Source organism: Mauremys reevesii, linkage group 4, assembly GCF_016161935.1.
Source record: "Mauremys reevesii isolate NIE-2019 linkage group 4, ASM1616193v1, whole genome shotgun sequence".
Lineage (NCBI taxonomy): Eukaryota > Metazoa > Chordata > Testudines > Geoemydidae > Mauremys > Mauremys reevesii.
The window spans coordinates 151208999-151343317 of record NC_052626.1 but is presented as its reverse complement, the minus strand read 5'-3'; the positions used below and the strand labels follow the sequence as shown (position 1 = coordinate 151343317).

General features: G+C 63.9%; 8 protein-coding genes and 1 long non-coding RNA gene across 15 annotated transcripts in view; 2 read left to right on the top strand and 7 right to left on the bottom strand.

The window, feature by feature from the left end:
- LOC120405184 overlaps positions 1-4368 on the bottom strand; it is a 7361-nt gene extending 2993 nt beyond the window's left edge. Inside the window, exons 1-2 of the long non-coding RNA XR_005598417.1 lie at positions 3901-4368; positions 3588-3714 (exon numbers count right to left, since the gene is read on the bottom strand). This is a non-coding gene — a long non-coding RNA (uncharacterized LOC120405184). The remainder of the gene's footprint in view (positions 1-3587; positions 3715-3900) is intronic.
- Positions 197-6010, top strand: LOC120405183 (sulfotransferase 1 family member D1-like). Its single transcript, XM_039538569.1, has 7 exons — positions 197-602; positions 3123-3251; positions 3363-3460; positions 3613-3739; positions 4025-4119; positions 5253-5433; positions 5842-6010. Exons 1-7 carry the CDS (start codon positions 422-424, stop codon positions 5952-5954), a joined length of 924 nt encoding a protein of 307 aa, XP_039394503.1. The 5' UTR covers positions 197-421; the 3' UTR covers positions 5955-6010.
- Positions 6011-9612: 3602 nt separating this feature from the next.
- LOC120402970 lies at positions 9613-28673 on the bottom strand. 4 transcript variants are annotated; one of them, XM_039533591.1, is made up of 13 exons: positions 28572-28673; positions 28200-28236; positions 27855-27892; positions 27700-27765; positions 27143-27169; positions 16366-16399; positions 15638-15678; positions 15480-15512; positions 15223-15267; positions 14582-14609; positions 14318-14385; positions 10144-10191; positions 9613-9888 (listed from the first exon to the last, which is right to left on the bottom strand). In XM_039533591.1, exons 1-13 carry the CDS (start codon positions 28666-28668, stop codon positions 9839-9841), a joined length of 612 nt encoding a protein of 203 aa, XP_039389525.1. In that variant the 5' UTR covers positions 28669-28673; the 3' UTR covers positions 9613-9838. The 4 variants fall into 4 exon arrangements, with proteins under 4 accessions (XP_039389525.1, XP_039389528.1, XP_039389526.1 ...); XM_039533594.1 differs by lacking the exon at positions 15480-15512; XM_039533592.1 differs by lacking the exon at positions 27143-27169.
- An 11030-nt stretch (positions 28674-39703) lies between these two features.
- LAT (linker for activation of T cells) lies at positions 39704-57993 on the bottom strand. The gene is made up of 13 exons (XM_039537305.1): positions 57815-57993; positions 51703-51813; positions 51275-51374; positions 51009-51061; positions 47834-47897; positions 46189-46250; positions 45428-45454; positions 44076-44139; positions 41808-41893; positions 41278-41331; positions 40873-40935; positions 40483-40548; positions 39704-39839 (listed from the first exon to the last, which is right to left on the bottom strand). The coding sequence occupies exons 2-12, from the start codon at positions 51806-51808 to the stop codon at positions 40490-40492; spliced, it is 738 nt and encodes a 245-aa protein (XP_039393239.1). The 5' UTR covers positions 51809-51813; positions 57815-57993; the 3' UTR covers positions 39704-39839; positions 40483-40489.
- A 160-nt stretch (positions 57994-58153) lies between these two features.
- Positions 58154-77649, bottom strand: SPNS1 (sphingolipid transporter 1 (putative)). Its single transcript, XM_039538459.1, has 13 exons — positions 77548-77649; positions 73644-73920; positions 73325-73390; positions 73002-73138; positions 70463-70614; positions 69992-70058; positions 65118-65260; positions 64635-64790; positions 63566-63755; positions 62473-62538; positions 61535-61633; positions 61265-61436; positions 58154-58622 (listed from the first exon to the last, which is right to left on the bottom strand). The coding sequence occupies exons 2-13, from the start codon at positions 73867-73869 to the stop codon at positions 58528-58530; spliced, it is 1569 nt and encodes a 522-aa protein (XP_039394393.1). The 5' UTR covers positions 73870-73920; positions 77548-77649; the 3' UTR covers positions 58154-58527.
- A 1793-nt stretch (positions 77650-79442) lies between these two features.
- Positions 79443-84137, top strand: LOC120404884 (arylamine N-acetyltransferase 2-like). 2 transcript variants are annotated; one of them, XM_039537944.1, is made up of 2 exons: positions 79443-79522; positions 82601-84137. In XM_039537944.1, exon 2 carries the CDS (start codon positions 82607-82609, stop codon positions 83444-83446), a length of 840 nt encoding a protein of 279 aa, XP_039393878.1. In that variant the 5' UTR covers positions 79443-79522; positions 82601-82606; the 3' UTR covers positions 83447-84137. The 2 variants fall into 2 exon arrangements, with proteins under 2 accessions (XP_039393878.1, XP_039393877.1); XM_039537943.1 differs by lacking the exon at positions 79443-79522 and adding an exon at positions 80601-80837.
- Positions 84138-84915: 778 nt separating this feature from the next.
- Positions 84916-94888, bottom strand: LOC120402919 (nuclear factor of activated T cells 2 interacting protein). 3 transcript variants are annotated; one of them, XM_039533509.1, is made up of 9 exons: positions 94489-94507; positions 94233-94394; positions 93943-94012; positions 90540-90675; positions 90098-90169; positions 88816-88996; positions 87678-87822; positions 85385-85518; positions 84916-85114 (listed from the first exon to the last, which is right to left on the bottom strand). In XM_039533509.1, exons 7-9 carry the CDS (start codon positions 87790-87792, stop codon positions 84959-84961), a joined length of 405 nt encoding a protein of 134 aa, XP_039389443.1. In that variant the 5' UTR covers positions 87793-87822; positions 88816-88996; positions 90098-90169; positions 90540-90675; positions 93943-94012; positions 94233-94394; positions 94489-94507; the 3' UTR covers positions 84916-84958. The 3 variants fall into 3 exon arrangements, with proteins under 3 accessions (XP_039389443.1, XP_039389442.1, XP_039389441.1); XM_039533507.1 differs by lacking the exon at positions 94489-94507 and adding an exon at positions 94817-94888 and having other exon boundaries at positions 84922-85114; XM_039533508.1 differs by lacking the exons at positions 90098-90169; positions 94489-94507 and adding an exon at positions 94817-94888 and having other exon boundaries at positions 84919-85114.
- A 7470-nt stretch (positions 94889-102358) lies between these two features.
- LOC120404146 lies at positions 102359-109378 on the bottom strand. Its single transcript, XM_039536147.1, has 5 exons — positions 108590-109378; positions 108066-108104; positions 105929-106072; positions 105466-105804; positions 102359-103121 (listed from the first exon to the last, which is right to left on the bottom strand). Exons 1-5 carry the CDS (start codon positions 108852-108854, stop codon positions 103084-103086), a joined length of 825 nt encoding a protein of 274 aa, XP_039392081.1. The 5' UTR covers positions 108855-109378; the 3' UTR covers positions 102359-103083.
- Positions 109087-129879, bottom strand: LOC120404145 (tapasin-like). Its single transcript, XM_039536146.1, has 5 exons — positions 129721-129879; positions 123524-123850; positions 122707-123006; positions 112443-112491; positions 109087-109114 (listed from the first exon to the last, which is right to left on the bottom strand). Exons 1-5 carry the CDS (start codon positions 129773-129775, stop codon positions 109087-109089), a joined length of 759 nt encoding a protein of 252 aa, XP_039392080.1. The 5' UTR covers positions 129776-129879.
- Between the last annotated feature and the right edge of the window lie 4440 nt (positions 129880-134319).

Sequence of the window (134319 nt, the reverse complement as noted above, 5' to 3'; positions counted from 1 at the left end):
CAGAGGAACCTCTGGATATTGAACCCGGCCCTGGCTGCTGCCGGCTCCAGCTGGCAGAGGGTTACAAGTTCAACCCATCCTGCGTGGCCGGCTGGGCCTGGCTTCGCGGGGGCTGGACTGGGGGGGAGGGTTATTTACTGATCTTTGTGCAGGGAGAAATCTCAGCTGCACAGGACACGGCCAGCAGCTCGGACGGGATCCAGCCTGTGCCTTCGGCCAGGGAGCCCCGAGCCAGCACCCCCCGAATCCCACCTGCTCCCCCCAGCTAGGTCCCCCCAGCACCCCCTGAATCGCACCTGCTCCCCCCAGCTAGGACCCCCAGAAACCAGCCTGCCTCCCGGCTAGGAATCCCCCCTTGCAGGATCCCAAGGGGGCCCCACCCCGAAGCAGGGCTCCCCACCCCGCACTTGAAGCAGGTGGCATGGCAGCACCAGAGAACTACACTGAGATCTTGCAAGAATCCCAGGACGTCTTCCACCGCTTCCCGCTCCAGCTGGTGCACGGGATCCCGCTCATGGAGCCCATCGCCCAGCAGTGGGGCCCCATCGAGCACTTCCAGGCCCGGCCTGACGACCTCCTCATCTCCACCTACCCCAAGGCGGGTAAGAGACCAGCCCCCGCCTCCCCCAGCAGGGGGCGCCGTGGGGAGAGGGGCAGAAGCACTTGCAGTGGGGGGAGCTGCCATTTATTTCAGCCCAGCCTCCCCCAGCAGGGGGCACTGTGGGGAGGGGGAGGGGTGCTGTAGAGGGGGGAGGGGTGCTGTGGGGAGGGAGGGGCGCTGTAGAGGGGGCGCTGCAGGGGCGCCGTGGGGGGAGGCGCTGTTCTCCCATAAGAACGGCCGTTCCGGGTCAGACCAAAGGTCCATCTAGCCCAGTATCTGTCTACCGACAGTGGCCAATGCCAGGTGTCCCAGAGGGAGTGAACCTAACAGGAAATGATCAAGTGATCTTCCTCCTGCCATCCATCTCCATCCTCTGACGAACAGAGGCTAGGGACACCATTCTTACCCATCCTGGCTAATAGCCATTTATGGACTTAGCCACCATGAATTTATCCAGTCCCCTTTTAAACATTGTTATAGTCCAGCCTTCACAACCTCCTCAGGCAAGGAGTTCCACAAGTTGACTGTGCGCTGCATGAAGAAGAACTTCCTTTTATTTGTTTTAAACCTGCTGCCTATTAATTTCATTTGGTGACCCCTAGTTCTTGTATTATGTGAATAAGTAAATAACTTTTCCTTATCCACTTTCTCAACATCACTCATGATTTTATATACCTCTATCATATCCCCCCCCCCCCCATGTCTCCTCTTTTCCAAGCTGAAGAGTCCTAGCCTCTTTAATCTTTCCTCGTATGGGACCCTCTCCAAACCCCTAAACTCCCAGCAGGGGGTGCTCTAGGGAGGGGCGCTGGCTGTGAGGGGAGCTCCTGCTACTCCCGCCATGACCTCGCCCAGCAGGGGGCGCTGTGGGGAGGGGGAGGGGCGCTGCAGGGGCGCCGTGGGGAGTGGGGCACTGCTCTCCCAGCAGGGGCAGTGTGGGGTGGGGGAGGGGCACTGATCTCCCATTAGGGGGCGCTGTGGGGAGGGGCACTGCAGGGGCGCTGTGGGGAGGGGGAGGGCACTGCTCTCCCAGCAGAGGGCCCCGTGGGAGGAGGGGGCGCTGCTCTCCCAGCAGGGGCACTGTGGGGTGGGGAGGGGCACTGCAGGGGCACTGTGGGAGGGGGAGGCGCTGCAGGGGGCGCTGTGGGAGGGGGGGTCACTGCTCTCCCAGCAGGGGGCGCTGTGGGGAGTGGGAGGGGCGCTGCAGGGGCACTGTGGGGAGGGAGGCGCTGCTCCCATTAGGGGAGCTGTGGGGAGAGGCGCTGCAGGGGCGCCGCGGGGAGGAGGGCACTGCTCTCCCAGCAGGGGCACTGTGGGGAGGGGAGGGCGCTGCTCTCCCAGCAGGGGAGCTGTGGGAAAGGCACTGCAGGGGCGCCGTGGGGAGGGGAGAGGCGCTGCAGGGGCGCTGTGGGGAGGGGCACTGCAGGGGGCGCCGTGGGGAGGGGGTCACTGCTCTCCCAGCAGTGGGCACTGTGGGGAGGGGTGCTGCAGGGGCGCCGTGGGGGAGGGAGAGGCGCTGCAGGGGCGCTGTGGGGAGGGGCACTGCAGGGGGCGCCGTGGGAGGGGGTCACTGCTCTCCGCGCAGGGGGCACTGTGGGGTGGGGTGCTGCTGGGGGTGCCGTGGGGAGGGGGGTCACTGCTCTCCCAGCAGTGGGCACTGTGGGGAGGGGTGCCGCAGGGGGCGCGGTGGGGAGTGGGAGGGGCGCTGCAGGGGGCGCGGGGGGAGGGGGGGTCACGGCTCTCCCAGCAGAGGGCACTGTGGGGAGGGGCGCTGCAGGGGGCGCTGTGGGGAGGAGGGCGCTGCAGGGGTGCCGTGGGAGGGGAGGAGGCGCTGCAGGGGCACTGTGGGGAGGGGGTCACTGCTCTCCCAGCAGGGGCACTGTGGGGAGGGGAGAGGCGCTGCAGGGGTGCCGTGGGGAGGGGAGGGGCGCTGCAGGGGCGCCGTGGGAGGGGGTCACTGCTCTCCCAGCAGTGGGCACTGTGGGAGGGGCGCTGCAGGGGCGCCGTGGGGAGGGGGGGTCACTGCACTCACAGCACGGGGCGCTGTGGGGAGTGGGAGGGGCGCTGCAGGGGGCGCTGTGGGAGGGGGGGTCACTGCTCTCCCAGCAGGGGGCGCTGTGGGGAGTGGGAGGGGCGCTGCAGGGGGCGCTGTGGGGACGGGGGGGTCACTGCTCTCCCAGCAGGGGCGCTGTGGGAGGGGCGCTGCAGGGGCGCTGGGAGGGGAGGCGCTGCAGGGGCGCCGTGGGAGGGGGTCACTGCTCTCCCAGCAGTGGGCACTGTGGGGAGAGGCGCTGCAGGGGGCGCCGTGGGGAGGGGGAGAGGCGCTGCAGGGGGTGCTGTGGGAGGGGGGTCACTGCTCTCCCAGCAGGGGGCGCTGTGGGGACGGGGGGGTCACTGCTCTCCCAGCAGGGGGCGCTGTTGCATCATGTCCGACGCCTGCCCCTTGCCCAGGGCTCTGGACCAGGCCGCCGGGGCGCGAGCGCGGATGGGGGTGTCTCTGTCTGTGACTGTCTCTCTGCAGGGACCACGTGGATGCAGGAGATCGTGGACCTGATCCTGGTCCGAGGAGATGTGGAAAAAGCCTGTCGAGCCCCAACCCACATCCGGATCCCCTTCCTGGAGATCTGCTCCCCTCCCCCAGTGCCCTCCGGTGGGTGCCTCCGAGCTGCCTGCCTGGGGGCAGGGCAAGGCTGCAACCCCACCACCGCCTTGCTGAGCTCCTCCCCAGGGCTGACACCCCCTCTGGTCCCGTCTCTCGCAGGCGTGCAGCAGCTGGCGAATGTTCCTTCCCCCCGAGTCATCAAGACCCACCTGCCCTTCCAGCTGGTTCCCAAGTCCTTCTGGGAGAACAGATGCAAGGCAAGAGACACCCCCCTGTCCCCCAACAGCTCTGCCGGTGCCCCTCACTCCCGACCCGCAGCCCCCGGCCGTCCCAGCCCTGGGAAACCCCTCAGAGCCCTGCTGGTGCCCCTCACTCCTGACCCACAGTCACGTTGTTCTCTCTTCCCCAGGTGATCTACGTGGCCCGAAATGCCAAGGATAACGTGGTCTCTTATTACTTCTTTGACCAGATGAACAAGACACAGCCCGAGCCGGGGCCCTGGGAGCTCTATCTGCAGAAGTTCATGGATGGGAAATGTTAGTAGTGGGCCAGAGGGTTCAGAGGCCCCATGGCAGCTCCACCTCCCTCTCCACCCCTTCCTAGGCTGTGGGGGGCCTAAGGGATTGTGGGTGTGATGAAGCTCCCTTGGTGCCAGACCTGAGGTTCCCCCCGTCAGGGTATACGGACCGGTCCTTACCTGCTGGGGGAGGCCAGCAAGGCATTCTGGCAGGAGTCCATACGGTGACCACATCAAACGTCACATCCTGTGACCTCTGCCCCAAGGGATGATGGTCATGTCAGCTTGTCCTCTCTCCCCACAGTGGCCTGGGGCTCGTGGTACGACCACGTCTGTCGATACTGGGCCGAACGGGCCAATCACCGCATCCTCTACGTCTTCTATGAGGACATGAAAGAGGTGAGTGTGGAGGGAGGGGACGGGGGGCGAGGGGCAGTGACGCTGCCCAGGGGACTGAGTCACCTCGCTGCCGCCTGCCCTCAGCATGACGGAGTCGTGTCTGGCCCCGCCGTGGGTTGGTTCCCTGAAACCACCAGCCTCTGCCGTCCCAGCCTCCGCCGGCCTCACTCTGTCCCGGTTAGCGAGAGGCCGGCACAGACCCCTTAGAGCACCTCTCTGGACTTACCAGCCCCGATCCCCTGCACACTCCCAGCGCTTACAGAGCCCAGAGTCAGAACCCACCGGCTTGTCAAACCCCGCTCCGGCTCCCCGCGCTTCGCTCAGCACGTGGACACAGCGAATTGATCAGACACACAGCAGCACATGATCTACTGTGGAAGAGTCAACATGGCTTCAGTAAAGGAAAATCACGCCTCACCAATCTACTAGAATTCTTTGAGGGGGTCAAGAAACATGTGGAGAAGGGGGATCGAGTGGATCTAGGACCTGGACTGGCCGGGTAGTTCTGCACTGCAATAAAATACCCCTGGGCGGCTCGTCTCGCTGACTCAGGCTCATGGGGCTTGGGCTCCAGATCACGCTCTGGAACATTCCCCCCCACGAGGTCCCAGGATCCGGGCTCCAGCCCGAGCACCGAACGTCTCCGCTGCAGCTTTCTAGCCGCAGCCCGAGCCCTGTGAGCCCGTCAGCAGCCGCAGGCATTACTGCAGCGGAGCCACGCTCAGAAAGTCTTTCACGAGGCCCCTCACCAAAGGCTCTTGTGCCAAGTGAGCTGTGATGGGGTAGGAGGGAAGCTCCTCTCAGGGATCAGTAACCGGTTAATAGACCGAGTTTTCACAGTGGGGAGGGATGAGTGGGGGGGTCCCCCGGGGTCTGTTCTGGGCCCAGCGCTGCTCCGCATAGTAATAGATTATCTGGAACCAGGGTAACCAGGGAGGTGACGGTGTTCAGTGTCCATCCTAACTCGTCACCTAGTGCCATAGGCCATGGCCAGTGCAACACAGGCGTTCACGACAGTCCTCCCTCCACGTCCCTCCCAGACCCAAGGGACCCCTGTAACCCTTAGGCACCCCTGGGCCCTCGGCCAGTTGCCATCGGGAGGCCGCTGGGTCAGCATCCTTCTCCCCCACCAGGACCCGGCCCGGGAGATCCGCAGGGTCATGGACTTCTTGGAGGTGGAGCTGCCCCCGCAGGTGCTGGAAAAAATCGTCCGGCAAACGTCCTTCCGGGTCATGAAGGAGAACCCCATGGCCAACTATAGCAGCCTCCCCCGCGCCATCTTCGACCAGAGCGTCAGCCCCTTCATGCGCAAGGGTGAGCGGGGGAGGGGACCCGGGGATTGGGGGGAACCCCCCCTGCCCCCCGGCTCGGGCTGGAAAGTTCCCGGTACCCTGGTCTGTAGCCCGTGGGTACAGGCCCTGGCGACTTGGCAGGGTCCGGTGGGTAATGGCTGCTTGCTCTGAGGCCAGGCCTCATTACCCAGAGTCTTTTGCAGGGGGTCATGCTCACGGGCCTTCGCTCCCCATAATGTCACGGGGGGGGGTCGTGGCCTGGCGGCTCTGCCCAGGGATTCTGGGTAAGTTCTGCTGGGCGGGGGCCCCCTGGCGTTCTTCCCGGCTGGTACGGCTGGGGGCTCCCTGGCGCTGGGGTCCCCTGCCTGGGGACGGGGCGGCTGTTGCTGCTGGGGGTGTCTCCCCGCTAATACCCCCCTCTCCTCCCCAGGCCAGGTGGGCGACTGGAAAAGCCATTTCACCGTGGCGCAGAGCGAGGCATTCGACGCCCATTACCAGCGCCGCATGGAGGGGACCGGCCTGCACTTCCGGACGCAGATCTAGGCCCCGCCCCCCGGCTGTGGACAGCCCCCCCCACCCCCCCAGCACTGCAATAAAAGTTTACCTCCTGACCACGGACATTGTGGTCCCTGGGAGGGGGTGTCATGGGGGGTGGGGGCTGGTGCCGCAGGAAACTTCCCCTTCAGCCCGAGACAGGATGCCCCACACTGGTGCCCCCCCATGTCCCCCCCCCCGTCCCTGGGGCGCAGGTGCTGCTGGGAGCGTGCGTCGCACCGCAGAGCTCACACGCCGGGAAGGCACGTACAGGGCACACTGGGGGGGTGGGGTCAGTGCACACACAGATCGATATGGGGGTGGGGGGGCAGCTGCATTTCATCCCTGGCACCGTGTAAACAGCAATGAACTCACGGTTGGTCTCTGTGAGCCAGGGAAAAAGACAAGGGGCTTGGCTGGGGGGCCCTGCCAGCCCCCAGGAAGAGAGGGTGACTCTGGGGGGACAGATTCCATGGGGCTGGGGGGTCTCCGCAGCCCCCTGGTCCCCAGAGCCGCTAGCAGCACAGGAGTGTAACCCTTTGACCTGAGCTGAGCCCAGAATCCAGCCGCTTGTTCCCGCTGGGAGCAGAACGCGGTGGCCCTCGGGGATTTCTCTGACACAGTTTTGTTTATTTACAGACTGGCCAAAGTCCTGGGTCGCGGGACACAGAGAGACGCAAATCGCAGGACGCTGGGGGGGGGTTTGCTCAGAGCACCAAGCCCTGCACCCCTCCCAAAGGCCTCTCCGCCTGTTTCTCCCAGGGGCAGACGCCGCGCTGCCGGCCGCTCCCCCCAGCTGGCTCTGACGCTACGCTAGGAATTTACTGCAGCCCTCAGGGGTGTGAAAACCGACACCCTTGAGAGACGCCGTTATGCCACCCTCACCCCCAGCGTAGGCAGTGCTAGGTCGAGGGGCCGAGTCTCCGATCGACCTGGCTACTGCCTTGGGGAGGTGGCTACCGGCGCTGATGGGCGAAGCCCCGGCACGCTGCGTCTTCCCTGAGGCGCCGGTTAGAGGAGCCCCCAGCCTTTGGGTCTGTTCTGGCTTCCCGCAGGCACAGGCGCCCCCGACCCAAACCCATCCTCAGCACCACGCGGGCAGGCCGCCTTCTCCTGTGCCCTGTCCTGGCCGCCACTAACCGCAGGGGGGTGCGCCCCTGTCGCTCTCAGTAAGAGCTGAACCCACCCCCTAAGGAGGTTACCCAGCTGCAGTCCTACGCTGTGCCCCCCCCCCCCCGACACGCTTACGCAGGCCTGTAACTCCCCCCTCCCCCCGACTTCAGCGCGACAAAGGCTCCAAGGGGATATTCGGGGGCTCAGCACGAAGCACGTCCTTCAGCACTTGCACCATCGAGGGCTAAAACCTGCTAAATCCCCGTAAAACCCGCTGCTGCTGCTGGCGTCAAAGGGAGCCGGGCTCCATGCTGCAGCGGTGTCGCCGCAGAGCTGCTGGTGCTACTTCACACTGGGCGGGTCTCTGGCCTGCGCTGTGCGGACTGGCCGCCGGGTCCCTTCTGGTCTTGGCAGAACCATCCCCGTGGAAAATCCACAGACCGACTCACCGTTAGAAACCTGGGTACAGCAACGAGGCCCCGACCCCGCAGCCACTTCGGCAACTTCACACCCTCCACGGGGAGAAACAAACAAAATGTTAAGCCAGTTTTGTGCCGTTACAAGCGTTACCCACCCCGGCTCAGCTGATGAGCTCTAGACACTGCACCAGCTGGGGGGGGGCATGGAGCAGCTTTGGCACCACACCCCAGGGCTGGGCCAGGCCCGCGGCGAATCGTGTGTGGTCAGCCAGGGCAATGCAAACAGCACAAATCAGTCAAGAGCCAGTGCAGACCAGGCCTCACAGCAGCCTGCCTGGGGCCGTGTGTTGTCACTGACATTATCGGTTCCCAGCCAATGGGAGCTGCGGAGCCGGCGCTCGGGCCAGGGGCATCGTGCGGAGCCTCCCTGGCCGCCCCTGCACCTAGGAGCTGGAGGGACCTGTCACCGCTTCCCGAGAGCTGCACAGAGCCGGGAAGGGAGCTTGCCAGTCCCACGACCTGACTTTTAATGGCCCAGTCAGCAGTGCAGGGGGTGGGGCAGTGCAGGGGGTGGGTCCAGCACAGGGCAGTGTGGGGCAGGAGGGGGCAGTGTGGGGCAGGAGGGGTTGGAGCAGGGCGGGGCCAGCACAAGGAAGGGGTGGGGCAGGACAGGGGCAGGGCCAGCACGGGGCAGGAGGTCGGCAGGGGGTGAATCAGGGTCGGGGCCGGCACAGGTCAGGGGCGGGGCAGGGCAGTGCAGGGGCGGGGCCAGCACGGGGCAGGAGGTCGGCAGGGGGTGAATCAGGGTCGCAGCCGGCACAGGTCAGGGGCGGGGCCAGCACAAGGAAGGGGGTGGGGCAGGGGCGGGGCCAGCACGGAGCAGGAGGGGGCGGGGGCAGCGTGGGCCAGGGGTTGGAGCAGGGGCGGGGCAGCACGAGGAAGGGGTGGGGCAGGGCAGGGGCCGGCACAAGGAAGGGGGTGGGGCAGGGCAGGGGTGGGGCCAGCACGGGGCAGAGGTGTGGGGCAGGGGTTGAATCTGGGTTGGGGCCGGCCCAGGTCAGGGGGAGGGGCCGGCACAAGGAAGGGGGCGGGGCAGGAGCAGGGGCTGAGTCGGGGCAGGGCCGGGGTGGGGCTGGCGGTGGGCAGGGGCCACGTGGGGCCGAACTGTGGGGCCGTGGGAAGTTACGAGGGGACCACAGAGGGTTACGAGGCGGAGGCCACGATGGGGGGAGGGGAGCAGGGGGGCTGACGGGGCAGGAGAGCAGGGCAGGGCCATACAAAGGGGCAGGGAGCCGGCTCGGGGAGACATTCAGCGTCCCACCCCCCCAGCCGGGGGTCGGAGCAGCCAGCAGGTTGGGGGCGGTAACATCGTCGCTGAGAACAGACACCACGGGGGGCACGGAGAGGTTATGGGGCAAATCCCCCGATTTATTGGGACGGTTTTATGCACACACCACGATCCCAGGTGTGGCCAGAGACAGGGGCCCGGGTGGGGCTGTGACGTCCCCGGGTTCACCAGGAAGGTTCACACACAAATATTTACAATGGGGGGGGGGCTGCGGGCGAGTGAGGCCTGGGGGAGGTGTGGGGAAGACGACAGTCTGTGCTTGCCCCCACCCCATAGCACCGTCCCCTCCCGCACAGGGCTGGGCAGAGCCCCGCTGCGGCTCCCCTTCGGGACCGGGCCGCACCGGCCAAGCCAGACCTGGTGCTCAGATTAGAGAGCCCGGCCCCGTGCTGTGGGGCAGGGTACTCGGCCCTGCTGGGGTGCCCAGCCCCGTGCTGTGGGGCAGGGTACTCGGCCCCTCTGGGGTGCCCAGCCCCGTGCTGTGGGGCAGGGTACTCGGCCCCTCTGGGGTGCCCAGCCCCGTGCTGTGGGGCAGGGTACTCGGCCCCGCTGGGGTGCCCAGCCCCGTGCTGTGGGGCAGCGTATTCGGCCCCGCTGGGGAGCCCAGCCCTGTGCTGTGGGGCAGGGTACTCGGCCCCGCTGGGGTGCCCAGCCCCGTGCTGTGGGGCAGGGTACTCAGCCCCTCTGGGGAGCCCAGCCCTGTGCTGTGGGGCAGGGTACTCGGCCCCTCTGGGGTGCCCAGCCCCGTGCTGTGGGGCAGGGTACTGGGCCCTGCTGGGGTGCCCAGTCCCATGCTGTGGGGCAGGGTACTCGGCCCCGCTGGGGTGCCCAGCCCTGTGCTGTGGGGCAGGGTACTCGGCCCCGCTGGGGAGCCCAGCGCCAGGCTAGCAGGGTGGTGGGGGTCATGTCTCCTTATCTCGGGCTCTCTGAGAGCCCCCGCCCACAGCCAGGGCCCCACGAAGGGACCCGCTGTGGGGCAGAGACAGAGGCAGCTGGTCCCTGGCCCCACGCGGCTACGGCACGTTGACATAGTCGTAGTCGGGTTTCTGCTCGTCCAGCGAGGCTGCGAGGGAGAGAGAGAGAGAGAGAGAACCGTGGGCTCACCCCAGGGAGGGGGGTGCAGGCGTCGGGACTCGGGGCTGGGGGTCCCCGCCGGTCTGGGGGGCTATGGCTGCCTGGTGCACCCAGCCTGGGGTTCTTCCCACGGCCCAGCAGACAGTGCATGTCCGGTGCCTGCGGGGTCAGGGAGAACCCCACAGGGTCTGGGGGCGGCTGGGTCGCACTTGGGGGGCGGGGGGTGGGAGGGCAGGGTTCTTACGGGGTTTCGGCTCCTTGTCGTCCACGTTCGCGTAGGAGACATTCTCACCTGCCCGGGAGAGAGGAAGGGGACTGTGGGTAAGTGAAGCCTGCCCGGCCGGGGGCAGGACTGGGGTGACACGGAGCGGGCTCCCCTGCGGGCCTCTGGCAGGGCAGGAAATGTTCCCTGTGGGACCCCAGGGGGCAGCGTGCTTGGGAGATGCACACCTGCATAATCCCCCTTGTGCGTGCAAACCGTGCGTGCGTGTGAAAGGGACACGTGTGCCCAGGCTGGTGAGGGTGAGTCACACGGTGCGTCCTCACAGGCAGCACACACGGGGCGTGAAGGCGGGACCCCGGCGACCCCAGCCCGGCTAGGAGCAGCTGCAGCCTCGAGAGCCCGTCGCATGGAGCAGCCGCTTGGGGGCACGTTCCCACCCGGGGGACAATGCACATGCCAGTCAATGCACACCCTGCAGGAGTCACACACACACAGGGGCTGCACACACACACTCACACGCCAGGGTGTACATAGACACACACACACACACACACACACACAGGGGCTGCACACACACACTCACACGCCAGGGTGTACACAGACACAGACACACACACACACACAGGTGCTGCACACACACTCACATGCCAGGGTGTACACAGACACAGACACACACACACACACAGGTGCTGCACACACACTCACATGCCAGGGTGTACACAGACACAGACACACAGACACACACACACACACACCCACACACACACAGGTGCTGCACACACACTCACACGCCAGGATATACATAGACACACACACACAGGGGCTGCACACACACACTCACACGCCAGGGTGTACACAGACACTCACGCGTGCACACACACAAACACACACACAGGGGCTGCACACACACACTCACACGCCAGGGTGCACACACACACACACACAGGTGCTGCACACACACACGCCAGGGTGTACACAGACACTCACGCGCGCACACACACACACAGGGGCTGCACACACACACTCACACGCCAGGGTACACACACACACACAGGTGCTGCACACACACTCACACGCCAGGGTGTACACAGACACAGACACACAGACACACACACACACACAGGTGCTGCACACACACTCACATGCCAGGGTGTACACAGACACACACACACACACACAGGGGCTGCACACACACACTCACACGCCAGGGTGTACACAGACACTCACACGCACACACACACACACACACACACAGGCACACACGCTGTAGAACTGATAAATGAAATTGTTTTTAATTGTTCACTTTATTAATGTAACTTCTGCTCACCAGTCACTACACTTGCCTACACTGTAACTTCTGGTCACTGTTTGCCACAGTGTAATTCAAACCCCATTTTAAAACGCTCACTCCATTTTGTAAGAGCTTCCTCCAACCTTCAGTTTTGCAAACCCTGCTGTAATCTTGTTAGTTTAGTTTAGACGTGTGACTGAGGCATGTATGGATGATGGAATCAACCTCCAGCCCCAGCCTGTCCTGATGAAACAGAGTTCAAACCCCACCGGCTGAAGCTGCAGACAAGAGCCCTAACAAAGTAAGAGGCGGCCACCCTAAAAGAAAAGGTGCAATAGAAGGAAGATCAAAGCCAGGTCCCAGGCTGACAGTCGCCTGCAATTGACGGGTGATCAGTCACCAAACCCAGAGGCAGCGTGACACAGCAAGACCTATAGACTCTGGATTCAAACTCAAGCCTACAAAAAGGATGGGTGAGATGGGAGACTTTGGAGGGTAACGTTCTGCTGCCAACATGGAAGGACATCAGTGCAGGCCCAGCAGAGACCCAGCTCGTCCTTGTGCCCGGCTTCCCTGGCCAGTTACCGCCACAAGCCACGAACCCAAGCTGGGAAATCAAGCCACGAACTCAAGCTGTGTCCAGGAGTGGTAACTATGCAGCAGCTGCAGATCATCTGATGAATGTGTGTGTGTGTGTGTGTGTGTGTGTGTGTGTGTGTGTGTGTGTGTGTAGGTATTGGGATAATGTGTGTGTATAAGGATTAAGATATTAGTTATTGGTCGTAAATCAAATTATCATAATAAATGTGGCATCTTTGTCTTGCCCCCTGAAAAGATCCTGTGTAGTTTTGTCTGTACAACAACATGCACACAGGGGCTGCACACACGCGCGCGCGCACAAACACACACACACACACACAAGAATGGCCGTACCGGGTCAGACCAAAGGTCCATCTAGCCCAGTATCTGTCTACCGACAGTGGCCAATGCCAGGTGCCCCAGAGGGAGTGAACCTAACAAGCAATGATCAAGTGATCTCTCTCCTGCCATCCATCTCCATCCTCTGACGAACAGAGGCTAGGGACACCATTCTTACCCATCCTGGCTAATAGCCATTTATGGACTTAGCCACCATGAATTTATCCAGTCCCCTTTTAAACATTGTTATAGTCCTAGCCTTCACAACCTCCTCAGGTAAGGAGTTCCACAAGTTGACTGTGCGCTGCGTGAAGAAGAACTTCCTTTGATTTGTTTTAAACCTGCTGCCTATTAATGTCATTTGGTGACCCCTAGTTCTTGTATTATGGGAATAAGTAAATAACTTTTCCTTATCCACTTTCTCCACATCACTCATGATTTTATATACCTCTATCATGTCCCCCCTTAGTCTCCTCTTTTCCAAACTGAAGAGTCCTAGCCTCTTTCATCTTTCCTCATATGGGACCTTCTCCAAACCCCTAATCATATTAGTTGCCCTTTTCTGAACCTTTTCTAGTGCTAGAATATCTTTTTTGAGGTGAGGAGACCACATCTGTACACAGTATTCGAGATGTGGGCGTACCATGGATTTATATAAGGGCAATAATATATTCTCAGTCTTATTCTCTATCCCCTTTTTAATGATTCCTAACATCCTGTTTGCTTTTTTGACCGCCTCTGCACACTGCGTGGACATCTTCAGAGAACTATCCACGATGACTTCAAGATCTTTTTCCTGACTCGTTGTAGCTAAATTAGCCCCCATCATGTTGTATGTATAGTTGGGGTTATTTTTTCCAATGTGCATTACTTTACATTTATCCACATTACATTTCATTTGCCATTTTGTCGCCCAATCACTTAGTTTTGTGAGATCTTTTTGAAGTTTGTCACAGTCTGCTTTGGTCTTACATACTCACAGGGGCTGCACACATGCACTCACATGCCTGGGTTTGCGCACACACACACACACACACACACACACACACAGGGGCTGCACATACGCACGCACACACAGTGGCTGCACACACACACTCACCGGGGGTGCACACATACTCACATGCACACAGGGGCTGCACACACACACCAGGGTGTGCGCACACACACAGGGGCTGCACACACACACACACACACACACACAGGGGCTGCACACACACACACACACACACTCACCGGGGGTGCACACATACTCACATGCACACAGGGGCTGCACACACACACCAGGGTGTGCACACACACACACAGGGGCTGCACACACACACATACACAGTGGCTGCACACACACACTCACCGGGGGTGCACACATACTCACATGCACACAGGGGCTGCACACACACACCAGGGTGTGCGCACACACACAGGGGCTGCACACACACACATACACAGTGGCTGCACACACACACTCACCGGGGGTGCACACATACTCACATGCACACAGGGGCTGCACACACACACCAGGGTGTGCGCACACACACAGGGGCTGCACACACACACCAGGGTGTGCGCACACACACAGGGGCTGCACACACACACACACACACACACACACACACAGGGGCTGCACACACACACACAGGGGCTGCACACACACACTCACCGGGGGTGCACACATACTCACATGCACACAGGGGCTGCACACACACACCAGGGTGTGCGCACACACACAGGGGCTGCACACACACACACACACAGGGGCTGCACACATGCACACACGCACACACCAGGGTGTGCGCACACACACACACACACACACACACACGGGCTGCACACATGCACACACCAGGGTGTGCGCACACACACACACTCACACGCACACACACACACAGGGGCTGCACACACACACACACACAGGGGCTGCACACATGCACACACGCACACACCAGGGTGTGCGCACACACACACACTCACACTCACACATGCACTTACCCTCGTCGTGACTGGGGCCCTTCTGCCTGTGGGGCCCGGTTCTCTCGGCCCCCAATGGAAGCACCTCCCTGCAGATGGGGAGGGAGCAGAGAGGTGACCGTGCGGATGGAGCAGGGGCCCAGCCTCCCCCCCCAGGGTGATGTGTTCAGGAAGGGGTCAGGCCCTACACACACCCGAGGGCCCAGAGACCCCCCCCGAGCTGAGTGTCCCCCCCAGCTCACCCTGCCCCCCACCCCCGGCCAGGGCGCAGCCCCCAGTACTCACAGATACTCCTTGTCCTTCTCCACGGAGCCTGCAAAGCACAAGGCAGGGGAGTGGGGTGAGAGGCCGCGGCTGGGCACACGGATCGGGGGCCCCCAGCACCTGCACACAGCGCCCCGCCCAGGGCGAGCCGGCCCCAGGCTGCCCCCCGGCAATGGAACGTGGGGCACCAGCCCAGCCTGTGTGTGGGGCGTCCCCATGGCTCAGCATGGGCCAAACGCGCGACACCCCCCACCCCCATGGTGCCTTTGCTGAGGTGCCCTCGGTGGGGAACGTTCCCACTCGGGGGTGTTGGTAACCCAGGAGCCCCCAAAACTCTGCTTTAGCAGGAACCTAGGGTGGGGCATGTGGGGTGCACCCAGGGATAGATGGAGGGGGGTGTCTGGGGTAGATGGGTGGTGAACAGAGGGGTGGGGCAGGGTCCCTCTCAGAAGGGCCGGAGAGGGGGTTCTAACAGGAGCGGGGCAGGGCAGTGGGCAGGGTCTCTATGGGGTCAGGAGGGTGGGGCAGGGTCTCTATGGGGCAGGGTCTCTGTTGGGGGAAGAAGGGTGCAGCAGGGTCTCTTTTGGGGGCAGGGCAGTGGGGCAGGTCTCTATGGGGCAGGGTCTCACAGGGGGCCCGGCTGGGGTCCATGTCTCACTTACTTCCCCCATTGGCACCCTGCAGATTCACATAGTCCTCCTCGGAGTCTGAGAGAGAGACGCAGCCTGAGTCGCCCGGCCCCAAAGTGCTCCCGCCCCACCCCTGCCCCACCCCCTCCCCTGCCCCCCACCTCTCTCCCATTCCCCCCTGCACCCCCCTGCCAACCTCAGCCTCCCCCCACAGCGCTGGGCTGGGGCCGGGACTTGGGGTGCAGAGCCAGGAGACCCCCCCCATCGCGTCCTGCCCCCCCAGCACTCACTGATGTTCACGTAGCTCCCATGGCTGTCCACGTCTGCTGAGAAACACAGGGGGTTAGAGACAGACACGGGGGTGCAGCCGGGGCACGGGGAGCGGGGCTGGGGCTGCCCCCACCCCCCCAGCACAGGCCGGGTCTCCATTCCCCCAGGCCCCACTCACCGGTGCCAGATTCCCGGGCCTGCTTCAGGGACTCAAAGACCCTGTGGGGAGGAAGGAGTGGGGTCAGAGCGGGGGGGTTCCTGGCCCCCCAGCCCCAGCCGGGACCCCCTTTTCTTCCTGCCCCAGCCGGGACCCCCTCCCCTCCCCAGCCGGGACCCCCACTGCACCCCTGCCTAGCCGGGACTCCCTCCCCTCCCCTCCCGGGACCCCCACTGCACCCCTGCCTAGCCGGGACCCCCTCCCCTCCCCTGCCGGGACCCCCACTGCACCCCTGCCTAGCCGGGACCCCCTCCCCAGCCGGGACCCCCACTGCACCCCTGCCTAGCCGGGACCCCCTCCCCTCCCCTGCCCGGACCCCCACTGCACCCCTGCCTAGGCGGGACCCCCTCTCCTCCCCTGCCGGGACCCCCACTGCACCCCTCCCTAGCCGGGACCCCCTCCCCTCCCAAGCCGGGCCCCTCTCCCCCCCCCTGCCGGGACCCCCACAGCACCCCTGCCTGGCAGGACCCTCTCCCCTCCCCTGCCGGGACCCCCACTGCACCCCTGCCTAGCCGGGACCCTCTCCCCTCCCCTGCCCAGGCTAACTGGGACTCCACACCAAGTAGCCAGCTCCTGGGCAGGGCCGGTGGCCCCCTTGGGGATGCAACCCCTAGACGGGGCTGGGGAAGGTCCGGGGGAGCAGTGTGGGCAGAGGGGAGCCCTGGCGTGGGCAGGGATTTGACACCTACGGGGTCTGCCGCGACTCTGTCCACGGGGCAGGAGCTGTGAGGAGAGAGGGGGAGAGACGGTGACTCCCATGCAGAGACACGAGCCCTCCGCCCCGCACATGGGGGCACGGCAGCCGGCCGGGCAGGCTCTATGCCAGACACTGGCTGCCACCTCTGGGTCCGGGCCTAGGCAGCTCTGTCCCGTTCTGCCGCACTGCAGGGTGGTGGCAGCAGTGGGGAGCTGCAGTGCAGGGGTGGGGGGCTGCGCAGTGCGTTTCAGTCCCGTTGTCTGGGGTGGGTGTGTCTTGGGGGCGTGTACTGTGGGGGGGTGATGCAGGGGTGCGTGTCTGGGGGTGCGTAGTGCAGGGTGCGTGTCTCAGGGCTGCAAGTTTCGGGGTGTGTAGTGCAGGGGGTGTGATGCAGGGTGCATGTCTGGGGGTGTGATGCAGGGTGCGTGTTTTGGGCTGCGATGCAGGGTGTGTGTCTCGGGGTGTGTAGTGCAGGGGTGCGTAGTGCAGGGTGTGTGTCTCAGGATGTGTAGTGCAGGGGTGCGTAGTGCAGGGTGTGTGTCTCAGGATGTGTAGTGCAGGGGTGCGATGCAGGGTGCATGTCTGGGGGTGTAATGCAGGATGCGTGTTTTGGGGTGTGATGCAGGGTGCTTATCTGGGGGTGCATAGTGCAGCAGTGCGATGCAGGGTGTGTGTCTCGGGGTGCATAGTGCAGGGGTGCGATGCAGGGTGCATGTCTAGGGGTGTGATGCAGGGTGCGTGTTTTGGGGTGCGTAGAGCCGGGGGTGCGAAGCAGGATGCGTGTTTCGGGGTGTGATGCAGGGTGTGTAGTGCCGGGGGTGCGCTGCAGGATGCGTGTTTTGGGGTGTGTAGTGCCGGGAGTGCGCTGCAGGATGCGTGTTTCGGGGTGTGATGCAGGGTGCGTGTCTGGGGGTGCGATGCAGGATGTGTGTTTTGGGGTGCATAGTGCAGGGTGCGATGCAGGATGCGTGTTTTGGGGTGCGATGCAGGGTGCTTATCTGGGGGTGCATAGTGCAGCAGTGCGATGCAGGGTGTGTGTCTCGGGGTGCGTAGTGCCGGGGTGCAATGCAGGGTGTGTGTCTCGGGGTGCATAGTGCAGAGGTGTGATGCAGGATGCATGTCTAGGGGTGTGATGCAGGGTGCGTGTTTCGGGGTGTGATGCAGGGTGTGTGTCTGGGGGTGCGATGCAGGGTGCGTAGTGCCGGGGGTGCGCTGCAGGATGCGTGTTTCGCGGTGTGTAGTGCCGGGGGTGCGCTGCAGGATGCGTGTTTCGGGGTGTGTAGTGCCGGGAGTGCGCTGCAGGATGCGTGTTTCGGGGTGTGATGCAGGGTGTGTAGTGCCGGGAGTGCGCTGCAGGATGCGTGTTTCGGGGTGTGTAGTGCGAGTGCGCTGCAGGATGCGTGTTGGGGTGTGTAGTGCGAAGTGCGCTGCAGGATGCGTGTTTGGGGTGTGTAGTGCGAGTGCGCTGCAGGATGCGTGTTTGGTGTGATGCAGGGTGTGTAGTGCCGGGAGTGCGCTGCAGGATGCGTGTTTTGGGGTGTGTAGTGCCGGGAGTGCGCTGCAGGATGCGTGTTTTGGGGTGTGTAGTGCCGGGGGTGCGCTGCAGAATGCGTGTTTCGGGGTGTGATGCAGGGTGTGTAGTGCGGGAGTGCGCTGCAGGATGCATGTTTTGGGGTGTGTAGTGCCGAGTGCGCTGCAGGGTGCGTGTTTCGGGTGTGTAGTGCGAGTGCGCTGCAGGATGTGTGTTTGGTGTGTAGTGCGAAGTGCGCTGCAGGATGCGTGTTTGGGGGTGTGTAGTGCCGGGAGTGCGCTGCAGGATGCGTGTTTCGGGGTGTGATGCAGGGTGTGTAGTGCCGAGAGTGCGCTGCAGGATGCGTGTTTTGGGGTGTGTAGTGCCGGGAGTGCGCTGCAGGATGCGTGTTTTGGGGTGTGTAGTGCCGGGAGTGCGCTGCAGGATGCGTGTTTCGGGGTGTGTAGTGCCGGGAGTGCGCTGCAGGATGTGTGTTTCGGGGTGTGTAGTGCCGGGGGTGCGCTGCAGGATGCGTGTTTTGGGGTGTGTAGTGCGGGAGTGCGCTGCAGGATGCGTGTTTCGGTGTGATGCAGGGTGTGTAGTGCCGGTGCGCTGCAGGATGCGTGTTTGGTGTGATGCAGGTGTGTAGTGCCGGTGCGCTGCAGGATGCGTGTCTCGGGGTGTGTAGTGCAGGGGTGCAATGCAGGGTGCATGTCTGGGGGTGTGATGCAGGATGCGTGTTTCGGGGTGTGATGCAGGGTGTGTAGTGCCGGGAGTGCGCTGCAGGATGCGTGTTTTGGGGTGTGTAGTGCCGGGGGTGCGCTGCAGGATGCGTGTTTCGGGTGTGATGCAGGGTGTGTAGTGCCGAGTGCGCTGCAGGATGCGTGTTTTGGGTGTGTAGTGCTGGGAGTGCGCTGCAGGATGCGTGTTTGGGTGTGATGCAGGGTGTGTAGTGCCGAGTGCGCTGCAGGATGCGTGTTTGGTGTGATGCAGGGTGTGTAGTGCCGGGTGCGCTGCAGGATGCGTGTCTCGGGTGTGTAGTGCAGGGGTGCAATGCAGGGTGCATGTCTGGGGGTGTGATGCAGGATGCGTTTTTCGGGGTGTGATGCAGGGTGTGTAGTGCCGGGGGTGCGCTGCAGGATGCGTGTTTCGGGGTGTGATGCAGGGTGTGTAGTGCCGGGAGTGCGCTGCAGGATGCGTGTTTCGGGGTGTGATGCAGGGTGTGTAGTGCCGGGGGTGCGCTGCAGGATGCGTGTTTCGGGGTGTGATGCAGGGTGTGTAGTGCCGGGAGTGCGCTGCAGGATGCGTGTTTTGGGGTGTGTAGTGCCGGGAGTGCGCTGCAGGATGCGTGTTTCGGGGTGTGTAGTGCCGGGGGTGCGCTGCAGGATGCGTGTTTTGGGGTGTGTAGTGCCGGGAGTGCGCTGCAGGATGCGTGTCTCGGGGTGTGTAGTGCAGGGGTGCAATGCAGGGTGCATGTCTGGGGGTGCGAAGCAGGATGCGTGTTTCGGGGTGTGATGCAGGGTGTGTAGTGCCGAGTGCGCTGCAGGATGCGTGTTTTGGGGTGTGTAGTGCCGAGTGCGCTGCAGGATGCGTGTTTCGGGTGTAGTGCCGGTGCGCTGCAGGATGCGTGTTTTTGGGGTGTGTAGTGCTGGGAGTGCGCTGCAGGATGCGTGTTCGGGGTGTGATTCTGGGTGTGTAGTGCCGGGTGTGCGCTGCAGGGTGCGTGTCTCGGGGTGTGTAGTGCAGGGGTGCAATGCAGGGTGCATGTCTGGGGGTGTGATGCAGGATGCGTGTTTCGGGGTGTGATGCAGGGTGTGTAGTGCCGGGAGTGCGCTGCAGGATGCGTGTTTTGGGGTGTGTAGTGCCGGGAGTGCGCTGCAGGATGCGTGTTTCGGGGTGTGATGCAGGGTGTGTAGTGCCGGGAGTGCGCTGCAGGATGCGTGTTTTGGGGTGTGTAGTGCCGGGAGTGCGCTGCAGGATGCGGGTGTTGGGGTGTGTAGTGCCGGGAGTGCGCTGCAGGATGCGTGTTTAGGGGTGTGTAGTGCCGGGAGTGCGCTGCAGGATGCGTGTTCGGGTGTGATGCAGGGTGTGTAGTGCGAGTGCGCTGCAGGATGCGTGTTTTGGGGTGTGTAGTGCGGGTGCGCTGCAGGATGCGTTTTGGGGTGTGATGCAGGGTGTGTAGTGCCGGGAGTGCGCTGCAGGATGCGTGTTTTGGGGTGTGTAGTGCCGGGAGTGCGCTGCAGGATGCGTGTTTCGGGGTGTGTAGTGCCGGGAGTGCGCTGCAGGATGCGTGTTTCGGGGTGTGATGCAGGGTGTGTAGTGCCGGGGGTGCGCTGCAGGATGCGTGTTTTGGGGTGTGTAGTGCCGGGAGTGCGCTGCAGGATGCGTGTTTCGGGGTGTGATGCAGGGTGTGTACTGACGGGAGTGCGCTGCAGGATGCGTGTTTTGGGGTGTGTAGTGCCGGGAGTGCGCTGCAGGATGCGTGTTTGGGGGTGTGTAGTGCCGGGAGTGCGCTGCAGGATGCGTGTTTTGGGGTGTGTAGTGCCGGGAGTGCGCTGCAGGATGCGTGTTTCGGGGTGTGTAGTGCCGGGAGTGCACTGCAGGATGCGTGTTTCGGGTGATGCAGGGTGTGTAGTGCCGGGTGCGCTGCAGGATGCGTGTTTCGGTGTGATGCAGGTGTGTAGTGCGAAGTGCGCTGCAGGATGCGTGTTTTGGGGTGTGTAGTGCCGAGTGCGCTGCAGGATGCGTGTTTCGGGTGTGATGCAGGGTGTGTAGTGCCGGGGGGGCGCTGCAGGATGCGTGTTTTGGGGTGTGTAGTGCCGGGAGTGCGCTGCAGGATGCGTGTTTCGGGGTGTGATGCAGGGTGCGTGTCTGGGGGTGCGATGCAGGATGTGTGTTTTGGGGTGCATAGTGCAGGGTGCGATGCAGGATGCGTGTTTTGGGGTGCGATGCAGGGTGCTTATCTGGGGGTGCATAGTGCAGCAGTGCGATGCAGGGTGTGTGTCTCGGGGTGCGAAGTGCCGGGGTGCAATGCAGGGGGTGTGTCTCGGGGTGGATTGTGCAGTGGTGTGATGGAGGTTGCATTTCTAGGGGTGTGATGCAGGTTGCGTGTTTCGGGGTGTGATGCAGGGTGTGTGTCTGGGGGTGAGATGCAGTGTGCGTAGTGCCGGGGGTGCGCTGCAGGATGCGTGTTTCGCGGTGTGTAGTGCCGGGGGTGCGCTGCAGGATGCGTGTTCGGGTGTGATGCAGGTGTGTAGTGCCGGGAGTGCGCTGCAGGATGCGTGTTTCGGGGTGTGTAGTGCCGGGAGTGCGCTGCAGGATGCGTGTTTCGGGGTGTGTAGTGCCGGGGGTGCGCTGCAGGATGCGTGTTTCGGGGTGTGTAGTGCCGGGAGTGCGCTGCAGGATGCGTGTTTTGGGGTGTGTAGTGCCGGGGGTGCGCTGCAGGATGCGTGTCTCGGGGTGTGATGCAGGGTGTGTAGTGCCGGGGGTGCGCTGCAGGATGCGTGTTTTGGGGTGTGTAGTGCCGGGGGTGCGCTGCAGGATGCGTGTTTTGGGGTGTGTAGTGCCGGGAGTGCGCTGCAGGATGCGTGTTTCGGGGTGTGATGCAGGGTGTGTAGTGCCGGGGGTGCGCTGCAGGATGCGTGTCTCGGGGTGTGTAGTGCAGGGGTGCAATGCAGGGTGCATGTCTGGGGGTGTGATGCAGGATGCGTGTTTCGGGGTGTGATGCAGGGTGTGTAGTGCCGGGGGTGCGCTGCAGGATGCGTGTCTCGGGGTGTGTAGTGCAGGGGTGCAATGCAGGGTGCATGTCTGGGGGTGTGATGCAGGATGCGTGTTTCGGGGTGTGATGCAGGGTGTGTAGTGCCGGGAGTGCGCTGCAGGATGCGTGTTTTGGGGTGTGTAGTGCCGGGGGTGCGCTGCAGGATGCGTGTTTCGGGGTGTGATGCAGGGTGTGTAGTGCCGGGGGTGCGCTGCAGGATGCGTGTTTTGGGGTGTGTAGTGCTGGGAGTGCGCTGCAGGATGCGTGTTTCGGGGTGTGATGCAGGGTGTGTAGTGCCGGGGGTGCGCTGCAGGATGCGTGTTTTGGGGTGTGTAGTGCCGAGTGCGCTGCAGGATGCGTGTTTGGGGTGTGATGCAGGGTGTGTAGTGCCGAGTGCGCTGCAGGATGCGTGTTTTGGGGTGTGTAGTGCTGGGAGTGCGCTGCAGGATGCGTGTTCGGGTGTGATGCAGGTGTGTAGTGCCGGTGTGCTGCAGGATGCGTGTTTTGGGGTGTGTAGTGCCGAGTGCGCTGCAGGATGCGTGTTTCGTGTGATGCAGGGTGCGTGTCTGGGGTGCGATGCAGGATGTGTGTTTTGGGGTGCATAGTACAGGGTGCGATGCAGGATGCGTGTTTTGGGGTGCGATGCAGGGTGCTTATCTGGGGGTGCATAGTGCAGCAGTGCGATGCAGGGTGTGTGTCTCGGGGTGCGTAGTGCCGGGGTGCAATGCAGGGTGTGTGTCTCGGGGTGCATAGTGCAGAGGTGTGATGCAGGATGCATGTCTAGGGGTGTGATGCAGGGTGCGTGTTTCGGGGTGTGATGCAGGGTGTGTGTCTGGGGGTGCGATGCAGGGTGTGTAGTGCCGGGGGTGCGCTGCAGGATGCGTGTTTCGGGGTGTGTAGTGCCGGGAGTGCGCTGCAGGATGCGTGTTCGGGGTGTAGTGCCGAGTGCGCTGCAGGACGCGTGTTTCGGGTGTGATGCAGGGTGCGTAGTGCCGGGGTGCAATGCAGGATGCGTGTCTCGGGGTGTGTAGTGCAGGGGTGCAATGCAGGGTGCATGTCTGGGGGTGTGATGCAGGATGCGTGTTTCGGGGTGTGATGCAGGGTGTGTAGTGCCGGGAGTGCGCTGAAGGATGCGTGTTTTGGGGTGTGTAGTGCCGGGGGTGCGCTGCAGGATGCGTGTTTCAGGGTGTGTAGTGCCGGAGTGCACTGCAGGATGCGTGTTTCGGGGTGTGTAGAACGGTGTGTAGTGCCAGGAGTGCGCTGCAGGATGCGGGTTTCGGGGGGTGATGGAGGGTGTGTAGTGCCAGGAGTGCGCTGCAGGATGCGTGTTTTGGGGTGTGTAGTGGCGGGATTGCGCTGCAGGATGCGTGTTTCGGGGTGTGTATTGCCGGGGGTGCGCTGCAGGATGCGTGTTTTGGGGTGTGTAGTGCCGAGTGCGCTGCAGGATGCGTGTTTCGGGGTGTGATGCAGGTGTGTAGTGCCGGTGCGCTGCAGGATGCGTGTTTCGGTGTGATGCAGGTGTGTAGTGCCGAGTGCGCTGCAGGATGCGTGTTTCGTGGCGTGATGCGGGGTGTGTAGGGCCGGGTGTGCGCTGCAGGATGCGTGTTTCGGGGTGTGTATTGCCGGGGGTGCGCTGCAGGATGCGTGTTTTGGGGTGTAGTGCGAAGTGCGCTGCAGGATGCGTGTTTGGGGTGTGATGCAGGGTGTGTAGTGCCGAGTGCGCTGCAGGATGCGTGTTCGGGTGTGATGCAGGGTGTGTAGTGCCGGTGCGCTGCAGGATGCGTGTTTTGGGGTGTGTAGTGGAGTGCGCTGCAGGATGCGTGTTTCGGTGTGATGCAGGGTGTGTAGTGCCGGGTGCGCTGCAGGATGCGTGTCTCGGGGTGTGTAGTGCAGGGGTGCAATGCAGGGTGCATGTCTGGGGGTGCGAAGCAGGATGCGTGTTTCGGGGTGTGATGCAGGGTGTGTAGTGCCGGGAGTGCGCTGGAGGATGCGTGTTTTGGGGTGTGTTGTGCCGGGAGTGCGGTGCAGGATGGGTGTTTCGGGGTGTGTAGTGCCGGGGGTGCGCTGCAGGATGCGTGTTTTGGGGTGTGTAGTGCTGGGAGTGCGCTGCAGGATGCGTGTTTCGGTGTGATGCAGGTGTGTAGTGCGAGTGCGCTGCAGGATGCGTGTTTTGGGGTGTGTAGTGCCGGGGGTGCGCTGCAGGATGCGTTTTTCGGGGTGTGATGCAGGGTGTGTAGTGCCGGGGGTGCGCTGCAGGATGCGTGGTTCGGGGGGTGATGCAGGGTGTGTAGTGCGAGTGCGCTGCAGGATGCGTGTTTCGGTGTGATGCAGGGTGTGTAGTGCCAGGGGTGCGCTGCAGGATGCTTGTTTCGGGGTGTGATGCAGGGTGTGTAGTGCCGGGGGTGCGCTGCAGGTTGGGTGTTTGGGGTGGTGTAGTGCCGGGGGTGCGCTGCAGGATGCGTGTTTCGGGGTGTGATGCAGGGTGTGTAGTGCCGGGGGTGCGCTGCAGGATGCGTGTCTCGGGGTGTGTAGTGCAGGGGTGCAATGCAGGGTGCATGTCTGGGGGTGCGAAGCAGGATGCGTGTTTCGGGGTGTGATGCAGGGTGTGTAGTGCCGGGAGTGCACTGCAGGATGCGTGTTTTGGGGTGTGTAGTGCCGGGAGTGCACTGCAGGATGCGTGTTTCGGGGTGTGATGCAGGGTGTGTAGTGCCGGGGGTGCGCTGCAGGATGCGTGTTTCGGGGTGTGATGCAGGGTGTGTAGTGCCGGGGGTGCGCTGCAGGATGCGTGTTTTGGGGTGTGTAGTGCCGGGAGTGCACTGCAGGATGCGTGTTTCGGGTGTGATGCAGGGTGTGTAGTGCCGGTGCGCTGCAGGATGCGTGTTTGGGTGTGATACAGGGTGTGTAGTGCCGAGTGCGCTGCAGGATGCGTGTTTTGGGGTGTGTAGTGCCGAGTGCACTGCAGGATGCGTGTTTCGGGTGTGATGCAGGGTGTGTAGTGCGGTGCGCTGCAGGATGCGTGTTTCGGGTGTGATGCAGGGTGTGTAGTGCCGAGTGCGCTGCAGGATGCGTGTTTCGTGTGATGCAGGGTGTGTAGTGCCGAGTGCGCTGCAGGATGCGTGTTTGGGGTGTGTAGTGCCGAGTGCACTGCAGGATGCGTGTCTGGGTGTGTGATTCTGGGTGTGTAGTGCCGGGGTGCGCTGCAGGATCGCGTTGTGAGGTGTGATGCAGGGTGTGTAGTGCCGAGTGCGCTGCAGGATGCGTGTTCGGGTGTGATGCAGGGTGTAGTGCCGAGTGCGCTGCAGGATGCGTGTTTCGGGTGTGTAGTGCCGAGTGCGCTGCAGGGTGCGTGTTTCGGGGTGTGATGCAGGGTGAGTAGTGCCGGGAGTGCGCTGCAGGATGCGTGTTTCGGGGTGTGTAGTGCCGGGAGTGCGCTGCAGGGTGCGTGTTTCGGGGTGTGATGCAGGTGTGTAGTGCCGGTGCGCTGCAGGATGCGTGTTTCGGGTGTGATGCAGGGTGTGTAGTGCCGAGTGCGCTGCAGGATGCGTGTTTGGGGTGTGTAGTGCCGAGTGCACTGCAGGATGCGTGTTCGGGGTGTGATGCAGGGTGTGTAGTGCGAAGTGCGCTGCAGGATGCGTGTTTCGGGTGTGATGCAGGGTGTGTAGTGCCGAGTGCGCTGCAGGATGCGTGTTCGGGTGTGATGCAGGGTGTGTAGTGCCGAGTGCGCTGCAGGATGCGTGTTTCGGGGTGTGTAGTGCCGAGTGCGCTGCAGGGTGCGTGTTTCGGGGTGTGATGCAGGGTGTGTAGTGCCGGGAGTGCGCTGCAGGGTGCGTGTTTCGGGGTGTGATGCAGGGTGTGTAGTGCCGGGGGTGTGCTGCAGGATGCGTGTTTTGGGGTGTGTAGTGCCGGGGGTGCGCTGCAGGATGCGTGTTTTGGGGTGTGTAGTGCCGGGAGTGCGCTGCAGGATGCGTGTTTTGGGGTGTGTAGTGCCGAGTGCGCTGCAGGATGCGTGTTTTGGGGTGTGTAGTGCCGAGTGCGCTGCAGGATGCGTGTTTCGGGTGTGATGCAGGGTGTGTAGTGCCGAGTGCGCTGCAGGGTGTGATGCAGGGTGTGTAGTGCCGAGTGCGCTGCAGGATGCGTGTTTGGGTGTGTAGTGCCGAGTGCGCTGCAGGAGTGCGTGTTTGTGTGATGCAGGGTGTGTAGTGCCGGGGGTGTGCTGCAGGATGCGTGTTTTGGGGTGTGTAGTGCCGGGGGTGCGCTGCAGGATGCGTGTTTTGGGGTGTGTAGTGCCGGGGGTGCGCTGCAGGATGAGTGTTTTGGGTGTGTAGTGCCGAGTGCGCTGCAGGATGCGTGTTTGGGGTGTGTAGTGCCGAGTGCGCTGCAGGATGCGTGTTTTGGGGTGTGTAGTGCCGGTGCGCTGCAGGATGCGTGTTTCGGGTGTGATGCAGGGTGTGTAGTGCGGGTGCGCTGCAGGATGCGTGTTTTGGGGTGTGTAGTGCTGGTGCGCTGCAGGATGCGTGTTTGGGGTGTAGTGCCGAGTGCGCTGCAGTGCGTGTTTCGGGGTGTGTAGTGCCGGGTGCGCTGCACGATGCGTGATTTGGGGTGTGTAGTGCCGGGTGCGCTGCAGGATGCGTGTTTCGGGGTGTGTAGTGCCGGGAGTGCGCTGCAGGATGCGTGTTTCGTGTGTAGTGCTGGGAGTGCGCTGCAGGATGCGTGTTTCGGGGTGTGATGCAGGGTGTGTAGTGCCGGGGGTGCGCTTCAGGATGCGTGTTTAGGGGTGTGTAGTGCCGGGTGTGCGCTGCTGGGTGCGTGTTTCGGGGTGTGATGCAGGGTGTGTAGTGCCGGGAGTGCGCTGCAGGATGCGTGTTTTGGGGTGTGTAGTGCCGGGAGTGCGCTGCAGGATGCGTGTTTTGGGGTGTGTAGTGCCGGGGGTGCGCTGCAGGATGCGTGTTTTGGGGTGTGTAGTGCCGGGGGTGCGCTGCAGGATGCGTGTTTTGGGGTGTGTAGTGCCGGGAGTGCGCTGCAGGGTGCGTGTTTCGGGGTGTGTAGTGCCGGGGGTGCGCTGCAGGATGCGTGTTTTGGGGTGTGTAGTGCTGGGGGTGCGCTGCAGGATGCGTGTTTTGGGGTGTGTAGTGCCGGGAGTGCGCTGCAGGGTGCGTGTTTCGGGGTGTGTAGTGCCGGGGGTGCGCTGCAGGATGCGTGTCTCGGGGTGTGTAGTGCAGGGGTGCAATGCAGGGTGCATGTCTGGGGGTGTGATGCAGGATGCGTGTTTCGGGGTGTGATGCAGGGTGTGTAGTGCCGGGGTTGCGCTGCAGGATGCGTGTTTCGGGGTGTGATGCAGGGTGTGTAGTGCCGGGGGTGCGCTGCAGGATGCGTGTTTCGGGGTGCATAGTGCAGGGTTGCGTGTCTCGGCGCTGCGTGTCTCTGAGGCGTGTCATGTGGGCGCGCCGTGTGTCCCAGGATTGCCCGGGAGCTTTGGTCTCCGCCTGTCGCCATGGTACTTACGATACTGGAAATCGTCCTCGTCCTCGTCTAGAGAGAGGGGAAACGCGCCTGAGACACCAGCCCCACAGCCCTCCGTCCCCCGCCCCGCAGGTCCCCGTCACCCGCAGGGTGCCCAGGCCCGGCCGCCCCGGGCGCCAGGTCACACGTCTGTGCTGGAGACAGGCGGGAGAGGCCAGAGGGGAGCCCCAGACCGGCCTGTGGGGGCGGTTAAACCTGGGTGCTCAGTGCAGAGACGAGACGACTGGGGGCCGTTCAGTTGGTTATGGGGGGCTGTAACCACGACGGGGCCCGTTGTTCTGGCCCAAGGCAGGACAAGCAGCGATGGGCGTCATGGGCAGCCAGGGCGCGAGGTCGGACATTAGCGAACCCGGTAACGTTCAGCCTCCGGACGGGCTGGGGGGTCCCCATAACTGGGGGGTTCTCAGGGCTGCTCTGGGGTTCCTGGCCCTGCCTCGGTGCCAGGGCTGGACGTGGTGGTGGCCTCTCAAGGTCCCCTCCAGCCCCACATCTCTATCCAGCCTGCCCCCCGTCTCACCCCGCTCCCCGGGGGTACTCACTGTCCGTGCTCCTGGGGCCCACAGGAGGCCGTGGGCTTGCGGGGACACTGGTGCCAGGGGTAGGATCTGCGGGGAACAGGAGGGTGAGTTGTGCTGGGGGGCTCTGGCCCCCCCAGGGTAAGGAGAGGGGCAGCGGCCCTGCACCGGGGACTCACCGGAGATGTAGCGTGGCCCCAGCTCCGGAGGCGAGTCCCTGCAATACACAACGGGCAGAGGGGCAGCATCTGGGGGGCCGGGGCAGCTCCGGGGAGACGGGGAGGGGCAGCATCTGGGGGCGGGGAAGCTCTGGGGTGGGTGGAGATGGGGAGGGGCAGCGTCTGGGGAGGGGCAGCTCCAAGGTGTGGGGAGACGGGGAGGGGCAGCGTCTGGGGGTGGGGGCAGCTCTGGGGGAGAGACAGGAGAGGCAGCGTCTGAGGGGCAGGGTCAGCTCCGGGGAGATAGGGAGGGGCGGCATCATGGGGAAGGAGGGCAGCACCGTGGGGAGGGGGTGTAGCACTTACCTGGGTTGTGGGCCCCATGGGGGGAAAACAGGAAGCTCTGGGGAGGGGGGAAATGGGTCAGTGATGTCATCTCATTAACAAACAGCCCAAGCTCCCTCCCTCACCACCCTTCCCCGCCCCTTGTGCCCCCCTGCTCCCCGTCTCCCCTCCCCGCCCCTTGTGCCCCTGCTCCCTCCCCCAACCCTTGTGCCCCCTGCTCCCCGTCTCCCTCCCCACCCCTTGTGCCCCCTGCTCCCCGTCTCCTCCCCACCCCTTGTGCCCCTGCTCCCCGTCTCCCTCCCCACCCCAGCCCCATCGCCCTTCCCCTGCCCCTTGTACTCCCTGCTTCCCCGTCTCCCTTCCCACCCCTGTACCCCCATCCCCGTCACTCACTTCTCCGGCAGAGCCCGCAGAGCAGCAGGCAGCCCCCCAGGGGGACGAGCGCCCAGCCCCCCACCCAGCCACTCGCCGTGCCCTGGGCCCAGGCCATGGGCAGCTCTGTGGGGAGAGAAATGGGAGACAGACAGGTTAGAACAGCAGAGACACCCGCACCCCCCCTGCCCCCGCCCCATGGGCGCTGTGCCGGGGCAGCCTGCAGTGCCCTGCCTGGACAGAGGGACGGCCAGACACAGCCCCCACCCCCCCAGGGGGCACAGGCCCCAGCCCCCGGCCCTGCAGCGGGCCCCAGCCCCGTGACGAAGTGGGGATTTTCTCATTATGTTGTAGGTGAGCCTATGTGAGTCTTACTGCTTGGCATGAGAGCTGTGTGTGCCTCAGTTTCCCTGTGTGCTGCACCAATGCCCAGGTGGTGGGAATGGGGGGGTGTGACTTGCGGGGGCTGCTCCAGCTGCCTGCAGGGATGCTATGGCCCCACCAGAGACCCAGGAGGGGGATGACACCAGGTGACTCTTGGCCCAGGCGAGACAAAGGCCGGAGGAGGAGCAATGGGCCGGGCAGGGGCCAGGCAGCTGGAAGCGAGTCAGTCCCAGCTGGCTTGGGGCGGTGGGGGGGGACCAGCCCTGGCTCTGGGCTCCCCTCCCGCCAAGTTGGACTTGGCTGAAAGTCCCTGATTTCTGTGCTAACGAGCTCTGCCCTACGCTGCGTTCCTGTCGCCTAATAAACCTGGGTCTGACCTTGGAGCATTCAGCATCCCCTGCCCCTCCGTGCGCTTCCCACAGCGAGTCCCCCCGGCGGGGTCCTGGGGGGCCACAGGGTCCTGCCCCCCCACGGCGCAGTCAGACGTGACTCTCAGCCAGCCGGGAACACAGAGGTTTATTCGATGCCAGGAGCAGGGTCTAACACAGAGCTTGTAGGTACAGCGAGCCGGACCCCTCAGCTGTGTTCCTGTCATCGAATAAACCTCTGTGTCCCCGGCTGGCTGAGAGTCACGTCTGACTGCGACGTGGGGGGCAGGACCCTGTGGCCCCCTGTGGTGGAGTAGGGACTGTCTATGTGGGGGAGGGGAGAGCAGGGAGGATTTTAGGTGAGATGCAGGTATTCAGCCATAACATGAGCTAGGCCTGGGGGAGGGGAGGTGACACCTCTGCCCAGGAGCTGGACAAAGGAAAGGGGCTGAGGGGGAGGGTTGAGTCAGTCTTCCGTTGGGAGCTGGGTGGTGGGTTTTCAGGGGATCCTAGGCTGGGATCCAAGCACCCTGAACCCCCCAGATAGGCCAGATTGAGGGGTCCTGGCGCTGGCCATGAGCTCTGCTGTATCCTGTGTTCCTGTGTCCAATAAACCTTCTGTTTTACTGGCTGGCTGAGAGTCACTGTGAGTCCCAGGAAGAGGGGTGCAGGGCCGGACTCCCCCACTCTGTGACAACTGGTGGCAGCGGTGGGATCGGCGGCACCCCGTAGACAGCGCTTCCTGCAGTAAGTGACTGGGGAGCAGTAAAACGAAGGGGCGATTCACCCCTGGGAGAGTGTGGCCAGAGAGCAGGACTTTGCAGTAACCGGGTCCCCCGGGGGATCACAGCGAGCAGTCCCAGGGGCGGAGGAGTCTGCAGCCCGACCCTGGCAGAGAGGGGGTGACCTCAAGGACTGGCACACTAGGGGTCCCCCTGGAACCCGTGGGGAGCGGCGAGCACCCCGGCCTGTGAGTGGCCAGCAGGAAGATGTATTCCCAGAAGCGCAAGTGTGAGCTGGTGGAGCTGTGCAAGCAGAGGGGGCTGCGCCATGGGAAGCTCACCAAGGCCCAGCTGATTGCCCGGCTGGAGGAGAGAGATCGCAGGGATGAACCGGTCCCTGTCTCTGAGGGAAGCAGCCGGGCAGATGCAGCACAGGCACCAGGGCTCCCCGAGACCCCCCACCCCTAGGCGTAGGGGGAGGGGGAGCCCAGCGACTACCGAGGGCTCAGTGGCCAGCAGGGGAACGTCCCTGTGGAGCTCCCTGTCCCTGGAGCGGAGGCGGCTGGAATATGACAGGGAGGCGCTCGAGTTAAGGAGGCAAGAACTGAGACAGGAGCGGGAGAAGAATGAGAAGCACCGCGAATACGAGGAGAGGGAGAAGGAGAAACAATGTAAACATGAGCTGGCCATGGCCCAGCTGAAAAGCAGGGAGGCCCCGGCTGCGGTGAGTGAGGGGGGGCCCAAGCCTACAAAGAGCTTTGATAAGGGCTTCCTGGCCCCACGTAAGGAGGGGGAGGACATAGACACCTTCCTGACGGCCTTTGAGAACGCCTGTGAGCTGCACCGGGTTAACCCTGCAGACAGGATCCGGCGCCTCACCCCCTTACTGGACTCCACCGCCGTGGAGGTGTACAGCCGAATGAGAGGGGAGGAGGCGCGGGACTACAACCTGTTCAAAGAGGCCCTGCTCCGCGAGTTTGGGCTGACCCCGGAGATGTACCGGAAGAGGTTCCGGGGTCAACGTAAGACCCGGGAGGTCACATACCTGCAACTGGTCAACCGGGCGCAGGGGTACGCCCGCAAGTGGACGGCTGGGGCCCAAACCAGAGAGGACCTGCTTGACCTAGTCGTACTGGAGCACCTGTATGAGCAGTGCCCATCCGACCTGAAGCAGTGGCTGATGGACCAGAAGCCGGAGAACCCGCAGCATGCAGGCCGGCTGGCCGACCAATACATGGACAGTTGGGCGGGGGATGGCAGGGAGGAGTCTCGAAGGAGCAGATCTGCCTCAACGCAGAGAGAGAGTCACCATGGGCCCTCCCAGAAGGGGCCGAGGGAGGGCCCCCACCAAAGGGAAACATCTAGCGTCAGGTCCAGCTGACCCACTCGAGGGGACCCACGAGACATGGGCTGCTATCAATGTGGCCAGCAAGGCCACATACGGGCCCAGTGCCCCAGGCTCAGGGACAGACCGAGCAGACCCAACCCGCAGAGGGTTGACTGGGTAAAGACCCAGTCGGATGAGGGGCAACATGCCCAAGAGAGGGGGGCTGGCAGCGTCCCACCTGGGGAGGAGGGAGGAGGGCCCCAGGTCAGCTCCTCTGGAGGGCGGGATGCTCCGGACCCAGGGTTTTTGGTTTACAGGGTGGGCACGGGGCTGCCCCTCCGGAGCGAGTGCCTTGTTCCCCTGGAGGTGGATGGGAAGAAGGTCACTGGGTACTGGGACACAGGCGCAGAGGTGATGCTGGCCCGGCCCGAGGTGGTGGGCCGAAATCGGATGGTGCCTGATACCTACCTGACCCTGATGGGCGTGAGCGGGACCCCATTCAAGGTGCCTGTGGCGAGGGTGCACCTGAAGTGGGGGGTCAAGGAGGGCCCCAAGGATGTAGGGGTGCACCCCCATTTGCCCACAGAGGTGTTAATGGGGGGGATCTCGAGGCCTGGCCAGGCAATGCCTGGGGTGCCCTGGTCGTGACCCATAGTCAGAGTCGGCGCAGGGCACTGCACCCTGACAACGGGGAGGGTACTCTGCCCGAGGCGCAGAACCCTGACCTGGTGGGGAGGGAACGCCCAGAGACAGGGCCCGGAGAGGCTGCAGCCTCAGACCCAGCCGGTGAGAGAGAGCAGGGCCCCGTCCCTGTCCCAGCTGCTGAGTTCCAGGCCGAGGTGCAGAAGGATCCCTCCTTGCAGAAGCCCAGGGACCGGGCCGACCTCAATGCAGCACAGACCATGAGGAGAGGTTGCAAGGAGAGGTTCCTGTGGGAGAAGGGGTTCCTGTACCGAGAATGGGCTCCCCCCGGGGAGGTGGAGTCATGGGGGATTAGGAGGCAGCTGGTGGTTCCCCAGAAGTTTTGCCACAAGCTCCTGTACCTGGCCCATGACATCCCCCTCGCAGGGCACCAGGGAATCCGGCGCACCAGGCAGAGGCTGCTTCAGAACTTTTACTGGCCTGGGGTCTTTACCCATGTCCGACAGCACTGCCGCTCCTGTGACCCCTGCCAGCGGGTGGGGAAGGCCCGGGACAAGGGGAAAGCAGCTCTGAGGCCTTTGCCCATCATAGAAGAGCCTTTCCAGAAGGTGGCCATGGACATAGTGGGACCTCTCAGCAAGGAGACCCGGTCAGGGAAGAAACACATCCTGGTGGTGGTAGATTTCGCCACTCGCTACCCCGAGGCGGTGGCCTTGTCCTCTACCGAAGCAGACACCGTGGCGGATGCGCTGCTGACCATTTTCAGCCGGGTGGGGTTCCCCCAGGAAGTCTTAATGGACCGGGGGTCCAACTTCATGTTGAACCTGCTCCAGTCCTTGTGGGAGAAATGTGGGGTCCGACCCAGCTGGGCCTCAGCGTATCACCCCCAGACCAACGGGCTGGTGGAGAGGTTCAACGGGACGCTAAAGATGATGCTGAAAACATTTATGCACCAGCACCCACAGGACTGGGACAAGTACTTACCTCACCTGCTGTTTGTGTACAGGGAGGTACCCCAGGAGTCTACTGGGTTTTCGCCTTTCGAACTGTTGTATGGAGGGCGGGTAAGGGGGCCCCTGGACCTGTTGAGAGACGAATGGGAGGGGAAGGCCGCTTCCGATGGAGAGTTGGTGGTGGTGTCCTGACCTTCCGGGAAAGACTTACCGAGCTCATGGGCCTGGCCAGGGAGAATCTGGCCCGAGCCCAGAGGAAGCAGAAGGTCTGGTACGACCGGCGCGGCCCGCGCTTCGCCACCGGGGACCAAGTGATGGTTCTCATCCCCGTAAGGAAAAACAAACTCCAGGCTGCCTGGGAAGGGCCCTTCAAGGTTGTCAAGCAACTAAATGAGGTAAACTATGTGGTGGAGCTGTCGAACCGGGCGCGCCACTGCCGGGTGTACCATGTGAATATGATGAAGCCATATTATGACCGGGGGAATATGGTGTTGGCCGTGTGTGGACGTTGGGAGGAGCCGGGGGATGACCCTTTAGTGGATCTATTCTCAGGGACAAAGGCTGGTTCCCCCCCAGAGGCGATCCCCCTCTCTGATCAGCTGACCCTGGCCCAGCATGCTGAGATCAGAGCAGTGCTGCATCTGTACCAACCGTTGTTTTCCAACCAGCCTGGGCGCACTAATTTGACTGTTCACCGGGTACAGACCGGGTCACACACCCCTATACGCTGCTCCCCTTTTTGGGTTACTGGGAAGACTGCCCAGGACCTGGAAAGGGAGGTCAGGGACATGCTGGCTTTAGGGGTGATCAGCCGTCCGCCAGCCCCTGGGCCTCCCCAGTGGTGCTGGTCCCCAAGAAGGACGGGTTGATCCGGTTCTGCGTGGACTATCGAAAGCTCAATGCCATCACCGTATCTGATGCCTACCCCATGCCAAGGCCTGATGAGCTCCTAGACAAGCTGGGAGGCGCTCGGTACCTCACCACCATGGATCTTACCAAGGGCTACTGGCAAGTGCCGCTGGACGCAGATGCCAGGCTGAAATCGGCCTTTATCACCCCCCTGGGGCTCTATGAGTTTCTGACCCTGCCCTTCGGCCTCAAGGGAGCGCCGGCCACCTTCCAGCGCCTGGTGGATCAGCTGCTGAGGGGGATGGAGAGTTTTGCTGTGGCGTATATTGACGACATCTGCGTCTTCAGCCAGACCTGGGAGGACCACGTGTCCCAGGTTAGACAAGTGCTGGACCGACTCCGGGAGGCGGAGTTAACCGTAAAGGCTGAGAAGTGCAAGGTGGGGATGGCGGAAGTATCTTACCTGGGCCATCGGGTGGGGAGTGGCTGCCTAAAGCTGGAACCAGCCAAGGTGGAGGTGATCAGAGACTGGCCCGCACCCCAGACCAGAAAGCGGATCGAGGCCTTTATCAGGATGGCGGGGCACTATCGAAGGTTCGTGCCCCACTTTAGTGCCATAGCCGCCCCCATCACTGAGCTGTGCAAGAAGGGGAAGCCAGACAAGGTGGTCTGGACCGAGCGGTGCCAGCAGGCTCTCCGGATGCTGAAGGAGGCTCTGCTCAGAGGCCCAGTTCTGGCAAACCCAGATTTTGACAAGCCCTTTCTGGTGTTCACCGATGCCTCAGACACGGGCCTGGGGGCGGTGTTGATGCAGGAGGATGAAAAGGGGGAGAGACACCCCATCGTGTACCTGAGCAAGAAGTTGCTACCCCGGGAGCAGAACTACGCGGCCATCGAGAAGGAATGCCTGGCCATGGGGTGGGCCCTGAAGAAACTGGAGCCATATCTCCTTGGGCGCCACTTCACCGTGTACACCGACCACTTTCCCCTGACCTGGCTGCACCAGATGAAAGGAGCCAACGCCAAGCTCCTGAGGTGGAGCCTGCTCCGGCAGGACTATGACATGGACGTGGTCCACGTGAAGGGAAGTGCCAACCTGATAGCGGACGCGCTGTCCCGGAGAGGGGGCCCCGAACTTCCCCAGGTCACTGGGCAGTGACCCCGCTCAGTTCAGTCTCAAAGGGGGGAGAGGTGTGATGGAGCAGGGGCTGTCTGTGTGGGGGATGGGAGAGCCGGGGAGGATTTTAGGTGAGACGCAGGTATGCAGACCATAACCTGAGCTAGGCCTGGGGGAGGGGAGGTGACACCTCCACCGAGGAGCTAGACAAAGAAAAGGGGCGGAGGGGGAGGGTTGAGTCAGTCTTTGGTTGGGGAACTGGGTGGTGGGTTTTCAGGGGATCCTAGGCTGGGATCCAAGCACCCTGAACCCCCCAGAAAGGCCAGATTGAGGGGTCCTGGCGCTGGCCACGAGCTCTGCTGTATCCTGTGTTCCTGTTGTCCAATAAACCTTCTGTGTTACTGGCTGGCTGAGAGTCACTGTGGGTCCCAGGAAGAGGGGTGCAGGGCCGGACTCCCCCACACTCCGTGACACCCCCCCAGGACCCCGCCTGGGCGACTCGCTGGGGGAAGCGCACGGAGGGGCAGGGGATGCTGGATGCTCCAAGGAGAGACCAGAAGGTGAAGCCGTGGGAGCTGCTTGCCCTGCAGACAGGCTGCTCCGAGGGGGAGGAGGCTCCCCAGAGTCCTGCCTGGCTTGGTGGGGAGCAGCTCCAGAGCAGCGCCTGGGGACTCCATGACACCCCCAGCCCTGCAGCAGGCAGCGGCCCCAGGGCAGCCGGGGCAGGTGCTGCTGCCCCACCGGGTGCCCCAGGCAGGCAGCTCCCTGGCAGCGCCCGCCCGTGGGCACCGCAGCCAGCCCAGGGCCGGGCGTCGTTAACCCCGCAGGTGCTGAGCGCCCTCAAGGAAATAGGGCTCAGCGCCGGGCCGGGCAAGGTGAGAGGGCCCGGGTGGGAAGCACTAGTGACACACCGAGGGGGCTGCCCCATGACGGGGGTGAAGGGCAGCACCCCGGCCTGGCCCTGAGCCCCTTGAGTCCGGTCCTCCCCTCCCCCACACGTTTCCACTGCCCTGCGGTGCAGGATGTGGTGAGGCAGCGGGGGGGACGGGAAGCGAGCAGGGGCCGTCGGCCACGCTCTATTAGCATCAGTGGGGCCAGCCCCCAGGCTGGCATCACTCGGCCGTAGCTCCATCGGAGTCAATGGGGCCTGGCCCTGGTCTGTGCCCCCTATGCCCCCCCATGTGGGGCCTGGCTCCCTGCCCCGCTCCGGCACTTCCTGCATGGTGCCGCCTGAGCTCTGGGACACAGCCCCCACCCCCCGCACTCTGGGGCTGGACAGCAGCGACAGGGCAGCCCCCCATGTGCTGTGGGGCAGGAAGGCAGGGACAAGGCAGCTCCCCCCCCCCGTGCTGTGGGGCAGGATGGCAGGGACAGGGCAGCTCCCCCCCCACGCTGTGGGGCAGGACGGCAGGGACAGGGCAGCTCCCCCCCCCGTGCTGTGGGGCAGGACGGCAGGGACAGGGCAGCTCCCCCCCCACGCTGTGGGGCAGGACGGCAGGGACAGGACAGCTCCCCCCCCCACGCTGTGGGGCAGGACGGCAGGGACAGGGCAGCTCCCCCCCCGTGCTGTGGGGCAGGACGGCAGGGACAGGGCAGCCCCCCCCCCGTGCTGTGGGGCAGGACGGCAGGGACAGGGCAGCTCCCCCCCCCGTGCTGTGGGGCAGGACGGCAGGGACAGGGCAGCTCCCCCCCCCGTGCTGTGGGGCAGGACGGCAGGGACAGGGCAGCTCTCCCCCCCACGCTGTGGGGCAGGATGGCAGGGACAGGGCAGCTCCCCACCCCCGTGCTGTGGGGCAGGACGGCAGGGACAGGGCAGCTCCCCCCCCCACGCTGTGGGGCAGGACGGCAGGGCACCCCCAGCCCCCCACTCTGGCCCGACGGGTCGCTCACCTGTGCTCAGGAGTCCGGCTGTGAGTCTGCAGCAGGCGGGTGTGACTGCACATCGCCTGTACTGGGGCTTCCTGTCAGAGTGTCACCTCCCCCTGCCCCACAGCTGCCTGCCACTTCCGACAGGGCCCCCTGCTTGGGGGGGGGGGGGGTAGAGCCCCCCCTCCTCCCCTGGCCAGCACCCAGCGGGGCTCCATTGCCTTCCCTCGCCATATCCTACCTCCTCCCTGCCACACCACAGCCCCCCACTGCTCCCCATGGCCTCGGACCGCCTGCGGCCTCCCCCATCACCGCAGCACCCCAGTTGCTATGGGGCAGGGCAGCCCCTCTGGCTGTGGGGCTGTGTTTTGTTGTGTGCTGTGCCTGGGCCAACGGGGCCCTGATTCCTGAAAACCTCCCCCACCCCCATGTATGCTCTATGGTCTGGGTGCTGCCCTCCTGGTGTGCCGTGCCCTGACCCCCACGGGTTGTGGGGCAGGGCCAGGAGCCCAGGTTTTGGCTGCACCGACCGGCACAGTGCCCTGGGGGTACCAGCACTGTCCCCCTGCCCCACATTGCCCTGTGGGGCGCTGATGTGATGAAGTGGGGCTGTTGTTAATGTTTCCTCTGAATACTGTGTGGGTGCCTCAGTTTCCCCCATGCATTTCTTAAGTCTCTAGGTGTGACGAAGTGGAGGATTTTCCTGTCTTTTTGTGGTTTCCCGGGGGTGCCTGCACAGGGGGTGGGACTCAGTGTCACCGGGTGTTACTGGTGTAACGAGGGGAGGGGAGAGGGAGTTTGCTGGGACACAGGGACCGGAGAGGGACTCGGGACCCGGCCCGGCCTGGAGGATGGAGACCCCAGTGACCGGTGACCTGGTGACCCGGTGACCCAGCTCAGGAGTCGCAGCCGGTTCTGGCCAGTGGGGACAATGGGCTGCGGGGAGAGGACCCCGGTGACCTGCCCAGCCGGCTCCAGCCAGAGGGGGGCTGGGAGGAGACCCAGGCCCCGGTTTACGACCCTGTTTCCCTGGAGAGAAGCCAATGGACAGAGGGGGCCTGGGGCCGGGGATATCGGAGGCCCAGCTGGGAAGCAGGGGGGCTCGGGGCTGGAGGGGGGAGCAGGCAGAGCCCCCCTGGCTGCAGGGGGACTGGGATGTGCTGGGCTGAGGGAGGCCAGGCCTGAGGCCCTGAGAGTTTCCTGTGCTGGGTTCAACCCTCAATAAACCTCCTGTGTTACGCTGGGGGAGAGTCGCTCCTGGCTAGAGAACAGGGCGGGGGGGGGGGGCATCAACCCCTTCGGGGGTGAGGAGGCCCAGGGGGCCCAGAGCGCATGGACTCCCTGAGGGACCCACGGCAGAGACAGACGTGCTGAGGCTCAGAGAGGTGCGGCTCCAGGAGGTGGAGGGGCCTGACCCCGGGAGAGGGGACCCCCACCAAGGGCTGTCGCACTGAAAGGGGCACCCCCCCACGGACCGCACGGGGCCACGCGTGGGCACCATCTGTGAGTCCGTGACACTAGGGGTGAGATTGTTGCAGAGTAATGGGCCAGTGCACATAAATGGCCGACACTCTGTCACCTGGCAACTAATGGCCTGGCCCCCCCCCCCCTGCAAGGGGCTGCTAAAGGTGGGGGAGAACAAAGAGATCAGGTGACCCCCTGGCCCGGGAAAGGGGCTGAGCAGAGGGGGAGGGGCTGGAGGGGGTGTCAGGCTGGAGCTGGCTGGGGTCGAGGAGTGAGGGCAGATGTGGGGGTCTGGCTCACTGCCCCCCAGAATGGACCCAGCCGAGGGGGCCGGTTCTCTGTACCTACAAGCTCTGTGTTAGACCCTGTTCCTGTCATCGAATAAACCTCTGTGTTACTGGCTGGCTGAGAGTCACGTCTGACTGCGCAGTGGGGGGGCAGGACCCTGTGGCCCCCCCAGGACCCCGCTGGGGGGACTCGCTGGGGGAAGCGCACGGAGGGGCAGGGGATGCAGGGGATGCTGAATGCTCCCAGGAGAGACCCAGGAGGTGAAGCCGTGGGAGCTTCTTGCCCTGCAGACAGGCTGCTCCAAGGGAGAGGAGGCTCCCAGAGCCCTGCCTGGCTCGGTGGGGAGCAGCTCCAGAGCAGCGCCCGGGGACCCCGTGACAGCGCTGTGGGGACCCATTCACCTGCCTTGGGGGGGACTGTGTGGCTCCCCAGGGCAGGGCAGGGCAGCTCCAGGGGGGATGGGGCAGCCCAGTGAGGATCCCGGTCACTCCCGCTAGGCCGGGCACACAGAGAAAACAGCTCCTGGCCGGGATGGGGGGCGGGGGGGCTCACATGGGTGCACAGAAGTGCCCCTGTCCCACTGCCCACCCTGGCGAGAGCCAGTGGGGGTCCTGGCCGGAGGCTCTCGGCAGTAACGCCCCTGCCCCCCGCGCTGTGTAACCCGGCAATGCGGATCCCCTCCCCGGACTCCCGTGGGGCCAGGGCCCGACCCCCAGCCCTGCTCAGCACACAGCCCCCAGGGCGGCCGGTGCCCCCCACGGCCAGGCAGCTCCGAGCTGGGGCAGGGGGTGGGCAGGGGCCAGCCCGGCCCCTCGGCAGGAGAACAAAGACAGGCCCTGGGACAGAGGTGGCACCTACGGCTTTATTCAGCGACTGGATGCGCTGGGGTTGCTCAGCGCAGCAGAGGGAGGGGGGCTCCCAGTGCGGCCCACGTGACTGCGCCCCCCGTGGTATCTGGGGGTCCAGGCTGCCCCCCCGGGGGGGGACATGGGGGGGAGACTTCAAAGGATGCTGGGAAATTCTCAGGCTATGTCAGAAAAGGTGCAGAACCAGCATTGAGTGGGGGAAGGGCAATAAATTAATGATGGTGGTCGGGGGGAGGGGAATCCGGGGGGCAGACGGAGCCCCCAGGTGGGGCTTTCACAGGTGGTTTCTCAGGATGTGGGGTGCAGAGGTGGGGCCAGCGGGGGGGGGGTTCTCAGGCCCCCCTGTGGCGAGGTTCCTGGGGGCTCATCCAGCTGTTGGTTCGCTCCTCGAAGGCAGGTTCCCCGCGGTGGGGGGGTGTCGCTCTCCAGAGCTGGGGGTCTGCCTGCAACAGAGAGCCGGGGGGTCACGGGGGGACAGACCTGACCTGGGCCCCGACGCTGGGGGGACCCGGCAGGCCAGGGTAACAGGGACCCAGGGTTGAGAGACAGGTGGGGACCCAGCCCCTCCTGCCGGGACGGCTGCAGCCCCAGCCATGGGGGGCAGGAGGTGGGGGGCCCCCTCCCCTCCCAGAGTCCTTTGTGGAGGCTCCCATGTGGTGTGGCCCTGGGAGTGCTGGTGAGGGTGGGGAGGGGTCAGGGTTTGGGGTGCAGGGCAGAGGTGGGGCAGGGCAGGCGCGGGGGCATGGCAGGGCACCGGGCGGAGGTGGGGCAGGGCGGGCATAGGGGCCATGGCAGGGCACCGGGCGGAGGTGGGGCAGGGCAGGCGTGGGGGCGGGGCAGGGCACAGGGTGGAGGTGGGGCAGGCCAGGCGCGGGGGGGGCATGGCAGGGCACCGGGCGGAGGTGGGGCAGGGCGGGCATAGGGGCCATGGCAGGGCACCGGGCGGAGGTGGGGCAGGACAGGCGTGGGGGCCGGACCGAGGACAGGGTGGAGGTGGGGCCGGGCAGGCGTGGGGGGGGGCCGGGGCAGGGTACTGGGGGGAGGTGGGGCAGGGCAGGCGTGGGGGGGGGGCGGGGGCATCGGTACCTCGCGCTCAGCGGTGCAGGTTCTCGTAGTCGGGCCCATCGTCCTCGCTCTCCCGGTCGCTGGCGCCTGTGACGGGAGCCAGAGGGGGTGAGACGAGGCTCCCCCAGAACCGGCCCCCCCAGGCCCCACACATGGGGCTCCCCAGAACCGCCCCCCTGACCTGCCACATGGGGCTGGCCCAGAACCGCTCCAGACCCCCCCCGGGCTCCCCAGAACCCCCCCAGCCCCACACACGGGGCTTCCCCACAGCCCAGCCCCCTTGGGCGCTACTCACACCCCTGGCTTGTAAGGAGGTTCCTGGGGCCCCAGCCAGGAGGGTTAATGGGAGGACCCCCCCAACTCACAATAGCAGGGGAGGGGCAGGTACCCCCCCCACACACACACACTCACCGTAGTGGGCGTCAGGGAGGCTGGACCCAGGCTCTGGCATGTTGACGTACTCCAGGCTGTCGGCTGTGGGGAGCGATCGGGGGCAGTGAGCACAGGGGGTGCCGGGGGACCCCCTGACCGGGGATGGAGGAACTGCCCCAGGGGACCCCATGCACTGGGCCCTGGGGGGCTCAGTCCCCACTACAATCCACCCCCCCCATGGCACTGGGATCCCGACCCGTCCCCCGGGGGACCCCGGGGTGTGGGGGGGTTCAGTCTCCTCTCCTCCCCCCAACCCCTCCCCTGCTGCTCGTCCCCATGGGCCCTTCCCGGGAATCGCCCCCTTCCCCCAGTCAGCCCCAGTTCCAGGATCCCCCCTCCCCGAGCTGGGCCAGGCACAGACGGGGCTGGGGGTCCCGCACTCACCCAGCGACTCCCTCTGGGCCTCCGGCATGTTCTCGTACTCATCCCCCATTGCCACTGCCAGAGAGCGAGAGAAGGGGTCAGTGAGGGGGGAGGGCCTGCCCTCCAACCTCTCCCCACAGCAGGGACTCTGGGAACCCCCCAGCCCCCACCCCCAAGGCTCCAGTCTGGGACCCACCCAGAGATGTTCAGGTCACTCCTCGCCCCATAAATTACACCTGGATCCCAACAGAGCTGGGTGACTGGGGGCCGGGGACACACCCAAATGGGGCGCGAGGGATGGGATAGTGACCAGGGCAAGAAGGGGTCAGGTAGCTGCCCCCCCCACAGCGCAATGCCAGGGGGCAGAGGAAGGTTAATGCTGATTGCAGGGGACGGTGGAACTGCCCGACACTAGATCCACTCTGAAATGGTCCCGGGGACTGTATGGGACTAGGCCAAAGCTGGGGGTCAGGTACCCAGAGTGGCCCTCTGAGGGGTCTCCGCTCAGGCCCTGTGGGAGACGGGTGGGCTGGGCGGTGGCCCCAACTCACCTGAGGACACGCTGTCCCTGAGCTCCGGCCCCGAGGTGACCAGCTCCGTGGGGGACGTCTCGGTGACGCTGTCGGGAAGCACCTCCCTGCGGGGGGAGGGGAACGGGAAGGGTGAGACTGACCAGCCGGAGCATGCACTGACCTCCTGGCTCTGACCCTGCCCCCCCAGCAATGACCCCTGTGACACCCCCATATTCGCCACTGTCATGTGGCCACTGTATGTTTGTACAAAGGCTGCCTTGTGAGGGGTCCTTCTAAACGTCCGGATCCGCTAGCCAGGGACATCTCCTTGGATTGGATGGGCTACCGTTGTATGTGAGGTTATGAAGACTGGCTGTGTGTGTGTTACTGAAACACGTTGTGAGGCTGAGAACACCCACAAGCCGCCTGCCAGGTACGACACCGTTACTGGCTCATGGAGGCAATGCACAAGCACAGGGATCACCCCAGGAACCCCTCAGAGACAGCACCACACAACGGGGAACCCCTCAGAGACAGCACCACACAACGGGGAACCCCTCAGAGACAGCACCACACAACGGGCACTGTCTGAGCCAGGCCACAGCGAAAGAGCTTTCCAGCGAGTGGGGAGAAGATAGAAAAGGGGGAAATGACACCCCGGGGGGACCTCCCTCGCCCTGCTACAACACCCCTGGAGACACCCGAGGGGCCAGGCCTGACCTGGGGGAAGCGAGGGGCCCAGGCTGGAAGGATCCTTAGCCTGGGTAAGAAAACGTGGGAAAGCCACGGCAGCCTGTGCCCGGAGGGAGGGTCAGCCAGCCCGATTCTCGCGCAGGGGAGGAGTCACTCATTCGCCTCCTCCCTCGCGCGCGGGTCCCGCTGTTTGCCGGTGTACTGAGCTAATCTGCCTTGTCCTGTTTGCTGTCCCCGAGCATCGCTCACAGCTGCCAGCCGTGGGTGATGCACTCGGGGGTGTGGAATTCAGAGCTGGGGGCAGGGAGCTGGGCAGCTCTGCTCCCATCGGGGCGGTGGGGGGGCGGATTGCAGGCGCTTGCACTGGGCCGGTCTCTGTGCAGCGCAAGGGGATACGATTTGGGGTTCGCTCCCCACAGGGGGTTGCACGTGAACGCTGGGCAATCCCCGAGCCGAGTCTTCCCAGGCAGAGCTGAGCTCCGCGTCTGGGACTTTCTGTGCTGGGTCCGGCCCTACCTGCGTGGGCTGGAGGCGGCTGGAGGGCCTGGCTCTGCAGGGCAGGGGGGCGAGCCCGGGCGGGCGGAGCCGGGGGGCTCAGTGGGACCCACAAGGGGGGCAACCTGTCACAACTCCCATCCATGACCTTTGACCCCCCCCGGCTTGGACCCAGTGCCACGTCCAGCCCTGCCACCCCATGGCCTGTCCCCCCCAGGCCTCCTCGCCCCATCCGCCCCCCCAGCCCGTCTCCCCACCCCCCGTCTCCCCGCCCCGTCTCCCCGCCCCGTCTCCCTGCCCATCTTCCCCAACAGCTCGTCCCTCCCAGCCCATCCCCGCCCCATCTCCCCACCCCACCCTCCAGCACGTCTCCCCACCCCATCTCCCCGCCCCACTCCCACCCCATTTCCCCACCTCCCGCCCGTCTCCCCATCTCCCTGCCCCCACCCCCATCTCCTGCCCATCTTCCCCCATCTCCCGCCCCAGCCCGTCTCTCCACCCCCATCTCCCGCCCCACCCCATCTCCCCACCCCACATCTTCCCGCAACAGCCCGTCTCCCTACCCCCATCTCCTGCCCATCTTCCCCAACAGCTCGTCCCCCAGCCCATCTCTCCACCACCCATCTCCCGCCACCACCCCAGCACGTCTCCCCACCCCACATCTTCCCCAACAGCACGTTTCCCCACCCCATCTCCCCGCTCCCACCCCATCTCCCCAGCCCATCTCCTGCCCATCTTCCCCAACAGCACGTCTCCCCACCCCATCTCATCTCCCACCCCATCTCCCTGCCCATCTTCCCCCAACAGCCCGTCCCCCAGCCCATCTCTCCACCGCCACCCCCAGCACGTCTCCCCACCCCATCTCATCTCCCCACCCCATCTCCCTGCCCATCTTCCCCCAACAGCCCGTCTCCCCATCCCCTCTCCCCTCACCCCTCATCTCCCGCCCCACCCCTAGCCCATCTCCCCTCACCCCTCATCTCCCACCCACACCCCATTTCCGCCCAAACCCCAGCCCATCTCCCCATCCCCATCTCCCCGCCCATCTTCCCCAACAGCCTGTCTCCCCCGCAGCCTGACTCCCCCCCCATCTCCCTGCCCCCCCCCAGCAGCCCGTACACGTAGCCAGGGATGTAGATCTCGGTGTTATAGTCGTTGTCATCGTCATCCCCACGGGGCCGCTCTGCAACCGAGATGGGGGGGGGGGTTAGCATGGGGGGCACCGGCTGCTCTGCCCCCTTCTCCCCCGGCCCCTTCCCCTCCTGCCCTCACCCTGCTGCCCTGACCCTCTGCCCTCCCCACCCCCCATCATCCCTCACACCCTCCTGCCCCCCACCTGGCAGCGGTCATAGAATCCTAGAATCTCAGGGCTGGAAGGGGCCTCAGGAGGGATCTAGTCCAACCCCCTGCTCAGAGCAGGACCAAACCCAACTAAATCATCCCAGCCAGGGCTTTGTCTCGCCGGGCCTTAAAAACCTCTAAGGAAGGAGATTCCACCACCTCCCTAGGGAACCCATTCCAGTGCTTCACCACCCTCCTGGTGAAATAGTGTGTCCTAATATCCAACCTAAACCTCCCCCTCTGCAACTTGAGACCATTGCTCCTTGTTCTGTCATCTGCCACCACTGAGAACAGTCTAGATCCATCCTCTTTGGAACCCCCTTTCAGGTAGTTGAAAGCAGCTATCAAATCCCCCCTCATTCTTCTCTTCTGCAGACTAAACAATCCCAGTTCCCTCAGCCTCTCCTCATAAGTCATGTGCTCCAGCCCCCTCAGCATTTTTGTTGCCCTCCACTGGACTCTCTCCAATTTATCCACATCCTTCTTGTAGTGTGGGGCCCAAAACTGGACACAGTCTCCAGATGAGGCCTCACCAGTGCTGAGTAGAGGGGAATGATCACGTCCCTCGATCTGCTGGAAATGCCCCTACTTATACAGCCCAAAATGCCATTAGCCTTCTTGGCAACAAGGGCACACTGTTGACTCATATTCAGCTTTTCGTCCACCGTAACCCCTAGGTCCTTTTCTGCAGAACTGCTGCCCAGCCACTCGGTCCCTAGTCTGTAACAGTGCATGGGATTCTTCCATCCTAAGTGCAGGACTCTGCACTTGTCCTTGTTGAACCTCATCAGGTTTCTTTTGGCCCAATCCTCTAATTTGTCTAGGTCCCTCTGTATCCTATCCCTACCCTCCAGCGTATCTACCACTCCTCCCAGTTTAGTGTCATCTGCAAACTTGCTGAGGGTGCAGCCCACACCATCCTCCAGATCGTTAATGAAGATATTGAACAAAACCGGCCCCAGCACCGACCCTTGGGGCACTCGGCTTGATACCGGCTGCCAACTAGACATGGACCCATTGATCACTACCCGTTGAGCCTGACGATCTAGCCAGTTTTCTATCCACCTTACCGTCCTGACACTGGCCCCTGCCCCACCCCCACACACTACCTGGGGGGTGTCCAGACTCACCCTCGTTCTCGTAGCTGGGGACGCTGTCTGGAGGGGGAGGGGAGAAAAAGGTGTCAGTCACCCCCAAAGCCCAGCGACCCCCGTCCTCCATCCTCCCCATATCTCTGCCTGTCACTCCCCCCTCCTCCATCCTCCCCATCCAACTGTCTGTCCATCACTGCTATCCCGTCCGTCCGTCCCCATCCGCCTGTCCCCGTGTCCCCCCATCCGTCCATCACTGCTATCCTGTCCATCCATCCCCGTCTGCCTGTCCACCCGTCCGCCTGTCCCTGTGTCCCCCCGTCCGTCCATCACTGCTATTCCGTCCCCGTCCGTCCGTCCATCACTGCTATCCCATCTTCCTGTGCCCCCGTCTGCCTGTCCCTCCCTCCGTCTGTCCATCACTGCTATCCCATCTTCCTGTGCCCCCGTCTGCCTGTCCCTCCCTCCGTCTGTCCATCACTGCTATTCCGTCCATCCATCACTGCTATCCCATGTGCCCATCCCCCATCTGCCTGTCCATCCGTCCATCATGACTATCCCATCTGTCCAGCCCCCCAGCCATCCGCCCGTCCAGCCCCCATCCGCCCCATCCATCCACCTGTACCCCGAGCCGTCCATCCATCCCGCTTCTGCCCATCCCCCGTCCGTCTGTCTGTCCATCACGACTATCCCCCTCATCCCCCTCAGCCGTCCGCCCGTCTGCCCATCCCCCTGTCTGTCTCCCCGTGTTTCTGTCTGCACGTCCCCATTTCAATCACCCCCCCAATCCCCCCACTCACCGTTGTCGGTCTCTGTCCTGGTGAAGGAGACTTGGCGGCTCTGGGGCGCCTGTGGGGATCGCCTGGAAATGGGGAGGCTGGATTAGGAGGGGCAGGCCAGGCCTAAGCCCCCCGAGCCAGCACACGGACACCCCCACCATCCCCACCACGTCCTGCCCCAGGCAGAGCACACGCCTACCATGCCCCCAGTTTGTGTGTGCCTCGGTTTCCCCAGAGGCTGCACTGCTCACTAGCGCGTGGGAGGGGCTCTGTGCTCTCTGCAGAGGCCCAGCAATGCAGGTGGGAGGGGCGCCCAGCAGTCTCGGGTTTGGGCCAGGTCCACGGAGCGTGTGTGAGGACAATGGCAAAGCCAATCACCGGGACACTGGCTAACGACTGCCTGGCGCCCCCCGACACCCGCAGGAAGCCAGCCAGGCCTGCCCCGCCGGCGAGTTCAGAGGGGCCAGGCGGGGCTGGGACGGGTTGGCGGGGGCGGCTTGGCGTTGCTGCTCCCCCTGGACGGAGCCAGGGAGCGGACAGGGCCCAGAGCGGGAGCCGGGGGGTCTCGGCCGCGTGGCTGGGCCGGGCTGGGCTTTCACCTGCTTCTCTCTGGGCTACCCGAGGGCTGTGCCCGGCCAGTCCCACAGGAACCCAGCTGGGCCCGCAGGAGCTGGCGCTGGCGGCGACACGTCTCCCTCGGGCTCCGGCTTAGGGGGACTCGCGGGGCTCACCCTGGAGGAAGAGCGGGACCCCAGGGGTCTGTTCCAAAGCTGGGGGCCGTAGCCCCGATCCTGTGGCTCTCTGACACCCACACATGCCCTGACATGCTCTGACACGCCTGCACCATCACACGCCTTGACATGCTCTGACACGCCTGCACCAACACACGCCCTGACATGCTCTGACACGCTTGCACCAACACATGCCCTGACATGCTCTGACACGCCTGCACATCACACGCCCTGACATGCTCTGACACGCCTGCACCATCACACGCCCTGACTTATCCCTGCTGACACACCACAGTGAGGTGACCGCAGCACCCCACCCCCCCACCAGCTGTGTCTGTGGGGCCCGCCCGGCACCCACCAGCCCCAGAGACCGGGCCTGGGGCAGCTAAGGCCTGTGGGGTGGACTCATGGAGCACTGGGGGAGCCCACGGGCTCTGGGCAGGGATCGAGGGGAAGCCCCATGGGGTGGAAGGATTGGGGGGAACTCAGCGATGTACAGGAACTGCTCAGGATGGGGGTGTCCCGGGGGGGCAGGGCAGGGAGGGGGGGTCACGGGGCTCCTCCCGGTAGGGACAGGACCGGCTCTGGGTGGGGGTGTCCCGGGGGGGCAGGGCAGGGAGGAGGGGTCACTGGGGTACTCACGGGATAGACAGGAACTGCTCAGGGTGGGGGTGTCCTGGGGCAGGGCAGGAGGGGGTCACTGGGGTACTCACGGGATGGACAGGAACTGCTCAGGGTGGGGTGTCCCGGGGGCAGGGCAGGGAGGGGGTCACTGGGTACTCACGGCATGGACAGGAACTGCTCTGGGTGGGGGTGTCCCAGGGGGGCAAGGCAGGGAGGGGGGGGTCACTGGGGTACTCACGGGATGTACAGGAACTGCTCAGGGTGGGGGTGTCCCGGGGGGGCAGGGCGGGGGGGGTCACTGGGGTACTCACGGGATGGACAGGAACTGCTCAGCGGGTGCCACTGGTTGCTGTTTGATCTGGTTCCTGGAGGGATCTGGGGAGACAGGAGATTGGCCTGACTGGGGGCAGTGGGGCGGGAAGATGGGGGTTCAGGGTGTGGAGGTGCAGCAGGGCGCATGGCAGGGGATGGGGAGCAGGAGTACAGGGTGGGGTGGGGAATAGGTGCAGGGATATGGGGGTCACAGGGGTACAGGGTGGGGATAGGAGATGGGGTGCAGGGATCTGAGGGGTCACAGGGTACAGGGTGGGGATAGGGGTGGGGTGCAGGGGACAGAGGGTCACAGGGGTACAGGGTGGGGATAGGGGTGGGGTGCAGGGGATACGAGGGGTCACAGGGGTACAGGGTGGGGATAGGGGTGGGGTGCAGGGGATCTGAGGGGTCACAGGGGTACAGGGTGGGGATAGGGGTGGGGTGCAGGGGATCTGAGGGGTCACAGGGGTACAGGGTGGGGATAGGGGATGGGGTGCAGGGGATACGAGGGTCCACGGGTACAGGGTGGGGATGGGGTGGGGTGCAGAGGATACGAGGGTCACAGGGGTACAGGGTGGGGTTAGGGGTGGGGTGCAGGGGATACGAGGGGTCACAGGGGTACAGGGTGGGGTGGGGATAGGGGTGGGGTGCAGAGGATACGAGGGTCACAGGGGTGCAGGGTGGGGTGGGGATAGGGGTGGTGTGCAGAGGATACGAGGGTCACAGGGGTACAGGGTGGGGATAGGGGTGGGGTGCAGAGGATACGAGGGGTCACAGGGGTACAGGGTGGGGATAGGGGTGGGGTGCAGAGGATCTGAGGGTCACAGGGGTACAGGGTGGGGATAGGGGTGGGGTGCAGAGGATACGAGGGTCACAGGGGTACAGGGTGGGGGATAGGGGGTGGGGTGCAGAGGATACGAGGGGTCACAGGGGTACAGGGTGGGGGTTAGGGGGTGGGGTGCAGGGGATATGAGGGGTCACGGGGGTACAGGGTGGGGGATAGGGGTGGGGTGCAGGGGATACGAGGGGTCACAGGGGTACAGGGTGGGGTGGGGTGCAGGGATATGAGGGGTCACAGGGGTACAGGGTGGGGTGGGGTGCAGAGGATACGAGGGGTCACAGGGGTACAGGGTGGGGATAGGGGTGGGGTGCAGGGGATACGAGGGGTCACAGGGGTACAGGGTGGGGTGGGGGAGAGGAGATGGGGTGCAGGGGATACGAGGGTCACAGGGGTACAGGGTGGGGTGGGGATAGGAGATGGGGTGCAGGGGATACGAGGGGTCACAGGGGTACAGGGTGGGGTGGGGATTGGGGTGGGGTGCAGAGGATACGAGGGGTCACAGGGGTACAGGGTGGGGATAGGGGTGGGGTGCAGAGGATACGAGGGTCACAGGGGTACAGGGTGGGGTTAGGGGTGGGGTGCAGGGATATGAGGGGTCACAGGGGTACAGGGTGGGGTTAGGGGTGGGGTGCAGGGGATACGAGGGTCACAGGGGTACAGGGTGGGGTGGGGTGCAGGGGATGAGGGTCACAGGGTACAGGGTGGGGTGGGGTGCAGGGGAGGGTCACAGGGGTACAGGGTGGGGTGGGGTGCAGGGGATGTCACAGGGGTACAGGGTGGGGTGGGGTGCAGAGGATACGAGGGGTCACAGGGGTACAGGGTGGGGATAGGGGTGGGGTGCAGGGGATACGAGGGTCACAGGGGTACAGGGTGGGGGATAGGGGGTGGGGTGCAGGGGATACGAGGGGTCACAGGGGTACAGGGTGGGGGATAGGAGATGGGGTGCAGGGGATACGAGGGGTCACAGGGGTACAGGGTGGGGTGGGGATAGGGGTGGGGTGCAGGGGATCTGAGGGATCACAGGGGTACAGGGTGGGGTGGGGTGCAGGGGATCGAGGGGTCACAGGGGTACAGGGTGGGGATAGGGATGGGGTACAGAGTGGGGTGGGGTGCAGAGGATACGAGGGGTCACAGGGGTACAGGGTGGGGATAGGGGTGGGGTGCAGGGGATACGAGGGGTCACAGGGGTACAGGGTGGGGTGGGGATAGGAGATGGGGTGCAGGGGATACGAGGGTCACAGGGGTACAGGGTGGGGTGGGGATAGGAGATGGGGTGGGGGATTGGGGGTGGGGTGCAGAGGATACGAGGTCACAGGGGTACAGGGTGGGGGATAGGGGTGGGGTGCAGAGGATACGAGGGTCACAGGGGTACAGGGTGGGGGTTAGGGGTGGGGTGCAGGGATACGAGGGGTCACAGGGGTACAGGGTGGGGTTAGGGGTGGGGTGCAGGGGATGAGGGGTCACAGGGGTACAGGGTGGGGTGGGGTGCAGGGGATACGAGGGGTCACAGGGGTACAGGGTGGGGTGGGGTGCAGGGGATGGGGTCACAGGGGTACAGGGTGGGGTGGGGTGCAGAGGATGAGGGGTCACAGGGGTACAGGGTGGGGATAGGGGTGGGGTGCAGGGGATGGTCACAGGGGTACAGGGTGGGGTGGGGATAGGAGATGGGGTGCAGGGGATCGAGGGGTCACAGGGTACAGGGTGGGGTGGGGATAGGGGTGGGGTGCAGGGGATACGAGGATCACAGGGGTACAGGGTGGGGTGGGGTGCAGGGGATGTCACAGGGGTACAGGGTGGGGATAGAGGATGGGGTGCAGAGGATATGAGGGGTCACAGGGGTACAGGGTGGGGATAGGGGTGGGGTGCAGGGGATACGAGGGGTCACAGGGTACAGGGTGGGGATAGGGGTGGGGTGCAGAGGATACGAGGGGTCACAGGGGTACAGGGTGGGGTGGGGATAGGGGTGGGGTGCAGGGGATACGAGGGTCACAGGGGTACAGGGTGGGGTGGGGATGGGGTGCAGGGGATAGGAGGGTCACAGGGGTACAGAGTTGGGGATAGGGGATGGGGTGCAGAGGATACGAGGGTCACAGGGGTACAGGGTGGGGATAGGAGATGGGGTGCAGGGGATACGAGGGGTCACAGGGGTACAGGGTGGGGATAGGAGATGGGGTGCAGGGGATGCGAGGGGTCACAGGGGTACAGGGTGGGGATAGGGGATGGGGTGCAGAGGATACGAGGGGTCACAGGGGTACAGGGTGGGGTGGGGGATGGGGTGCAGGGGATACGAGGGGTCACAGGGGTACAGGGTGGGGTGCATGGGGGGTACTCACAGTTGGCTCGGGTCAGCACCATGAAGCTGTTGGGGGGGACACAAGGTGGGGGTCTGTGGGGGCAGAGAAGACGTCATTAGAGCCAGGCACGATCCCCCCATTCAGCACCTGCCAGATACCCCTAGGGAGCCCCCTGCCCCCCCAAACTCACCCCAAGGGAGCCCCCCATGCCCATCCCCCCTGGCCAATCCCAGCCCCTCACGCCCCGGCCCCTCCCCCGGGGACCCCTCGCTGTGCGACGGACGGACGGACGGACACGGACTCACTTGTACTCGTAGTCCCCGACCGCCTGGGCTCCGTGGGCTGCCGAGAGAGCAGGGCGCAGCGTTAGGGGTGGGGGCAGGGGGGGGGCGGCCCACTCTGCTCCTGCGGGGGAGGGGAGAGATTGAGGGGACAGGACCCCCCCATGGTAGCCCAGCACGGGGGAGGGGGCTGGCGTGGGTCCGGGGGGGGGCAGGGTGTATGTTGGGGGCTCGGGAGGAAGGGGTAGGCGGGCCTGGGGAGCAGGGCGTGTGGGGGCCCTGGGAGCATGGGGAGCAGGGGTGGGGCTACCTGGGGGGGCAGCAAGGCATGGGGTGGGGGGCAGGTGCTGGGTCCCCTTGTGCGTTGGGGTGAATGTCACGCTGCCCCATGGCTGGAGCTGGGACAGCCCCCCCCCACACGCTGGATGGGGTGTGGGGGGCGCTGGACTTACCAGGGGAGCCAGTGTCCCGGCAGCCGATGCAGAGAGCCGTGGCCAGCACGGCCGGGAGAACCAGCACGACGGCCCAGAGCACCCCGGCCAGAGAGACGGGCTCCATCGCACCTGGGGGCAGAGGGGTTAGGGGCCCGGCCAGAGAGACGGGCTCCATCGCACCTGGGGGCAGAGGGGGTTAGGGGGGGCCCGGCCAGAGAGACGGGCTCCATCGCACCTGGGGGGCAGAGGGGGTTAGGGGGGGCCCCGGCCAGAGAGACAGGCTCCATCGCACCTGGGGGGGGAGGGGGTTAGGGGGGGCCCCGGCCAGAGAGACGGGCTCCATCGCACCTGGGGAGAGGGGTTAGGGGCCCCGGCCAGAGAGACAGGCTCCATCGCACCTGGGGGGGGAGGGGGTTAGGGGGGGCCCCGGCCCGAGAGACGGGCTCCATCGCACCTGGGGGGCAGAGGGGGTTAGGGGGGGCCCCGGCCAGAGAGACGGGCTCCATCGCACCTGGGGGGGGCAGGGCTCCTAGAATATCAGGGTTGGAAGGGACCTCAGGAGGGATCTAGTCCAACCCCCTGCTCATGGCAGGACCAAACCCAACTAAATCATCCCAGCCAGGGCTTTGTCAAGCCTGACCTTAAAAACCTCTAAGGAAGGAGATTCCACCCCCTCCCTAGGGAACCCATTCCAGTGCTTCACCACCCTCCTAGGGAAATAGTGTTTCCTAATGTCCAACCTAAACCTCCCCCTCTGCACCTTGAGCCCATTGCTCCTTGTTCTGTCATCTGCCACCACTGAGAACAGTCTAGATCCATCCTCTGTGGAACCCCCTTTCAGGTAGTTGAAAGCAGCTATCAAATCCCCCCTGATTCTTCTCTTCTGCAGACTAAACAATCCCAGTTCCCTCAGCCTCTCCTCATAAGTCATGTGCTCCAGCCCCCTAATCATTTTTGTTGCCCTCCGCTGGACTCTCTCCAATTTGTCCACATCCTTCTTGTAGTGGGGGGCCCAAAACTGGACACAGTCTCCAGATGAGGCCTCACCAGTGCTGAGTAGAGGGGAATGATCACATCCCTCGATCTGCTGGCAATGCCCCTACTTATACAGCCCAAACTGCCATTAGCCTTCTTGGCAACCAGGGCACCTGCTGACTCATATCCAGCTTCTCGTCCACCATAACCCCTAGGTCCTTTTCTGCAGAACTGCTGCCCAGCCACTCGGTCCCTAGTCTGTAGCAGTGAATGGGATCTCTCCCAGCTCTGGGAGGGGAGTGGGGGCTGGTGAGTTAGAGCAGGAGGGGACTGGGAGCCAGGACTCCTGGGTTCTTTCCCAGCTCAGGGAAGGGAGCAGGGTCTGGTGGTTAGAGCAGGGGGGCTGGGAGCCAGGACTCCTGGGTTCCATCCCTGGCTCGGGGAGGGGTGGGCAGTGGGGCCTGGTGGGTTACAGCTGGGCGGACAGGCGGGGCTGGGAGCCAGGACACCTGGGTTCTCTCCCTGGCTCTGCTGCTGCCCGGCTGTGCGATCTGCACCAGGCCCTCGGCCATCGTGCCTGAGCCGGGCATAGCAGGGCCCGTCTCTCGCGGGTCTGTGCAGCACCCAGCGTGCCGGGTCCCAGGCTGGGCTGATGGTGGGGCCGGATCCCGGCGGTTCCTGGGGGAGGGGGCAAGGCTGAGTCACCGGGGTGGGGGAGGCCGGATCTGCTGCTGCAGCAGGTGGGTGGAGGGAGCGGGGCTGCTGGCTCAGGCGCCGCTTGGCTCCGTCTCTGCAGCTGCGGTTTCCATCCCAGCGCCGCGCGGCTGTCGCTGCAGCTGCCGCCCCCGGGGAGCCTCGGCTGGGCCTGCACCGAGCTCCCGGCAAAGCAGCCGCAGGGGGGCCGAGCTCGCACACAGGCCAGGGCCCTGCGCCAGAGACCCCGGGGCGTGCCAGGCTCCCACTGCCCCAGCATGCTGGATGCCTGCACCATCCCCACGCAGCCGGGGTCACACCTCTTATCGTCCCTTATTATGGTAGGACCTACCCAAACTCCCTGGGCTCTGCCCAGTGGCTCCTCCCCCACTCTCCAGATCAAAGGCCCACGAGTTCAGGTGCTGCCCAGACACACAGGAAGAGCCAGTCCCAGCCCCGCAGAGCAGAGCTCCCAGCCCCAACACACAAAGGGTGAGAAAGGAAACTGATGCTTCGCCGAGGGCAGGGACCAGCCCCAAGCCACACAAAGAGAACCCAGGACCCCAGCAGCCCCACTCCCCTCCCAGCGCCGGGAGAGAACCCAGGAGTCCTGGCTCCCAGCGCCCACTGCTCTAACCCACCAGCCCCCATCCCCTCCCAGAGCAGGGAGAGAACCCAGGAGTCCTGGCTCCCAGGCCCCCTGCTCTAACCCACCAGCCCCCACTCCCCTCCCAGCGCCGGGAGAGAACCCAGGAGTCCTGGCTCCCACCGCCCCCTGCGCTAACCCCCGGCCCCCACTCCTCTCCCAGAGCCAGGAGAGAACCCAGGAGTCCTGGCTCCCAGTCCCCCCTGCTCTAACCCACCAGCCCCACTCCCCTCCCAGAGCCAGGAGAGAACCCAGGAGTCCTGGCTCCCAGCCCCCCTGCTCTAACCCACCAGCCCCACTCCTCCCAGAGCCGGCAGAGAACCCAGGAGTCCTGGCTCCCAGCCCCCCTGCTCTAACCCACCAGCCCCCACTCCCCTCCCAGAGCCGGGGAGAGAACCCAGGAGTCCTGGCTCCCAGCCCCCCGGCGCTAACCCACCAGCCCCACTCCTCCCAGAGCCGGGAGAGAACCCAGGAGTCCTGGCTCCCAGCCCCCCGCATCTAACCCACCAGCCCCCACTCCCCTCCCAGAGCCGGGAGAGAACCCAGGAGTCCTGGCTCCCAGCCCCCCTGCTCTAACCCACCAGCCCCCACTCCCCTCCCAGAGCCGGGGAGAGAACCCAGGAGTCCTGGATCCCAGTGCCGACACCCATCCTGCACCGGTCCCAGTCCCCATGCATCAGAGGGGCACAGCCCCGCACAGGGCTGGACGCGCCGATCCCCAGCCCCCCTGCAAGGCAGCCCCCGCCAGCGCCGCTCCTGCAAACAGGCCCTGCCGGGGCAGCGTGAGCCCTGGAGCGTGGCCAAGGGGCGACCACAAACCACCGGGTCGGTTAGGGGCGGAAACCGGCAGCGCTTGGGAACTCACTCAAGAGGAACTGGGGAGGGGGGGAGCTGGAGAACAAGATGGGGGGACCCCCATCAAGGTCAGGATTGAAGGGCACCCGCAGGAGTGGGGGGGGGGAACCCAGGACTGATGGGGGCTGTGGGTTGGAGTTGCGGGGCCGTGGAGAGCTGGGGGGGCAGTGGGGAAGCCCAGGGCTAGCGGGGGCTGTGGGTCGGGGTTGCGGGGCAGTGGAGAGGTGGGGGGGGGGAGCCCAGGACTGACGGGGGCCGTGGGTCGGGGTTGAGGGGCAGTAGAGAGGTGGGGAGCCCAGGGCTAGCGGGGCTGTGGGTCGGGGTTGAGGGGCTGTAGAGAGGTGGGGAGCCCAGGGCTAGCGGGGCTGTGGGTCGGGGTTGAGGGGCAGTGGAGAGGTGGGGAGCCCAGGGCTAGCGGGGGCTGTGGGTCGGGGTGGAGGGAAACCGGAGAGGTGGGGAGGAGCCCAGGGCTAGAGGGGGCTGTGGGTCGGGGTTGAGGGGCCGTGGAGGGGTGGGGGGGAGCCCAGGGCTCGCGGGGCTGTGGGTCGGGGTTGAGGGGCACCGGACAGGTGGGGGCAGGGCTAGCAGGGGCTGTGGGTCGGGTTGAGGGGCACCGGAGAGGTGAGGGGAGCCAGGGGCTGTGGGTCGGGTTGTGGGGCAGTAGAGAGGTTGGGGAGCAGCGGGGGAGCCCAGGGCTAATGGGGGCTGAGGGGCACCGGAGAGGTGGGGGCAGTGGCGGGACCCAGGACTAGGGGCTGTGGGTTGGAGTTGAGGGGCAGTGGAGAGCTGGGGGCAGTGGGGAGCTCAGGGCTAGCGGGGCTGTGGGTCGGAGTTGAGGGGCAGTAGAGAGGTGGGGGGAAGCCCAGGGCTAGCGGGGGCTGTGGGTCGGAGTTGAGGGGCAGTAGAGAGGTGGGGAGCCCAGGGCTAGCGGGGCTGTGGGTCAGGGTTGAGGGGCAGTAGAGAGGTGGGGAGCCAAGGCTAGTGGGGCTGTGGGTCAGATTTGAGGGGCAGTAGAGAGGTGGGGAGCCTAGGGCTAGCGGGGCTGTGGGTCAGGGTTGAGGGCAGTAGAGAGGTGGGGAGCCCAGGGCTAGCGGGGCTGTGGGTCAGGTTGAGGGGCAGTAGAGAGGTGGGGAGCCCAGGGCTAGCGGGGCTGGGGGTGTGGGTTGTGGGGCAGTAGAGAGGTGGGGGGGAGCCCAGGGCTAGCGGGGGCTGTGGGTCGGAGTTGAGGGGCAGTAGAGAGGTGGGGAGCCCAGGCTAGCGGGGGCTGTGGGTCGGAGTTGAGGGGCAGTAGAGAGGTGGGGGGAGCCCAGGGCTAGCGGGGGCTGTGGGTCGGAGTTGAGGGGCAGTAGAGAGGTGGGGGCAGTGGGGAACCCAGGACTGACGGGGCTGTGGGTCGGGGTTGAGGGGCAGTAGAGAGGTGGGGAGCCCAGGGCTAGCAGGGGATGTGGGTCGGGGTTGAGGGGCAGTAGAGAGGTGGGGAGCCCAGGGCTAGCGGGGGCGGTGGGTCGGGGTTGAGGGGCAGTGGAGAGGTGGGGAGCCCAGGGCCTAGCGGGGGCTGTGGGTCGGGGTTGAGGGGCAGTGAAGAGGTGGGGAGCCCAGGGCTAGCAGGGGATGTGGGTCGGGGTTGAGGGGCAGTAGAGAGGTGGGGGGGAGCCCAGGGCTAGCGGGGGCTGTGGGTCGGGGGCAGTGGGGGGACCGAGGACTGACGGGGGCCGTGGGTCGGGGTTGAGGGGCAGTAGAGAGGTGGGGGGGAGCCCAGGGCTAGCGGGGGCTGTGGGTCGGGGTTGAGGGGCAGTAGAGAGGTGGGGGGGAGCCCAGGGCTAGCAGGGGCTGTGGGTCGGGGTTGAGGGGCACCGGAGAGGTGGGGGGAGCCCAGGGCTAGCAGGGGCTGTGGGTCGGGGTTGAGGGGCAGTAGAGAGGTGGGGGGGAGCCCAGGGCTAGCGGGGGCTGTGGGTCGGGGCTGAGGGGCAGTAGAGAGGTGGGGAGCCCAGGGCTAGCGGGGCTGTGGGTCGGGGTTGAGGGGCAGTAGAGAGGTGGGGAGCCCAGGGCTCGCCGGGGCTGTGGGTCGGGGTTGAGGGGCACCGGAGAGGTGGGGGGGAGCCCAGGGCTAGCGGGGGCTGTGGGTCGGGGTTGAGGGGCACCGGAGAGGTGGGGGGAGCCCAGGGCTAACGGCGGGTCGGGGTCGAGGGCCCCCAGCCCCACGGCGCCGTTGAGTGACCAGCCGGCTCCGCGTGGGCCCTGGCCACACGCTCGCGCTGCCCGTCCCCGCCCGAGGGGGGCGCTGTCCCCGCGCCAACGCCCCGCGGATGGAGCTCGCGCTCGAGGCAGCAAAACAGGAAAAGCCGAGATGGTATCGGGGGCGAGGCACACCCTGGAGACGCTGCCCCCTGGTGCCCAGCCCCACCGTGCCCCACGGCGACACCTGCTCCGGGCACCCCCCAGGGTTGCCACCGACCCCTTTGTGGCCCCATCTGTGGAACCCCCAGTGGGCCCCGGAGGGGAGATGCCTGGTCCAGGCCCCATCTCCGGCCAGCGCCCAAGGCCCCCACTGAGCCTCGCCCCCACCTCCGTCCCTGCAGGGGTCACAGGCACGAGCCCCGGCTGGGGGCCACAGCCCCCCGTCTCCGGGAGTGGCCGCGGGGGGCCCAGGGAATAGCGCCGTGGGTCTGGGCTAGGCACTGGAGATTTGGGGGGAGCTGAGCAGCCCCCCACTCCCACTCTCCAGCAGGAGAAGGGGGGCATTTCACAGGCAGGGGGGCAAGCAGCCCCACAGGATGGGCTGGAGACCCCCCAACCCCCCAAGAGGGCCCCAGCCCCGAATCCAGCGCACGGGAGGGTCACCCAGATGGCAGGCTGACGCTGGCAGCTGGGGGAAGCGTCCGTGCATCTGGCCGGCCCCGGGGGACAGACGCCACGTCCGGCTTCCTGTGGCTGCAGCCGGGCGGGGGGGCCGGCACCTACCTGGGCCGTGGCGCGTCCGGCGCTGGCTCCTCCGGCGCTGCCACCCACGCCGCGCTGCTCGCGCTCTCCCCCCGGCAGGAAGCTGTGGCGGGCAATGAGCTCCCGGCAGGAAGTCGTAGCGCTGAGCGAGCGGCAGGTGTGCGAGGTTCGGAGGGGGCCTCCCCCACAGGGGCACGAGGGCTCACGCTCTTGTGCAAGGAGGCGAGTGGCTCACCGAGGAGCAGAGCTCACACTCGGGGTGGGGGGGCGGAGTGGGGAGCAAGTGCCCTCCCAGGGGGGAGCAGAGCCCGGCAGCACGGCCAGGAATCCTGCCCCCCGGGACAAAGAGCAGCAGCAAGAGACCTAACGAAGAGTTTAATGGGGTGAAAACATGGCGGCTGGAGGGGGGGCAGGACCCCAGCCCCCTACAATGCAATGGGGGGGCAGGCTGTGAGGCCCCCCCCAAGGAATCCAAGAGCCCCCCCTCAGTCTCTAAGCCCCTCCCTGCGCCAGGGACTGGGGTGTTAAGTTGGGGGTCCCTGGCTTGTCCCAGCCTGGGGTGCCCCATCCATGTCCCTGACCCCGTTTCCTTCACGGGGAGCTCCACGCTCACACACAATACCAGCCCCCAACTGGCACAGTTCGGCCTGCCCCGAGTCCGGCCCGTGGGGGGCAGCGAGAGTCTCTGCCCGGCTGGCGGCGCCCGGCCCCAGCACCGGGGGTGGGGGTGGCTCTCAGATGAGGACGCTGGAGACGGGCACTTTGGTGGATCGGCCACGCTTCGGCACCACAATCCGGTCCTCCGGCTCGGCCTCCTCCGGCAGCAGACCTGGTGGGGGGAGGGGGAGAGTCGGGGGGGGCTGACACGGTAAGCAATGGGGCAGGCCGGGCAATGGGGCAGGCCTGGCGGGGGGAGGGGGAGAGTCGGGGGGGCTGACCCGGTGGGCACTGGGGCAGGCCTGGCAAGGGGGCAGGCCTGGCGGGGGGAGGGGGAGAGTCGGGGGGGCTGACACGGTGGGCAATGGGGCAGGCCGGGCAACGGGGCAGGCCTGGCGGGGAGGGGAGAGTCGGGGCTGACACGGTGGGCAATGGGGCAGGCCAGGCAATGGGGCAGGCCTGGTGGGGAGGGGAGAGTCGGAGGGGCTGACACGGTGGGCAATGGGGCAGGCCAGGCAATGGGGCAGGCCGGGCGGGGGGAGGGGGCGAGTTGGAGGGGCTGACATGGTGGGCAGTGGGGTAGGGCTCAATGTGGGGGCACAGAGCTGCAGGTGCCACGGGGAGGGGAATCTTGATGACTAAGATTATGGGGCAGTGGGGGGCACTGTGGGCCTGTATGTACCCTGGGCGCTTAGCTCGGCGACAGCGTGGGGGGCTGGGGGTGCAGCAGGAGGAGACGGGGTTAGGGGTCGGGGGTGCTGGGGGTCGGGGGGACGTATCCTGGGTGCTCAGCTCGGCCTGCCTGCAGTCGCCCTGAAGGAAGAGGGTGGGTGTGAGGGCCGGTGGGGAGCGGCGGGAGGTGATGGGTTAGGGGTCTGCGGGGCGCTGGGGGATGTACCCTGGGTGCTGAGCTCGGCCCACTTGCGGTCACCCTGGATGTGGGGGCCGGGAGGCGCGGCGGGAGGTGACGGGGTTGGGGGGCTGTGGGAGGTGACGGGGTTGGGGGGTAGCGGGAGGTGATACGGTTAGGGGTCAGGGGGCACTGGAGGTCGGGGCACATACCCTGGGTGCTGAGCTCAGCCCGCTTGCAATCACCCTGGATGAAGAGGGTGGGTGTGGGGCCGGGGAGCGGCGGGAGGTGACGGGGTTGGTGGGGCTGTGGGAGGCGACGGGGTTGGGGGTAGCGGGAGGTGATGCGGTTAGGGGTCAGGGGCGCTGGAGGTCGGGGCACATACCCTGGGTGCTGAGCTCAGCCCGCTTGCAGTCACCCTGGATGAAGAGGGTGGGTGTGGGGGCCGGGGGGAGCGGCGGGAGGTGACGGGGTTGGGGGGGAGTGGGAGGTGACGGGTGTGACGAACTAGGAATGTTCTTAATGTTTTCTCTGAATACTGTGTTGGTGCCTCAGTTTCCCCTAGGCAGTTCTTAAGTATCTAACAGAGCAAAGGGCCGGTGCACCTAAATGCCTGACACTCTGTCTCCTAGCAACTGATGGCCTGGGCCCCCCCTCTGCAAAGGTGCCGGCTGAAGGTGTTGGAGACAAAGGGGTCAGGTGACCTCCTGGCCCGGGAAAGGGGCTGAGCAGAGGAGGGGCTGGGGGGGGTCAGTCTGGAGCTGGCTGGGGACGAGGAGTGAGGGCAGACGTGGGGGTCTGGCTCTCTGGGCCCCAGGATGGACCCGGCCGAGGGGTCCAGTTCTCTGTACCTACAAGCTCTGTGTTAGACCCTGTTCCTGTCATCGAATAAACCTCTGTGTTACTGGCTGGCTGAGAGTCACGTCTGACTGCGCAGTGGGGGGGCAGGACCCTGTGGCCCCCCAGGACCCCGCCGGGGGGACTCGCTGGGGGAAGCGCACGGAGGGGCAGGGGATGCTGAATGCTCCCAGGAGAGACCCAGGAGGTGAAGCCGTGGGAGCTTCTTGCCCTGCAGACAGGCTGCTCCGAGGGAGAGGAGGCTCCCAGAGTCCTGCCTGGCTCGGTGGGGAGCAGCTCCAGAGCAGCGCCCGGGGACTTCGTTGACAATGGGTTATGGGTCTGGGGGGCGCTGGGGAACGTACCCTGGGTGCTGAGCTCGGCCCGCTTGCGGTCGCCCTGGATGAAGAGCGCAGGTGTGGGGGCCGGGGGGAGCAGCGGGAGGTGACGGATTAGGGGTCTGGGGGGCGCTGGGGAACCTACCCTGGGTGCTGAGCTCGGCCCGCTTGCGGTCGCCCTGGATGAAGAGCGCAGGTGTGGGGGCCGGGGGGAGCGGCGGGAGGTGACGGGGTAGGGGGGGCGGGAGGTGACGGGTTAGGGGTCTGGGGGCGCTGGGGACGGGGAACCTACCCTGGGTGCTGAGCTCGCCCGCTGCGTCGCCCTGGATGAAGAGCGCAGGTGTGGGGGGGGAGCGGCGGGAGGTGACGGGGTTGGGGGCAGGAGGTGACAGGTTAGGGGTCTGGGGGTGCTGGGAACGTACCCGGGGTGCTGCGCTCGGCCCGCTTGCGGTCGCCCTGGATGAAGAGCGCAGGTGTGGGGGCCGGGGGGAGCGGCGGGAGGTGACAGGTTAGGGGTCTGGGGGGTGCTGGGGAACCTACCCTGGGTGCTGAGCTCGGCCCGCTTGCGGTCGCCCTGGATGAAGAGCGCAGGTGTGGGGGCCGGGGGAGCGTGGGAGGTGACGGGGTTGCGGGGGCAGGAGGTGACGGATTAGGGGTCTGGGGGGTGCTGGGGAACGTACCCTGGGTGCTGAGCTCGGCCCGCTTGCGGTCGCCCTGGATGAAGAGCGCAGGTGTGGGGGAAGCAGCGGGAGGTGACAGGTTAGGGTCTGGGGGTGCTGGGGAACCTACCCTGGGTGCTGAGCTCGGCCCGCTTGCGGTCGCCCTGGATGAAGAGCGCGGTGGCGAGGAAGAAGCCGCCCCCCAGCACCCCGGCGAAGGCGCTCAGCATCAGGGCGTACTGCAGACTGTGGAATTCCAGCAGGTAGGATGCGGGGCGGCCCCGCTGGATCCTGTCGCTGATCTGGGGGGCAGAGAGGGTGAGCGGAGCCATCCCACAATCCCCAGCACCCCCCCGGCGCTGCGAGCTTCCCCCCAGCAGTGCCGTTGCCGCGCACTCACCACGCCGATGAGGTAGGGGCTGCCGGCGTCACCCAGCAGGTGGGACATGACGATCTGGAAGGACTCGGCCGTGGAGCGGCGTGTGGGGACCACGACGTACTGCGGGCGAGAGGGGCCGGGTCAGCACAGGCGGGGGGGGGACCCTGCCCCCCATCCAACCTGCTGTGTGTCTGTCTGCCCCTGCCCCTCCCCCTGCTCTGTGTCCGTCTGTCTGTCCCTGCCGCCCCAGGTCGCTCCCACGGGCTGGTTGACGGGGTGGGGTGCCGCCCCCCGCGGCGGGTTTGGGGGCCGGGGGTGGGGTGGGGGAGTTGCCCGCAGGGGCTGGCGGGGAGGGTTGCTCATAGGGGCCGGGCTGGAGGGGAGGGTCGCTCAGGGGCCGGCTAGGGGCCGGGGTCGCTCAGGGCCGGCTAGGGGCCGGGAGGGTTGCTTGCAGAGGCTGGCTAGGGGCCGGGGGGGTCACTCCCAGGGGCCGGCTAGGGGCCAGGGGGGGCGGGTTGCTTGCAGAGGCCGGCTAGGGGCGGGGGGGGGAGGGTTGCTTGCAGGGGCCGGGGGGGTCACTCCCAGGGGCCGGCGAGGGGCTGGGGAGGGTTGCGTGCAGGTGCCGGCTAGGGGCCGGGGGAGGGTCGCTCCCAGGCCGGCTAGGGGCCGGGGGTCGCTCCCAGGGGCCGGCTAGGGGCCAGGGGAGGGTTGCTTGCAGGGGCCGGCTAGGGCCAGGGGAGGGTTGCTCGCAGGGGCCGGCTAGGGGCCGGGGGTTGCTCAGGGGCCGGCTAGGGGCCGGGAGGGTTGTTGCAGAGGCCGGCTAGGGGCCGGGGGAGGGTTGCTTGCAGGGACCAGGGGGGTCGCTCCCAGGGGCCGGCTAGGGGCCGGGGGGGTCACTCCCGGGGTGGGGGCGGCGCTGGCCCCGTGGCTCCGGACACGCGGCCGCAGGACGGACTCACCAGCAGGATGTCCGCCACGATGGCCCAGTTCAGGGACAGCAGCGTCTCCCCAATGAAGATAAACACCTGCAGGGGGAGGGAGCCGGTTACTGAGGCTAAGGACCCCCCCGCCCCTCCCCTGCCAACGCTGGGCACCCGGCACACGCGTGTTTGGCGTGTCCACCCCGGCCCTGCTCCTCGGCCCCGAGCGCCCCGGCCCCGCTCCTCGGCCCCGAGCACCCCGGCCCTGCTCCTCGACCCGAGCACCCCGGCCCCGCCTCCTCGGCCCCGAGCACCCCGGCCCTGCTCTCGACCCCGAGCACCCCGGCCCTGCTCCTCGACCAGCACCCCCGGCCCTGCTCCCCTCGACCCCGAGCACCCCCGGCCCTGCTCCCCTCAGTACTGAGCACCCCCCGGCCCTGCTCCCCTCGACCCCGAGCACCCCCGGCCCTGCTCCTCGGCCCCGAGCACCCCCGGCCCTGCTCCTCGGCCCCGAGCATCCCCGCCCCGAGCACCCCGGCCCTGCTCCTCGGCCCCGAGCACCCCCCGGCCCCGCTCCCCTCGGCCCCGAGCACCCCCCGGCCCTGCTCCCCTCGACCCCGAGCACCCCCGGCCCCGCTCCCCTCGGGCCCGAGCACCCCGGCCCTGCTCCTCGGTCCCGAGCACCCTCGGTCCCAAGCATGCCCTGGCTCCAGGCACCGCCGCGCCCCAGACTCATGTAGGTGGTGACGCTGCTGCCCCCGGGACTCACGTAGGTGGCGACGCTGCTGCCCTGGGACTCACGAGGTGGCGACGCTGCTGCCCTGCCCCCAGCCCAGCCCCGGGACTCACGAGGTGGCGACGCTGCTGCCCTGCCCCCAGCCCCGGGACTCACGAGGTGGCGACGCTGCTGCCCTGCCCCGGCCCCGGGACTCACGTAGGTGGCGACGCGGCTGCCCTGCCCCCCCCACAGGGACTCACGTAGGTGGCGACGCTGCTGCCCTGCCCCCCCCAGCCCAGCCCCCCGGGACTCACGTAGGTGGCGACGCTGCTGCCCTGCCCCCCCGGCCCCCCCCGGGACTCACGTAGGTGGCGACGCCGCTGCCCTGCCCCCCCGGCCCCCCCCGGGACTCACGTAGGTGGCGACGCTGCTGCCCTGCGCACACACCAGCGCCAGGAAGAGGAAGGGTGCGGAGCCCAGCAGGCCGGTGGCGCAGACCAGGGGGTCGGCCCGGGGGTTGGTTCGGCGGAGGCGCTTGGAGATCTCCACGCCTGCCCCCACGCCCAGGAAACCCGTCACACAGGTGATGAGCCCGAAGATCAGGCTGTGAAGACAGGGGGGTCAGAGGTCACGGGGAGAGAACGGCTCTGACACTGGGGGGTCAGAGTTCAGGGGTCACGGGGGAGAGAACGAACCCGACATAGTGTGGGGGGGGTCAGAGTTCAGGGGTCACCGGCAAGAACGACCCCGACATTGGGGCAGGGTGTTAGAGTTGGGGTCATTGGGGGAGAAAACGGCCCCGGCACCGGGTGTCAGTTCAGGGGTCACCAGGGAGGGAACGGCACCAGCACTGGGGGTCAGAGTTCAGGGGTCCCTGGGGAGGGAACGGCCCCGACACCAGGGGTCAGAGTTCAGAGGTCACTGGGGATGGCCCCAATTCCCACTGGGGGCCAAGTTCAGGGGTCCCTGGGAGGGGGGGTCAGAGTTCAGGGGTCTCTGGGAGGAACGCCCCGGCACTGGGGGTCAGAGTTCAGGGTCCCTGGGAGGAACGGCCCGGCACTGGGGGTCAGAGTTCAGGGGTCCCTGGGGAGGGAACGGCCCCGGCACCGGGGGGTCAGAGTTCAGGGGTCCCTGGGGAGGGAACGGCCCCGGCACCGGGGGGTCAGAGTTCAGGGGTCCCTGGGGAGGGAACGGCCCCGGCACCGGGGGGTCAGAGTTCAGGGGTCCCTGGGGAGGGAACGGCCCCGGCACCGGGGGGTCAGAGTTCAGGGTCCCTGGGAGGAACGCCCCGGCACTGAGGGTCAGAGTTCAGGGGTCCCTGGGGAGGGAACGGCCCCGGCACTGGGGGGGTCAGAGTTCAGGGGTCCCTGGGGAGGGAACGGCCCCGGCACTGGGGGGGTCAGAGTTCAGGGGTCCCTGGGGAGGGAATGGCCCCGGCACTGGGGGGTCAGAGTTCAGGGCCGGGCCCCCCAGGGGCACTCACCTCTGCTGGGAGCTGCAGGTGTCCCCGTCGGGGCAGGGCCGGCACTGCCCCGTGGCCAGGCAGGAGCGGTACAGGAACGCCGGGGCCCACAGCGCCAGCGACCCCGTCACGAACGCCACCGCCGTGAAGCCCAGCGACGACAGCACGAAGCTGCGGCTGCCGGGGGGAGGGGAGGAAGTGAGAGCCCCCCTCCAAGCACCGATCCCATCCTGCTCCCCCCAGCCCCCCCCGAGGTCCGAGTCCCCCCAGCCCCCCGAGCACTGAGCCCCTCCTGCTCCCCCCAGCCCCTCCGCTGACCCCCAGTCCCGCTCCTCCCACCCCCCCCCCACTCCTCCCAGTCCCCGGCCACTCCCCCGATCAGTCCCCCCTCCTCACAGCTGCATATTGACCTCCAGTGCCTCTCACCCCTCCCAGCCCCACTTCCTGCTCCTCCCATCCCTGGCCCCTGCTGAGCACCCACCGTTCTCGCGCCGCCCCACTCACTTGCGGCTCAGGGCCCTGATGTCAGCGGCCCAGGAGGTGTAGCGCAGGGGGGAGTCGGAGTGACGCTCCACGGCCCCCCGCGGCGGCTCCTGCAGCACCGTGACCAGCAGCACCACCGCCACCACACCCAGCGCCGGTGTCACCTGGGGGGCAGAGAGGGTGACCCCGTGTCACCAAGTGGGGGGTTTTCTTAATGTTTGGTATGAATATTGTGTGCGCCTCGGTTTCCCCCGGGTGTTGCAGCTAAATTTCAGACGGAGCTGCAGAAGGATCCCTCCATAGACAAGCTGAAGGGCCTTGCCGGGCGCAGGGCTGAGGGAAAGATTCCCTTCGGGGGCTGGTGGAGAGGTTCAATGGGACCCTGAGGATGATGCTGAAGACATTCCTGGGCCAGCATCTGCAGGACCGGGACACGGGTTTACCCCACCTGCTGTCCGCATACAGGGAAGTGCCCCAGGAACCCACGGGGTTCTCCCCTTTGCAGCTGCTGTATGGGAGGGGAGTGAGGGGACCCCTGGCTTGGGGAGGAACGGATGGGAGGGGAAGGCTCCCCCGATGGAGAACCAGGGCTGGAGCATGTACTGACCTTCCGGGAAAAGCTCACAGGGCTCATGGGTCCGGCCAGGGAGAACCTAGCCAGGGCCCCAGGTAGGCAGAAGCTCTGGTACGACCGCTCAGCCTATGGCACCAGGCCCAGGTGAGGGGTCTCGTCCCGGAAGCTGCACTAAGCCCTGGGACAGACCCTTCGAGGTCATCCAGCAGCTGAATGGGGAGAACGACGTGGTGGAACTGCCCAGCCGGGCTCACAGCCACCAAGGGGACCAGGTCAACATGATGGAGCCGAACTGTGACAGGGAGAGGCTGGTACTGGCCGTGTGCGGCCAGTGGGAGAAGGGGGACGATCCCCTGGTGGGTCTCTTCCCTGAGACAGGAGCCGGCTCCCCGCTCTGCCCAGCAGGCAGAGATCAGCGAGGTGCCGCGTGTGAGAAAGTGGGAGAAGGGGGACGATCCCCTGGTGGGTCTCTTCCCTGAGACAGGAGCCGGCTCCCCGCTCTGCCCAGCAGGCAGAGATCAGCGAGGTGCCGCGTGTGACAAAGTGGGAGGTTTCTTCTTGAGGTTTTGCATGAATACAGTGTGTGACTCAGTTTCCCCATGTGTTACACAAGACCTAGGTGGTGGGGACAGGGGGTGTGGTTTTCGCTGAGACCAAGTGGGCAGGTGGGGCTGCCTGCCCAGAGCATGGCGGAAGCCCTCCATAACCTGGCAAGGGCGCCTGCAACGAGGGGGAGCCAGGGGAGGGGTGCAGACCTTTTGCCCGGGAAAAAGACAAAGGACATGGGGGGGGGCCCAATGGGCATATCTGAGGCTAGGCCATCTGCTGGCTGGAGTCAGAGGCCCAGGGCACGAGGCCCTGCATCCCCCCACGACAGACTTTGCTGAATGTCCCTGATGTCTGTGCTAACAAGCCCTGTTCTACGCTGGGTTCCTGTTGACTAATAACCCCTCTGTGTCGCACTGGCTGGGAGTCCCGGCTGGCTGTGGAGTTGGGGGGCAGGATCCTTTGCGGGGCATGAGAGGCTTCCCCAGGAGTCCCATTGCTGTGGGGAGCCCCGGGGTGAACAGGGCTGAACGCTCCGAGGTCAGACCCAGGGAGGCCGAAGCCAAGCAGGCTTCTTGCGCTGGTGAGAGTGAGCAGAGTCACGCTGCCCTGGAGACCTGCCAGACTTCATTCAGAGCGGCCAGGAGACCGACCCCGTGTTCCTACCCGGGGCAGCGTTCTCCAGCCGGCCGGGGCTCGCTAACCTGGCTGGCCACCGCGTGGGGACAGGAGCCCACCCTCCCATCAGGTGCTCCCTGTTCACAGTCACTGGGAACACAGCCCAGGGCTGGAGGGAGGGGTCAGGGAGATGCTGGCTTTGGGGGTGATCCAGCCATCCTCCAGCCCCAGGGCCTCTCCTGTGGGGCTGGTCCCCAGGAAAGATGGGTCGATCCATGTCTGTGTGGCCTATCGGAAGCTCAATGCCATCACCGTGTCCGGTGCCTGCCCCATGCCTGGGCCTGACGAGACCCTAGACAAGTTGAGGGGGGCTCGGTACCCCATGACCAGGGATCTCACCAAAGGCTGCTGGCAGGTGCTTTTGGATTCAGAGGCCAGGCTGAAATCTGCCTTTATCACCCACTGGGGCTCTGTGAGCTCCTGGTCCTTCCTTTCGGCCTCAAGGAGGCATTGGCGTCAGGGGATCAGTTACCGAGGGGGTGGATAGTATCTGTGTGGTTAGGCCAGACCTGGGAGGACCGGGTGTCCCAGGTGAAGAGGGGGCTGGGTCGTCTCCAGGAGGCAGGACTGACCGTAAAAGCTGGGACGTGCCGGGTGGGGATGGCAGAGGTGTCGTACCTGGGCCACAAAGTGGGGAGCGGCTGCCTAAAGCCAGAGCCAGCCAAGGTGGGGGCGATCAGAGACTGGCCACTCCCCAGACTGAGAACCAGGTTAAGAAGTGATTATTCCCCTCTATTCGGCACTGGTGAGGCCACACTTGGAGTATTGCATCCAGCTTTGGGCCCCACACTACAGAAGGGATGTGGACAAATTGGAGACAGTCCAGCAGAGGGCAACAAAAATGATCAGGGGTCTGGGGCACATGACTTATGAGGAGAGGCTGAGGGAACTGGGATTGTTTAGTCTGCAGAAGAGAAGAATGAGGGGGGATTTGATAGCTGCTTTCAACTACCTGAAAGGGGGTTCCAAAGAGGATGGATCTAGACTGTTCTCAGTGGTGGCAGATGACAGAACAAGGAGCAATGGGCTCAAGTTGCAGTGGGGGTGGTCTAGGTTGGATATTAGGAAACACTATTTCCCTAGGAGGGTGGTGAAGCACTGGAATGGGTTCCCTAGGGAGGTGGTGGAATCTCCTTCCTTAGAGGTTTTTAAGGTCAGGCTTGACAAAGCCCTGGCTGGGATGCTTTGAGCAGGGGGTTGGACTAGATACCTCCTGAGGTCCCTTCCAACCCTGAGATTCTATGGGTCTATGAAATGGGCCCAGGCCTTTACTGGGATGGGGGGGCACTGCCGGAGGTCTGTGCCCCACTTTATCTCCCCGTCAGTTCCCAGCACAGAGCTCTGCGAGAAGGGGAAGCCAGACACGCTGGTCTGGACTGAGCGGTGCCAGCAGACTCTCCGGGCGCTGGAGGCGGCTCTGGTCAGGGGCCCAGTGCTGGGAACCCCAGACTTTGACGAGCCCTTTATGGTGTTCACAGATGCCCCAGACGCAGCGCTGGGCGCGGTGCTGAAGCTAAGGGGGAGAGACCCCCCATCAGGTACCTGAGCAGGACTCTCTATGTGGCCATAGAGAAGCAGTGCCTGGCCTGGGGTGGACTCTTAAAAAGCTGCAGTCGGATCCATTTGGGCAGCGCTTCACTGTGGACACTGACCAATCGCCCTGCCCTGGCTGCACGAGATGAGAGGGGCCAACGCCAAGCTCCTGAGGTGGAGCCTGCTCCTGCAGGACTATGAGATGGAATGGTCCATGTGAAGGGGAGTGCAAATGTCACAGCCGCTGCTTTGTCCCAGAGAGGGGCCCTGAACTTCCCCAGGTCACCGGCTGAAGTGACCCTGCCCAGTTCGGTCTCGAAGGGGGGAGAGATCTGACAAAGTGGGGGATTTTCTTAATATTTTGTCTGAATGTTCTGTGTGCCTTGGTTTCCCCTGTGTATTGCACAATTCATTCTGTGGTGGGGCAAGAGGGTTTGATCTTTGCAGAGACTCCTGAAAGGGGCACAGGGCTCTGGAAAGGTTGAGAACCGCTGCCTAAGACCAGGTGTGACTGTCACCCAGCAGCTGTCTGGGCCCAGACAATGATCAGACATTTTGTAACTTAGCAACTGATGGCGGGGGTGCGGGGAGCACCCTTGGGATGGAGAACAAAGGTTTGCCAGGGAAAGACGACAAAGGACAAGGAAGGGCAGCTCTGGGTGTGACGGAGGGTCGGAGGGTCGTTGGCCTGGAGGGGAGAACCCGGGCTTGACCAAGATGGACCTTGCTGAAAGTTCCTGCTTTCTCTCCTAACAAAGTCTGTTCTACGCTGTGCTCCTGACAACTAACTGGGACTGGGACAAAGTGGGAATGTTCTTCATGTTTTCTCTGAATACTGCGTGTGCCTCAGTTTCCCCTGTGTGTCACTCAAGTGTCTGGTGGTGGGATGAGGGTGTGTGGTCATTGCAGCGCCCCCTAGTGGGCAGGTGTGACGGCGACTGGCTGCCTGGGACAGAGAACAGCTGACACTGTCGCTTGGCAGGCAATGGCCAGGCCCATCCTCTGCAAGGACCAGCCAGAGGTGGGAGGTGTCGACCAGGTGACCTGCTGGCCTGGGAAAGAGACAAAGAAATAGGGGGGGGTGGGCACAGGGGGTCTGGAGCCAGGCAGCCATAACCAGGCAGCTCCTGTCTGGGACTCAGAGGGGAGAGTCCAGGACTCGGGGTCCCCACAAGATGGGCTTAGCTGGAAGTCCCCGATGTCTGTGCTAACGAGCCCTGTCCTGCGCTGGGCTCCCGAGGGCTGATAACCCGTCTGGTCACACGCTGGCTGGGAGTCCCGGCTGGCTGCGGGGGAGGGGAGTCCCGGCTGGCTGCGGTGGGGGGGGCGGGGGCCCTCTGGCTGCCCCAGGGCCCCGTCCAGGGAGACTCGCTGCGGGGAGCTCATGGGCTGAATGGGGGGCTGGACGTGCCGAAGTCAGACCCAGGACGCTCCCCCTACTGATAACGTTCCCCGAGGGGTGTGTCAGAACAAGAGGGCCCTGTCAGCACGTCACTCGGGGGCTCCAGAGCCCTGAGCCGGCCCCCGTGACACCCCCCACCCCCCGCCCAGCCCCCAGACTCACCCGCAGGGCCCAGTGCCAGTCCTCAGCCAAGTCCTTCACCTTCGAGCCCACGATGTAACCCAGCCCGCTGCGGGGGAAGGGGGCGGTTAGAGCCGGTACCCCCTGCCCCCAACACCCCACCACCCGGCCCTTACCCGAACTGCCCCGAAACCTGCCCCCACCCCAACACCACACCCCACCACCCGGCCCTTACCCGAACTGCCCCGAAACCTGCCCCCACCCCACCGCCATACCCCACTGCCCCCAACTCCAGGCTCCCACCCCACCCTGCCCCAGGCTCCCATCCCACCCTCACTGCTTCCACCGACTCCTCCACACTGCCCGCTCTGACCCCAACACCCCTTACCCAGCCCCCCACCTGTCTCTCAACACTCCTTACACTGACCCCCCGCCTACTGGGGGGGAGGGGAGGGGAGAACTGGGACTCCCACCCCCTGCCCGGCCTGCCCTGTGCCCCCCAGCGCCCCTCACCTGCCGACGGGGATGGCGAAGTAGAAGAAGGCCAGCATGCGGCTGCGCTGGTCGCTAACGAACAGGTCGGCGATGATGGTGGGGGCGATGGTGGAGTAGCTGGCCTCCCCCACCCCCACCAGCCCCCGCGTCACCAGCAGCAGCCAGAACTGCTGTGGAGGGGAGGGGGAGAGACGGCTCAGAGACGGCAATGTACCCCGGCCTGCCAAGGGGCTGAGACGCCCGGGAACGGGGAGCTCACCCCGCAGCTCCCCACGAGCCACAGGCCTGGCCCGGCCACCCCCACGACCGTAAACTCCCCATCACGCTGAGGAGCCTGGAGATGGGGGAACCCAGTACAGGGGAGCGAGGGATACTCAGTGGGGACAACCCCGTTTGCACCGCCTCACCCTGAGCACCATGGGGTGCAGCCTGTGCCCCACGCCCTGCAGGCACAACTCCCCCCCCCCACAGCCCCCAGTCCCTCTGCACCGCTCCAGCTCTCACCCCCTCCACCCCGCACCTGCCCTGCACGCACATCCCCCAGCCCCGCTGCACCCCCTTAGTCCTGGGGGAATTCTGCATCTAAAAATTCTGTGCACAATCTTTTAAAATTCTGCAGATTTTATTTGTCAAAATAACACTACATAATCACGCCACTTTCAATTATTTTGGTAATTTATTTCAATGTACTGTCAGCAAGGACGTCTGAAACAACACAGACACACACACAAATCCCCCCAGGAGTAGAGAGTTAAAGAAACCCCTCTGACAACCCAGTTCCTGTTTCTCTGCCCCCTTCCCCCTCCCAGAGCCCAGCCAGGGGGCCAGACACCCACAACACCCCCCCGCAAAGCCCAACCGCAGGATCCCCTGGCCCAGGTACCAGCACCCCCCTCCCGAGCCCAGCTGTGGCCCCCCAAGCCCAGACACCTGCCCTCCTCCCCCCCAGAACTCAGCCACAGTCCCCCCTTGCCCAGACACTCGCCCCCCTCCGCCCCAGAGGGAGAAACAGCCTGATGTTCGGTCCCAGGCTTGCATGGAGTTTCCTGCACACCACCGTTTCCTTCCCCCAAGGCAGGCTGGGAACTGCAGCTGCCAGGAGCCCCCCAGCTCCCTCCCCTTCCCCCCAGCAGTGTCCTCTCTGTGCGAGCTGGGCTCTGTGGGTCCAGCAGCACTGGTGGCGGCCAGCAGCCCTGCAGCCCATTTCTGTGGGGGAAAGGAAATTCTGCGCACATGTTAATTTCTGCAAAATTGACTCCTGGGGGAATTCTCTGCTAGTTATCCTAGCACTACTGCACGTGCGCATAATTAATGAGCCATGCATATTTTTAATTTTTTGTGCAGAAAAAAAGCTTCTGCCGAAATGTTGCTGCAGTTCCACCTTTTGCCCTCCAGAGGGTGCTGTGGCACAAGAACAACAGTCGCTTCCTGCAGACAACAACTTCTGCAGTTCCGTTTGGCCCATCAGAGGGCGCTGTGGTGCTAGAACACAGCAGCAGCTCCCGGCCAGCAAGGGAAGAGAAAGAGGCTGCCTTCTGTGCAGAGGGTCGGGTCAGGAGACGGGGCTATGGGGAGACAGACAGCGTGGGGTGCTGGGGGATCAGACAGGGGCTCATAAGAGCTAGTGAGGGAGGACAGACTGGGGCAGGGGCTGAATGGGAGTGGAGGCACTGGGACACATGGGAATGGGAGAGGGGGTACAGGGACACATGGGGCAGAGTGTGGCTGAGGAGGCACAGAGACATAGGGACAGGGGAAGTGGGTACAGGGACACACAAGGGACAGGTGGTGGCTGGGTGGGGGCACAGAGACACACGGGGCTGGGGGAGGGGGCACAGGGACACACAAGTGACACGGGAAGGGGGTGCAGAACCACATGGGGCTGGGGGAATGGGTGTCTGAGTGGGGCTGGAGGGACCCATGTGGCCAGGAGCTGCAAGGACCCATGGCGGTGTCAGGGACAGGGCAGATGTGCCTGACTGAATGGGGGGCTGGGATCAGCCAGGGTCTGCACAGGGGAAGCTCCCTAACAATCCCTCCCCGTCCCCCCCCAAACCTGTTCCAGACTTTTTCCACCCACACCCAACAACCCTCCAAGCTCTCAGCCAGGCTCCTTCCCTCTCCCTCAGCAACTCCGTTCCCCCCGACTCCCCCCAGCCTTTGCCCTGCTTCCGAGGGGGGCGGGAAACATGGTTCCCTATGGCAGTTTACATGAATTATTACGGGGTTAATATGCTTAGTAAGGAATCTACTTGTCAAAAAACATTTCCTGAATCTTTTTTGTTGTCTGTATAGTTTCAGATGTACTTGCTGACAGGTATTTTAAAATAAATGACAAAAAATAATTAAAACTGGTGTGAATATATTGTTATTTTGACAAATACAATATGCAGAATTTTAAGATATTGTGCACAAAAATTTAAATTTTTCTTGCAGAATTTTTAATTTTTTGGTGCAGAATTCGCCCAGGAGTAAAAATTCCGCATTGCGCAATGGCACAGAATTCGCCCCGCTCTGCGTGCCCCTCCCCACCTGCGCGCGGCCTGCCAGCCGGTACCTCCTGGGGGATGAAGCTGGAGCCCAGCGTGACGGCCGACCAGAAGGCGATGCCCAGACAAAGCAGGCGCTTGCGGTGGTAGCGGTCGCCCAGGTACCCGAAGATCGGGGCCAGCACCATGTAGCTGCTGATGAACACTGCGGGGAGGAAGGGGGGGGGTTAGAACTGGGGCACTGCACTGTGCACAGCCCCTCCCCCATCAACCCCCCCCCCCCCCACCGGAGAATACGCCACCCCAGCCCCCAGAGGGTGTCACCCCATATACACGGTGCATCCCTTCCCCCATCGCTATGGGATCCCCCTCCCTCCCCCTGCCCCCATACCTGTCTGGAGGAGCCCGGAGCTGCTGTCTCCAATGCGAAAGAACGACTCAATGTCGGGCAGAATGCCTGGGGAACCGGGGGGGGGGTGTTAGAAAGTGGGGAGAGCCCCCCATGGGCCCTGCAGTCCCCACCTCTGCCAATCCCTAGCCCACCTCCCACAGTAGATCTCCACATCCCATGCAGTCCCCCAACCTCTGCTGGCCCCAAACCCCACTGCTCACACAATCCTCTCCATCATGCAGCCCCGACCCCCACAGCTCCCACCCCCACGCACACACAGGGCCACCCCCCCCCCCCCCCACACACACACAGCCCTCACCGGCCACGGTGAAGCGGTCCATGTAGTTGAGCAGGTTGATGTAGCAGAGAACGGCGACGATCATCACCGAGCGGGGGTATGAGATCCCGGTGACGGTCTGCACCCCCACTTCCGGCTGCCCCCCGCCCGCCCGCGACCTCCCCTCCGCCGCCTCCTCCTCCTCCGTCTCGTCCGCCTGGCTCAGGAATGGGGCGGCATCAGGGTGGGGGCCGTGCCGGGTCGCCATGGCCGGGGGTTGTGCAGCTGCCTCACGGGGAGCCTGGCTCCGGAGCGGGGCCTGCGGAGGGTGGAGAGAGGGGGGTTAGTTACCCCAGCACTACGGCTCCCCCTGCCAGTCACGACCTCCCCAACAGTCCTGCCCCATGACCTCCCATCCCCACATAACCCTGCCCATCACCTGCCCAACCTCTAATAGCCCCGCCCCCACGACCTCTCATCCCCCAATAGCACCGCCCCCACGACCTCCCATCCCCTCCAATAGCCCCACCCCTATCACCTACCCAACCCCCAATAGCCGCACCCCATGACCTCCCATCCCCACATAACCCTGCCCATCACCTGCCCAACTTCTAATAGCCCCGCCCCCACGACCTCTCATCCCCCAATAGCACCGCCCCCACGACTTCCCATCCCCTCCAACAGTCCTGCCCCATGACCTCCCATCCCCACATAACCCTGCCCATCACCTGCCCAACCTCTAATAGCCCCGCCCCCACGACCTCTCATCCCCCAATAGCACCGCCCCCACGACCTCCCATCCCCTCCAACAGCCTTGCCCCATGACCTCCCATTCCCCAATAGCCCCGCCCCACGACCTCCCATCCCCTCCAATAGCCCCACCCCTATCACCTACCCAACCCCCAATAGCCCCACCCCATGATCTCCCATCCCCACATAACCCTGCCCATCATCTGCCCAACCTCTAATAGCCCCGCCCCCACGGCCTCCCATCCTCCAACAGCCGTGCCCCACGACCTCCCATTCCCCACGGGCCCCGCCCCACAACCTCCCATTCCCCAATACCCCGCACCCATGACCTCCCATCCCCTCAATCGCCCCACCCCTATCACCGACCCAACTCCCCATAGCCCCACCCCATGACCCCAGTTCTCCCGCAGCGCCCCACCCCGTAACCCCAACCCCGCAGTTCTCCCCGCAGCTCCCCACCCCGTAACCCCAACCCCGCAGTTCTCCCGCAGCTCCCCTCACCCCCATAACCCCAACCCCAGTTCTCCCGCAGCGCCCCACCCCCCGTAACCCCAACCCCGCAGTTCTCCCGCAGCTCCCCACCCCGTAACCCCAACCCCGCAGTTCTCCCTCAGCGCCCCACCCCGTAACCCCTGCAGCTCCCCACCCCCGTAACCCCAACCCCGCAGTTCTCCCGCAGCTCCCCACCCCGTAACCCTGCAGCTCCCCACCCCCGTAACCCCAACCCCACAGTTCTCCCTGCAGCTCCCCCCACCCCCCGTAACCCCAACCCCAGTTCTCCCGCAGCGCCCCACCCCCATAACCTCAACCCCAGTTCTCCCCACAGCTCCCCTCACCCCCATAACCTCAACCCCCAGTTCTCCCACAGCCCCCACCCCGTAACCCCACCCCCATAACCCCGCAGCTCCCCACCCCGTAACCCCAACCCCGCAGTTCTCCGCAGCGCCCCACCCCCGTAACCCCAACCCCGCAGTTCTCCTGCAGCGCCCCACCCCCATAACCCCAACCCCAGTTCTCCCGCAGCTCCCTCACCCCCATAACCCCAACCCCAGTTCTCCCGCAGCGCCCCACCCCGTAACCCCAACCCCGCAGTTCTCCCGCAGCTCCCCACCCCGTAACCCCAACCCCGCAGTTCTCCCTCAGCGCCCCCACCCCGTAACCCTGCAGCTCCCCACCCCGTAACCCCAACCCCGCAGTTCTCCCTGCAGCTCCCCACCCCGTAACCCCAACCCCAGTTCTCCCCTCAGCGCCCCACCCCGTAACCCTGCAGCTCCCCACCCCGTAACCCCAACCCCGCAGTTCTCCCGCAGCTCCCCACCCCGTAACCCCAACCCCAGTTCTCCCGCAGCGCCCCACCCCCATAACCTCAACCCCAGTTCTCCCCACAGCTCCCCTCACCCCCATAACCTCAACCCCCAGTTCTCCCCACAGCCCCCACCCCGTAACCCCACCCCCATAACCCCGCAGCTCCCCACCCCGTAACCCCAACCCCGCAGTTCTCCCCTCAGCGCCCCACCCCGTAACCCCGCAGCTCCCCACCCCGTAACCCCAACCCCGCAGTTCTCCCACAGCCCCCACCCCGTAACCCCAACCCCAGTTCTCCCCGCAGCTCCCCACCCCCGTAACCCCAACCCCGCAGTTCTCCCCGCAGCTCCCCACCCCGTAACCCCAACCCCGCAGTTCTCCCGCAGCTCCCCACCCCGTAACCCCAACCCCGCAGTTCTCCCCGCAGCTCCCCACCCCGTAACCCCAACCCCGCAGTTCTCCCCGCAGCTCCCCACCCCGTAACCCCAACCCCGCAGTTCTCCCCGCAGCTCCCCACCCCCGTAACCCCAACCCCGCAGTTCTCCCGCAGCTCCCCACCCCGTAACCCCAACCCCGCAGTTCTCCCGCAGCGCCCCACCCCGTAACCCCAACCCCACAGTTCTCCCACAGCCCCCACCCCGTAACCCCACCCCCATAACCCCGCAGCTCCCCACCCCGTAACCCCAACCCCGCAGTTCTCCCCTCAGCGCCCCACCCCGTAACCCCGCAGCTCCCCACCCCGTAACCCCAACCCCGCAGTTCTCCCGCAGCTCCCCCACCCCGTAACCCTGCAGCTCCCCACCCCGTAACCCCAACCCCGCAGTTCTCCCGCAGCTCCCCACCCCGTAACCCCAACCCCAGTTCTCCCCTCAGCGCCCCCACCCCGTAAACCCTGCAGCTCCCCACCCCGTAACCCCAACCCCGCAGTTCTCCCGCAGCTCCCCACCCCGTAACCCCAACCCCAGTTCTCCCGCAGCGCCCCACCCCATAACCTCAACCCCCAGTTCTCCCACAGCTCCCCTCACCCCCATAACCTCAACCCCAGTTCTCCCCACAGCCCCCACCCCGTAACCCCACCCCCATAACCCCGCAGCTCCCCACCCCGTAACCCCAACCCCGCAGTTCTCCCTCAGCGCCCCACCCCGTAACCCCGCAGCTCCCCACCCCGTAACCCCAACCCCGCAGTTCTCCCCACAGCCCCCACCCCGTAACCCCAACCCCCAGTTCTCCCGCAGCTCCCCACCCCCGTAACCCCAACCCCGCAGTTCTCCCCGCAGCTCCCCACCCCGTAACCCCAACCCCGCAGTTCTCCCCGCAGCCCCCACCCCGTAACCCCAACCCCGCAGTTCTCCCCGCAGCTCCCCACCCCGTAACCCCAACCCCGCAGTTCTCCCTGCAGCTCCCCCCACCCCCCGTAACCCCAACCCCGCAGTTCTCCCCTCAGCGCCCCCCACCCCCCGTAACCCCAACCCCACAGTTCTCCTGCAGCGCCCCCACCCCGTAACCCCAACCCCACAGTTCTCCCCACAGCCCCCACCCCCGTAACCCCACCCCCATAACCCCGCAGCTCCCCACCCCCGTAACCCCAACCCCGCAGTTCTCCCCTCAGCGCCCCCACCCCTGTAACCCCGCAGCTCCCCACCCCGTAACCCCAACCCCGCAGTTCTCCCTGCAGCTCCCCCACCCCGTAACCCTGCAGCTCCCCACCCCCTGTAACCCCAACCCCGCAGTTCTCCCTGCAGCGCCCCCACCCCCGTAACCCCAACCCCACAGTTCTCCCACAGCCCCCACCCCGTAACCCCAACCCCCATAACCCCGCAGCTCCCCACCCCGTAACCCCAACCCCGCAGTTCTCCCCGCAGCGCCCCCCACCCCGCCATGACCCCGCTACCGAGGCGGGGCGCGCAGCTCCCTGCTTCGATCATGTGACGCCCCCTGCGCGTCACGTGACCCATGGCGAGTCCCGCCCCTTCCGGAACGTCACCGCCGACCACTCTCCGCAGTAACCATGGAAACGGGGAAACCCCCCCCCGCTGATTCCCAGCGGGGACAGAACCATGGCAACCGAAGCGTGACCCCCCCCTAACCACCAGAGACACCCTGCGGCGTCACCATGGCAACCACCGGGACACCCCCCCCCAGCGACCCCTGGCGCCGTCACCATGGCAACCGCCGGGAGCTGGCTGGACACTGGGCCGGGGCCGGGCGGATCCATGTGGGGCGCTAGGGGGCGCTGTGCTGGGAGTGGGGGGCTCAGTGGGGGAGGGTCTCCCCAGCAGTCAGTGCCGGCCCCAGTGGGGCGCTGGGGGCCCTGTGCTGGGGGTGGGGGCCCAGGGAGGCGCTGGGGGCCCTGTGCTGGGAGTGGGGGCCCAGGGAGGCGCTGGGGCCCTGTGCTGCAGGGTGGGGGGCTCGGCTGGGGCCGCTCTCCCCAGCAGTCACTGCCGGCCCCAGTGGGGCGCTAGGGGCCCGGTGCTGGGGTGGGGGCTGGAGGCGCTAGGGGCCCTGGGCTGGGGGTGGGGGCCCTGTGCTGGGGTGGGGCCCAGGGAGGCGCTAGGGGCCCTGTGCTGGGGGTGGGGGCCCAGGGAGGCGCTAGGGGCCCTGTGCTGGGGGTGGGGGGCTCGGCAGGGGGCACTCTCCCCGGGGTGGGGGGCTCAGTGGGGGAGGGTCTCCCCAGCAGTCAGGGCTGGCCCCAGTGGGGCGCTAGGGGCCCTGTGCTGGGGGTGGGGGGCTCGGCAGGGGCCGCTCTCCCCAGCAGTCAGTGCCGGCCCCAGGGAGGCGCTGGGGGCCCTGTGCTGGGAGTGGGGGCCCAGGGAGGCGCTGGGGGCCCTGTGCTGGGAGTGGGGGCCCAGGGAGGCGCTGGGGCCCTGTGCTGCAGGGTGGGGCCTGGCCAGCCGCCTCCCCAGCAGTCACTGCCGGCCCCAGTGGGGCGCTAGGGGCCCTGTGCTGGGGTGGGGGCCCAGGGAGGCGCTAGGGGCCCTGTGCTGGGGTGGGGCCCTGTGCTGGGGGTGGGGGCCCAGGAGGCGCTAGGCCCTGTGCTGGGGTGGGGCCCAGGAGGCTAGGGGCCCTGTGCTGGGGGTGGGGCCTCGGCTGGGGGCACTCTCCCCGGGGTGGGGGGCTCAGTGGGGGAGGGTCTCCCCAGCAGTCAGAGCTGGCCCCAGTGGGGCGCTGTGCTGGGGGTGCGGGCGCTGTGCTGCGGGGTGGGGGGCTCGGCTGGGCCGCTCTCCCCAGCAGTCAGTGCCGGCCCCAGTGGGGCGCTGGGGGCCCTGTGCTGGGGGTGGGGGCCCAGGGAGGCGCTAGGGGCCCTGTGCTGCAGGGTGGGGGGCTCGGCTGGGGAGGCCAAGCCCCGGGATGAGACGCTGCATCGCCCGGCTGGTGGAGCGGCTGGATGCCCCCCTGCGGCGCTGGGGCTGCTGGGCCCCATTGAGCCTGGCGCCCTGGGCTGGCACCGGCAGGAGCAGGAGGAGATGCTGCCCGAGCTGGACCCGGTGCCCGATCCCGGTTCCAGCCCCTGCCCACGGCGGTGCCCAGTGACGCCCCCCGGGGCACTGGTGGGAGGTTGCAGGGGGGTTACATTGGGGAGGGGAAGGAAGCTCCCTGAGCTGTAACCGGAGCCAGGAGGGGGGTGGGGAGACGTGACACCGTCTGCCCCAGAGACCGAACAAAGGGAGGAGGAGCAGTGGGGAGGGGGAGGGAGCTGCTGGAGGAAGTTTTGTGTTCAGTTTTGGGCTGGGGGGGGGGTGCAACGCAGGGAACCCCAAGCTGGGGTCTAAGCTCCCTGCCCCCCCCCCCCAGGGACCTGGCTGGGGGGTCCTGGTTGTGCCTACAAGCTCCGCTTGGGACTGTGCAGCTGCTGTGTTACTGGCTGGGTGAGAGTCCCGGGGAACCGCAGGACGAGGGGTGCAGGGCCCTGACTCCCCCACACGCTGTGCCAGAGGTGCAGGCCAGCAGGGGCCCAGGCTCTGCCCCCAACGCACCCCACCTCTGGCTGCCTGTCAGTGCCCCAGAGTCGCCCTCCCCCGAGGGGGCCAGAGTGCCCACCTGCTGCCCCCTGCCCTCACGCCCTGCTGCCCCCTGCCCTCACACCCTGCTGCCCTCACACCCTGCTGCCCTCCTCTGCCCTCACACCCTGCTGCCCTCACATGCCCCTGCCCTCACCCTGCTGCCCTCTGCCCTCACACCCGGCTGCCCCCTGCCCTCACACCCTGCTGCCCTCACACCCTGCTGCCCCTTGCCTTCACACCTTGCTGCCCTCACACGCCCCTGCCCTCACACCCTGCTGCCCCCTGCCCTCACACCCTGCTGCCCTCACACCCTGCTGCCCCTTGCCTTCACACCTTGCTGCCCTCCTCTGCCTTCACACCCTGCTGCCCTCACACGCCCCTGCCCTCACACCCTGCTGCCCCCTGCCCTCACACTCTGCTGCCCTCACACGCCCCTGCCCTCACCCTGCTGCCCTCACATGCCCCTGCCCTCACCCTGCAGCCCTCTGCCCTCACACCCGGCTGCCCTCACACCCTGCTGTCCCTGATTTAAACACGCTGCTGCCCTCACACCCTGCTGCTCTCACACACCCCTGCCCTCACACCCAGCTGCCCCTGCCCTCACGCTGCTGCCCTCTGCCCTCACACCCTGCTGCCCTCACACCCTGCTGCCCTCACACGCTGCTGCCCTCACACGCTGCTGCCCTCTGCCCTCACACCCTGCTGCCCTCACACCCTGCTGCCCTCTGCCCCCCAATCCAGAGTCTCCAAAACTCATCAAATCACCTGTGTGCATGCGGGCGGTGGAGGGGCTGCACAGGAAATACTCCCTGGCTTTGAATTCAGTGGGTAAAGGTGGGTCAGTGGGGGCTGGGAACACAGGGCATGGGGGGCACGGGGGCCTTGGATGTTGGGGGCATCTGTTGGCGCTGGGAAGGGGGAGTTGGGAGACTGGGGGGTGATTACCACCCCCCTTCCCAGGGCAGGTAGGTGGGAGAGTGGGGGGCTGCTCCCCTGGATACCACCAACCCCCTTTACCCCATGGGTACTGGGGAGAGGCCAGGGAGGCCCTGCCAGGCTAGGAGGGGTTAAGGAGCTGTCACGTGGGGGGCGGGGGAAACCACTGGAGAGGACACATGTCTCCCCGCCCAGCTGGAGATGCGGAAGCAAAACCCTGGGCAGGGCCAACTGCAACCACAGTGTGAGTGCTGCAGGCCGGATTCGAACCCAGTTCTGGGAGGGGAGCAGTGGTTAGAGCAGTGGGGGCTGGGAGCCAGGACTCCTGGGTTCTCTCCCCGGCTCTGGGAGGAGTGGGCTCGGGGTTAGAGCGGGGGCTGGGAGCCAGGACTCCTGGGTTCTCTCCTGGCTGTGGGTGGGGAGCAGGGGCTGGTGGTTAGAAGGGGGCGGGAGCCAGGACTCCTGGGTTCTCTCCCCGGCTCGGGATGGGGATCCAGTGGTGAGGGCGAGGAGCCAGGACTCCTGGGTTCTCTCAGTGGCTCTGGGAGGGGAGCAGGGGGCTGGGGGGTTAGAGCATGGGGAGCGGGAGCCAGGACTCCTGGGTTCTCTCCCTGGCTCTGGGAGGGGAGCAGGGGCCAGTGGATTAGAGTAGGGGGGCCCGGGAGCCAGGACTCCTGGGTTCTCTCCCTGGCTGTGGGTGGGGAGCAGGGGCTGGTGGGTTAGAGCACGGGGGGCTGGGAGCCAGGACTCCTGGGTTCTCTCCTTGGCTCTGGGAGGGGAGCAGGGGCTGGTGGGTTAGAGCACGGGGCGGGAGCCAGGACTCCTGGGTTCTCTCCCTGGCTCTGGGAGGGGAGTGGGGGCTGGTGGGTTAGAGCAGGGGGGCGGGAGCCAGGACTCATAGAATCATAGAATCTCAGGGTTGGAAGGGACCTCAGGAGGGATCTAGTCCAACCCCCTGCTCAAAGCAGGACCAACCCCAACTAAATCATCCCAGCCAGGGCTGTGTCAAGCCTGACCTTAAAAACCTCTAAAGAAGGAGATTCCACCACCTCCCTAGGGAACCCATTCCAGTGCTTCACCACCCTACTAGTGAAAAAGTTTTTCCTAATATCCAACCTAAACCTCCCCCTCTGCAACTTGAGACCATTACTCCTTGTTCTGTCATCTTCTACCATTGAGAACAGTCTAGATCCATCCTCTTTGGAACCCCCTTTCAGGTAGTTGAAAGCAGCTATCAAATCCCCCTCATTCTTCTCTTCTGCAGGCTAAACAATCCCAGTTCCCTCAGCCTCTCCTCATAAGTCATGTGCTCCAGCCCCCTAATCATTTTTGTTGCCCTCCGCTGGACTCTCTCCAATTTATCCACATCCTTCTTGTAGTGTGGGGCCCCAAACTGGACACAGTCTCCAGATGAGGCCTCACCAATGCCGAATAGAGGGGAATGATCACGTCCCTCAATCTGCTGGCAATGCCCCTACTTATACAGCCCAAAATGCCATTAGCCTTCTTGGCAACAAGGGCACCTGCTGACTCATATCCAGCTTCTCGTCCACCGTAACCCCTAGGTCCTTTTCTGCAGAACTGCTGCCCAGCCATTCGGTCCCTAGTCTGTAGCAGTGCAGGGGATTCTTCCGTCCTAAGTGCAGGACTCTGCACTTGCCCTTGTTGAACCTCATCATATTTCTTTTGGCCCAATCCTCTAATTTGTCTAGGAAAAAAACAAAATAATTGGAGATATGCCAATCTCCTAGAACTGGAAGGGACCTTGAAAGGTCATTGAGTCCAGCCCCTGCCTTCACTAGCAGGACCAATTTTTGCCCCAGATCCCTAAGTGGCCTCCTCAAGGATTGAACTCACAACCCTGGGTTATTAGCAGGCCAATGCTCAAACCACTGAGCTATCCCTCCCCCTGCGTTCTCTCCCTGGCTCGGGATGGGGATCCAGTGGTGAGGGCAAGGAGCCAGGACTCCTGGGTTCTCTGCTCACAGCCCCCGCTTTGCCCCCCAGCCCGGGATGGACGTGGGTGCCTACCTCTCCCGGATCGGGTACCAGGGCCCGACGGAGCCCACCCTGGAGACGCTGCAGGGGCTGCACCGTTGCCACCTGTTCTCGGTGCCCTTTGAGAGCCTGAGCGTGCACTGCGGGGAGCCCATCACCCTGGCGCTGCCCCTGCTCTACGACAAGATCGTCCGCCGGCGGCGCGGCGGCTTCTGCTACGAGAACAACGGGCTCTTCCTGTGGCTGCTGCGGGCGCTGGGCTTCTGCGTGGTGGGGCTGGCCGGCCGCGTCCGGAACCGCTTCACCGGGCGCCTCGGGCCGCCCCGCGACCACTTGGTGCTGCTGGTGCGGCTGGGGGGCCAGCGCTTCCTGTGCGACGTGGGCTTCGGGGACGGCTTCCTGGAGCCCCTGCGGCTGGAGCCGGGCCTGGAGCAGCCGCAGGAGGGCGGCACCTTCCGGCTGGGCCTGGCGGGAGGCGTCTGGGCACTGGAGCGGCTGCGGGCGCCGGGCGAGGAGGGGCAGCTGCTCTACACCTTCACGCTGGAGGAGCGGGAGCTGGGAGACTTCGCCGCCATGTGCTGCTACCACCAGCAGGCCCCCAGCTCCATCTTCGCCTGCAAGTCCTTCTGCAGCCTGCCCCAGCCGGGCGGCGGCCGCCTCACCTACATGGGCTGGCGCCTCATCGCCACGCGGGGTGGGGTGCGCACGGAGACCCCCCTGCAACCCCACGAGATCCCCGCCCTGCTGCAGCGCGCCTTCGGGGCCCAGCTGAGCGGGACCCTGCTGCCCAAGGACCAGGACATCCAGCCGCCCCCCGAGGGGGAGGAGATGGGGCAGCTCCCCCCCACTGACTGAAGACGCTCTGAGAAACGAGGTGGGGGACAGACCCAGAGACCCCCTGACAGCACCCTTGGGTGCCCGGCTCGGAGAGCTGTAAAACAGGCCGGCCAGGGCAGAAACCTGGATGGGGGGAGCTCCTGGGCCCAAAGGGAAGAACGAGGGGTGGGCTGGGAGCCAGGACTCCTGGGTTCTCTCCCCAGCTCTGGGTGGGGAGCAGGGGCTAGTGGGTTGGGTTGGGGGTGGGTCAGGACTCCTGGGTTCCATCGCTGGCTCAGACACCGACTCTACGATCCTGGGTGGGTCCATCCCTGCTGTGTATTGAGCGTGAGCTGTGGGGCAGGGCCTGAGCAGCGAGGGGGCCCTGATCCCTGGGGGTGAGGGTCCTTGCAGGGTCCGGCACAGGGCCAGTCACTCTGGCCCCACAGCTGTGTCCGCCCACCCCCTCCCCACCAGTAAAGGGCAAGAGGCTCAGGACCGAGGTTCTGGGTTCATTTATTCATTCCATAAAAGCTGCTTTGCCCCCTCAGTGCGGGGGGATAAACGCCCCTGAAGTCCCCTATTTACAGACGGGGGCGGCGGGGCCGGGTCTAGGCCTCGCTGACGTGATGGGCAGGCTCCGGGCCGTGCCGAGGTGCGGGGGTGAGGGCAGGGCCATGCCCAGCTGCTGCAGGGTGCCAGCGACTGCAGCAGCCGGCTCCGTGCCCAGCTGGGGGGAGGTACCGGGGGCTAGGCCCAGGCCTCGATGACGTCGTCAGGCTCCTGCCCAGCTGGGAGGTACCGCGGGGGCGCTAGGCCCAGGCCTCGATGACGTCGTCGGGCTCCGTGCCCAGCTCGGGGAGCTAGGCCCAGGCCTCCAGGAGGCTCCATGCCCAGCTGGGGGAGGTGCCCGGGGGCTAGGCCCAGGCCTCCAGGAGGCTCCGTGCCCAGCTGGGGGTAGGTGCCCGGGGGGGACCTAGGCCCAGGCCTCGATGACGTCGTCGGGCTCCGTGCCCAGCTGGGGGGATGTGCCCGGAGGGGGGCGGGGAGCTAGGCCCAGGCCTCAATGACGTCGTCGGGCTCCCTGCCCAGCTGGGGGAGGTACCGGGGCCTAGGCCCAGGCCTCGATGACGTCGTCGGGCTCCATGCCCAGCTGGGGATGTGCCCGGAGGGGGCGGGAGCCAGGCCCAGGCCTCAATGACGTCGTCGGGCTCCGTGCCCAGCTGGGGTGGTACCTGGGGGAGGGGGCTAGGCCCAGGTCTCGATGATGTCGTCGGGCTCCGTGCCCAGCTCGGGGAGAGGGGCTAGGCCCAGGCCTCCAGGAGGCTCCATGCCCAGCAGGGGAGGTGCCCGGGGGGCTAGGCCCAGGCCTCGATGACGTCGTCAGGCTCCATGCCCAGCTGGGGAGGTACCGGGGCCCTAGGCCCAGGCCTCGATGACGTCGTCAGGCTCCGTGCCCAGCTGGAGGGAGGTACGGGGGGGGGGCTAGGCCCAGGCCTCGATGACGTCGTCGGGCTCCGTGCCCAGCTGGGGGGAGGTACGCGGGGGGGGCTAGGCCCAGGCCACGATGACGTCGTCAGGCTCCATGCCCAGCTGCTCGGGCGTGCGGGTCCCCGCCAGGCGCTGCCCGTCGAAGAAGAAGCGGAGCTGGCCGCCCAGCCCCATGGCCTCCTGGTAGCGCTCCATCAGCCGGTGCAGCGGCTCCGCCTGCCGGGGTGGGGGTTAGCGCGGGGGGGGCACACGCCGCAGACATGCCTGGGAGGGGGCACTGCAGGGACTGGCCCCAGCCTCCCTCCCAAAGCAGCCCCAGGTGGCGCGGGCCTGCCCCAGACCAGCCCCGACTGCCCCAGCCCCCTCAGCCAACAGCCCCCCCGCGGGCTCAGCTCCATCCGCCTCCCTGAGGCTGACACAACCCCCCCATCCCCCTCCCTCTGCAAACAGCACCGCACAGCCCCCTGGCATGACCCCTCCCCTTACCCTGGGCACGTTGAGTGTGAGCTGCGAGTCCTTCTCCTGGCCTCGCACCGTCAGCCGTAGCTCCCCAGGGCCCGGCCCGGCCCCCGGTTCTCCCCCGCTCTGCGGCTCCCCGGCTCCCACGTCCACCACGCAGTCTGCAGGGGACAGACGGACAGAGAGAGCGTGAGGGGTGGGCAGCTGGGGGCGCTGCGCTGATCACTCCTGTTACACCCCCGTCCCGGCTTGGGGGACCCCCGCTGATATCAGACCCCCCTCCCCCAGCCTGGGGGGCACAGCATGCCCTTCGGGGCCAGGAACCCAGTTCCTGCTACCCGCTCGGGGCTCGTCAGCTGGCCGCCATGGAGGAGGAGAGAGGCCTGGTGCGTGGGGCGACCATGAGCCACCAGTGCGAGGCGGCCACGGGGGAGGCCAGGGGACCCCAGCACGGCTCAGGCGGCTGCAGCAGAGATGCTGCCGGGACAGCTCCGCTGGAAATGCGCGTGCAGCACCGGGCGCCCCCAGAACACAGAAACGTGGGGCGGGAGGGGACCTCGACAGGTCACCGCACCCAGCCCCTGGCCAAGCAAACACAGGCCGGCCCTGTGCTGAGACCCCCCAACCTCCCTCAGCCAGTTCCAGGCCGAGCTCCCCTTGCAGTTAGACTGGCTCCTAATATTCGACCTGAATCTCCCTGGCCGCGGAGAGCCCATCGCTGCCTGTCCTGCCCCCAGCGAACCCGGAGAATAACTGATCCCTGCGACGAAGGGGGAATTTTCTGTAGGAGTCTCACGCCTGCCTCGGTTTCCCCTATACTTTGCACGGCTACCCAGTGCCGTTTGCTCTCAGGGCAGCCTAAGACACGGGCACACGCATCACCGCCCTGGCTGGCGGAACAAACAGTCATTAAAGAACTGGCTGAAACCGCCCCAGACCAGCAGTGGGGCCAGAGAGCCGATGGCAGCGTTCGTGACTCCCCGCCCCACGCTCTCAGCGGGGAGCTGGGCACAGAGCAGGGGCTGGGAGGGCGAGGTGGGGGCTCTCACCCAGGAACAGGCTCAGGAAGGAAGTCAGAGAGCGAGTGAGGGACACAGACAGAGCCTGCCCCAAGGGGCTCCTCACAGCCTGGCGGGGCCCTGGGCTGAGCAGAACGGACTGGCCACCCCTCTGCGCTCCCTGTGCCGTGGCCAGCTAACACACCCGACTACGTGCCAGCGCTGTGGGACTGTCCCTGCCAGGCTGGGCGAGGGGCACTGGCCCGGCAGCGTGGGCACGTCTCTGCCAGGGTCTGGCTCAGCGGGACTCGCTGGGCAGAGCTCACGGGGGAAGCTGGAGGCTGCAGCCCGGAGGTTCAGTCCAGGCCGCGTGGCCGACCCGGGAGGGAGGGAGGGAGACCCCAGGGGCTCTGGCACACGGAAGGGATTTCCCCTGGCTCCGATACCAGCCTTCACTAGACCTGACCCCTGCTACAGGCCCCTCCGGCTGCTCGGCTCTAAACTCACCCGGGTCAGGGGTTCGGACCCCTCCTCTGGACTATCCCCTTGTCCCGGTGCCCAGAGCTGCACGCGGCCCTCCAGCTGGGCCAGCCCACTGCGCGTGGGACAGCTCCCGCCCGCGTCTCACATACAGCCGGAGACCCGCCTGTCCCACGAGCGCGGCCCGCCCGCTCGGCCCGCAGACCCTGCCCCGCAGTGCGGCCCCAGCCAGCGAGGCCCCAGTCTGCACCTCTGCCGAGAGAAGCCCCCTGCCCCTCACACACCGACTACGTGCCAGCGCTGTGGGACTGTCCCTGCCAGGCTGGGCGAGGGGCACTGTCCCGGCAGCGTGGGCACGTCTCTGCCAGGGTCTGGCTCAGCGGGACTCGCTGGGCAGAGCTCATGGGGGAAGCTGGAGGCTGCAGCCTGGAGGTTCAGTTCAGGCCGCGTGGCCGACCCGGGAGGGAGGGAGGGAGACCCCAGGGGCTCTGGCTCACGGAAGGGATTTCCCCTGGCTCCGATACCAGCCTTCACTAGAGCTGACCCCTGCTACAGGCCCCTCCGGCTGCTCGGCTCTAAACTCACCCGGGTCAGGGGTTCGGACCCCTCCTCTGGACTATCCCCTTGTCCCGGTGCCCAGAGCTGCACGCGGCCCTCCAGCTGGGCCAGCCCACTGCGCGTGGGACAGCTCCCGCCCGCGTCTCACATACAGCCGGAGACCCGCCTGTCCCACGAGCGCGGCCCGCCCGCTCGGCCCGCAGACCCTGCCCCGCAGTGCGGCCCCAGCCAGCGAGGCCCCAGTCTGCACCTCTGCCGAGAGAAGCCCCCTGCCCCTCACTCACCGATGATGTCGGCCACGCCCAGGCCCAGGCCCTGGGGGGTGCTGCCGGGGGGCAGCTCTGTGTCTCGCAGCAGCAGCAGGATCTGCTCCGGCCGGACCTGCAGCCTCCCGGCCATGTGCTCCACCACCGCCTGCAGGGGCTGTGACTGCGCCGGGGGAGGGGACAGTCAGGGAGGGGCAGACGGACACTCCGGCTCAGCCTGGCACCCTGCTGGGCTGTTCTGGGCCAGTGTGAGCCATGCAGCGGGGCTGGCACGGCAGGTGCCAATCGCCTGGTACTTTCACCCCCGTGTGACTCCACCTGGGCCCAAACAGTCCCTGAGCTATTTCCGAGCAGATCCAGTGTCGGGCAGTTCCGCTGCCCCCTGCAATCAGTGCTAACCCCACCCTGTCCTCCCAGCAATACACTGGGGAGCGTGGGGGGTGAACCAGCCACTTGGCACCCTCCCTCCACCTGGCTGCTGTCCTGCCCCCTATCCTGTCCTGGCACCTCCCATGCCCTAACCACGCCCGCCTGAGCGGTGCGCTCCGAGACCCTCCGCCCCACAGGGGCATGGCCGGGGTCTGCACGCTGGGGCACGGGCTCGCTCAGAGACCGGCTGTGGGGGCAGGGCTGGAGATACCGTGTCTGCACGGGGGGAAGGGTGTTGGGCTGGGCGGTGGCGCACGCCCGCACGGGGAAGGGCGGGGCCGGGCGGGGCACGAGGTGTTGGGCTGGGCGGTGGCACGGGTACGACGCCCGCGGGGAAGGGCGGGGCCAGGCGGTGGCAGGTAGGTACCTACGGCCCACACGGGGCCGGGCGTGGGCCGGGCGGGGCGCGTGGGGCCGGGCGGTGGCACGGGGACGACGCCCACACGGGGCCGGGCGGAGCCGGGCGGTGGCACGGGGTACGTACAGGCTGGGCAGGGGGCCGGGCGGGGGCAGGGGGGTACCTACGGCCCGCGCGGGGGGAAGGGCAGGGGTGCTGGGTGGTGGCACGGGGGGACGTACGGCCCACACGGGGGGCCGGGCGGGGGCAGGGGGGTACCTACGGCCCGCGCGGGGGCCCGGCCCACATTGAGGGGATGGGGGGCTCACTCTCCAGCCACATGGGGACGTGGAAGAGCTGAGGGGTGGGGTGCGGGGGGGTGTCACTCACCGTCTCCACGGCGACGCGGTGGATCTCGGCCCGGCACCGCACCTTGAGCTGCAGCTGCCGGGACGCGGGGGACGGGGGCGGCTCCACCAGGATCACGTCGTCCTCGGGCGGCTCCTCCCGCAGGCTGCGCTGGGCGGCCGACAGCCACGTGTTGAGACCTCGCAGCTGGCGCGCCACCTCCCTGGGGGGCAGGGCGGTCAGACCCCCCCAGATCCCTGTGCCCCACAGACCCCACACACACACACACGCCTCCCTGGGGGGCAGGGCAGTCAGACCCCCACAGATCCCTGTGCCCCACAGACCCCCCCCCACCTCCCTGGGGGGCAGGGCGGTCAGACCCCCACAGATCCCTGTGCCCCACAGACCCCCCCCCACATACCTCCCTGGGGGGCAGGGCGGTCAGACCCCCACAGATCCCTGTGCCCCACAGACCCCCCCCACCTCCCTGGGGGGCAGGGCGGTCAGACCCCCACAGATCCCTGTGCCCCACAGACCCCCCCACACACACACCTCCCTGGGGGGCAGGGCGGTCAGACCCCCACAGATCTGTGTGCCCCACAGACCCCCCCACCTCCCTGGGGGGCAGGGCGGTCAGACCCCCACAGATCCCTGTGCCCCACAGACCCCCCCCCCCACCTCCCTGGGGGGCAGGGCGGTCAGACCCCCACAGATCCCTGTGCCCCACAGACCCCCACATACCTCCCTGCGGGTAGGGCGGTCAGACCCCCCCAGATCCCTGTGCCCCACAGACCCCCCCCCCTCCCTGGGGGGCAGGGCGGTCAGACCCCCACAGATCCCTGTGCCCCACAGACCCCCCCCACACCTCCCTGGGGGGCAGGGCGGTCAGACCCCCACAGATCTCTGTGCCCCACAGACCCCCACCCACACCTCCCTGGGGGGCAGGGCGGTCAGACCCCCACAGATCTCTGTGCCCCACAGACCCCCCCACCTCCCTGGGGGGCAGGGCCATCAGACCCCCACACCCACCTCCCTGGGGGGCATGGGCCATCAGACCCTGCCCCTGGCAGACCCTCCCCCAATCCCCACCTCCCTGGGGTCAGGGACCATCGGACCCCCCCCCATTCCCCACATCCAGAGACTCCCCAGACAGATCCCCCCAGAGACCCTCCCCGCTCTCTACAAGGGAGGTGCCCCCCAGGGAACCCGCCCCTCAATTCCCCAACTCCTGCTGGGGCAGAGATTTCAGCAGAGACCCCCCCAGCCCCTCCTCCCTGAGGGGACAAGCCCAGCAGCACCCCCCCACATCCGGGCAGCCCCTCACCGTCGGGTCCGGCCCCTCTGCCTGCGTGTGGGCTGTGGTGGGGGAGGGGGAGAGGGGGACTCGTCCCGGACCCTGAGAGAAAGAGAGAGAGGCACACGCAGGGGGTGCCGTGAAGGGGGGCTGGGACGCTGGGACCCCCCCAGGGGACAACGGACCCCAAAGCCTGAGGCCACAGAGCCCGAGCCATGCCCCCACCTCCCCTTTACAACCCTCCCCCCATATACCCCCCACAGTAACCCTGCCCCCCGATCCCCCCACTAGAGCCCTCTCCCCTCCCCCTCCATTCTAACCCTGCCCCCACCCTGATCCCCACCCCCATTAGAGCCCTCTCCCCTGCCCCATTCTAACCCTGCCCCCATCCCGATCCCCCACACTGGAGCCCTGTCCCCTCCCCCCATACACCCCCCACGGTAACCCTGCCGCAATCCCTCCCCCCACCTACGTTCTCGCTGCCCCCTGCTGCGGTGGCTCCTCCTCCAGCCAGTCAGTGCAGGGGCCCTGGGGGAGGCGTGGGGCGTGAGGCCGCTCTGGCCGTGGGGGCGTGACAGGGCCAATGTCATCGACGTCCAGATCTGCCCCTGGGAGGGAGGGGAGACAGCAGCTGTGACGGCCAGGCAGGGGGCAGCTCTCCCCACGGCTGTCCCCCCAAGACAATAAACCCCCATCCAGTGCACGTACCCCGACCCCCCCAAACACAACTCCCCTGACCCCTCACCGGGCACATCTCCCCCCATCCAGCACACGTAGCCACACATTAACAGAACCGACACCTGACATGGCAAGCCCAACACCAAGGATATTAACGACTCTGTAAACCCTGGGATGGAGAGCTGCTGATACTGTCCCTGTTTCTAGGGAAGGGAAAAAAAACATGATCCGGGAAACTCCAGGCCTGTTAGTTTGACCTCAATTGTACGCAAGGTCTTGGAACCAATTTTGAAAGAGCAAGTCATTAAGGACGTGGGGTGAACGGTAACTGGGATAAACTATAACAGGGTTTTATCCAGATCGCCCTGAGCTCCTTCTCTGAGAAGAGAGCTGATGTGCAGTGGATCCAAGCTACCCGGCTGTCCGGAAGGCTTTGGATCCAGTTCCACATGGGAAACTAGTCGTTACATCAGAGAAGAGGGGGATTAATAGGAGAACTGGAAGGTGGGTAAGGAACTGCTTAAAGGGGAGTCTGCAACCAGTCCTACCGAAAGGGGAACTGTCAGGCTGGAGGGAGGTCGCTAGTGGAATTCCTCCAGGATCGGTCTTGGGACCAACCTTATTTAACGTTTTTATTAGGGCTGGCGATGAATCGCAGTTAACTCACACAATTAACTCAAAAAATGTCATCGCGATTACCCACACTTTTAATCGCACTGTTAGACAATAGAATACCAATTGAAATGTATTAAATATTTTGGATGTTTTTCTACATTTTCCTATATATTGTATTCTGTATTGTAACTGTAATCAAAGTGTCTAGTATTTTTTTATAAATATTTGCACTGTAAAAATGACAACCAAAAGAAACAGTATTTTTCAGTTCACCTCATACAAGTCCTGCAGTGCGACCTCTGTCGTGACAGTGCAATTTAAACAAATGTAGATTTGTTTTCTGAATGCACCACATCTATAACAAACAGTGTAAAACCTCAGAGCCTACAGGTCCATTCAGTCCTCCTCCTTGTTCAGCCAATCGCTAAATAGAAACAAACGTGTCTCTCTTCATTGACAGGAGATGCTGCTGCCTGCTTCTTATTTACAATGGCACCAGAAAGTGAGAACAGGCATTTGCATGGCACTTTTGTAGCCGGCTTGCAAGGTATTTACATACAGGTATTTTTTAATTGTGATTAATTTTTGTTAAACCGCTTGACAGGCCTAGTTTTTATTACAGAGCGTGGCACAAAAAGTGGGCGTGTGCTAATAAAATTTGGGGATGACACAAAGTGGGGAGGTGTTACCAATACGGAGAAGGACTGGAATATCCTACAAGAAGATCTGGATGATTTTGTAATCTGGAGTAATAGAAATGGGATGATATTTAATAGTGCAAAGTGCACTGAGGGACCAACAACAAGAATTCTTGCTCTAAGCTGGGGACGTATCAGTTGGAAGTGACAGAGGAGGAGAAAGACCTTGGTATTGTCACGGAGTCCCTGGGCGATGCTCTGGAACTGCCCCCCACGTCGCAGTCAGACGTGACTCTCAGCCAGCCAGTAACACAGAGGTTTATTCGATGACAGGAACAGGGTCTAACACAGAGCTTGTAGGTACAGCTAACGGGACCCCTCGGCCGGGTCCATTCTAGGGGGCAGTGAGCCAGACCCCCACGTCTGCACTTCACTCCTCGTTCCCAGCCAGCTCCAGACTGAAACCCCCTCCAGCCCCTCCTCTGCTCAGCTCCTTTCCCGGGCCAGGGGGTCTCCTGACCTCTCTGTCTCCCCCACCTTTAGCATCCCCTTGCAGGGGGGGAAGGGCCCCGGCCATTAGTTGCCAGGCGACAGAGGGTCAGCCAGGAACTGAGGCCCCCCCAGTATTCAGAGCAAACATTAAGAACATTCCCAGTTTGTCACAGGTATATTGGCTGATCACAGGCTGACTAGGAGCCGCCAGTGTGATGTGGCCATGAAAAGGCTCAGCCAGCGCTGGGGTGCATCAGGGGAGGTATTTCCGTGGAGAGGGACGTGTCGGTACCACTAGATGAGGCACTGGTGAGACTCGTCTGGAGTTCTGTATGAGAACATAAGAACGGCCAGACTGGGTCAGACCAAGGGTGCATCTAGCCCAGTATCCTATCTTCCGACAGCGGCCAGTGCCAGGTGCCCCAGAGGGAATGGACAGAACAGGGAATCAAGTGACCCATCCCCTGTCACCCATTCCCAGCTTCTGGCCTCTCACGTGTAAGGAAGATGAATTCCGACCGGAACAGGTGCACAGAAGAGCTGCTAGGATGATCCGAGGAATGGAAAGGGGACTCAAAGAGCTTGGCTTGTTTAGCCTGACCAAACGCAGGCTGAGGGGAGCTAGGATCGCTCTGTATAAATACAGCCGAGGGAGACACACCAGCGAGGGAGAGGGGTTATTGAAGTTAAGCACCAATGTGGACCCAGAACGCATGGCTAGGAACTGGCCATGAACAAGTCTAGGCTTGTAACTAGAGGACGGTTTCTAACCATCAGAGGAGTGAAGTTCTGGAGCAGCCTCCCAAGGGGAGCAGAGGGGGCAAAGCCCCTAACTGGCTACACAACTGCGCTCGATAAGTGTATGGAGGGGCTGGTATGACAGGACTGCCTACAATGCCATGCGACTGCCCGGAGCAGAAATCCCCAGCGGCCAGAGACGGGACACTAGCCGGGGAGGTTCTGAGTCACTTTCCCGGGTACCTGCCTGGTGGGTCTTGCCCACACGCTCAGGGTCTAACTGATCGCTGTCTTTGGGGTTGGGAAGGAATTTTTCCCCGAGGTCAGACTGTCCGAGACCCGGAGAGGGGGTTTCACCTTCCTCTGCAGCGTGGGACACGGGTCACTCGCAGGCTAGAACTAGTGGCAGTGGTGGAGTCTCTGTAACTTGGGGTCTTCAACCCACCATGTGAGGACGTCAGTGACTCAGCCAGAGGTTCGGGGTCTGTCATGGGGGCGGGGGGGTTCTGTGGCTTGTGATCAGATTGGGGGGGGGGGTCTCTCAGACTGTAAGGGCCCAAGTGACCAACAAACATCCCCACCCCTGTGAGGACTCTAACCACAGCCCGGCCAGACACCCCCCCCCCCAAGACGTACCCCCGCTGCCTCCTCCCACTCCCCCTGGCACATACATAGCCCCCACCTCCCCGAGGCCGAACCCCAGCCCCCCCTTACCTCCCTGCCACCGCAGGGCGGGCACCTCCTGGTGCAGCTCCGCAGGGCACAGCTGGAAGCTCCTGTTCACCTGGAGAGGAAGGGGGCATGTTACCCATAGGGCCCTGCTGCACGGGCACCTCCATGGGGGCACCGCGCCTCAGGATGGGCACAAGAGGGATGAGCATGTCGGGGGAGGGGGGCTGGGAGTCTGGACTCCTGGGTTCTGTCCCCAGCTCCAGGAGGGGAGCGGGGTCTAGTGGTTAGAGCTGGGGGGGGAGGGGTTGCTCGGACACCTGGGTCCCTGTTACCTTGTTCGAGTAGACAGGCACAGCGGGGATCTCAGTGGTGCACAGAACACGCCGGCGCTTGGGGCGCGGCTGCCCCCCTGCGCCCCTCGGGGGTCTCACGAGCTCCCCCTCGCTGTCACTGCTGCTGCCCCCCACGTAGATTGGAGGTGGGGCAGGGCCGACCTGGATGGGGATGGAAGAGCCAGGGTTAGGGGGCAGGACTCCTGGGTTCTATCCTGGGATTCCTCCAGTGCAGCCCCAGGGGGGCTCCCCCCACCTGCCCAGCGCCCCCTCGACCCTGCGCCAAGACAGGGGCTAGGGAGGAGCAGACCCCAAGTCCCCTCCCCCAGAGACCCCCACAGCCCTGCCCAGAGACCCCACACACAGCCCCTCCCCCAACTGCCCAGAGACCCCCCTGCCCACAGCCCCTCCCCCAGAGACCCCCCCCAGCCACTGCCCAGAGACCCCCCCACACAGCCCCTCCCCCCACTGCCCAGAGACCCCCCCACACACAGCCCCCCCCAGAGACCCCCACAGCCACTGCCCAGAGACCCCCCCACTGCCCAGAGACCCCCCCCGTGACTCCCCCTCTCCAGGCCACTCACCTGCTCCGCCATGGCGCAGGCTCCCGGGTCGCTCCCACCCATTGGCTTAGACCCGCCCACTCAGCCCCGCCCCTGCCCTGCCATTGGCCACGGCTCCGGAGGTTCGGTGACGCCAGACCAGGAGGCTCCGCCCCCCGAGGTGCAGGGGCTGCTGGGAGTTGTAGTTCCCGGGTGGGGCTGAGGCTCTGCTCCATCCCGGAGGCTCAGGGGCCGCTGGGAGTTGTTCCAAGGTGGGGCTAGGGCTCGGCTCCGCCCCTGAGGCGCAGGGGCCGCTGGGAGTTGTAGTTCCCAGGTGGGGCTGGGGCTCAGCTCCATCCCGGAGGCTCAGGGGCCGCTGGGAGTTGTTCCAAGGTGGGGCTAGGGCTCGGCTCCGCCCCTGAGGTGCAGGGGCCGGTGGGAGTTGTAGTTCACACGTGGGGCTGGGGCTCAGCTCCATCCCGGAGGCGCAGGGGCTGCTGGGAGTTGTAGTTCCCGGGTGGGGCTGAGGCTCTGCTCCATCCCGGAGGCTCAGGGGCCGCTGGGAGTTGTTGTTCCAAGGTGAGGCTAGGGCTCGGCTCCGCCCCCGAGGTGCAGGGGCCGCTGGGAGTTGTAGTTCTCACGTAGGGCTGGGGGGCTCGGCCCGACGGCTGGGAGACTTGGGTGACCCGCAGGAAACCCCAGGCAAGCCTGGCATACTGGCATCGCCTCACCGTAAAGCTGGGGATCGTTGCGCCAATGCCAGTGTCCGCACAGAGGCACCGACATCGTCAGCATCGAGGCCCCGATGATCCAGCCCCCCTGAGGTGGAGCAGGCACCGCATGCCCGATGTCCGCCCACCCAAACAACCTCCGTGCACCCAACGCCCCAAAGGGGAAAGGAAATGGGGAGGCCCAAAGAAAGGAAAGACAACGGTCACGCAGCAATCATGGGCCAACCCCGTCTTCCAACACCACCTGCAACGTCGGCCAACGAGCCCCCACAGCTCAAGGGTCAGACTCCTAAGGACCCATGAAAAATAAACCCAGTGAAAGCGATCATCTTCGACCTCGAGGGAGCACCGGTGATGGGTTCCCAGCCTGTGTGACGAAACACTGCCCTTCGCTTTAAACCTGCTGCTTGTTAATGTCATTGGGTGACCCCTTGTGACGGTGCTGCCCGTGGGAGCCAGCTGAGGTCACTCAATCAGGGTGAACTGCAAACCAAACGGGGCAGACAAACCCCAAACGCTGGTGGTTATTCCAATACTTAGATTTACCAACCAGCACAAAACAGCTTCTACAGCACCTCACTGGTCACTTAGAGTCCAAACCACGCAGTTCCCTTAAAGTGCCCAGCCTCAGGCCTCCGTCCAGACACACCTGTCAGATATGATGATGATTCCTAAAAATCTTACTTCATCATATAAAAGAAAAGGTTCTTCCAATCCCAAAGGATCAGCCACATACCCAGGTTCAATTATAACTTAGATCTTACTCAAAATACACGCTACAGCCAATTCTTATTAACTAAGCTAAAATTTATTAACAAAGAAAAGAGAGAGAGTGTTGGTTAAAAGATTAATCTACAGAGAGACTTGAATTCAATTCTTGAGGTTCAGTTACACAGCAGAGATGAGCTTGTAGTTGCCAAAAGTCCTTTTAGAAATAGTCCAGAGGTTACAGCCCAGTGTCCATATTCAGGGTGACTCCAGTCAATGGCTGGGGATCTCAATCCTTATGGCTTAAGGTTTCCCCCTCTTGAAACCCAAAGCAGATCTGAGATGAAGCAGGATCGTGTCCCAGGCTTCTTATACATTTCCAGCAGACTTTAAGCCTGAGAAAACAATGGGCTTAACTCCTTCTCCCAAACATCCTGGCAATTAGCACAGAGTAATTTATCCATTAAACAGTTCAGATACAGGTTACCACAACCTTCACAGAGACACACAGACAATAACACTATTTCACTCAAGTATCATCATAAATGTTAATATTTCTTTTTTGATCTTTGAATTAAAACTATAGCAATAGACAAGACTTGTTTGCTGACATCACAAGACCTGAGCAAACATCTCCCCTTCTACCTCTACCAATGCCGACTTGCATTTCAAAGCTCCAGTCATTTACAGATCTTCCTAACCAGTCCTCAAGGTTCACCCATGGGTCAGGTCAGTCTGTGAGTTGATTAACTCTTTCTGGCCCTGTCATCTTCCACTGAAATATTATATTACACTCATAACGTCACACCCCTAGTTTTGTGTTTGTTCGGAGTAAACAGCACGTCCTTCTCCACATTCTCCACACCAGTCATGATTTTATAGGCCTCTGTCATATCCCCCTTAGTCGTCTCTTTCCCAAGCTGAGCAGCCCCCGTCTGACTAACCTCTGCTCCGCCATTCCAGACCCCTAAACATTTCTGTTGCCCTTTTGTGCATCTCCCAATTCCAATAGATCTGGTCTGAGATGGGGCAACCACATCTGCACACAGTGTTCAGGACGTGCGCGTCCCATGGATTTCTACAGAGGCAACGTGATATTTTCTGTCGCATTCTCCCTTTCCCAGTGATTCCCAGCGTTCTGTTCATTTTGTGACGGCCGCCGCACACTGAGCGGATGTTTTCACAGAGCTGCCCACAGTGACCCAAGATCTCTCTCTCGAGTGGTACCAGGTGACTCAGGCCCCATTGGGATAGCAGGGGCTGCAGGCCTCACAAAACAACATTCCCATGGTGCTGCTTGCGAACGCCCGAGTTTGACTTCAGACTCTTGCCTTTGTATCTGCTGTCACGTGACATTGGCAGTTTGTGTTTTAATGTTTTATCAAGCTCAGCAGCTACTGTCATTAATTATTGTCTGGCCTCCCCCCATAATTCCCCACTGTGACAAAGTGGGGAGTTTTCTTCGTGCTTGGCATGAACACGGTGTGTGCCTCAGTTTCCCTGTGTGCTGCGTGTGTAACGAGGTGGAGGGAGGGGGTTTGCTGTTGCAGAGAACTAGGTGTGACCTCGCCTGGCAGCCAGGACCCTGGACAACGGCCTGGAGATGGGGGACCCAGTGACTGGTGACCATGAGCCCCCAGCTTGGCAGTCAGCCGGTTCTGGCCAGTGTGGGGCTGAGGAGAGAGGGGGCGGTGACCTGAGCAGCCAGTTCCAGCCAGAGAGGAACAAAGGACGGAACAGAGGGGCCCAGGTGACCTGTTTACCTGGCACCAAAGACAGAGGACTGGGAAGGGGTGTTGGGGGAGGGAATATCGGGGGCTTGGCTGGGAGCAGGAGGGGGCTGGGCTGGGGACAGGATGCAGCCAGAGCCCACGGGGACGGGGACTGACCCGGCTGGCCGGGGCTGACACTGGCCAGGCCTGAGGCCGTGAGAACAGTCTGGGCTGGGCTCTGACATTCAGTAACCCCCCTGTGTTCCCCGGCTGGGAGTCACTGCAGGGTGGCGACCGGAGGGTGGTACATTGCTCCCTCTGGGGGTGGAGGCCCTGGGGGCCCAGAGTGAGGGGGCTCCCTGAGGGGCCCCACCCCACAGACAGGCTGCTGAGGGCTCAGAGGTGTGGTCGCCAGAGGCAGCGGGGCCCAGAGTGAGGGGGCTCCCTGAGGGGCCCCACCCCACAGACAGGCTGCTGAGGGCTCGGAGGTGTGGTCGCCGGAGGCAGCGGCGTCAGAGGGACCTAACCCCAGAGAGAGAGAGCAACCCTCACAAGGGCTGGCCTGCGTCACACCAAAGGGGGGCTCCTCCCAGGGGCCACACGGAGCCGGGGGCCCGGGGCCCGTGACAGCCGCCCCTGTGAACGTTTTGGTTGGTGAACATGGAGCAAATGCTTAATAATAAACATTGCTCTTATCTGTAGAAACTGTACAGAAAATCCCCAGCCTGGCCCCAGCGAGGGCTGGCTCAGCCGCCTGCTGTCTCTGCCTCTGCTCCCTCTGCTGCGTCGCTCCCCACCCCAGGTTCCTGTTTTCCCTCTGCGGCTGGTCCCTGGGGGTGCTGTGCTGCTGGGCGTCGGCGTCCATTGCGCTGGCTCTGCTGGACACAGCTGGACGGGCCCCACTCGCGGTGTCTGTGCTCTGCAGGGGCTGCTCCGTGCAGGGCGCTCCCTGCGGAACGGCTGGAGTATGGGGCCAGCCCCAGGGCTGGGAGTTCCTCCTGAGTCCCGGAGCTGGTACCAATGCCCCCAGCACGACTGCCCGCGGGGCCCCAATCCCACCCAGGATGTCAGCAGAGCCAGGCCTGCCAGCAGGATCTGCCCCCCAGAAAACCTCTCCTGCCATTAACCAAGCCAGAGACACGCTCTCCCTGCGTCTGCAGGCTCCTCCTATCCCATGCCCAGGGTTAGCGGGGCCTGGGGGGAGCTGGCACAAAGCAGCCCCCACCCCGGGGGGTTTCCGGCCTGGGATGCTGGGTTGGGCCAGCGCAGCTGCAGTTACATCCTGAGTGATGGTGCGTGGGGAGGCGCCAGCCACCTCCTGCAGCTGCCAGTTCCACAGGTGAACCATGAACTGCTGCTGCCTGGGAGATGGGGCAGGGCAGCACCAGCTGGGCCCTGGCTGGGTTCCATCTCAGGGATCCGGGTGTGACGGGTTCCCCCCGGGGTGCCACTGAGCCCGCCTGACCCACCAGCCTGGGCTCCCTTTGCCCTGTGCTGCGTGACAGGCTCTCCAGCCCCCTCCAGCACACACAGGTGGGGACACACCCAGCTGCAGCTTGTACACACACATGCTGAGGTCAGCTGAGGAGTTGCCCAGGACTCAAGTGCACACCCCACCCTAGAGGATAAACCCAGACTTGTACGGTCTTACGCTGCTGTAACGGTGCTGCCCGGGGGAGCCAGCTGGGGTCACGCAGTCAGGGTGAGCTGCAAACAGACCGGGGCAGACAAACCCCAGACGCTGGTGGTTGTTCCAATCCTTAGGTTTTCCAGCCAGCCCAAAACAGCCTCTGTTACCTCCCTGGTTCCTCCGAATCCAAACCCCGCAGCTCCCGTCCCGTGCCCAGCCCAGGCCTCTGGCCAGACGCACACGGCAGAGATGATGATGATGTGACAAACTGGGACTGTTCTTACTGTGGTCTGTGAATGCTGAGTGGGGGTGTCGGGCTGGGAGGATGCTCTGCATTGGGGGAGGGGAGACTGGCCGGAGGGAGGGGACCTGGGCAGGTAAGGTGAGAACCCAGGGAGGGGGGAGAGGCCAGGTGACCCCTCTGCCCGGGGAGCTGAACAAAGTCTGGGGGGGGAGACGCTGGGGAGTGAGAGGAGTTTCAGGAACTGGCTGGGGAATGGAGGGAAGCACAGACAGGGCTCTGACCCCCCAAGGGGGCTGTAGGGCTCCTGGGACCCCAAGATGGACCTAACTGGGAGGATCCTGTTGTCTGTGCCTGCAAGTCCTGCCTGGGACTGTGCTCCTGGCGTCTGAATAAACCTTCTGCTTTCCTGGCTGGCTGAGAGTCCTGGTGAATCGCAGGAAGGTGCAGGGCCTTGACTCCCCCGCACTCCGTGACAGATGATTCCTGAAAATCTTCCCATCATATAAAGAAAAGGTTCTTCCAACCCCAAAGGATCAGCCGCACACCCAGGTCCAATGATAACTTAGATCTTACCCAAAATACCCGCTACAGCCAGTTCTTATTAACTAAACTAAAATTTATTAAAACAGAAAAGAGAGAGAGTGTTGGTTAAAAGCTCAATCTACAGCCAGACTTGAATTCAATTCCTGAGGTTCAGACACGCAGCAGAGATGAGCCTGTAGCTGACAAAAGCCCTTTTAGAAACAGCCCGGAGTTGGTGGGTTTTTGTTTGTTTGTTTTTCTCCATTTGAACAGTTTATTAGTTTGCCGGTTTTACAAGTTTTAGAAAAAGAAGCCCAGGATTTTGCCTCCGGTGTTTTCGCCTTGTTTCCCCATGGTCCATGCTGCCAGCAGGAGTTGTCAGCACTATGTTCCCAAACTGATGTGAAGGCAAAAGGTTGTTCTGCCACTTTTCCAGGCCCAGGTTCTAGCGCAATGGCCATACTCAGGGTGGCTCCAGTCAGTGACTGGGGATCTCAATCCTTGTGGCTCAGGGTTTCAGATGTTAAGTTCGCTGAGAGACCACAAGTCACATCCCAAGTGTCTAGAGATGCGCGTTTACCTGCCATCCCCTGCACTCTCCAGAGATGAACCGCCCAGCTGTCCTGCTCCGCAGACTCAGCTGCCCCGTCTTCCCTCTGAAACTGCAGCCCAGACTGCTCACTCCCAGAGTCAGCCTGGAGACGGTCCTGTCCCACAGCCTGGACCCCCCAACAAGCTGGCCAAACCCAGCCACTCGGTTACAGGGCTGTTTAAATTCCTTAACAGCTTTTACTCCATCTGAGACCTTCTCAAAGCTCCCCACACTGGATCTTCCACAGGGAAAGTCAGTGGCTCCATTCACCACAGACAATTCCTGGCTGATAGGAACTGACGCTTCCGGGCTAAGAGCAGTCGGGTTTATCAGCTGTCTGGGACACGGCATAGAAGGGCTTGGATGGCAAACAGAGAACCCAAAGTTACAGCAGGGTCCCGCTTGCTCAGCCCAGCGCCCTCTGACCCCTCTTTTCCCCAGTTCAGGAGAGTCTGCATCTTCCAGCAGCCCACACTTAACAACCCTGCCTGGCCCCTCCTCAGTCCTTTGTGCCCCAGCTCATCCAGACGCCCGTCCAGCTTCCTGCAGCTGCCTCCCTCTGGGCCGAATCGAACTCTAACATGGGCCATGAAGATCAGGCACAGAGCCAGGCCAAACGAACTCAGCTCTTACCCAATAACCACGCCGCTGCCAGCCCGTTAGTAGCTACTATCTAAAGGTTTATTCATAGAGAAGAGAAGACGACAAGCGTTACACATGGTTAATAGCTCATATGCCGACAACAATGGCGTGTTCTTGGATCAGGCCTGTAGCAGGGATGGAATAGACGGCTGGCTTGTAAAGCCTTGTAGCCAACTTCCAAAAGACTGGATGGGCCTCAGTCCCCAGTTCAAATGACCCTTGTAGCTGTAAATCCACAGTCCGGAGAATCAGAGCAGGACACGAAGCCCAATTGCAGATGTCTCAGGGTCTTTTATGGCCTCTGCCAGGTGCTGGGAATTTTACGGTCCCAAACACAGCCCACAGGCACAGTCTGTGGAAAATTACCGGCCCAAGATGGAGTCCAGGGTCACCTGAGTACGTCACATGAGTCTCAGCGGCAGCCATTGCCCGGATTCTGGCTGGGGCACCCGCAGGAAGGCTCACTCACCTGGCGGGACCAGCTCCCTCTAGGGTTAGGGGCGTCTCCTTTAACGGGCCATCGAACTCGAACAGTCCAGTCACATTGTGCTGCCTAGACTGGATGTAACCTGCCTGGGGGTGTTACCCCAGGAACAAACACAGGGGCTGAGGCCTTGTCTACACGCACATTTGACAGCGCTCTAACTTGCTGGCTCAGGGGCAGGGGCGGCTCTAGATTTTCGGCTTTCGGTGGCACGCCTGCGGGAGGTCCCCCAGTCCTGTGGCTTCGGCGTACCTGCCGCTCAATTGCCGCCAAAGCCACGGGACCACGGACCTCAGGTTTGCTGCCGAAGGCTGCCTGACAGCCGTGCTTGGGGCACTGGTGCCTGGAGCTGCCACTGCTCAGGGGTATGAAAAATCACCCCCCTGAGCACAGCAAGTCTGAGCGCTGTAAAGCGCTCGTGTGGACAGGCTCCCGGCGCTCGGAGCGACTCCCCTCATGGCGGTGAGTTACCAGGAGCGCTGGGAGAGCTGTCTCACGCACAACCACACTCGTGCACTCGCACATCAACGTGCTGCCGCGGGAGCGCTCAGAGGGCAGCGCTTTGAAGTCTCTCGTGTAGCCGTAGCCTGAGTCACACTTAGCAGCTTAAAGCGCCTTTACGGGACGGTGTGGCCGCGCTCTCCGGTGGTTTGTCTGAGTGGGTCTGGTCTGAGGTGAACACACTGACACACAACGCAGAGCACACACAGGAGGCTCAGGCCCAGTCCCCTAAGTTGTGTAAAGGGTCACAAACAGGCTTCCCCGATCTCGAACCACCTCATTCTGGGCCGGTGAACGGGGGCGGGGGGCTACACATATAAGCAGGATATCCACACTTAGCAATTCACAACTTTCCCAGTGACGCCGGACATGACGTGCTTGGTACAAGTTCTCTTGCAGTTGTAGCACAGTGGCAACACCAGTGCTGTGCACGGTCACACGCCGATCACACAGCATCACAAGGGGTCAGTTTGTTCTCTCCTCTCCGAGCGGTTTGCAGCTGGCTCTGTCTCCCCAGCACTGGCCGTGGTGAGTGCAGGAGAGTCAAAAAACGGACGTGTCTCCATCGAGTGGGGGGCCACCTGGAGGGAGGAACAGAACGGGAATGAGGCCCCTCCCTGGGGACCCTGTGAACACCCCAGACTCAGCCCCACTAGCTAAACTCCCCACCCTGCCCAGGCCCTGCCAGCCACAGAACAGAGCCTGCTGGAGACGGGGAGAAGCCACCCCATGACCTCACCCAGGTGGGTGCCGGGTTCTGGGGGGCCCGGAGCTCGCTGCCTGCCCCTGTAATCCCGGGACACACCGAGCTCAGACCTGGCTGTAACTGCCCCAGGCTGGGTATTGGGGAACCAGCCCCCCCGCCTCTGAGCTGTTCGTTAGCTCTTCCCTCCCCAGGCCAGAGAACCAGGCTGCCAGCGTGGTCAGGTACTGGCCCCCCAAGCGCTGATGGTGAGGGGTGTGGAGAGCGGAGATATGTCCCACGCTGGCTGGTAAAGGGGAGAGTTTAACGCGTCTCTCCAGAGAACTGACTCCGGCACCGCTGGGAAAGGGGGCGGGTGGGGACAGACAGGGCTGAGCTCACACGAGACGCCCATGTCCCGGCTCTAGTATTAAATCCCACGCACCCGAACGAGGAAGCACCAGGCCTGGGCCAGGAATCCCCCAGGGCTCGTAATGTGCTTGTAAGGGCCGAGCCGCGGGGGGCCTGCTGACAGGTGACTCTAGCTCGGCTGTTCAGGGTGACGAGGGGATCACCAGCTGCTCCTTAACTGCCGGGGAATCCTTCCCCGCTTGGGGGAGAGGGGCGACCTCCCTGCCCTATCGCCTGCCCCAGGCTGCTCTGGGCGATGCTGGCACACGCGGTATTTACGGCTGCACAGGGGTTTTCATTCTACACCTTTGTTAAAGTTCCTGTGAGGTTTGTCCCCTGAGGTGACTCGTGTAAGGTCTGGGCAGGGTCCCTGCAGCCCTTTGAGCTGGGGAGGAATGAACCAGAACAAACACATCTCTGGCCTGGTGTGAAAAGCTCCCGGCCCCACTGACGGAGCAGGGCTGCCGCCGAAGGTGCTGACAATCTCACCGCGCTCCGCACTGAGCTGCACACAGGCTAGGGACCCGGAGAGCCGTGTGTACGGGGCGGGGGAAGGAGCTCACAGGGACAGCGTGGGGGTGTATCAGGAGGGAGGTGAGTGTCCCGTTTGCAGCGTGTCCGTATCTGGCCAGGCACGTCCACACAGCAGCCGGGAGGGGTCGGTCCCAGCAGGGACAGACAGACGCGCTGGGGGCTAAAAATAGCCGCGTGAGCTCGGGACAGTCACCGGAGTACGGCCCTGCCTGGCCCCTGGGGGCGCACTCGGCGCTAGCCTGCCCCCCCCCCCCACCTGTGCTGCTGTGGCCACATGGCTATTGTCAGGCAGTAGCTGGAGCAGACTGAGTGTGTGTCTGTCGACCCGGGCTGGGCATGGCGCTTCCCAGTGGCTGGGCACACCCCTGCCAGGCCCCAGGAGCCCCCCTGCGAGGTGCGAGTCTGTCACCGTCCCTGCACACGTGTTGTGGGAGCGTCAGGGGATGGCTCTGAGCTGCCCCAGAACTTGGCACTTCCTGGCTTTGTAGGGTTCATGGGGGAGAAGAGGGGTCACATGAGACCAGCCTTCCTGTCTCTCAAACAGATTGTAGAGCAGCTGATCTCCCTAACCGGAGCCCAGGAGGGGGTTGGGGCCAGGTGACACCTTCTGCCAGGGAAGCTGGACAAAGGGGAAGCAGGAGGTGGGGTGGGGGCGGCTGTGGAAGGCAGAAAAAAGGGGTTTCAGTTTGGAGCTGGCTGGGGAGACCGGGGATGGGCAGAACCTGGGTCTGGGCTCCCCACTCCCCAGAATGGACCCGGCCGAGGGGGTCCGGTTCTCTGTACCTACAAGCTCTGTGTTAGACCCTGTTCCTGTCATCGAATAAACCTCTGTGTTACTGGCTGGCTGAGAGTCACGTCTGACTGCGACGTGGGGGGGCAGGACCCTGTGCCCCCCCCAGGACCCCGCCTGGGCGGACTCGCTGTGGGAAGCGCACGGAGGGCAGAGGATGCTGAATGCTCCAAGGAGAGACCCAGGAGGTGAAGCCGTGGGAGCTTCTTGCCCTGCAGACAGGCTGCTCCGAGGGGGAGGAGGCTCCCAGAGTCCTGCCTGGCTCGGTGGGGAGCAGTTCCAGAGCAGCACCCGGGGACGCCGTGACACACACTGCACCCCATATCCCACAGGCCCCCCTTCCCCTCCCCCTGCATCCTGTGCCCCCTATGCCCCACATCTCCTTGTCTCCCCATGGCACCCCAATCCAGGCATGCCCCTGCAGCCCTGCAGCCCACAGCCTCCTGCTCCCACTGTGCTGATCTGCCACCCCCCACAGCCCCTCTCCCCCGGTCCCTGCCCCGCTCACCGGCCGCCACGCCGGGGATTGTGATCTGTCTCTGCTGCATGTCCCTTGCGCCCGGCCGGAACGTGCAGCTGAAAGTTTCTTCGTCACACGGGGTCTGCACGGTGAGGACCGACATGAGCTGCTGCCTGCCCAGCCGGAGGCGGCGCCGCCACGTCACCACGTGGTGCTGCTCCGGCGTCAGTGTGCTCAGCTCCCCGGGCTGCCCAGGGCCCAGCTCCTTCCCCTGGCGCAGGCTGCTCCAGGTCAGGCTGTCTTTGTCGCGGAGCCTCCCCTCCACCTCGCAGAGCAGCACGGTGACGCTGCCCTTCGGCCAACACTCCCAGGCACGGATCGGGGACACTGCGGGGAGACGAGAGCGTCAGGCTGGGGGGGAGGGACGGCGTGGGGGAGGGGGAAGGGCGTGAGCCGGAGGGAGGGGGTCGTGGGGGAGCGCAGAGCATGAGGCTGGGGAGGGAGGAGGAGCCCCTCAGGGACGGGGTCTGGGCCCACTTACTGCTGATGCGACAGCTCCAGTACACGAAGCACCCCAAGGCCACGCCCAGCAGGACCCACGTGGCCAGGCATAACGACTTCCAGACCAGAGGATTGTGGGGGCTTGGTTTGGGTTCTGTGAGGGGGAGGCACAGGGTTACTGCTCTGCTCCCAGTCCCACATGCAGAGCAGTTAAAGACCATCCAGGCTCCTGCTGGGAGGCTGCGGCGTGACTTGGGTTCAGTGTTTGGAGCCCAGGATGAAGCTGAAGCTCCCAAAACAGAGAGAGACGAAGCAGGCTGCTCCCTCCAGCAACGGGCTCCACCCACCCACCTTGCCCTAGGCTGAGACAGACTCTGCTCACAGGCTCCCCGGCGCCCACGGGAGCAGAGGAAAGTGAAGTCTGGTCATCTGAACACAGCTGGGGGAGCAGGGAGGGACCAATGCCAGGGAAGGGAGCAGCACAGGCGGAGTGATGCTGAGGCCGGCTGGGCCTGGGGGTGGGGGGGTGTTAGACCATTTCATGGAGTCCCCGGGCGCTGCACTGGGGCTGCTCCCCACCAAGCCAGGCAGGACTCTGGGAGCCTCCTCCCCCTCGGAGCAGCCTGTCTGCAGGGCAAGAAGCTCCCACGGCTTCACCTCCTGGGTCTCTCCCTGGAGCATTCAGCCTCCTCTGCCCCTCCGTGCGCTTCCCCCAGCGAGTCCCCCCGGCGGGGTCCTGGGCGGAGCCACAGGGTCCTGCCCCCCCACTGCGCAGTCAGACGTGACTCTCAGCCAGCCGGGGACACAGAGGTTTATTAGGCGACAGGAACACAGCGTAGGGCAGAGCTTGTTAGCTCAGAAATCAGTGACCTTCAGCCAAGTCCAGCTTGGGGAGTCCTGGGCCAGACGCCCTGGATTGCCCCCTGTCAGTCCCCCCCCCCCCGCCCCCAGACTGCCAGCCTCCAGCGACCCCACCTCCGACACCCCCATTACTGCTTGTGAGGAAGTGGGGCTGGTTTTAATGTTCCCTCTGAATACTGGGGGGGGGGGCGCTCAGCTCTGGCCACCCTCTGTCGCCTGGCAACTAATAGCCAGGCCCTTCCCCCTGCAAGGGGATGCTAAAGGTGGGAGAGAACAAAGGTCAGGGGACCTCCTGGCCCAGAAAAGAGAGACAGCCCAGAGAGGAGGGGCTGGAGGGGGGTTGGGAGTTTTTTGGAAGCTGGCTGGGAAATGGAGGGGAGCCCCAAGGAGGCTCAGGCCTCCCAGCGGGGTGGTGGCCTCTCTGGGGCCCCAGATGGACCTAACTAAGGGGGATCTTGTTGTCTGTACCTACAAGCTCTGTTTTAGACCCTGTTCCTGGCATCGAATAAACCTCTGTGTTACTGGCTGGCTGAGAGTCACGTCTGACTGCGCAGTGGGGGGGCAGGACCCCGTGGCCCCCCCAGGACCCCGCCGGGGGGACTCGCTGGGGGAAGCGCACGGAGGGGCAGAGGAGGCTGAATGCTCCAAGGAGAGACCCAGGAGGTGAAGCCGTGGGAGCTTCTTGCCCTGCAGACAGGCTGCTCCGAGGGGGAGGAGGCTCCCCAGAGTCCTGCCTGGCTTGGTGGGGAGCAGCTCCAGAGCAGCGCCCGGGGACTCTGTGACAGTGCTTCTCCTCCTCCTCTTTGTCTCACTTCCTGGGCAAAGAGTCACCTGGTCACATCCCCCTCCTGGGTCTCAGGTTACGAAGGGCACTGGCCATACCATAGCATCTGTGCAGGCAGCTGGAGCAGCCTCACCTGCCCCAGAGGTCTCAGCCAAACTCACTCACCCCTGTTCCCACCACCAAGGTATTGGTGCAGCACACGGGGAAACTGAGGCACAAACCGTATTCATGCAAAACAGTAAAGCTCACATACAATTGTCAGGAAGGAGTTAAAATTCAGCCAGCAAAGAAGACAGAAACTGCTAAAAAGCAAGGACATAGTTTCTGTCAATACCTAGTAACTTAGCTCAGCTTATTAGTAAAAAAACCCACCAATGCTGACCCCCCCTTCATAACCCACCGGATGTCAGTATGCACTCATCCCTACCTCCCCCCCGCCTCCTTCCCCCGCAAAATACCCATACAAATAACCCCTATATGTACGGACTGTTCTTATATTTACCTTTTTTCGGGGTTCTGTCTTGACTTATAACGCCTGTCTCTGTACGTACAAATAAATGCAAATAAATTAATAAAGGAATGTATATAACTGGGCACTATGGCACCATATTTTTGAAGCTGCTGGTCAGTCTTCCCAATACCATAAATAACCCCCCTTCAATATTACCTATGCTTACCTCATACTTTAAAGAAGGGAAATCCCCACTTTGTCACAAAAAGAACAGGAGTACCTGTGGCAGTATGGTGGAAGTATGCATGCCAACAGGAAGATGGTATGGGTACTTCCGCCTTCTCATGTTCTCTGTATGTGTAAATATCCCCTGTCCGTGTGTTCCAGTCTATGCATCCGAAGAAGTGAGCTGTAGCTCACCAAAGCTCATGCTGAAATACATTTGTTAGTCTCTAAGGTGCCACAAGGCCTCCTGTTCTTTTTGTGGATACAGACTAACACGGCTGCTACTCTGAAACCTGTCACTTTGTCACAGACACTCCCCCCTTCCGGGCCCCCCCGCCCGTCACACTGACCTTTCCAGGTGATGCTCTGCCCCAGCGGGGTGCTCAGCGCCGGGTGCTGCACGCGGCAGGTGAAGGTGACCTGGGTGTCAGGCTCTGGGCGGTCGAGGATGTAGCCGCTGCGGAGGGTGAAGGACCCGTCCGGTTCCCGTGTGGGGAGCGACTCCATGGAGGGCAGGATCTCCCCGTCCCGCAGCCAATCCACCGTGATGTTGGGGGGGTAGTAGCCACTCACCCGGACATGCAGGGCACCCAGCCCCTCTGGCGTCACCACCATCTGCGGGGTCAAGGAGGGCGGGGCTGCCGGGTGGGGAGACAAGGTCAGGGAGCTGGGCTCCCTCCCCGTGGGCTGGGGCCCCTGGAGGGGACCACCATGGGGGGCTCTCTAGGTAAGAGTAGGGGAACAGGCACCTGTGGGGTCCAGGGAGAAGGAAGGGGGCCCCCAGAGGCACCAGGAGCTCAGTGAGGGGGTGCTGCGTGGGAATGGGGTGCTGTACAGGGAGGGAGAGCTACACTGGGGATGGGGCTCTGGCACTGCTGTGGGGAAATGGGGGTGCAGTACAGGGTGCAATGCTGTGGGGGGATGGGGTTCTGTGGGGGAATGGGGTGCAGCAGGGGATGGGCAGTGGTGGGTGCTGCGGAGGCATGTATAGAAGTGGGGGTGCTGTGGGGAAGATGTGGTGCAATGGGGGGATGGGGCTCTGGCTCGGTGTCACAGAGTGTGGGGGAGTCGGGGCCCTGCACCCCCGTCTTCCTGCGATTCCCCAGGACTCTCAGCCAGCCAGGAAAGCAGAAGGTTTATTCAGACGCCAGGAACACAGTCCCAGGCAGGACTTGCAGGCACAGACAACAGGATCCTCCCCAGTTAGGCCCATCTTGGGGTCCCAGGACCCCACAGCCCCCTTGGGGGGTCAGAGCCCTGTCTGTGCTTCCCTCCATTCCCCAGCCAGCCCCTGAAACTCCTCTCACTCTTCAGCCTTTGTTCAGCTCCCCGGGCGGAGGTGTCACCTGGCCTCTCCCCCCTCCCTGGGTTCTCACGTTACCTGCCCAGTGACCCTCCCTCCCACCAGTCTCCCATCCCCCAGTGCAGATCGTCCTCCCAGCCCGACACCCCCACTCAGCATTCACAGACCACAGTAAGAACAGTCCCAGCTCCTCACACCTCTCCCCCCTTCGAGACCGAACTGAGCGAGGTCACTTCAGCCAGTGACCTGGGGAAGTTCGAACCCACCAACGTTCCCACAGAGGCCCCAGGGTCCCCCCCGTTCTGGGGGGAGAGTTACCCCAGGCCCTTCCAGTTTCCTGCTCCCCTTTAGGTCAGGGGTGCTCCATGGTACCCGTAGTTCATATGTGGGAAGGTTTATGCGGCCCGTGCCCTTTCCCCACCCCAATACCCCTGGGATTCAAGCTGGGCTGGGGGCTTCTCCCCGCGTTCCCGTCTGGGGGGCTGTGATTCAGGCTCTCTTGGTTCAGAGCCCCCCTTTGGACCCTGGCCCCCCTCTGGAAAGGCTCCTCTGTGATGGGCCAGGGTCCTACAGCCATTTTCCCCTTGTCCCGGGCCTTCCCCCCCCCGGGCAGGGGCCACAGGAGCGGCAGTGCTGCCGGACATGGGCAAAGACCCCAGGCCAGTAATAGTTCTGCAGCAGCCTCTGCTGGGTACGCCCGGCTCCCGGGTGCCCTGAGGGGGGAATGTCATGGGCCTGGCACAGCAGCTGGCGGCGATACTCCTGGGGTACCACCAGCTGCCTCCTGATCCCCCCGACTCCATCTTCCCTGGGGGAGCCCATTCTCGGTACAGGAGCCCCTTCTCCCACAGGAACCTTTTCCAGCAACCTCATCCCATGGTCTGTTCCCCACCGAGGTCAGCCAGGTCCCTTATCTTCCGCAAGGAGGGGTCTTCCCGCACCGCGGCCTGGTACTCAGCAGCTGGGACAGGGATGGGGATCTGCTCTCTCTCCCCGGCTGGGTCTAAGGCCGCAGCCTCTCCGGGTCGTGTCTCTGGGCGTTCCCTCCCCACCAGGCACTTGGGCAGAGTACTTTCCCCGTTGTCAGGGTGCAGTGCCCTGCGCCGACTCTGACTACGGGTCACGATCAGGGTACCCCGGGCATTGCCTGGCCAGGCCTCGAGGTCCCCCCCATTAACACCTCTGTGGGCAAATGTGGGTACACCCCTACATCTTTGGGGCCCTCCTTGACCCCCCACTTCAGGAGCACCCTCGCCACAGGCACCTTGAATGGGGTCCCGCTCACACCCCTCAGAGTCAGTGTTGGGCACCATCCGATCTGGGGCCACCACCTCGGGCCGGGCCAGCGTCACCTCTGAACCCGTATCCCAGTACCCAGTGACCTTCCTCCCATCCACCTCCAAGGGAACAAGGCACTTGCTCCGGCGGGGCAGCCCCGTGCCCACCCTGTAAACCAAAACCCTGTGCCTGGAGCATCCAGCCCCCCAGAGGAGCTGACCTGGGGCCCTCCTCCCTCCTTAGCAGGTGGTACGCGGCCAGCCCCCCTTTCCTGGGAACACTGCCCCTCATCCGGCTGGGTCTTTACCCAGTCAACCCTCTGTGGGTTGGGTCTGCTCGGTCTGTCCCTGAGCTTGGGGCAGTGGGCCCGTATGTGGCCTCTTTGGCCACGGTAATAGCAGTGCATGTCTCGTGGGTCCCCTCGAGCAGGGTGCTCCATGCTTCCCCTTTGGGAGGTTTCCAGGTCACTCTCTTTCCGCATTGTGGCAGGCCTGTTCCTTTGGGACTCCTCCCTGCCATCCCCCGCCCGACTGTCCATGTATTGGTCAGCCAGCCGGCCTGCATGCTGCGGGTTCTCCGGCTTCTGGTCCATCAACCACAGCCTCAGGTCGGACGGGCACTGCTCATACAGGTGCTCCAGTACGACTAGGTCAAGCGGGTCCTCTCTAGTTTGGGCTCCAGCTGTCCACTTGCGGGCGTATCCCTGCGCCCGGTTGACCAGTTGTAGGTATGTGCCCTCCCGGGTTTTATGTTGACCCCGGAACCTCTTCCGGTACATCTCCGGGTCAGCCCAAACTCGCGGAGCAGGGCCTCTTTGAACAGGTTGTAGTCCCGCGCCTCCGCCCCTCTCATTCGGCTGTACACCTCCACGGCGGTGGAGTCCAGTAAGGGGGTGAGGCGCCGGATCCTGTCTGCAGGGTCAACCCGGTGCAGCTCGCAGGCATTCTCAAAGGCCGTCAGGAAGGTGTCTATGTCCTCCCCCTCCTTACGCCGGGCCAGGAAGCTCTTATCAAAGCTCTTTGTAGGCTTGGGCCCCCCCTCACTCACCGCAGCTGGGGCCTCCCTGCTTTTCAGCTGGGCCATTTCCAGCTCATGCTGGCGCTGCTTCTCCTTCTCCTCCAGCTCATGCTCACGCTGGTTCTCCTCATGCTGACGCTGTCTCTCCCGTTCCTCCCACTCCTGCCTCATTTCTTGCCTCCTTAACTCAAGCTCTTCTCGTCTCAGCTCCCTGTCATATTCCAGCCGCATCCGTTCAGGGACGGGGAGCTCCGCCGGGACGATCCCCTGCTGGTTGCCGGGGTCAGGGTGCCCTTGGTATTCGCTGGGCTTCCCCCAACCCCTCCCCTAGGTATAGGGGGGCAGGGTCTCGGGGGGTCCTCGGCAGCAGTCTGGCCCCTCCCAGCCATGTCAGCCCCCAGGGCCAACGCTGTGTCCGCTGGGTGGCTTCCCTCTGGGACAGGGCTCGGTTCACCCAAGCGATCCGTCTCCTCCAGCTGGGCGATTCGCTGGTCTTTGGTGGACCTCCCAATGCGCAGCCCCTCTGCCTGCACAGCTCCACCAGGTCTCTCTTAAGGTGCTTAGCAAACATCTTCCTGCTGGCCCCTCGCCGGCCTGTGCTCTCAGCTTCCCACCGGTTCCAGGGAGACCCCTCTGTGGTGGAGCAGGGGCTGTCTGTATGGGGGATGGGAGAGCAGGGAGGATTTTAGGTGAGATGCAGGTATTCAGCCTGTAACATGAGCTAGGCCTGGGGGAGGGGAGGTCTCACCTCTGGCTGGGGCTAGACAAAGGGAAGGGTGGAGTGAAGTCAGTCTTTGGTTGGGAGCTGGGAGGTGGGTTTCCAGGGGATCCTAGGCAGGGATCCAAGCACCCTGAACCCCCCAGAAAGGCCAGATTGAGGGGTCCTGGCTCTGAACACCAGCTGGGCTGTATCCTGTGTTCCTGTTGTTCAATAAACCTTCTGTTTTACTGGCTGGCTGAGAGTCACTGTGAGTTCAGGAAGAGGGGTGCAGGGCCGGACTCCCCCACACTCCGTGACACTGGTGGCAGTGGTGGGATCGGCGGCACCCCGTGGACGGCGCTTCCTGCAGTAAGTGACTGGGGAGCAGTAAAACGAAGGGGCGATTCACCCCTGGGAGAGTGTGGCCAGAGAGAAGGACTTTGCAGTAACAGGGTCCCCCGGGGGATCACAGCAAGCGATCCCAGGGGCGGAGGAGTCTGCAGCTCGACCCTGGCAAAGAGGTGGTGACCTCAAGGACTGGCACACTAGGGGTCCCCCTGGAACCCGTGGGGAGCGGCGAGCACCCCGGCCTGCGAGCGGCCAGCAGGAAGATGTATTCCCAGAAGCGCAAGTGGGAGCTGGTGGAGCTGTGCAAGCAGGGGGGGCTGCACTATGGGAAGCTCACCAAGGCCCAGCTGATTGCCCAGCTGGAGGAGAGAGATCGCAGGGATGAACCGGTCCCTGTCTCTGAGGGAAGCAGCCGGGCAGATGCAGCGCAGGCACCAGTGTCTGCCCCCGCTAGGAGTGGTCAGCCGGCTGCTGAGGGCTCCCCGAGACCTCCCACCCCTAGGCCTAAGGGGAGGGGGAGGAGGAGCCCGGCTACCGAGGGCACCGTGACCCCCCCGGCCAGCAGGGGATCGGCCCGGCGACGCTCGGCCTCCGTGGAACTCAGGCGGCTGGACTTGGAGAGAGAGATCAAACTGATGGAGATGGAGGACCGGCAGAAGCAGCGTGAATTCGAGGAAAGGGAGAAGCAACGCGAATACGAGGAAAGGGAGAAGGAGAAGCACCGCGAATACGAGGAGAGGGAGAAGGAGAAACAATGCAAACATGAGCTGGCCATGGCCCAGCTGAAAAGCAGGGAGGCCCCGGCTGCGGTGACTGAGGGGGGGGGCAAGCCTACAAAGAGCTTTGATAAGAACTTCCTGGCCCGGCGTAAGGAGGGGGAGGACATAGACACCTTCCTGACGGCCTTTGAGAATGCCTGCAAGCTGCACGAGGTGGACCCCGCAGACAGGATCCGGTGCCTCACCCCCTTACTGGACCCCACCGCCGTGGAGGTGTACAGCCGAATGAGAGGGGAGAAGGCGCGGGACTACAACCTGTTCAAAGAGGCCCTGCTCCGCGAGTTTGGGCTGACCCCGGAGATGTACCGGAAGAGGTTCCGGAGTCAACATAAGACCTGGGAGGTCACATACCTACAACTGGTCAACCGGGCGCAGGGGTATGCCCGCAAGTGGATGGCTGGGGCCCAAACCAGAGAGGACCTGCTTGACCTATTCATACTGGAGCACCTGTATGAGCAGTGCCCATCTGACCTGAAGCGGTGGTTGATGGACCAGAAGCCGGAGAACCCGCAGCATGCAGGCCGGATGGCCGACCAATACATGGACAGTCGGGCGGAGGATGGCAGGGAGGAGTCTCGAGGGAGCAGGCCTGCCTCAACGCAGAGAGAGAGTCACCACGGGACCTCCCAGCGGGGCCCTATGGAGAACCCCCACAAAAGGGGAACGTCCAGCGTCAGGTCCACCCGACCCACTCGAGGGGACCCACGAGACATGGGCTGCTTCCACTGTGGCCAGCAAGGCCACATACGGGCCCAGTGCCCCAAGCTCAGAGACAGACCGAGCAGACCCAACCCGCAGAGGGTTGACTGGGTAAAGACCCAATCGGATGAGGGGCAGCGTTCCCAGGAAATGGGGGCTGGCAGCGTCCCACCTGGGAAGGAGGGAGGAGGGCCCCAGGCCAGCGCCTCTGGGGGCTGGATGCTCCGGACACAAGGTTCTGCTACAGGGTGGCCACGGGGCTGCCCCTCCGGAGCGAGTGCCTTGTTCCCCTGGAGGTGGATGGGAAGAAGGTCACTGGGTACTGGGACACAGGCGCAGAGGTGACGCTGGCCCGGCCGAGGTGGGCGAAATCGGATGGTGCCTGATACCTACCTGACCCTGATGGGCGTGAGCGGGACCCCATTCAAGGTGCCCGTGGCGAGGGTGCACCTGAAGTGGGGGGTCAAGGAGGGCCCCAAGGATGTGGGGGTACACCCCCATTTGCCCACAGAGGTGCTAATGGGGGGGGATCTCGAGGCCTGGCCAGGCAATGCCCGGGGTACCCTGATCGTGACCCGTAGTCAGAGTCGGCGCAGGGCACTGCACCCTGACAACGGGGAAAGTACTCTGCCCGAGTGCCTGGTGGGGAGGGAACGCCCAGAGACACGACCCAGAGAGGCTGCGGCCTCAGACCCAGCCGGTGAGAGAGAGCAGATGCCCATCCCTGCCCCAGCTGCTGAGTTCCAGGCTGAGGTGCAGAAAGATCCCTCCTTGCAGAAGCCCAGGGACCGGGCTGACCTCAATGCAGCACAGACCATGAGGAGAGGTTGCAAGGAGAGGTTCCTGTGGGAGAAGGGGTTCCTGTACCGAGAATGGGCTCCCCCCGGGGAAGTAGAGTCATGGGGGATCAGGAGGCAGCTGGTGGTTCCCCAGAAGTTTCGCCACAAGCTGCTGTACCTGGCCCATGACATCCCCCTCGCAGGGCACCAGGGAATCCGGCGCACCAGGCAGAGGCTGCTACAGAACTTTTACTGGCCTGGGGTCTTTACCCATGTCCGGCAGTACTGCCAATCCTGTGACCCCTGCCAGCGGGTGGGGAAGGCCCGGGACAAGGGGAAAGCAGCTCTGAGGCCTTTGCCCATCATAGAGGAGCCTTTCCAGAAGGTGGCCATGGACATGGTGCGGCCTCTCAGCAAGGCGACCCGGTCAGGGAAGAAACACATCCTGGTGGTGGTAGATTTCGCCACTCGATACCCCGAGGCGGTGGCCTTGTCCTCTACCGAAGACTGACTTCACTCCACCCTTCCCTTTGTCTAGCCCCAGCCAGAGGTGAGACCTCCCCTCCCCCAGGCCTAGCTCATGTTACAGTCTGAATACCTGCATCTCACCTAAAATCATCCCTTCTCTCCCATCCCCCATACAGACAGCCCCGCTGAAGGAGGCTCTGCTCAAAGGCCCAGTTCTGGCAAACCCAAACTTTGACGAGCCCTTTATGGTGTTTACCGACGCCTCAGACACGGGCCTGGGGGCGGTGTTGATGCAGGAGGATGAAAAGGGGGACAGACACCCCATCGTGTACCTGAGCAAGAAGTTGCTACCCCGAGAGCAGAACTACGCGGCCATCGAGAAGGAATGCCTGGCCATGGGGTGGGCCCTGAAGAAACTGGAGCCATATCTCTTTGGGCGCCACTTCACCGTGTGCACCGACCACTCTCCCCTGACCTGGCTGCACCAGATGTTTGTTCAATAAACCTTCTGTTTTACTGGCTGGCTGAGAGTCACTGTGAGTTCAGGAAGAGGGGTGCAGGGCCGGACTCCCCCACACTCCGTGACACCCTCATGCACCAGCCCTTCTTCAGGTCATCCCCTCTCTGCCAGGGTCGAGCTGCAGACTCCTCTGCCCCTGAGACTGCTCCCTGCAGTCCTCAGGGGGACCCCGTTATTCCAATAGTGTATCTCGCTGGTCACACACTCCCAGGGGTTAATCGCCCCTGAAACCGTCTCTCTCCAACTCTTCAGCCCACCTGGTTCCTGTCAATCCCTCTTCACTTTACTGCTCCCCAGTCACTTACTGCAAGAAGTGCCGTCCACGGGGTGCAGTAGATCCCACCTCTGCCACCAGTTGTAACGGAGTGTGGGGGAGTCTGGCCCTGCACCCCTCTGTCACAGAGTGTGGGGCAGTCGGGGTCCTGCACCCCCGGCTTCCTGCGATTCCCCAGGACTCTCAGCCAGCCAGTAACACAGAAGGTTTATTTAGATGACAGGAACACAGTCCCGGACAGGTCTTGCAGGCACAGACAACAGGATCCTCCCCAATTAGGTCCATCTTGGGGTCCCAGGAGCACCAGAGCCCCATTGAGGGGTCAGAGCCCTGTCTGGGCTCCCCTCCATTACACGAGCCAGCCCCTGAAACTCTCTCACTCCCCAGCATCTCCTCCCCCAGCCTTTGTTCAGCTCCCCGGGCAGAGGTGTCACCTGGCCTCTCCCCCCTCCCTGGGTTCTCACCTTACATGCTCAGGTCCCCTCCCTCCAGCCAGTCTCTCCTCCCCCAATGCAGAGCATCCTCCCAGCCCGACACCCCCCAGGCAGCATTCACAGACCAGAGTAAGAGCAGGCCCAGCCCCTCATACAGGGGATGGGCAGTGGGGGGTGCTGCGGAGGGTGTATAGAAGTGGGGGTTCTATGGGGGGAATGGGATGCAGCGGTGGGGGGTGCAGGGGGAAGTGGGGCTCTGGCTGAGGATGAGCAGTGGGGGGTGCTTCAGAGGCATGTAGAGAAGTGGGGGTGCTGTGGGAGGATGGGGTTCTGTGGGGGGAATGGGGTGCAGTGGGGGTGCTGCAGAGGTGTATATATAGAAGTGGGGGTGCAGCGGGGGGATGGGACTCTGGCAGGGGATGGTGTGACGAACTGGGACTGTTCTTAACGTTTCCTCTGAACACTGGTGGGGGGGGGGGGGCTCAGGTCCTGGCCGACCCTCTGTCTCCTGGCAACTAATGGCCGGGCCCTTCCCCCTGCCAGGGGCTGCTAAAGGTGTTGGAGACAGAGAGCTCAGGTGACCTCCTGGCCCAGGAAAGAGACACAGCCAGAGAGGAGGGGCTGGAGGGGGTTTGAGAGTTTTTTGGAAGCTGGCTGGGAAATGGAGGGGAGGCCCAAGGAGGCTCAGGCCTCTCAGTGGGGCTGTGGCCTCCCTGGGGCCCCAGACGGACCTAACTAAGGGGGATCTTGTTGTCTGTGCCTGCAAGACCAGTTTTGGACTGTGTTCCTGTCATCTAAATAAACCTCTGTGTTACTGGCTGGCTGAGAGTCACGTCTGACTGCAAAGTGGGGGGGCAGGACCCTGTGGCCCCCCAGGACCCCGCTGGGGGGACTCGCTGGGGGAAGCGCACAGAGGGGCAGAGGATGCTGAATGCTCCAAGGAGAGACCCAGGAGGTGAAGCCGTGGGAGCTTCTTGCCCTGCAGACAGGCTGCTCCGAGGGAGAGGAGGCTCCCAGAGTCCTGCCTGGCTCGGTGGGGAGCAGCTCCAGAGCAGCGCCCAGGGACCCCGTGACATGTTCCATTACCCCCCCCCCAGTCAAAACACTTTCCAAACCACCTGGATTCTAGCTCGTGGTGCGAGGAATCTGCTTTTCCCACCCCCACAACCTGCCATTTGGCCAGGTAACATACGGGCCTCTGGTGCCACCCGCTGCTTGAGCAGAGAGATCTCGGCCCCTGTATCCCTCTGCCCCAAGTCCTGCCTGGCTTGGTGGGGAGCAGCTCCAGAGCAGCGCCCGGGGACCCCGGGACAGATGGGCACTGGGGGGGGGGTGCTGCAGAGGCATGGAGAGAAGTGGGGGTGCTGTGGGGAGGGTGGGGTTCTGTGGGGAATGGGGTGCAGTGGGGTTCTGGCAGTGGGGGGTGCTGCAGAGGCGTGTAGAGAAGTGGGGGTGCTGTGGGTTGGGTGGGGTTCTGTGGGGGTAATGGGGTGCAGTGGGGTTCTGGCAGTGGGGGTGCTGCAGAGGCATGTAGAGAAGTGGGGTGCTGTGGGGAGGGTGGGGTTCTGTGGGGAATGGGGTGCAGTGGGGTTCTGGCAGTGGGGTGCTGCAGAGGCGTGTAGAGAAGTGGGGTGCTGTGGGGAGGGTGGGGTTCTGTGGGGAATGGGGTGCAGTGGGGCTCTGGCAGTGGGGTGCTGCAGAGGCATGTAGAGAAGTGGGGTGCTGTGGGGGGGGGGGGGTTCTGTGGGGGGAATGGGGTGCAGTGGGGCTCTGGCAGTGGGGGGTGCTGCAGAGGTGTATATAGAGGTGGGGGTGCTGTGGGAGGGTGGGGTTCTGTGGGGGGAATGGGGTGCAGTGGGGTTCTGGCAGTGGGGGGTGCTGCAGAGGCGTGTAGAGAAGTGGGGGTGCTGTGGGGAGGGTGGGGTTCTGTGGGGGGAATGGGGTGCAGTGGGGTTCTGGCAGTGGGGGGTGCTGCAGAGGCGTGTAGAGAAGTGGGGGTGCTGTGAGGAGGACGGGGTTCTGTGTGAGGAATGGGGTGCAGTGGGGCTCTGGCAGTGGGGGGTGCTGCAGAGGCATGTAGAGAAGTGGGGTGCTGTGGGGAGGATGGGTTTCTGGGGGGGTAATGGGGTGCAGTGGGGCTCTGGCAGTGGGGGGTGCTGCAGAGGTGTATATAGAAGTGGGGATGCACTGGGGATGGGCACTGGGGTGCTGCAGAGCGTGTAGAGAAGTGGGGTGCTGTGGGGAGGGTGGGGTTCTGTGGGAATGGGGTGCAGTGGGGTTCTGGCAGTGGGGGGTGCTGCAGAGGCATGTAGAGAAGTGGGGGTGCTGTGGGGAGGGTGGGGTTCTGTGGCGGGAATGGGGTGCAGTGGGGTTCTGGCAGTGGGGGGTGCTGCAGAGGCGTGTAGAGAAGTGGGGGTGCTGTGGGGAGGATGGGGTTCTGTGGGGGGAATGGGGTGCAGTGGGGTTCTGGCAGTGGGGGTGCTGCAGAGGCATGTAGAGAAGTGGGGTGCTGTGGGAGGATGGGGTTCTGTGGGGAATGGGGTGCAGTGGGGCTCTGGCAGTGGGGGTGCTGCAGAGGTGTATATAGAAGTGGGGATGCACTGGGGGATGGGCACTGGGGGTGCTGCAGAGGCATGTAGAGAAGTGGGGGTGCTGTGGGGAGGGTGGGGTTCTGTGGGGGGAATGGGGTGCAGTGGGGTTCTGGCAGTGGGGGTGCTGCAGAGGCATGTAGAGAAGTGGGGTGCTGTGGGGAGGGTGGGGTTCTGTGGGGAATGGGGTGCAGTGGGGTTCTGGCAGTGGGGTGCTGCAGAGGGGGTGCTGCAGAAGCGTGTAGAGAAGTGGGGGTGCTGTGGGAGGGTGGGGTTCTGTGGGGAATGGGGTGCAGTGGGGTTCTGGCAGTGGGGGTGCTGCAGAGGCGTGGAGAGAAGTGGGGTGCTGTGAGGAGGGTGGGGTTCTGTGTGGGAATGGGGTGCAGTGGGGTTCTGGCAGTGGGGGTGCTGTAGCGGTGTATCTAGTTGTGGGGATGCACTGGGGGATGGGCACTGGGGGTGCTGCAGAAGCGTGTCGAGAAGTGGGGTGCTGTGGGGAGGATGGGGTTCTGTGGGGAATGGGGTGCAGTGGGGATGGGGCTCTGGCAGTGGGGGTGCTGCAGAGGCATGTAGAGAAGTGGGGGTGCTGTGGGGAGGGTGGGGTTCTGTGGGGAATGGGGTGCAGTGGGGTTCTGGCAGTGGGGTGCTGCAGAGGCGTGTAGAGAAGTGGGGTGCTGTGGGAGGACGGGGTTCTGTGGGGAATGGGGTGCAGTGGGGTTCTGGCAGTGGGGGGTGCTGCAGAGGCATGGAGAGAAGTGGGGGTGCTTTGGGGAGGGTGGGGTTCTGTGGGGGAATGGGGTGCAGCGGGGATGGGGCTCTGGCCGGGATGGGCAGTGGGGGTGCTGCAGAGGTGTATATAGAGGTGGGGGTGCACTGGGGGACAGGCACTGGGGGTGCTGCAGAAGCGTGTAGAGAAGTGGGGGTGCTGTGGGGAGGGTGGGGTTCTGTGGGGAATGGGGTGCAGTGGGGTTCTGGCACTGGGGGGTGCTGCAGAGGCGTGTAGAGAAGTGGGGGTGCTGTGGGGAGGGTGGGGTTCTGTGGGGGGAATGGGGTGCAGTGGGGTTCTGGCAGTGGGGTGCTGCAGGCGTGTAGAGAAGTGGGGTGCTGTGGGGAGGGTGGGGTTCTGTGGGGAATGGGGTGCAGTGGGGCTCTGGCAGTGGGGGGTGCTGCAGAGGCGTGTAGAGAAGTGGGGGTGCTGTGGGGAGGGTGGGGTTCTGTGGGGGGAATGGGGTGCAGTGGGGTGGGGCTCTGGCAGTGGGGGTGCTGCAGAGGTGTATATAGAAGTGGGGATGCACTGGGGGATGGGCACTGGGGGTGCTGCAGAAGCGTGTAGAGAAGTGGGGGTGCTGTGGGGAGGGTGGGGTTCTGTGGGGGGAATGGGGTGCAGTGGGGTTCTGGCAGTGGGGTGCTGCAGAGGCATGTAGAGAAGTGGGGTGCTGTGGGGAGGATGGGGTTCTGTGGGGAATGGGGTGCAGTGGGGTTCTGGCAGTGGGGGTGCTGCAGAAGCGTGTAGAGAAGTGGGGTGCTGTGGGAGGATGCGGTTCTGTGGGGAATGGGGTGCAGTGGGGTTCTGGCAGTGGGGGTGCTGCAGAGGCATGTAGAGAAGTGGGGTGCTGTGGGGAGGATGGGGTTCTGTGGGGAATGGGGTGCAGTGGGGTTCTGGCAGTGGGGGTGCTGCAGAGGTGTATATAGAGGTGGGGTGCACTGTGGGGACAGGCACTGGGGTGCTGCAGAAGCGTGTAGAGAAGTGGGGTGCTGTGGGAGGGTGGGGTTCTGTGGGGAATGGGGTGCAGTGGGGTTCTGGCAGTGGGGGTGCTGCAGAGGCATGTAGAGAAGTGGGGTGCTGTGGGGAGGGTGGGGTTCTGTGGGGAATGGGGTGCAGTGGGGTTCTGGCAGTGGGGGTGCTGCAGGGGTTCTGGCAGTGGGGTGCTGCAGAGGCATGTAGAGAAGTGGGGGTGCTGTGGGGAGGTGGGGTTCTGTGGGGGAATGGGGTGCAGTGGGGTTCTGGCAGTGGGGGTGCTGCAGTGCAGAGGCGTGTAGAGAAGTGGGGTGCTGTGGGGAGGGTGGGGTTCTGTGGGGGAATGGGGTGCAGTGGGGTTCTGGCAGTGGGGGTGCTGCAGAGGCGTGTAGAGAAGTGGGGTGCTGTGAGGAGGTGGGGTTCTGTGTGGGAATGGGGTGCAGTGGGGTTCTGGCAGTGGGGGGTGCTGTAGAGGTGTATATAGAAGTGGGGATGCACTGGGGGATGGGCACTGGGGGTGCTGCAGAAGCGTGTCGAGAAGTGGGGGTGCTGTGGGGAGGATGGGGTTCTGTGGGGGGATTGGGGTGCTGTGGGGGTGGGGCTCTGGCAGTGGGGGTGCTGCAGAGGTGTATATAGAGGTGGGGTGCAGGGGGACAGGCACTGGGGGTGCTGCAGAAGCGTGTAGAAGTGGGGGTTCTGTGGGGAATGGGGTGCAGTGGGGTTCTGGCAGTGGGGTGCTGCAGGCGTGTAGAGAAGTGGGGTGCTGTGGGGAGGACGGGGTTCTGTGGGGAATGGGGTGCAGTGGGGTTCTGGCAGTGGGGGTGCTGCAGAGGCGTGTAGAGAAGTGGGGTGCTGTGGGGAGGGTGGGGTTCTGTGGGGGGAATGGGGTGCAGCGGGGGGATGGGGCTCTGGCCGGGGATGGGCAGTGGGGGGTGCTGTGGAGTTGTATATAGAAGTGCGGGTGCAGTGGGGGACAGGCACTGGGGGTGCTGCAGAAGCGTGTAGAGAAGTGGGGGTGCTGTGGGGAGGGTGGGGTTCTGTGGGGGGAATGGGGTGCAGTGGGGTTCTGGCAGTGGGGGGTGCTGCAGAGGCGTGTAGAGAAGTGGGGTGCTGTGGGGAGGGTGGGGTTCTGTGGGGTTCTGTGGGGAATGGGGTGCAGTGGGGTTCTGGCAGTGGGGGTGCTGCAGAGGCATGTAGAGAAGTGGGGTGCTGTGGGGCGGGGGGGGTTCTGTGGGGGGAAGGGGGTGCAGTGGGGCTCTGGCAGGGGGGGGTGCTGCAGAGGTGTATATAGAAGTGGGGGTGCACTGGGGTTCTGGCACTGGGGGGTGCTGCAGAGGCGTGTAGAGAAGTGGGGTGCTGTGGGAGGGTGGGGTTCTGTGTGAGGAATGGGGTGCAGTGGGGTTCTGGCAGTGGGGGTGCTGCAGGCGTGTAGAGAAGTGGGGTGCTGTGGGGAGGGTGGGGTTCTGTGGGGGGAATGGGGTGCAGTGGGGTTCTGGCAGTGGGGGGTGCTGCAGAGGCGTGTAGAGAAGTGGGGTGACTCACACAACACGCTCAGCCGGAAGAGCTCCTGGATCGGCGCCCCCAGAGCGACGTGCTGCACGTGGCAGGAGTAGTTGGCGTCGGCGAGGGAGATGCTGGGTACGAGCTGGAGGATGCTGGTCGCACTGTACAGGCCGTCGGGGCCCAGCTGGGCGTGGGGCGTCTCGGGGCCCCCCACGACCTGCTCGTCCCGCAGCCACGTGACGGTCACGCTCTTGGGATAGAAGTGGCTCACGTTGCAGGTCACGTTTCTGCGCTCGCCGGCCCTCACCACGGTGCCACTCACCGAGACACGGGGTGGGGCTGGGGGCGAAGGGGAGAGTCAATGGGGCCCAGACCCCGTCATCTGCCCCAACCGCCCCACAGCACCCTCATCTGCCCCCACCCCATCTGCCCCACGCTGCCCTCATCCACCCCCAACCACCCTCCTCCGTCCCCCACCCCCTCTGCCCCCCACCCCATCTGCCCCACACTGCCCTCATCCATCCCCAACCACCCTCCTCCGCCCCCCACCCCCTCTGCCCCCCAAGGCCTTCATCCACCCCACCACGGTGCTGCCCACGGAGACTTGGCCAGGCCATGGGGCAGGGACAGGTGCTGCCCCGGGGGGAGGTGGCTTAGTGGGGGTGACCCCTCAATGCACCTGGGACCCTCTCCCCATTGATTGCCACGTGGCCAGGAGCTCCCAACACGGATCTATCCAGAGGTGCTGGGTCCACGGGGCGGCTCTGGACCCAACCCTGGAGCCACGGCCCTCTGGGCACTGCCTTGGGACCCTGCCCCCCAACCAGCCCTGCCCCCCAGCCCATCCTGCAGTTACCTTCCACGTGCAGCTCCACCTGCTGACTCTCCCGGCTCGGGGAGTGGATGATGGAGCATGTGTAGAGCCCGGCGTCGGCGCCCCCGACCCGCGGGAGGAGCAGGGAGGCGTTGCCGACCCGCAGCTCGTCCAGGAACAGTCTGGCCCCGGCCCTGGGGTACGACAGGACCCCATCGAACTCGGCCACCAGGCGGTCCCCCAGCTTCCACTGCACCACCAGCGCCTGCATGTCCACACCCCCCCCCACGGAGAAGTGACAGCCCAGGAGCAGGTCGGAGCCCGGCTGGGCCCGCACCGGGGAGGCGGGGACGGAGACCACCAGGGCGCCTGCACAGACAGACAGACGGGGTTACTCACCGCTCTGCGGGGCATGGGGGCAGGAGTGGGGCAGCCCGGGGGGAGACCCCACCATCCCCAGGGGCTGAGCTCCTTTCCAGCCCCCACCCCCGTGTGCCTCCAGCCTGAGCCTCCGGCCCCAGCCCCCCACCTGCCCTGGGCCCCCAGCCTGAGCCCCCGGCCCCTGCCCCCCACCCGCCCTGTGCCCCCCGCTCCACCTGCCCCCTGTACCCCAGCCTGAGCCCCGGCCCCAGCCCCCACCCACCCCAGACCCATGGGAGCCCACATCCTCTCTGCAAGGGCCACTGTGACGGTGCGGTTCTGGTGGGACCCAACTGAGAGTGTCAATTTAGGACAAATCGCTCAAACAGGGCAGTCACAGCCCTAGGCTGGGTTTTTTCCATCTCTAAGGCAAACCAAACCAGCCAGACAAAGAGGACTTTGGTCTCACCCCACTGGCTAACCACAAGTCACACAAGCAATTTCCTTAGACACTCCAGTTTCCCAGCATCACCACCAGTGCACTCGTCCTGCGGATGAATGGTTATGAAAACCAACACCCCAATAAAAGAAAAAGGTTCCCTCGATCCCAAAGGACCAAGCCCCAGACCCAGGTCAATATACACATCAGATCTTACCCACAAATCACGCCGTTGCCAATCCTTTAGAATCTAAAATCTAAAGGTTTATTTACAAAGGGAAAAAGGTAGAGATGAGAGGTAGAATTGGTTAAATGGAATCAATTCCATACAGTGATGGCAAAGTTCTTAGTTCAGGCTTGCAGCAGTGATGGAGTAAACTGCAGGTTCAAATTAAGTCTCTGGAACATCCCCCGCTGGGATGGGTCAACAGTCCTTGGTGCAGAGCTTCAGTTTGTAGCAAAGTCCCTCCAGAGGTCAGAAGCAGGATTGAAGACAAGATGGAGATGATGCATCAGCCTTATATAGACTTTTCCAGGTGTAAGAATCCCTTTGTCCTCACGGTGGAAACTTACAGCAAAAATATGGAGTCTGGAGTCACATGGGCCAGTCCCTGCACTTTGCTGAGTCACAAGGCGTGTCTGCCTTCTCTCCATGGGTCAATTGTGTAGCCGATGGCCCTTAATGGGCCATCAAGCCAGCTAGGCAGGGCTAACACCAGCTTGTCTGGGACACTTCCCAGAGGCAGAGCATAATACAAAATACAGACAGTACAGAGCCAATACTTATAACTTCAACTCCAAAATGATACACAGACATACAGACAGCATAATCCTAACCAGCAACCCAGAACCTGGTCTTAGACACCTTAGATGACCCCCTTCACTTAAGATTTGGTGCCACTACAGGACCTTGGTTGCAACCCATGTTCTATATGGTCCCAATTTATATCAATAACGTCACACCCCCAACGCAAAATTGATGCAGGAAGGGATGACAAAACATCGCTGACTGCATCCCAAGAGCCCCCTTTCCTTGGGTCTGTCTCACTACAGCTAGTGTTGGGCTAGAGGCCGTACCAGTGTATAACCGAAATGGTTTATCAAAGTCATGTTCAATAACATGAATGGATCTCTTTACAAACTCAAGGTATAACTTGGTTAGCTTTTGCAGCATGGTTCCTGTATGTTTCATGTGATCTTGCCAAGAGCTAATGAAAACAGCTACTTTATCCATACCAGCTTTGGCCAATGTTTTGAACCCAATTAACATTAAACCAATGTAGATATTGATGTTGTTCATAGTACAGGACTCTTGGCATTTAGCCATGAAAGCACTATGGTAGTGTGCCTCAGTTTCCCCTTTCATACAGCCCATCAGGTCTGGAATGTATTTTCCCCTGTGAAAAGCTCCAACACTGTTTACAGGCATTAACTGTGAAACATCAGTATAGCAAGGCCCTTTAACATAAAGTGTGTTTTCATGTATTCCTTTCAACATGTTCAAGGGATTTTCCAAAAGATTAGGCCCATTGTACATTGTTACAGTTCTTGGCAATAGCAACACATTAGTTACAAAAATTAGCATTAGCAATAACAACAAATTCATTGCAAGTGTCCATTTACAATTATGTTTGTCATGCCACACCCCTGGCTCAATACCATTGGAGTTTGGGCCTTTTAGGGTTAACCTGTGGCTTCCCTTTGCAAAATTCAGTTCTCTCTTTCCTCCTTGTCCTGCAGGATTAGACCCTGATTTCTTTTGCTTAACAGAGTTCACTGGCTGATGGGGTGGGCCCTCTGTGCTAACAGCTATTAGCAAGTCTTTCTTCTCCCTGCCAGCCAAGTAATTCGCATCAACACAGACACTAGCTTTTAACTCTTCAGCTGCTATGGATTCCAAGGCTGGACTTTGTCTTACAGAGACATCACACCCATTCAAAGGGTCTGAGGGTGAGAGCTGGCTTGCTCTTCCCTGCATCCTTAAGCATTCAGCCATAAAACTGTTCTGCTCGGAAACACCAGTAGCTGAATCTGTCCTCAGATCCTGAAGCACAGACTGCTCACTTACAGATTCAGCATGGAGACAGTCCTGTCCCAACAGCATTGTCTCCCCAACAAGCTGGCCACACACAGCCAGGTGGTTATAGGGCTGCTCAACTTCCTTAACAGCTTCTACTCCACCTGAGACCTTTTCAAAGCTGCCCACACTGGATCTCTCAAAAGGAAAGTCAGTGGATCCATTCACAACAGAAAATTTCTGGCTGTTAGAAACTGAAACTTTCTTGATTAAATCACTTTTACACCCTTCAGTTGCAGTAAACTGCTTGCACAGGCTACCATGAGGATTCCTTTCCCTAGGAGCTTCTCTAAGCAGCAATTCACCCCTCTCAGAAATTCTGCCCTTCCCCTCTTCACCTAGGGCTTGCTCTAAAGGAACACTTCCCTGAGCAACCACAGATGCTTTCTGGGTCTCACTTACATTTAGACTCACTTCAGGCCCAACAGGCGGATTTCTACACAATCCCCTTTTAGGCACACCTACAGACTTTCTAGACAACAGGTCAGAAGCAGTCTCCTTCCCTTGGCCATGAACAAGTTCAGGAATCTTTTCCTTCTTGCTACAAGTTGTCAAACTGTCAGTAGGTAACACACTTAAATCACCTTCATGCTCTCCTTGTGCCCCGGCTAGGGTATCACCCTGATCAGACAGAGTTGCTGCACCCTTTTCCAGCCACACATTAGCAACTGGCAAACTACAAGCACCAGAATTGTCTGGTCTCTGGGATTTTGCTATGACACTAACTGGATGCAACCTAGTCACAGTGCCATTCTCCCCAGCAGACACAAACTCAGGACTATTCCCTTCCTGGGCTTTAGCTGTATTTACAACCAACTCCGAGACAACTGAATCACCCTCAACCATCACAGGCTGAAAGGCACCTTCTGTCTGCTCCACAGACACAGAAGAGCCGGAGACACATTCTCCTTCACCAGACACACAGCTTGGGATTTCACTTCCCTTGTCCCAGCACACAGGGCTGTTCACAGACAACCGCTTGGAGACCGAGGTAGCTCCCTTCATAGGCAAGTCAATACCCCTGACCGACATAGGCACATTCCCTTCACTGTCACATTTCTCCACACAGGACACAGGTAAGAGATAGGGACACTCATCTTCCACTATCCCTCCCTTCCCAAACTGCTGACTAGACAAAGCCATCAGCTCACAAGGCTGCCTAGGCCCCTCCAAACTTTCCCTACCAGGCACATTGCCACTCCCAACAGATAAGCTGCTGCTTTTTTCACTACACTGAGCTACTTTTAGCAAATCACAGTTACCCATTTCAGGTTCACTTCTACAAGCTGCACTAGCCACCAATCCATTACCCATTACAAATTTACCCTCTCCTTCCTCAGTTAGGGATTTAACCTGAGAAACATTTTCCTCCCCAATGAGATCTTTCTGCTCTTGATCTAACTCCAGATTCACTTCTGAGACATCAGACAGACATTCAGAAACTTCATTCCCAGACACACTGCTTTCTTGCACAGACAAACAGATATTTCTCCCCAGGTTAGAACTCCCATCTCCCCAGCCATAGCAAAACTGGTTAAACACAGAAAACTGCCCAGAGTAACCCCATATATCAACACAGTTATAAACTGGATTTCCAAGAGGATACAGTTTCTGCCGTTCTTCCATTGCTTTTTTGACTTGGAGCTGGAGTCTAGCAGTTTCTTGTTGCATCTTGTGAGTCTCCTCCTCAGCAGCCAGCAGCTCTTTCTTTCTCTCAGCAGCCTTTTTCTTTCTCTTAGCAGCCTCTTTTTCTCTCTCAGCCGCCTCTCTCTCCAGCTGGGCCAAGACTTGCTTCTCTTCCATTCGAATTTCTGCCAGTTCTTGCTCATAATCAAACTGCAGGCTGTCTCTCAAGGCTTGCAGTTTCCTTGCTTTTCCTGATGCTCTCTGTCTCATGGTCACTGATCTTTAACCAACCAAACTCTCAATCCCAAAGTTAAAATTTGGATAGCGTGGAGTTCTGACCCAAAGCTTAATTGACCTGGTTCTGTGGATCCAAGCACGACTACGCCACTGGGATGGAGCGATTCTGGCGGGACCCAACTGAGAGTGCCAAATCAGGACCAATTGCTTAAACCGGGCAGTCACAGCCCTAGGCTGGGGTTTTTCCACCTCTAAGGCAAACCAAACCAGCCAGACAAAAGGACTTTGGTCTCACCCCACTGGCTAACCACAAGTCACACAAGCAATTCCCTTAGACACTCCAGTTTCCCAGCATCACCACCAGTGCACTCGTCCTGGGGATGAATGGTTATGAAAACCAACACCCCAATAAAAGAAAAAGGTTCTCTCGATCCCAAAGGACCAAGCCCCAGACCCAGGTCAATATACACATCAGATCTTACCCACAAATCACGCTGTTGCCAATCCTTTAGAATCTAAAATCTAAAGGTTTATTTCCAAAGGGAAAAAGGTAGAGATGAGAGGTAGAATTGGTTAAATGGAATCAATTCCATACAGCAATGGCAAAGTTCTTAGTTCAGGCTTGTAGCAGTGATGGAGTAAACTGCAGGGTCAGATTAAGTCTCTGGAACATCCCCCGCTGGGATGGGTCATTCAGTCCCTTGTGTATAACGTCACAGCCAGTCAGTGCTGGGGGGAGGGGGGGCTCCAGGCTGAGGCCTGGCAGCCCCCCCACGTGGGCCGGGCGTTGGGTTCCCGCGGGGGCAGGTGGCGCCGAGCCTCAGGCAGAGGAAGCAACGTGCTTCCTGTTTGCGCAGCTTGTGCTGCGGCCGTTACATGGTTCCCCGGCACCACCCCCACCCCCAGCCCGGTCACTGCCCCAGCCCCTTGTGCCCCCAGCGAGGGGGCTGGGGGGCAGGAGCGGCCCAGAGGCAGCGCAACGTGGGTTTGCATTGGGGCCTGGCCATGGGGTGTGCCAGTGTGAGATAGAACCCAGGAGTCCGGGCTCCCAATCCTCCCCTCCAACCCACCAGCCCCCCACTCCGCTCCCAGAGCCGGGGAGAGAACCCAGGAGTCCGGGCTCCCAGCCCCTCTGCTCTAACCCACCAGCCCCCACTCCCCTCCCAGAGCCGGGGGGAGAGAACCCAGGAGTCCGGGCGCCCAGTTCCCCCCCCCACCAGACCACACTCCCCTCCCAGCCCCTCCCGGAGCCAGGGAGCGAACCCAGGAGTCCGGGCGCCCAGCGCCCCACGTTCACCCACCAGCCCCTCCAGCTCAGAGACCCCCCCAGCCCCCGCGGGACCCTGCGCCCAGCCCGGACCCCCTGTCCCGCCAAGGCACCGCCCGGGCTGGCCCCGCACCCTTCCCTCCCTGGCTGGGGGGCCGGGTTTCCTGCCCACGCCGTCCCTCTGGGGCAGGTCTGGGGCTGGGGAGCAGGGGGCGGCCCCGGCGGCTACTCACGGGCCCCGCTCGCCAGCAGCAGCAGCAGGAGGCCGGGCGCCACGGCGAGGGGCATCGTGCGGTGCGGGACGGGACGGGGCGGCGCGGCCCCAGCCTCAGCCCCGGTTACTTTGCTTCTGCGGCGGGGGGTAGGGCGGCCTTGCTGGGAGGCCAAGATAAGAGCAGGATGCGGGGTGGGCGGGACCCACAGCTCGGGGCTCCGAGCGCCAGCGCCCCAGCGCGCAGAGACCTGGGCAGGGACCCAGGGGTGGACCCGTCCGGGGGAGCGGGATTGCCTGGGGGGTGGGAGAGCGGAGTGTGGAAGCAGGGAAAGAATTAACAAGGATTTGAAGGGATCTTAATGCATGTCAGTCAGTCAGTTAGCAAGAGTTAGCCCAGCTGTAACCCTAATGACATGAGACTTGTAGAAGCAAGGATAGTGTGAGGCAGAGGGAAAGAACTGTGTACAAAGTTATTACGACCTTGTAATAGGCTGTGGAACAGGGCAAGGGGGCTGGGGAGCTGATAACCAAATATGCAGCCTGGCGTCTTCTAGGAGTGAGACAAACAAGACAGCAGGATGGCTTATGTATAAACAAAATGTAGCTGTTGCTCTCTATTGTCTGTATTATTGCTAGTTATTGTCTGTAACAAAAGTATAAATGCTGCTGTAATTGTTTACCAGTTGAGAGACCTGTCCGGGTCTGGGGCGACCCTGTGTCCCAGGACACTCCCTCCCTCCATTGTAATTACTGGAGAAATAATAAAGTATTTGATTTTGCTGCACCCAAAGAAAAAGCGAGAACTGAGTTTTCTCCGACAGGAGCAATGGGGGGCTGGGAGCTGGGGGGATCCCACCGGGGTGGGTCTGGGAGCCCTGGGGCTGGGGGGCTGGGGGATCCCTCTGGGGGAAGGGTGGGGAGCCCCAGGCTGGGGGCTGGGGGATCCCCCTGGGGGAAGGGTGGGGAGCCCTGGGGCTGGGGGCTGGGGGGATCCCACCGGGGACAGTCCGGGAGCCCTGGGGCTGGGAGCTGGGGGGATCCCTCCGGGGACAGTCCGGGAGCCCTGGGGCTGGGAGCTGGGGACCCGTGCCCCATTGCCAGTACATAGGACGGCTCCCACCTGTCACCCGTGTGTTTCAGGCTGGAGGTCGCTGTCCCAGCTCCCTACGGGGTCTCTTGGCCCAGCGAGTTTCTCTCTGCTCTGAGGTCTGGCTGGGCTCAGGCCGGCCCGGAGGTGGGTGATGGCTCAGCGCTGGCCGGGTCCCAGCTTCCAGGGGCGCTGAGCTCGGCCCATCAAGTGGTGGCGTCGGTTCCGGCGGCGCCGCTGCCCCACCTGGAAACCTGCCCACCTGGGGTTTGTTCAGGGGCCTGGGGGTGTCAGAGCCAGGAGCCGCCCCGGTTCCCCCAGCCAGCCACGCACCCCTCAGCAGAGAGGGACAGAAATGCCCCACACTTCCCTGGGGCAATTAATTTGTTTTGAATTTCCTGCAAACCTTTCCTGGCTTTTCATCCCACAGCGGGAACCTGCCCTGCTGCGGGAGTTTCCTCTCTTCTCAGAAATCAAAGGGTTTTGTTGAAAACAGGAAGTTTGACTATTTTTAAAATGATAAACTGGAAAATTTAAATTTGGTGGGAAATTGTCATTTTGGTCAAGAAGCCGCTACAAAAAACTGTGGCCCAGTTCTGACCAGGCGCCGGGCCCAGCTCGAACTCCGCTGCTAGTGAGAGAGCGATAACAGCTGAAGGGAAGCCCTGTTCGTTTTGCTTTCCAGCAGTGCACTCGGTCCCCGGGGGGGGAGGGGGGTGCATTACATCACCCCGCACACCCGGCTTCCTGCTACTTTTATTATTTCTTCTTTGCCTCGCGGTGGCGCCCCAGGACCCCCGGCCGGGATCAGGGCCTTGTCGTGCCAGGGGCTGCACGAGACGTCCCTGCCCCGAGACGCGTACAGTCTCAGCACGAGGAGAGACGATAGGCGGCTGGAGACAGAGACACGGGACTGCGCTCTCCGTGATAGACACGCTCAGGGCTCCTGCAGATCTTTGCGAAATTCCCACCGGTTGTGAATTGAATTTCACGCCCCTGCTCTGTGTCTCGGACCGTCTAACGCCCAGCATGTCCTTCGGATGGTCCCTCTCGCTCCCTCCCTCCAGCTCGGGCTGCGGCCGATTCGCCTTTGCTGGCGTGGAAGGGACGATTCTGCAACGTTCTTTGGGGCACCGAGGTCTGTAAACGAGTCCCTCGGGAATTAATCAAAGGCCTTCGCTTCTGTCCCACCTGAGACGTTCCCAGGCTGCAAATCCCTCGCCTCAAGGCCCGGTCCAGAGCCTGCGTCCCCGTGTCCGCAGAACTGCCCCAAAGCCAAACCCGGAGAGGAACGGGGCTGAGGGAAGCCACGGAGGAGAACAGGCAGCACCAGGCCCGACACCAAAGCCTGGGTAGAAATGTCCGATCTCCAGCGAAAGCAGAAGCAGGACCGTGTGGCCAGTTTAGGAGGGAAGCTGATTTCTGCTGAGTTGTGTTTAAACAGCTGCCCCAGCCCGTGTGGGAGTTAAATCCTGAGTCCAAACGCTGTTACCAACACGACTATTATTGTCTGTGTTACAGCAGCACCTTGCAGCGACTGCCGAGATCAGGGCCCCCGGCACACCTGGTGCTGAGCAGACCCCCCTGATCAGGGGTCAGGGCCCCCATCATACCGGGGTCTGCACAAACACCCCCCCCCAGATCAGGGGTCGGGGCCCCCATCATACCGGGGTCTGTGCAGACCCCCCCTGATCAGGGGTCAGGGCCCCCATCATACCGGGGTCTGCACAGACACCCCTCCAGATCAGGATAGGGGCCCCCATCATGTTGGGTGCCGTGCAGACCCCCAGACACACCGGGATCGGCCCCCCCCCACTCCCCCTCCAGCTCCGAGCCAGCCGAAGTGCCGACAGTGAGTGAAATCCCAAACCGAAAGTGAAAGGCAAAGGCCGAGCCAGCCAGGCCAGGCAGATCTCAGTGCGCCGGCTGCAGCTGAATCATGCCCAGCATTAAACAAACCCAGCCCCAAACCCGCTCACTGTAAGCGGCCTGGCAACGTTTAAAACACCCCCCAGCCCAGGGTGGGGGCCCCGTAGGGCTGCCAACTTTCTAACTGCACAAACCCGAGCCCCCTTGCGCCCGCCCCCTTCCCCGAGGCCCCGGCCCCGCGCCTGTCCCCACTAGGGCCTTGTAAGTGGGCTAGGCCAGGCCCGTCTGGCCCCAGAGCCGCCCCAAACAGCCGTTCCCCTGCCCCTGCTCCGGGGCCAGAACAGGACCCCGGCAGCCCCCAGCTGAATCCGCCTACACAGAGCCGGGTTCAGTCTGTGTCTGCAGCTGGGCCTGGCCTGGCCTGGCCTGTGCTGGGAAGGGGGTTGAGGGCCTGACACAGCAGCCCAGTGCCAGGGACCCCAGGCTGGCAGGGCCAGCGGGCTCGGGGGGACCCCGGCACATCCCCTGGCTCCCCACAACGGGGGGCCCAACCCATCACAGACGGGTTTGGGGCAGGAGGGGTTGTTTGGTGCAGCCGAGGGACACATGGGGATGAGGGGGTGGAGGGCTGGGCACCGTAGGGAGGTTGAAGGGAAAGTTTAAGGCTGAGGAGGACGTTTGGGGAGGGGGCTGGGGGGGAGATTTGGAGCACTGGGGACTGAGGGGCAGGGCTGGGGCTGTTGGGGGCAGAGAGGTTTGGGGCTGGGGTGAGTAGATTGTTGGGGGTCAGCAGGGAAGGGCAGGGCTGGGTGGGGAGTTCATGGGGGCAGGACGGGGGGCTGGTTGAGAGTGGGGGTGAAAGGATTTTGGGGAGGGAGTTAAAGTGGGGCTGAGCAGACAGCGTGGGAGGGAGTGGGGGGGCGGGTTTGAGTTCTGGAGTTTGGGGAGGAGGAGTAAATGGGGCCTGAGGGGGGTATATGGGTTTGGGGGGCACGTTCTGTGGCTGGGGGGTTGAAGGGCTGTTGGGGGGACAGGGGCATGAGGGGACATGGGGTGGGGTGGGGTGGCCCCACGGGGCGGCACTGGGACGCAGGTTGTGAGCTGTTGTCTGAATAAAACCGCGGGTGATGCTTGGTCTGTGTCCTCGTCTCTAATGTGTGTGGGGGGGTGAACCCCGCAGCTGGGCCCCCATCCCGGCCCCACACTCTCTGCGCCTGGGGCGGTGGGACAGGCCTCCCGGGAGGGGAACAGGGGCTGCCCCATCCCAGGGGGTGCAGGGTCCGGCCCCTCTCCCTGCTGGGACGCTGCCGGGAGGGAGGAGGGGGTGTCCCGTGTCCGGGGCATTGGCTGAGGCCTGGGTGGGCTCGGGCAGCGCTGCCCCCGGGAAGGGGTGACTGTGACCCCAGGGGGGCGGAGCCCAGAGCCGGGTGGGGGGTGAAACACCCCCAGGCTAGGGTCCCCACGGCGACCCAGAGCCGGGCTGGGGCAGGGACCCGCCCCCCAGGCCCGGCTGGGACAGCCCTACACGGGGGTCCTGGGGGTCCCTGGGTCCCGGCCCCACGAGGTCACCGGCTGCCCCAGGATAAAAACAACCCGGGCAGACGGCGCCGAAGTGCCTGGGGGGGATGGGACGGGACGTCCCAGCCAATCAGGGGGCTCCTG

Coding starts and splice junctions, on each gene's coding strand:
- LOC120404145 (XM_039536146.1), bottom strand. CDS start 129,775: ATGCCCCTCGCCGTGGCGCCCGGCCTCCTGCTGCTGCTGCTGGCGAGC. Junction 123,851..129,720: donor GCTGCTGGCGAGCGGGGCCC/GTGAGTAGCCGC, acceptor CTGTCTGTGCAG/GCGCCCTGGTGGTCTCCGTC. Junction 109,115..112,442: donor CCCTGGAACCGGTGGGAAGC/TGAGAGCACAGG, acceptor ATTTCCCCACAG/CAGTGCCAGAGCCCCATCCC.
- LOC120404884 (XM_039537944.1), top strand. CDS start 82,607: ATGGACGTGGGTGCCTACCTCTCCCGGATCGGGTACCAGGGCCCGACG.
- LOC120402970 (XM_039533591.1), bottom strand. CDS start 28,668: ATGGCCTGGGCCCAGGGCACGGCGAGTGGCTGGGTGGGGGGCTGGGCG. Junction 27,766..27,854: donor GGGGCCACGCTACATCTCCG/GTGAGTCCCCGG, acceptor TGTTCCCCGCAG/ATCCTACCCCTGGCACCAGT. Junction 16,400..27,142: donor CGAGGACGATTTCCAGTATC/GTAAGTACCATG, acceptor CTCTCCTCACAG/CTCCTGCCCCGTGGACAGAG.
- LOC120405183 (XM_039538569.1), top strand. CDS start 422: ATGGCAGCACCAGAGAACTACACTGAGATCTTGCAAGAATCCCAGGAC. Junction 3,252..3,362: donor CCCTCCCCCAGTGCCCTCCG/GTGGGTGCCTCC, acceptor CGTCTCTCGCAG/GCGTGCAGCAGCTGGCGAAT. Junction 3,740..4,024: donor GAAGTTCATGGATGGGAAAT/GTTAGTAGTGGG, acceptor CTCTCCCCACAG/TGGCCTGGGGCTCGTGGTAC.
- LOC120402919 (XM_039533507.1), bottom strand. CDS start 94,858: ATGGGTGGGAGCGACCCGGGAGCCTGCGCCATGGCGGAGCAG. Junction 94,013..94,232: donor TGCCTGTCTACTCGAACAAG/GTAACAGGGACC, acceptor CTTCCTCTCCAG/GTGAACAGGAGCTTCCAGCT. Junction 85,115..85,384: donor TCACACTCAACGTGCCCAGG/GTAAGGGGAGGG, acceptor CCACCCCGGCAG/GCGGAGCCGCTGCACCGGCT.
- LOC120404146 (XM_039536147.1), bottom strand. CDS start 108,854: ATGGTGGTGACGCCAGAGGGGCTGGGTGCCCTGCATGTCCGGGTGAGT. Junction 108,105..108,589: donor GCAGAGCATCACCTGGAAAG/GTCAGTGTGACG, acceptor TTGTACGTACAG/AGACAGGCGTTATAAGTCAA. Junction 106,073..108,065: donor AGACAGAACCCCGAAAAAAG/GTAAATATAAGA, acceptor TCCCCCTCACAG/AACCCAAACCAAGCCCCCAC.
- LAT (XM_039537305.1), bottom strand. CDS start 51,808: ATGGAGCCCGTCTCTCTGGCCGGGGTGCTCTGGGCCGTCGTGCTGGTT. Junction 45,455..46,188: donor CAGGACAGAGACCGACAACG/GTGAGTGGGGGG, acceptor CTCCCCCTCCAG/ACAGCGTCCCCAGCTACGAG. Junction 44,140..45,427: donor CCCCAGCTACGAGAACGAGG/GTGAGTCTGGAC, acceptor TCTCGGTTGCAG/AGCGGCCCCGTGGGGATGAC.
- SPNS1 (XM_039538459.1), bottom strand. CDS start 73,869: ATGGCGACCCGGCACGGCCCCCACCCTGATGCCGCCCCATTCCTGAGC. Junction 64,791..65,117: donor ATCAGGGCCCTGAGCCGCAA/GTGAGTGGGGCG, acceptor TCCCCCCGGCAG/CCGCAGCTTCGTGCTGTCGT. Junction 61,437..61,534: donor GCCCCTACCTCATCGGCGTG/GTGAGTGCGCGG, acceptor TCTGCCCCCCAG/ATCAGCGACAGGATCCAGCG.